Raw genomic sequence first — 109,439 nt, 5'->3', positions numbered from 1 at the left:
GCACTTTTAATGAATGGCAGTTTAATATTCTGTTTGCATCCATTTTTGACCATAATCACCCCAAATCCAGCTTAGGTAGCCTTGAATTAACCCCTACTCCCACCTTGAAGTTTTTTGTTTGTTTTTTGCTGAGACAGGGTCTCATTCTATCGCCCAGGCCGGAGTACAGTGGCACAAACATGATTCACTGCAGCCTCCTGAGTAACTGGGAACACAGGCCTGTTGTTACCACGCCTGGCTAATGCATATATATATGTATTTTTTTTAGAGACAGAGTCTCGCTATGTTTCCCAGGCTGGTCTTGAACTCCTGGGCTCAAGCAATCCTCCTATGTTGACCTCCCAAAATGCTGAGATTACAGGTGTGAGCCACTGCATCTGGTGAATTAAGCCTTTTTTATACACTCAACTCTGAGGTATTCTGTTCATACCAATATGTTCCTTTGTAACTTCTTGCCATAGCAGGTTGTAACATCCTTTTGTATCTCCTTTCAAATGTCAAATAAATACATTGTGTATACAGTAGTAAAGGATGTTGATTGGCATTGAAAGCAACTATGAAGTTCTTATTGATTTAGAAGATGAAAAGACAATTTTAAAGTAACATCCTGGGCCAGACTTGGTGACTCACACCTGTAATCTCAACACTTTGGGATGCCAAGGAGGGAGGATCACTTGAGGCCAGTAGTTTGAGGTCAGCCTGGGCAACATAATGACGCCCTGCATCCAAAAAATTGTGGTGGCATGCACCCATAGTCCTAGCTACTTGAGAGACTGAGGTGGGAGGATCACTTGAACCCAGGAGTCCCATGTTACAATGAGCCATGATTGCACCACTACGCTCTGCTTGGGAGACAGAGGGAGACTTGTCTCTAAAAAAATAGAAAATAAATAACACTATGTTCATTAAACATTAATTTTACTGATTGTGATTTTTTTTGTTTGTTTTTTTGAGACAGAGTCTCGCTCTGTTGCCCAGGCTGGAGTGCAATGGCATAATATTGGCTCACTGCAACCTCCGCCTCCTGGGTTCAAGCGATTCTCCTGCTTTAGCCTCCCAAGTAGCTGTGATATTTCAGCTAATTTTGTCATTTTTAGTAGAGATGGGGTTTCGCCATGTTGGCCAGGCTGATCTTGAACTCCTGACTTCATGTGGTCCACCCGCCTCGGCCTCCCAAAGTGCTGGGATTACAGGCATTGAGCCACTGTGCCTGGCCTGATTATGATTTTTTAAAGTCCCCCCCAAATTATTGTTTGTGCAATAAATGGAAAAAAAGAAACATTCTAAGAAAACAGTGGTCTTTAAAAGTTGATATGGTGTCAGAATTGTAACAACTCTTTTTTTAAGAGAGAGGGTCTTGCTGAAAAACAGTTTTAGAAAAAATTGCTCCCTATGACAAAGGCCTTTTCTACCTTTTCTCACATTTATTTTGTTTCTTTTTATAGGAGGTGTATGAGAAGACCAAATCTCTTCAAAGTTAAGCTTGCTTTTTTTTTTTTTTGGGGACGAAGTCTCATTCTGTTGCCCAGGCTGGAGTGTAGTCGGGCAATCTCAGCTCACTGCAACCTCTGCCTCCTGGGTTCAAGCAGTTCTCCTGCCTCAGCCTCCCGAGTAGCTGGAAATTCAGGCGCCTGCCACGACGCTCAGCTAATTTTTGTATTCTTAATAGAGTCAGGGTTTCACTATATTGGGCAGGCTGGTCTCGAACTCCTGACCTCGTGATCTGCTCTGCCTCCCAAAGTGCTGGGATTACAGGCATGAGCCACCGCACCCAGCCCAAAGTTAAGCATTTTTTAACTACAAGGTGGGAGGTGGAAGTATCTTGTTGGAAGACTAAAGGTGTCCACTAATGGTAGACTTTTTTTTTTTTTTTTTTTGAGATGGAGTTTTGCTCTGTCGCCCAGGCTAGAGTGAAATGGCGTGATCTCAGCTCATTGCAACCTCCACCCCCTGGGTTCAAGTGATTCTCCTGCCTCAGCCTCTGGAGTAGCTGGGATTACAGGGGTCCACTACCACACCTGGCTAATTTTTGTATTTTTAGTAGAGACGGGGTTTCACCATGTTGGCCAGGCTGGTCTCGAACTCCTGACCTCAGGTGACTCACCCGCTTTGGCCTCCCAGAGTGCTGTGCTGGGATTACAGGAGTAAGCCACTGCGCCTGGCCGTTTTTTTTTTGTTTTTTTTTTTTTTTTTTTTTTTTTTTTGGAGACAATCTCTCACTCCAGGTTGGAGTGCAGTGGCACTATCTCCACTCACTGCAAACTCTGCCTCCCAAGGTCAAATGATTCTCCTGCCTCAGCCTCCCAGTAGCTGGAATTATGGGTGCATGCCACCATGTGTGGCTCATTTTTTGTGTTTTTAGTAGAGACAGGGTTTCACCATGCTAGCCTTGAACTCCTGACCTCCTGATCCGCCTGCCTTGACCTCCCAAAGTGCTGGGATTACAGGCATGAACCACCATGCCTGGCAAATTTTTGTATTTTCAGTAGAGACGGGGTTTTACCATGTTGGCCAGGCTGGTCTCAAACTGCTGACCTCAGGTGATCCCCTCGCCTCAGCCTCCCAAAGTGCTGGGATTACAGGTGTGAATCAGTACATTCGGTAGACTCTTAACAGCGCTGAGAGACCACTCCGAGAGAGGAGAGAAATAATAGTTCTATTCTCAGTTGTCAAACAGCAAACAAAAAACCCTTAGCCAGGAGTGGTGGCTCACACCTGTAATCCCAGCACTTTGGGAGGCTGAGGTGGGCGGATCACTTGAGGCCAGGAGTTCAAGACCAACCTGGGCAACATGGTGCAACCCTGTCTTTACTAAAAATGCAAAAATTAGTCAGGTGTCATGGTGCGTGCCTGTTAATTCCTGCTGCTCGAGAGGCTGAGGCATGAGAATTACTTGAACCTGGGATGCAGAGGTTGCAGTGAGCCGAAATCCCACCACTGCACTCCAGCCTGGGCAACAGAGTGAGACTCCATTGCAAAAAAAAAAAAAAAAGCTGCAAATTTAAATATTGAAATCTAGCTAAAATATACCAGGGAACTTCTGCTTAAGGGGTTTCTATGTAATGAATCCTCTTGAAAACAGAGAAACTATTTCCTGCTTATTTTCTAAATTGAGATATTTATCACTTTTTAAAAATTGGTACCTGTAATTTAGCCATTTCCTACTCAGCAATGTCTCATTTAAACTATTATTTGTTGAGCGTGTTTCAAAGAGCAGATGTAAACTTGGGCCCATCCTCTGTCCTATGACTAAATCGGTATTAGCAGGGGTTAGGACTTAATTCTTTGTTTACCACTATTCTCCGTATTTCAAAAGCACCTGGAAATCAATAAAATTTGTTATTCAGAACAAAAGACTTCTCTATATATCAGTATTTCCCAAAATGTGTTTGGAAATATAGGTATGTTAGTCCAAGGGATGGTATGAGGCTGTATTATTTAAGGAAATGGTCCCATAGCTTAGCATGTTTGGGAAATCCATTTCTTTTCTGCATTTCTCAGATTCTTTATTACATTAATATAAATTGTGAATTTTCAAATATTTTTTCTGACCTGAAGGCATACTTTCCATCCATCATCTTGTCCATAGAACACACTGCCCCACAACACAAATTAATTTGGAATGTGTTATATATAATATATATAACATGTTCTGGAAGAACTATCTGGACTTTGAAGAGTTGTTGCAATATTATTGCCTCATAAAAGGTCATTAAATTTGGTCTTTCCCAAGCTTTCTTTGGTGGTAATCAGTTATTTTTAGTGGACTTTGTTATACTTGTATAAGTACTTATTTTCAGGTAACATAATGGGAAAAAAGCATATATTATTTATATGAATATTAGTTCTTTATTGCGAATCAGAAATATTTTAAATTTACTAAATTCAGAGGTAGTCATGGCCTCTCCCCAATAAACTTTACAGTCTTAGACAATTTGTGCATTTTAATAAATTCTTAGTTACAGTATTAAAGAAAGATTACAGGGGCTCACGCCTGTAATCCCAGCACTTTGGGAGGCCCACTTTGGGAGGCCCAGGCAGAGGCAGGCAGATCATGAGGTCAGGAGATCGAGACCATCCTGGCTAACACGGTGAAACCCTGTCTCTACTAAAAATACAGAAAATTAGTGGGTGTGGTGGTGGATGCCTGTAGTCCCAGCTACTTGGGAGACTGAGGCAGGAGAATTGCTTGAACCTGGGAGGCACAGGCTGCAGTGAGCCAAGATCGTGCCACTGCACTCCAGCCTGGGCGATAGCGCAAGACTCCATCTCAAAAAAAAAAAAAAAAAAAAAAAAAAAGGAAAACAAAAAAGTTACCAGGAAAACTGGTAAAATCAGCTATAAAACATCTATAAAAGGCTATGGAGTAGTTCATATGCAAAAGTATGATAAAATGGTGAGCAATACTGTACAGTATCTGCTTATTAGTCGATATAAAGTCTATAACAAACCCAAACTTCTACTTTAGATACAGTACTGTGGACTTTCAATGCTCTTTCACTAGTCTGGTCATCATAATTTTCTCCCCCTTCCCCCTTCCAAAGTCATGAGGAAAATATAAAGGATCTATCATAAAATATACATCAACTATATTGTTACCATATAGAATAACAACCAGAGTTCTCAATAAGCAACTTATCTGTTGCAGTAAGACAATATGCTATGCTTACCTTTCTGGATTCCCCAGGAAGAGATACTTCCAATCTAACATCAGATATTTTTACTTTCTAAACATAGAGCTAACTTATACCATTTGTAGAAACAGATCACAAATGCAAATTTGCTTCTGGAACAAAACATAACACCGATTTCTTGGAAAGACTTTTGGAAATGTTGAGAAAAAGCTTTTAACATTTCTAATACATCCAACAGTTCAAGTCTGAATGTAATTAAATTAAGCATTTATCTGCAGGGACTTAATGTTTTTCTAAAATACTCTTTGCCATTTAGATTCAGTCATGTCAACATTTACCAACATTTGAGTAGGTGTACTCTTTAAGGTATATTATTCTGCCTTCAAAATAGTTATTACCTGAGTGTTAACTATCCTTCCTAAACCTGAGCAAGCACCAAAAATGTAGCATCTCTTACCGCTATTTCTAACAGTCAGAATCACCGTTCAGCCGGGGTGGGGTGGGGTCTCCATTTTATGGCTAAGGAAACTGAATGTGTAGTGGGTTTGAATCCAGGGCTTCTGCCTTTTCTTTTTTTTATTTTTTTTATTTATTTATTTTTTTGAGACGGAGTCTCACTGTCACCCAGGCTGGAGTGCAGCACAGTGATGCGATCTTGGCTCACTGCAACCTCCACCTTCTGGGTTCAGGCAATTTCTCCTGCCTCAGCCTCCTGAGTAGCTGGGATCACAGGCGCCCGCCACCATGCCCGGCTAACTTTTGTATTTTTTTTTTTTTTAGTAGAGATGGCATTTCACAATGTTGGCCAGGCTGGTCTCGAGCTCCTGACCTCAAGTGATCTGCCTGCCCCAGCCTCCCAAAGTGCTGGGATTACAGGCATGAGCCACCACGCCTGACTGCTGCTTTCTAAATATCATTTCACTCCCACATTTTCCTCCCATCATGAAAGTGTGTATCATGTTGGTTTCTCTATAAAAGGAATTATAGCTGAACGTAGAGCTGGAGGGGCCTAACCACCAGCCCAAGAGGGAAGGAAACAGCAGGAAAGGTGTTGGGCAGGGAGGTGGTTTGGGTACCTGGTTTGACCACAGAATACCATGATTGTGTTTTGTTAGTCTTTAAATGATTTTGAGTCTGATACTAAATTCTGTTTTTAAAAACGTTATTTCAGCAAGAGATTTACATTAAGGCTCATGAACGAATTCAGATTTTAGTTTGTGTCCCTTCAAAAATTGCTATCTTAGAAAAGTTAAAATTCAATGCCCAGTTGAAAAATTGTTTGGGTCTTGACAGCAAATCAAGTTTCATCTTATGTAGTTTTATTTGTAATATACCAAAGTCATTTTTGCAATATTATGTACTTTCAAGTATATAATAAATTACTACTTCTTTAAATAAAAATGATCAAGATATTCAGATTATGAGTTTTTTTTTTGGTTATCTATTGCTGCTGCACAAGTTACCAGATTTCATAAATGGTTTAAAGAAGCCTCCAAATTTTGTTTATATTAACATGTATAATTTTGTGCATGTAGAATAAGCTTGGCATAGAAATGGCCTAAATGCTTCTGTAGCTCTTCATTCCTTGTGGTTCTCACTCTCCTGCCAGTATGGTTTCATTTCTAGATCCCGTAGAACTTTCAACTGAAAGTAAGAACCAAGGCAACTCACTTTCCACGAGTAATACACCGCACTTCTAGAAATCGGCCTGTATTACTATGACACTGGGGATGAAGTAAAAAAAAAAGAGAAAAAAGGATGGGAAGGGGAGGGAAGGGGAGGGGAGAAGGAGGGGAGGAGAGGGAAAGGAGAAGAAAAGGAAGGGAAGGGAAGGGAAAGGGAGAGGAGGGGAGGAGAGGGAAAGGAAGGAGGGAGGGAGGGAGGAAGGAAGGAAGGAAGGAAGGAAGGAAGGAAGGAAAGAATCTGCTCACCAGAGTTGCTATTGTTTTTTTCTTTTCTGTTTACTGCTTTCTCCCTTAATTCTTATAGGTAATGGTTTAATATCGGGTAACTCTCATAGTGGAGAACTTGAGAAGCATTAGTACTTCAAATTGAGTCCTAATGGTAAGATTTTTTTCTGATAATAAAAGGTAGTTTGTAGTGCTGTTAAGAGGAAACATAATACCTTTACTACCAACCTTAGGGTCAATTCAAGGTCCAGTAAAAGGAATGTATCTGGAATTCTTGATTACAGACATGAAAACAGTCTTCTGTCAGTGTTCACAGTGAGCCGGAGATTGCCTACGCATAAGACCTAGCTTCATAAAATGACTCAAAGCCCTAGGCCGCTTCTGGGAAGGACTGGGAGTAGCAGTCTCCTGGCACCCCTTGTTCATTCATTCATTCATTCATTCATTCATTCATTCATTCAGTACCTACTATGTGCTAGGCTTTGAAGATATAACAATGAATTTTTCAAAGAGACCTTGGCCTCAAAAAGCTCACATTCTACTACAGAAGGCACACATGGAAGTAGAAGATTAAAATACAATGTTGTAAATCCAATAGTAGAGATAACCAGTTTATTTTGGGGAGCAAAGAGGAAGGGTCCCTAACCCCAGACTGCCTGCGAAGAGGTGGAATGGAATTGAATGGGATTATGGTCAGCCAAGGCTTCCTAGTGGAGCTGCTACCTGAACTGAGTTTTAAGGGGAGTAGGAAAGAAAAAACGTAGCGGGTCATAATGGCATTCCAGATAGAGGGGACACAAACAGCTCTGTGTTTATGAACTACAACCAGTTGCTGACTTTTGTTTCAGTGGCTCCTCTTCCCCAGCGCTGTGTGGAGGATGGACCGAGGAGGAGAAGGCTGGGAGCAAGGCACCAGTAAAGCTGTTGCAGCAGTGTGGGTGAGATACGAGGTCTCAACTTTGCAGTGTTGACAACCATGGAGAGCAGAGAGCAGAATTCGTCCATATTTATAATTAACACCAATCTTTTTTTTTGTTTTTGTTTTTTGAGACAGAGTCTTGCTTCTTCGCCCAGGCTGGACTACAATGGCGCAATCCCGGCTCACTGCGACCTCTGCCTCCTGGGTTCAAGTGATTCTCCTGCCTCAGCCTCCCCAGTAGCTGCGATTATAGGCATGTGCCACCACACGCGACTAATTTTTGTATTTTTTTTTTTTCAGCAGAGATGGCCTTGTTGGCCAGGCTGGTCTTGAGCTCCTGACCTCAAGTGATCCACCTGCCTTGGCCTCCCAAAGTGCTGGGATTACAGGCGTGAGCCACCGTGCCCGGCCAACACCAACTTTTAGTTACTTGCTGAATACACAGGATTAAGGAGGAAGAGAAAGTATCAAGGATGACTCCCAGGTTCCTAGCTTGGTGGTCCTAGTAACTGAGAGAGAGAATGCAGCAGGAAGAGCAGCTCTAGGGGGAACAGGATGAGGAGCTCCACATGATGGGTTTGAGGTACCTGTGAGTCACATCCAGGTGGATGTGTCCAGTCGGCAGTGGGACGTGAGCCTGAAGCTCAGGCAAGAGGCTAGAGTTACACCTTTGGAGTCATCAGCCTAACAGGACTGTGGCATCCGGGTGCCAAAAGCTAGGGACACTTGGCTCTGGAGGGAGAGGAGCTTACTTAATTGACCTGTATGCTTTGAGGCTCTGTAGAGAGACACAATCTTATCCCTTCGGGCCTGTATTTTCTCGGGCCACTGAGACATGGTTATGTATTTTCTCTCACGTCTCCTAGAACATTTGCAAAACAATTCCCAGTCCTATGATCATCTCTCCCTTCTCTGAGAACTTATTATATATGGCACTTAGTATCTCTTCACATACAGCACTCATGGTGAGGTGTTTTTTTGTTTTGTTTTGTTTGAGACAGAGTCTCACTCTGTCGCCCAGGCTGGAGTACAGTAGCGCTATCTTGGCTCACTGCAACCTCCGCCTCCAGGGTTCAAGCGATTCTCCTGTCTCAGCCTCCCGAGAGGCTGGGATTACAGGTGCCTGCCACCACGCCCTGCTAATATTTAGTAGAGATGGGGTTTCACCATGTTGGTCAGGCTGGTTTTGAACTTCTGACTCAGGGTGAGCCGACCACCTTGGCCTCCCAAAGTGCTGGGATTAAAGGCGTGAGCCGCTGCACCTGGCCTCATGGTGACATCTTGTATGTAGAAGATCAATAAATGTTCATCTTCATTGCTTATATTCATCAGGTTCTCTGTATATGAAATGATCTTCTTTTTGCAGGCACTTTTTTGCTTCTCAAGTTTTTTTTACAAATTTCAAGACTACTTCAAGATTAATTTGAGTGTAAATGAGCAGTACTTGTTAGGTAAGTGTGTTCCATTCATCATCAAGACTGAATCATTCCTTTCATTATCACCACATATTGCTTACTATGGAATTTGGAAACATCCATTTCTCTTCTTCAGGAAGATCGTGGAGTTTCTCCAGTCAAGGTCCCACTAAAGTGAAGTGGGGTTGCAGTAACCTGGAGTGAGCAATCCCTGATTCCAGGTGGTGATGTGGGTTGAGTTTCACATTTTACTTTATTTGAAGAATATGTGCAAAAGAGTCACTAAAAATAAGAACAGACTAGGCTTTGTTGCCGGTGAGTGGCTTGGCGAATTCATGTACAGAGGAATCATTGGGCATGAAGGATTTGATACTGGGATAGAATCCAATTGCCCTTGGAATGGAAGTAGAATATCCTTTTTAAGAGCACTGAAGTTCTGTGATTTCTCTGGAATAATCACCTTTGTGAGGTGTGGATCATGTCCAGGGACTGTAACCTGAGAAGAAACAAGAGACAATTATATGAGTGACTTAAGATGTTTCGTGGTGCCCACACTGAAAACACTGATATCCATCACTAAAATGCAGCCTTTGTGCAATGCATGTAACCATCTGCCAGACCTCCGGGCCAGCAACAGATTTAGTCCTGCAGGCTGAGTTATCCAATGCCTGTTGACAGAGACTGGTGTTGTGAATGCCGTTGCCAAGAATTACAAAATGCAATAAGGACAGACAGGTACCTTATCTGGCGATGTAAGTCAAGAGAAGGAAGCAGCAGATGTTTCTGCCACCATCCTTTTCATGGGGCACAAAGGTAAAGAGTTAACTGTTTTCCTTTGTCCCAAGTGTGTATTTAACATCCTCCTTGTATCAAGATTATTTACAAGTAGAATTATTTTCTCAACTTACTAATTTTTCAGCTGATCTACAAGTCTATTGCTTCCTTTAAAAACTTTTCTTTCTTTTTTTTTTTTTAAGATAGAGTCTCACTGTGTCACCCAGCCTGGAGTACGGGGGCTCAATCTTGGCTCACTGCAACCTTTGCCTCCCAGGTTCAAGCAATTCTCCTACCTCAGCCTCCCAAGTAGCTGGGATTACAGGTGCACAGCACCATGCCCAGGTAATTTTTTGTATTTTTAGTAGAGACGGGGTTTCACCACATTGGCCAGGCTGGTCTTGAACTCCTGACATCAGGTGATCCACCTGCCTCAGCCTCCCAAAGTGCTGAGATTACAGGCATGAGCCACCACACCCAGCCTCCTTTAAAAGCTTTGATTTTTACCTGGTTTTGTTCATATCAGCCCGAATCTTCAGTTAGGCTGATTTTACCTGGTTTTGTTCATATCAGCCTGAATCTTCGGTTAGGCATTTTTATTTATTTGTTTTTATTTTTTAGTGGAGGAAATGATCAGGACAAGTAAGACAAATGCTAAACTAACTACAGGCAATGTTACTGAGAAATGCTTTTATTATATATGGTGGAGAAGGGAAAAAATGGGGAATGACATTTACATAACCACTCACTGGTATGTATTTTACACATTCATTTCAATGTCCAGAGTCTTACCTTCAAATCTTGTCCCAGAACTAATAACCTACAGTCATTGTGTACTGTGTTAGCCTAACTAATGGGAAATTAACAATTCATAACTTTATTCTAAAGGTGTGGCTTATTTATGAGGTTGCATGCAAGTAATTAGATTCACTACAAGGAAAACCATATTTTTAAATAGAATAGAAATATCACAGTAAATAGGAGGAAAATAAAGGGCCTTTTTAGACAAAGATTCACAGTGAGTTGAGATTTTTCAAGCTCTGTCCATTTTCTCAGTAGGGGTAGAAATTCCTAAAAGCATGAGCAATTGATAAGCCTCACATCCAGGCACCTTGGGGAGAACCCACGGAGCAGGGAGGCTCTGAATTCTGAATTTTATAAACTAAAAACCATGTTTTTTCCATGATGTCATCAAGATGAAATAATAAAATGCCAACTCAGTTTTCACGACAGAATAGATGACTATCTTCTCCCAGGATTAGCTCTATCTAGAATGACTGCTATCATTGGCATGAGACCCACTAAGCAAAGTAGAAGAATCTTTGATTTCTCAGAGAAAGTCACATCAAAGAGAAAGAGGCAAAATCTGGCCAACTAAATCAATACTTCTTCATTTAGTTCTTTCACATAAATCCACTCAGGCTCAGATTTGTCCAGGCCTTCCTGTCTTAGGATAAAATGACTCAGAAATATGTGTTTTATGGAATTAAAAACTGAAATTTTACTTGCATCAGTTGAAAAAAGGGCTGTAAAATATGTCTATCATTTGCTGAATATAGTGATAAAATTTGTGGATCAGATTTCACTTATAAAATGAATTTTAAGGAACTTTTCCCAATTCATTTTTTATAGTAGAAAGTGTATGCCAATGGAATGGGTGTTGTATTGTATTCCAGGAAACTATAATATACCTTTGCTACATTGCTTATTCTTTTTTATTAATGAGGTTACATTTTAATCATGAAAGATATCACAAGAAATAGGATTTGGCTTCTATTTAAAAAAATAATTGCCATCAGGGAAAAAATATGAATTTTTATATTTTTTTCCCTATAATTTCCACCTCTTCCACTCACTCCAATTGCAAGTCTGACACTATCCTTTCTTTCTGTCTTGATGGATCTACTTTTGAACTTTCTAGACTTATTTTGGATTCCTTCTGGTTGAATAGGTATTATGAGTTCTATAATATTTTAATAACAATAACTAGCATTGCATACTTACATTTATTATATAGGACCCAGGCAAGAGCAGGAGATAATACTCTCCATATTTGTTGGTTCTATAGGGGCAGATATGTTTTCTGTCTTGGACTTCCACAATTACATTGGGTAATGGATTTCCATTCTCATCAAAAACTTGACCCTTTACACCTGCAAGACAAAAATAAAATTAAATATTAATGCCATATTTTATGGCATATAAAAATTTCTTGTAAATATTTAAGAACAATATATGCAATATTTATTAGCTAACTCAGTTTTGAGTTAATATTAAGTGTTAGAGAGGGAAAAGAAAACTTATTTTTGATGTAACTTAAAATATAGTCAAAATTACTAATTTGATTTATAGCTTAAATTTGTTTGTTGTTGGACAGTCCATTTATATCAGCATGTATTATCACAGTGAGAGAACACAGATGATAACCTAAGATCCATTCCTGTCACTTCCAAGTTATTTACTCAATCACCAAACTATTACAACCATTGGTGGATTCCATAAAATCCTAAATAAAAACGGTGTCAATGTATTAGTTACAACAAAATATTTACCTACGCAAGGGACTCAATAGTTTTGTCTTGTGGTCAAACTACATGGGAAGCAAAATTATAATCCCAAGGCTTCTTGGAAGCCTAGAATCGATGGACCAGTAACAGCAGCCAGTATTTATTGAGCACTTAGTATATTCCAGGCTCTGTACTAACTGCTAAATGTGCATTTTCTCATTAAATTCTCGTATCAGCTCTGTGTCATCAATTATTATCATGATTTTACAGATGAAAAAAACGAAGGCTCTGGCTTATTAAAATAACCTCCTCAAGCTCACACAGCCAACGAAGTGGCCCAGCTAGCCGTCAACCCATGATAGTCTCCAGAGCCCCTCTCAAAATTTCAGGAGTACGGTTTTTAAAAGGCCATTTATATTTTAAGACCTTTCTTATTTTAGATCCTACATTTCACGTCTAGTTTGTTTACTCCAGGGTCAAATCGTATTACCTTAAGGTGAAGCTGCCTAAGCCCCCAATAACATAAATGAGAACGAACTAAGTTCTCTTACAATAGTAAGGCGACCTTGAACTCTCCCGAAACAGCTATGCTCAATAATTATTTATTAGGGCAGAAAAATATGAGGCACACATAACAGTTTCCCCCAGAAATGGTTAAAATGAAAAAAAAAATGTTGGCATTTAGCAAAACAATATTTATCTTGAACTTTAAACAAACTTCTATCTAACCTAGGTTGCCTTTTATTATACTTTCTTTCCTATTTAATTCCTGACTCTTCATTTTTTGCCTCCTGAGGAGGAAAATGCCACATTTCCTTCTCCCTTTCTCTATACAATGATGTAAACTTCTATTTTCACATCGTGTGTTCCTCTTTGGCCTCTTTTTTAAACACAGTTCCATTTATATTTATTCCTACTGCTTGATACATATCCTTTTGATCTTTAGGTAGTACCCAATCATAAACTGGTAATAATTTGGTAACCTGATTATGCATTTATTCCTTGGGTTTCAGTGGCATTATTCTGTTTTATTTAATTAATTAATGTATTTTTTGTAGAGGTGGGGTTTCGTCATGTTGCCCAGGCTTGTCTTGAACTCCTGGGCTCAAGCAATCCACCTGCCTAAGCTTCCCAAAGTGCTGGGATTACAGGTGTTAGGCACCACATCCAGCCTCAGTGGCATTATTTTGAAGAGCTATTTACACTGTGCCCCCCTTGGGAGGTCCTTTGATATGTGATAAGCATAGCGTGTACCCATCATCATAGCTTGGTGTGACAGAAAGAACCAGTCAGGTTTTGATTTGAATTCTAGTTCTCAAGTCACTAAACATTCCCAAGCCTCAATTTTATCACCTATGAAATGGGGATAATATACCACCACCCAGGATGGTTGTGAAGATTAAATGTAAGTAACACAGAACAGGAGGATCAACAAACATTAATTCTTTCTTTCCTTTCTTCTTCTTCTTCTTATTTTTTTCAGACAGGGTCTTGCTCTGCTACCCAGGCTGGAGTGCAGTGGTGTGATCAGGGCTTACTGCAGCCTTGACTTCCCAGGCTCAAGCAGTCCTCCCACCTCAGCCTCCCAATTAGCTGGGACTACAAGCACACACCACCACACCTGGCTAACTTTTGTATTTTTTTGTAGAAGTGGGGTTTCGCCATGTTGCACAGGCTAGTCTTGAACTCCTGAGCTCATGTGATCTACCTTGGCCTCCCAAAGTGCTGGAGTGCTGGGATTATAGGTGTGAGCCACCAGGTCTGGCTTTCTTTCCTTTCCTCTTATTTGGATTAAGAAAAACTATGCAGGGGGGAAAAGCATATATTAGATGAATTTCTGGAGTCTTACTTCAACTTTGTTCCACAAAGCAGGAATATGTGAGGGAAGAAGCTATGCATATTATTTCCTTCTTCAGGGCTCTGAGCTAGTTTACAGTCTCCCTACCACTTAGAAAATCCATGCGTTTCAGCAAGGTTGCTTGTGCTGGATGGTGTGTCTGTTGGCATCTTTTGTATTTTTTGTTGACTTCGCCAAAACCAACCAAACTGAAGAAAATCAAGTGCATAAAAAACGAAGCAAAGCTATCATTGAAATTGACATTACACCTTTTTTTTTTTTTTTTTTTGAGATGGAGTTTCGCTCTTGTTGCCCAGGCTGCAATGGCGCGATCTCAGGTCACTGCAACCTCCGCTTCCCAGGTTCAAGGAATTCTCCTGCCTCAGCCTCCTAAGTAGCTGGGATTACAGTCATGCGCCACCACACCCAGCCTTTTTTGTATTTTTAGTAGAGACAGGGTTTCTCCATGTTGGTCAGGCTCTTGAACTCCAGACCTCAAATGATCCGCCCACTTCAGCCTCCCAAAGTGCTGGGGTTACAGGCGTGAGCCACCGTGCCCGGCTAACATTACACCATTCTTTAACATTGGATATAATGATGAAATAGAGGCCGGGTGTGGTGGCTCACACTTGTAATCCCAACACTTTGGGAAGCCAAGGCAAGCGGATCACAAGGTCAGGAGATCAAGACCAGTCTGGCTAACACGGTGAAACCCCGTCTCTACTAAAAATACAAAAAATTAGCCGGGCGAGGTGGCGGGTGCCTGTAATCCCAGCTACTCAGGAGGCTGAGGCAGGAGAATGGCATGAACCCGGGAGGCGGAGCTTGCAGTGAGCTGAGATCCGGCCACTGCACTCCAGCCTGGGCGACAGAGTGAGACTCTGCCTCAAAAAAAAAAAAAAAAGGATGAAATAGAATTCAGGGTACTAGTGATGAGTACTTGGCAGAAGACACCAAAAAAAAAAAAAATAAATAAAAAAAATGTCATGGTACCCTTTAAAAAAAGGCAGCAAATTTCTTCTTGGCTAGAAGCAGTTACATTTTAATAACAGATTGGACTTTTTTGACAGTCACATGACAGTGATTTTGGACGGCCTCAGGTACTTGAACATCACCTATTTATCAGTGTGTGCTGCAGCTGAATCAAAGCTCCAGTTAACCTGCGGTCTGCTTACCCTCAAAGATAGAAAAAGGAAGAACAATTTGCATTTGAAGAAATGTCTGAAAGTCTTTATATTCCAATTTGACCCTCATTCATCATCCCCTAATAACCCAAAGATTCGCTTTCTTTTTTTTTTAATTGAAGTCTCCCTCTGTTGCCCAGGCCGGAGTGCAGTGGCACCATTTCAGCTCACTGCAACTTTCATCTCCCAGGTTCAAGCGATTCTCCTGCCTCAGCCCCCCAAGTAGCTGGGATTACAGGCACCTGACACCACACTCAGCTAATTTTTGTATTTTTAGTAGAGATAGGGTTTCACCATGTTGGCCAGGCTGGTCTCAAACTCCTGATCTCAAGTGATCCACCCGCCTCGGCCTTCCAAAGTGCCAGGATTACAGGCCCAAAGACTCACTTTCATATGACTCTTACCTAAACCTAAAGATGGTTATTCCAACTATGGAAGCCTGGTGTATGTGAATATCACTCTTACTGGGCAAACACAGACCATGCTTTTGTATGGAATTTATATTCAAAGGAAAACCCCTCCCACCAGCCAAATAAAAGCATGCTTTAGCTTGTTTATGTCTTTACAATATTTTGTCTACACACCACCAAACCTTTCACTTAAGAGGGAAGTAATTGTTTTACCAGAAAATGTTATTTATTTTTATATGCTGAAGTTGAAACATTGAAAAAAGGCTGGTAGACCCCAAGAGACGCAGAGAGAGCCAACACTATTATATTAAAAGAAAAATGAAAATTTGAAAACCGCTCAGATACTACACAAATGAGAAGACATAAAATCTGAGACACAAATTCTGTGTCCAGATGGGGAGACACACAGGAGAAATGTAAAGCTCATTTTCCCTTGGAAATGGGCAAGAACTAGAATTCTGCATTTGTTGGGCACGATTTAGAGTCGGAGCTGGGACAGTACATAGGAGACTGCTTGCTTGTGCCCATGTCCCCACCGCATGGTCACAGTTGCCTCCTATTTTGGATGTGATGATAGATCCACATCTGTGGCCCACAGGCTTTTGGAACTCAGCACATACCAGATTCTTTTAGGCCCAAGTTACTTAGGTTTCTGGGTGCTGTGAGCTATTCCCTTGCTCTCTGGGTTCAGATCTGCTCTGAGGAGTCCAGGGGAGAGACAGGGCCACAGCAGGTAACACCGTATCTGGCTCATCTTTGCTTCTCCTCAGAGATGGGGAAGAGCAAGACAGTCGAAGCCTCTAGAATTCAGACTTGCCCTCCTTTGCTACCTTGGTCGTAATGTCTGCCGACACCCTCAACTCAACTTGAACCTAGTAAATCATCCTCTAAGCAGGACAACACGGCACCAAGGGCCCGAGTTTCAGCTGAAGTCTGCAGTGAGTTCTAGCTGAAAGAATAACACCACTGACACCTTACAACAGGCTGGTGGGAGGCAAGGCCGATGCTATTACTCTCAACTTTCTGTTGACTACACTACAGACAAGCGGTTGCTCAAGATTGCAAACATCGCCAGATGACAAAACAGCTTGGGCTCTACCTAAGCCTCTGCCCTCTTGGCAAGGCCCTTCCACTAAAGCAGAAGGCCTTTCCTTCCCAGACAAGGTGGCTCAGAGACTTCCAGATGGGTCAAAACCTCAGAAACACAGAAGCATCCTAGCAATTGGTATAATGGAACCAGTAAATGCAATGCAGCTTGACAAATATCAATAATGTCCTTAAACCAGAGCCATACCAATAAAGGGGTGTTTGCTGCCATTCTTCACAAACAAAATATTCAGTAGTTTCTTATTGGGTACTAGTAGGGAGGAATAATAACCACACTGTATTGGTATTTTGAAATATGGTTTCATTATTAAACCATGTTATGCATCTGTCTTAAACCACAAGGGGGCAGGGTTGATGTGCCAATATATGTATTTTTTGAGTGAGTTGTTTACATCTGATTATAGAGACAGGTAGATAAACATTCTTTATAAAACCTAGTGCAAATGGGCTGGGAATGGTGGCTCATGCCTGTAATCCCAGCACTTTGGGAGGCCGAGGCCGGCGGATCACCTGAGGTCAGGAGTTCAAGACCAGCCTGGCCAATATGGTGAAACCCTGTCTCTACAAAAATACAAAACTAGCCGGGCATGATGGTGGGTGCCTATAATCCCAGCAAATTGGGAGGCTGAGGCAGGAGAATCACATGAACCTGGGAGGCGGAGGTTGCAGTGAGCCGAGATCATTGCACCACTGCACTCCAGCCTGGGTGACAGAGCAAGACTCCGTCTCAAAAACAAACAAAACCTAGTGCAAATGGACTGGTAAGCCTTCCAAATTATTAAAAATAATAACAATAGGTATGCTGCAATTTGTATGTTATTTATCAGTCCACAAAGCTCTTTCCCTGGCAATATTACATCAACATGATTCTTCAAAGCCCACATTAATTCAGTGCTTGGTAAATAATCTTTATAGCTAGACTGAGGTTCTGAAAATAGGGATGCAGTTACACAGAGCATATCTGATGTTCACTTGAATCCCCATAACCATGTTGATACTGGTGAAGAAGGAATTTCAGAAAATAGGTAGAGCCAGTCACGGTGGCTTGCACCTGGGATCCCAGCACTTTGGGAGGCTTAGGCAGAAGGATCGCTTGAGCCCAGGAGTTTGGGACTCACCTGGACAACATAGCAAGATTCTGTCTCTATACAACATTTTTAAAAAAATTAGCTGGACGTGGTGGTGTGCACCTGTAGTCCTACTTACTTGGGAGGCTGAGGCAGAAGGATCACTTGAGCCCAGGAGTTCAAGGTTACAGTGGGCGATGACTGTAACCTTGGGCGCCACTGTACTCCAGCCTGGGTGACAGAATGAGACCCTGTCTCTAAACTAATGATAATGATAATAATACTAGTAATAGATTAACAAACTAAAGGATCAATAGAAGTAGAAATATAATAGAAATGTTAGATTAATGCATGACATGCCTCATGAGGAAAATCCAGTGGAGAAAGAAATACCAGAATACTAAGCAAGAGAGAACCCAAGACAACATTTGATGACATAATGAAGGTGAAAGTTCCAATAATAAGTTTATAGTCTTTGTTAAGACGCTAGTGAGAAAGAACGATACTTCATAACATCCCCTATCATAGGGAGTCAACCTAGTCCATGAACGACTCAGCCAGTTAGACATAGCGCTGTGAGTTTACCAGTAATCTTTGTGTACTCCTCTTCAGTTCAGGGGATGGAGGCTGGGGACACAGGTATGAAAGAGGGCAGGGGCATCCCTTTTAGGGATGTGTGGCCCAGGAAGGGTCCTTAATTATCCTTGCACTTAGCCCTCTGGCTTTGTGCTACCTTCCCTCATCCTTCTCCATCTTCTTTGTAGCAGGAGGAAAGCTTTGCTGTGAATCATGCAGAAAATTCCAGGAATTATGCAATTATGCAGTAGGCCCATGCAGCAAACCTTTTCAACACATGCACGCACACACACCTACACACACACACACACACACACATACACATACACACACACTCTATGTGGTATCATAGCTATTATGCCATTCCTGATATATTTCTCTCTTCAAGCCATTCTGAATAGAGAAAGATAACTTTACCTCTATAAATATAGAAGAGCCTTCCACACCTTGCCCAAAGAAACACCACCTGGTTAATAAACTTGAACTGCACAAGATTCCATCATCTCAAGTAGTGTGTTTCTCTAGTACAATGGCTTTCTAAGTATAGCCCCTGGACCAGCAGCATCAGCATCATGTGGGAAGGCAGTAATCATTTAAGGCCTACTCAAACAGAAACTCCAGGTTGGGGCCTGGCAATCTGTTTTAGCAAGCCCTCCCAGTGCGTCTGCTGCATGTTTGAGAGCTACCACTCTCTGCAACATTTAGTCTGTCTATCTGTGATAAGGGCCAGTCAGCCTTCAGGAAACAAGCTGGCAAGATTCTTAGCACCAGGACATCTAGCAGAGTTCAGAGGTAAGAGGGGTTGAAGGCAATGGTGCTAGCTCACCACCCCAATTCTGGAAAAAATGCAAAGTGGTATGTCCAGTGTTCTCAGGGTTCTTGGTACTGTGTGGTGAGTGACAAGCAAACATAGTATTTTTCTAAATGGGACATGATGTAACAGAGTAGAAGCCTGTTTTCCTGATATTTTGCCAGATTTCTAGATCATTCGACATGTAAAATTAGGAAGACTCTGGATGTTTGTTTGTTTGTTTGTTTTTGAGACGGAGTCTCACTCTATCGCCCAGGCTGGAGTACAGTGGTACCATCTCGGCTCACTGCAACCTCCACCTCCCAGGTTCAAGTGATTCTCCTGCCTCAGCCTCCCAAGAAGCTGAGACTACAGGTGTGCGCCACCACGCCCAGCTAATTTTTGTATTTTCAGTAGAGATGAGGTTTTGCCTTGTTGGCCAGGCTGGTCTTGAACTCCTGACCTCAGGTGATCCATCTACCTCAGCCTCCCAAAGTGCTGGGATTACAGGCGTGAGCCACCACGGCTGGCTGGTTCTCTGGATTTTTATACCCTCATATGAAAGGAACACGCATCATACTTCCTTTTCTATGAACGAGCGGGCACTGCATTTCTCACACACTGCAGATACTCACACAGAGAGAATTCTTAACCATCAGATCTGGCACTGAAACGAGGCTGTAACTACACAGCATAAATAAAGGCTTGCGTTTACTCAACCCAGAGGTCTTGCCAGATGCTCTATTTTGTATTACTAGGGAATTAATAAGAAGATTTTACAAACCTAGGTGCACCTGCTTTATATATTCAATTAATGAGGCTTTGTTATTATTCCAAAAGGATGGAAGCTTCTCCTCACGAGGATATTTACAGCATGACAGCTCCAACGTAATTTCAAAACACTGGGCCCAGATGTAGTTGTAATCTTGCATTCCACCTAAACACAAGCATATTTAATTTTTGTTAGGGTCTAAAATTGGAGTGGAGCCAAGTTTCACGTGCCTTTTGGGGACAAGTGAATCAGACAGCTACATGTAAACAGGAAAAGATGAATTTGACACATTAGCTTGTAAAATCAGGGCTTGACATTTTATTACCCAGGCATGACCAGACAATCCTAAATATCCCCATATGGGTAACTGGATCAGAGCTGACTGAAGTTCAACTGTGCACCAAAATTAAGTGAGGGGTGAAGGAAGCGTCCTTTTGTGTTTTTATTTTTTGAAATCCTACATCACAAAAGCGATTCTTTGAATTTCATTTGTTTCTTAAATTACATTTTAAATGGATATAAGCTAGAATAAGATTCCTTTAAAAATATTTCTACAAATCCTTTATAAATACACTTACTAAGTAAAGCTAAGCACACTAATTTGGGGGAATCATGGCCAACATTCACTATTGCCAGGTACCGTATGAAGTGCTTCGTATCAGCTCATTTAATCCTCACAGCAACTGCCTCTACTTTACAGATGAGGAAACGTGATCACAGATGTTAAGCACAAAGTGCCCAGGGGTTTCGGCCAGTAAATGGCAGACACTGGAGTGCAGGCCACCTTCCGCCAGCCCCTGTGGGCTTCCCAATATGCCAGAGTGCTCCTGGGGATCAAAGAAAGAATGCTGCACTGCCTCTCAGAGGTGAAAGGCCCAGCCCCCTGTGCAGCCCATGCTGCCACTGCTCATGCTGACTTTCCAATTCTCTCCTCTGGTCCCCTGCTTTCAAAGGGTTATAATCATTTCGTACTTTCTTTTTCTGTTTTTCCTTTTTTTTTTTTAAATAGAGACATGGTCTCACTCCATCACCCAGGCTGGAATGCAGTGGTGCAATCACAGCTCGCTGTAAGTTCAAACTTCTGGGCTGAAGCGATCCTCCTGCCTCAGCCTCTCAAGTAGCTGAGGCTACAGATGTGCGCCCCCACACCTGGCTATTTTGTTTGTTTGTTTGTTTGTTTTGAGACAGGGTCTTGCTCTGTCGCCCAGGGATTGTAGGCATGAGCCACCGTGGTGGCCTTCATTTTACATTTTCTAAGATGCAACATTTTTTTTTTTTTTGAGATGGAGTCTTGCTCTGTTGCACAGGCTGGAGCGCAGTGGCACGATCTCAGCTCACTGTAACCTCTGCCTCCCGGGTTCAAGCAATTCTCATGTTTCAGCCTCCTGAGTAGCTGGGGCTATAGTCGTGCACCACCACGCCAGGCTAATTTTTTTTTTTATTTTGGTAGAGACGGGGTTTCACCATGTCACCCAGACTGGTCTCGAACTCCTGAGCTTGGGCAATGTGCCCATCTTGGCCTCCCGAAGTGCTAGGATTACAGGTGTGAGCTGCTGCACCTGGCCTAAGATGCAACATTTTTTATACTTTAATATCTCTGAATTGGGATGTGTCTTAAACATTTTTATGGCTAAAAACATCATGTCTTTAGTTTAACTGAAAATATTTTATTTTCTTTCTTGGTGGTACACTGGGTTTTATAATCAACAGTATCTTGGATTTGACGAAATATAGTAACTTTTGAGGAAGTAGTTTCTGACAGATTTTAATTTGTTACACTTGATACCTGCCCAAGAAAATATGTATTCTCAGTTTCATCAGGATATTTTGGAAGCACTGAACTAGAAAAAAATTTTAGGCCAGGTACTGTGGTTCATGCCTGTAATCCAAACACTTTGGGAGGCCAAGGTGGGAGGGACTGCTTGAGGCTAGGAGTTCAAGGCCAGCCTGGACAACATGATAAGACCCCATCTCTAAAAATAAAACAAAAATAAAAGAGCTTTTTTCTTTAAAAAAAATTTAATGCTAAGAAAGTGGTCAAAATATGATATAAAAATATTACTTAAATATTAAGTAATATCTATGTAGGCCAGTCGGCCCAGATTCCAGCCAGGAAGAATTTCTCTGTCCTTTCTATTTCCTTTACTTACCTTGCAGGTTTTGTATTTCTCTCTGACCTCATTTTCACCAAAAAGTAGTAGAAGGAAAAAGAAGAGAGGAAAGAAAACAAGACAAAGCCTGTGGCTGGACGTGTCTCAGGTGGAAAAAATTTAAATAGCAAAACAGGCATGCATTATGGATCCCTAGCAAATAGCCAGGACTGAGACTGCCAAGCGTGGAGAGTGCAGCTCTGGATAAGGCGGGTCAGGCCTGGCCAACAAAACATCCAGGCCAGGCCAGGCACATTCTTCTGGGCTCCTCAAGGCAGCTGGCTTCACCTGTTTTTCGTCTGAGAAGGATACATAGCTCACACACAGGCACACTTGGGAACAATTACCAGCAACAATCGCTCCTAGCCAATTTCCTACACATCTGGATTTGCCTTAGAAAGTTAGACAGTGAACATGAAGGATAGCTTGGCCACTGGACAGGATGGGCCCTTTCTTAGCTATAAATTGTGGCGAGCAGGGACGATGCAGGAGCCCTAAGGTAGGAGAGGGGGCTGTATCTTGGACACGAGAGAGACGTTTAGAATGCTGCCTGAACCTACTGCCTATCAGTTGTGGTCTATGCTTATTTATATTACCTGGAAAACTGACAGAGAGCCACCCAGGCATAAAAATACCAGCTTGTGCTGCAAGATTACCTGAAAGCCTGTGTATCCAAAGTGACAATTAGGGAAGGCACCTTTGGAAGTGGCCTGCATGCAGAAATGCACGCTGCAGCTTGCTGTTGGTGGGGTCAGGCTAACTAATCTAAAAGGGAATGTTTTCCCCTGAGGCATGGAAATCCAGTTCCAGTCCACCGTCTTTCCTCCTGTCCTTCCATCCTAGGTCCCTCCTAGCCCGGGTTTCTGTTTATATTATTCCCTCTAATAAGAATCTCTCTCCTTCCATGTTGCCTACACAGCAATCTCATCCTGCCCCTTACCTGGCCGTCTTATTCCAAGGGTGAAGAACTGGGGGCCCTCCTCCCACTGTATCCTGTCTGAAGAGCTCTTTTGTTGAGCCTGCAAAATGGCTTTAAAATCATGATACTTCATGTACAAATCCAGCTTCTTTTTACAAACTGCAAGATCTGGCAGTATTGGCTCCCCAAGGCTGCATGGCAATAATTAGCTAGATCTAGTAGCAGCTGTCCCTGTTAGATGGGATGTAAGTATCACATTTCTCCAAGGTCTTCACTACTCCTTACTGTGTTTTGGCTCTGCGTACCCTTGGGGTACACTGCACCTTTTCTAAATCTGTTTTTATTCTAATTACACTGCTATCACCATTACTTATCTGCGTGTCTGTCTCCCCCGTTCAATTCCAGGGTGAGGTGTGTGTCTTGTTCATCTTTCTTGGTACAATTCCTGGCTCACAGTAGGCAGACACAGAATAAGTGACTGACTGAATGAAGGCGGCCCTTGGTAATGAGAAACATGTCTGAGCATCTCTCAAGCGATCAGTCACCCACTGCCCTTATGATATCAGCTGATAAGGACACAGTGAAGGGCTTATTGTGCCTAAAGTTCTTTTAACAACTGCTGGATCAAAATAAACCAGCTGGTACTTCTGGGTGAAGGCAATAAGGGGAATGGAAGAAATGAAGAGAAACTCACCTTGGAGTGGATACCAAGAGTATCCATTTGTAACACCATTAGGAAAGTTCATTTTGTTTTTACACTCATCTCCTTTCTTCATGTTGGGATTTCTTGAAGCATAGGTATGTGCAAGATATTGAAAAACATCATCATCAGGAGTTAAGCTGCGGGAGGATAATGCCCCAGTTGCTGCAAGAGGGGCAGTAAGAGTAAGAGGAAACACAAACACCATATTAGCGAAGACATAATCACATCACACACCGATGCTCTAATTTCCCTAGAGAGAAAAATCCTTTACCCACCTCCATGAATGCTTCCTCTATTCTTCTTTCTACTTTATAATAAACATATGCAAGGTGATAGCCCCCAAATAAGTCAGATACAAATCCAAACTCCTAAATCAGCTTAAAAATTAAGTGTCCTCTTAGTCACTCTTGCTAATTTCTGGAGGTAAAGACAATTTCATTAGGTATTATGGGGGTGAATTAAAGCTACTGTAATATTTTGGGTCCTCATCCCACAGAGTTTTAAGAAGAGTCAACAATTATTGTCCATATGATTAGCAAAAAAAAAAAAAAAAAAGAGTTGTTCCAGTCTTATGTTATTTTAGCCATGTTGTCTCTTGTCAGAGAATCAAAATCTGACTAGATCGTATTTTCTAGAATCTAAATTTCACTAATTCACTGATGCATGTCCAGCTGTGGGTTGTCAGTTCGGCCACACTGCCCATCTGCTGTTGAAGAATTCCAGGAAGGATGGCTAGGGTTGGGAACACGAAGCTCTTTTCACCGTGCCGGAGAAGTTAAGTGGGGAAGGGAGAGCTGATTCCCCACCCAGAGGCAGAGAGTCTCAGCCCCACTCTGGACTTAGGAAGCCAGACCCGGGCCCGTACCTGCTTACCTTGAACACCATTATCAAACGGGTAACTGGCCACAAGGGCACCACCATGGAGGTTTGCAGAGAGGACAAACGTCTCTGTTTTCAGCCACTTCATGACTGCCAAAGTTTCAGGTTGCCTTGAGACATTATTATATTCAAAAGCATCAGGGAAATTTCGATTCAAGTCATACCGGTTATAATTTTCCCTTTAAAAGAAAGAATATTTTAGGGCTTATTGATAGGGCATGAGGGAGTGGATTCTTACAGTGTCTTGCCCTTTGGTTTAGGCTCCAGTTGTCTTTCCAAATGTGAGTATGGGTGTGGTGGATAACTGCCCTGGTGGCCTGCTATGACCCACACCTGGCACTTACACCCCATGGCATCCCATCCCTTGTGATCTGCTCTCACCAATGAGATACTAGCTATTGTGATGCAGGCAGAGGTTTGGTAAGTGTTTGTATTTTGGGACTTCTGCTCTTAGATGCTCCCTTTTAGGACCCTGAGATCCCAATAGTAGCCACGTAGAGAGCCCACGGAGAGTCCATGGCTCCAGGTAAATCGTCTCAGAAAGACCAGAATTGAGCCCCAGACCTGTGGCACAGAGAATAGCCATCCCTGCTCTGCCCTGCCCAAATTCCTGACCTACGGAATCAACAGTAAAGAAAAAGGCTGTTGCTTTAAGTCGCTAATTTTGGGGTGGTTCATTAAGTGGCAACTGATAACAGAAACAACAGTAAACACATTACACAAAAGTATTTGTGAAATGTGGAACGGCCATGTTTAAATATGCTAGAAAAACTTAAAATTGGAGGGAATCAAGTGGTGAGATTTTGTTCAGCTTTCGTAAAGCAAACACATATGTATAAACTGCATACATATGAATGTACATTAGACATCTGAGAAATTCCAAACCTCCCAAGGCAGCTTGAAACAAAATAAACCATTTAAATCAGAGCTTCTTCAAGACCCCCTCTTGGTTATGGTTAGTTCTTGGATTACTGGCCTAATAAATCGACCAGTCATTACCAAGGGCCTGGGTACTCTGCCAGGCACTGGGGATCTAACGACGACAAACGTAATGGACAGGATTCCTGCCTGCAGGTAGCTTGCAGTGTAGTGGGGAGAGAGACACGAAGCAAGAAATCAGATATAAAAAGTTGTGCTCTGACAGTAAAGTGCCAGGTGATCTGAGAGTTTATCAGGGAATCTAGTGTATGACAGGTCGGGAGAAAGAGTCTTGGAGGAAATGCTGTTTAGGCAGGGGGAGGAAATGGTGTGTGTAAAACGCTGAGGTGAGAAAGCACCTGGTAGTTCCAGGAAGGAGGCCCCGAGGGGAGGAGGCAGGGGAGGGAGAGGGAGCGGCAAATGAAGATGGAGCGGCTAGGCGGGCACCCGTGCAAAGTAGCCTTATTTGCATTTCTTCCTGCAAGCCAGGGGCAACCCTGATGTGTCTTGAGCTTTGGCACATCAGCGACATGACACCGGCTGAGGGCTCTCACCATGACACAACTCCTCTTGCCAAGGCCAACAGGTGCCTGACGGGAGCCTTTTTGTTGCGTTGCTTGTTTTGAAGTACAGACAGACCAGCCCCTCTTTACCTTCCGATGCTGTAATAACAGTCAGGCTTTTTGACGGCTTCGAATCCATCTGGGTTCATGGAAGGCATGATGTGTATCCGGGTACTATTGATCAGATTTGTGATGTCAGGGTCTTTGCCATCACTGGTTACAAGATAGTCAATCAGATGGAGCAGCAGCTCCCGCCCAACAGTCTGTATGTGTTAAAGAGAAAAGAGGACATTATTAGGTCAGAGGCAATAAGGAAAGCACTCCCACAGCGCAAATTCCCCAACAGGGGTCTCTACACATGGTATCTCAGACCCAAACTGGTTTGTAAGACCATTCTTTCTCAAGCATGCTTATGCTCTGCCAAGTGGCAATCAGGTGGTGAGCAGTCATAGGGTGTGCTGAAAAATGTTAGTAAGAGTTAAAGTATCTATTTGTAAATAGTTTACACATTGCAAAAACGAATTAGAGTGGAAAATGCATCTTCTTTTTCTTTTTTTTTTTTTGAGACATTCTCAACTCTGTCGCCCAGGCTGAAGTGCAGTGGCGTGACCTTGGCTCATTGCAACCTCCGCCTCCTAGGTTCAAGTGATTCTCTTGCCTCAGCTTCCTGAGTAGCTGGGATTTCAGGCATGTGCCACCATGCCCAGCTAATTTTTGTATTTTTAGTAGAGACGGGTTTCACTATGTTGGCCAGGCTGGTCTTGAACTCCTAACCTCAAGTGATCCACCTGCCTCAGACTCCCAGAGTGCTGGGATTACAGGCATGAGACACTGCGCCTAGATGGAATAATGATTCTTATTATAACATTTTTCATTTGGTTGCCTTCCAAGGTATCTTCTGGAGTGGTAGAGCAAGAGGTCGAGTTACAGAGAAGCACAGGAATCATGTATTTCCCTGAGAATGCATGGTGCATATGAAGCTTATCATGTATGTATTGGTGGATAACCCCGACTTAGAATCATCGCATTGTAGTTTTGTTTTTTTTTTTTTCTAAGACAGGGTCTTGCTATGTTGCTCAGGCTGGCTTCCAACTCCTGAGCTCAAGTGATCCTCCCACCTTAGCCTCCCAAGTAGCTGGGACTACAGATGTGCGCTATTGTATCAGACTACAGATTTCAATAGGGAAAAATCCAAGTTTGTAACAAGCATAATTTAAGTAGGTTTCTGACTTTTACATTTGCTTATTTCCTGGTTCTCCTGTTGCACATCTGTGCAATTTTGGCCATATCTATGTATTTCTGATTTCTGAAACTTTAGTCATTTGTACATCATCCTCATAACTCTTTGCCATATCTGCATATTATCTATATACTATCTTTTATTTTGTAACATGAAACTTCATATCATTATCACTTTTCTAGATATATATTTCTAATATACATTAAGTAAAAGCATGACTATTAAAATGTTAAAACCTGTCATATCCACCTAAAATTAGCTTACATATCAATAAGGCCTGGGAAACTGAAGGCCTGTAAGAGATCTTGCTTTACAAGTTCTCCCCAGGAGAGAGATTCATTATTTTCCTTATTTAAAAAAAGTAATTTAAATGTCAGCCTTATCATAGGAAGATCTGCTTAGACTACATCAAGTTCTCCCTATCATTCTAGGTTCAAGGAATCTGCTTCAGAAGAATGGATGTTGTTGAGGGGTTAGTAAATGAGAACTCAGGGGCAGCAGGTGAGAAAAGCAGGAGAGTGCTGCAGGCACATTCATATAGACGCTGTGCAAGAAAAGATTTCATGGAGCCTCAGAAGAATTTCCAGTCATGATTTCACTGTAGGATTTCAACATTGTGACAAAGGATAAGTGATCCTTGGATGACCACTTCTCACTTGATTCCCTCACTGGCACATAAAGAGATCACACTTTAAACATCTGTTATTCTAATGAACATAGAATAATTGAAATTGGGACTAAGAAAATTTGGGACTGGTGGCAGTGGCTCATGCCTGTAATCTCAGCACTTTGGGAGGCTAAGGCAGAGCCCAGGAGCTCGAGACCAGCCTGAGCAATGTAGCGAGATCCCATCACTACAAAAATAAGAAATTAGCCGGCATGATGACACAGACCTGTAGCCCTAACTACTCAGGAGGTTGAGGTAGGCGGATCACTTGTGCTGCCCAGGAGGTTGAGGCAGCAGTGAGCTGAGATCACACGACTGCATTTCAGCATGGTGACAGAGTGAGACCCTGTCTCAAAAAAAAAAAAAAAAAAAAAAAAAAAGAAGAAGAAAGAAAGAAAGAAAGAAAACTTGGGATATATGAATTATAGATTCACAGACACCATAAAATTTAGAGTGAGGGCCGGGCGCGGTGGCTCACGCCTGTAATCCCAGCACTTTGGGAGGCCGAGGCGGGTGGATCATGAGGTCAGGAGATCGAGACCATCCTGGCTAACACAGTGAAACCTCATCTCTACTAAAAATACAAAAAATTAGCCAGGCGTGGTGGCAGAAGAATGGCGTGAACCCAGGAGGCAGAGCTTGCAGTGAGCCCAGATCGCGCCACTGCACTCCAGCCTGGGAGACAGAGCGAGACTCTGTCTCAAAAAAAAAAAAAAAAAAAAAAAAAAAAAAAAAAAAAAAAATTTAGAGTGAGGTTATTTCCAATCCTGACTTCAACTTTTTTCCTACTCATTTTTTATCTTCCTCTTCTACTACCTTGATTTTTTTTTTTTTTTTGAGACAGAGTCTCACTCTGTCACCCAGGCTGGAGTGCGGTGGCACCGTGTTGGTTCACTGCAACCTCCGTCTCCTGGATTCAAACAATTCTCCTACCTACCCTCCCAAGTAGCTGAGATTACAGGCGCCTACCACCTTGTCTGGCTAATTTTTATATTTTTAGTAGAGACAGGGTTTCTATGTTGGCCAGGCTGGTCTCGAACTCCTGACCTCAGATGATCTGCCCACCTCAGCCTCTCAAAGGGCTGGGATTACAGGTGTGAGCCACTGCGCCCAGTCAGATTTTTGTTTTTGTAGTCAAAATTGTCACTGGAAAAAGTTCTTACAAGCTAATAACCAAAAAAGTCACTTGTACCCCACACTGGGTTCCAATTTTAAGATATAACAGGCTTTTGAAGGTCCAGCACCTTTGGAAGTAACCTCGATGAGCTACTGATGACCTGCTCTAAAGCCAGCGGGGAGGAGCTGGTAACATAAAACTGTGACAGTAACTTTAAATGTGAAAAGGGGCCGGGCATGGTGGCTCACGCCTATAATCCCAGCACTTTGGGAGGCTGAGGTGGGCAGATCACCCAAAGTCAGGACTTCCAGACCAGCCTGGCCAACATGGTGAAACCCTGTCTCTACTAAAAATACAAAAATTAGCTGGGCATGGTGGCAGGTGCCTGTAGTCCCTGCTACTCAGGAGGCTGAGGCACGAGAATTGCTTGAACCTGGGAGGCAGAGGTTGCAATGAGCTGAGATCGCGCCACTGCACTCCAGCTTGGGTGACAGAGTGAGACACCATCTCAAAAACAAAACAAAACAAAAAAAATGTGAAAAGGATAGTTGGTTTAAGGAGCTTTCTCAGAAGGGTTTGGGGAGTAATAGGTACAGGAAGGTGAGGAGGAAGTGACCAGGAGTCCTATAGTTCCTTAAATGTCTAAATGCTGGTTAGAGGCCATAGTATGGTTCAATCGGCAAAAATCCCTGACCTATGTGAGTCCCAAGTCAAGAACAGAGAGGAAATGATATCAGAATCCCCATGTGACTCTAATTGTGAATTTCTCTCTTAGCTATCTGAACCATACATTCTCCAGCATGCAAATAATCAAGACATGAGTTGGCAATGAAATTCACCCAACCAAAAAAAAGTGAAAAGGAAGAGTAAAGAAGCCATGATTAGGAGCTAGGTTGAGTTGGTATTCTGTTGGATACAGAATTGGATTAAGCAGTCTTGGGAGTATGGGTAAGAACGAAATATAAAAGTTGGGGCTGGGCACGATGGCTCACGCCTGCAATCCCAGCACTTTGGGAGGCTGAGCTGGGCAGATCAACTGAGGTCAGGGGTTCAAGACCAGCCTGGCCAATATGGTGAAACCCCATCTCCACTAAAAATACAAAAATTAGCCGGGCATGGTGGCTGGTGCCTGTAATCCCAGCTGCTTGGGAGGCTGAGGCAGGAGAATCGCTTGAACCTGGGAGTTGGAGGTTGCAATGAGCTGAGATTGTACCACCGCACTCCAGCCAGGCAACAGTGAGACTCTGTCTCAAAAGAAAAAAAAAAAAAAGAAAGAAAGAAAAAAAGAAAACTGTGATCATCAATTTCTTATTTTGAGAAAGTATCAATTTCACCAATTATTTTTGTTTCACTTCAGTTTTATTCTTCTGTTCATTCAAATAAAATACAATTTCATACAATATATGACACATTTTATTTTATATTCTTTTAATTCCTCTCATTCTCTTACTACAGAAATATATAGATGTCTAGAATGATGTCTGGCAAATATTAATGATGGCTATTTCTGGGTACAGTATTCTGAATGATTTTTATTTCCTCTTATTCTTTTTAAATTAAAGAAAACCTATGTCATTTCTACAAAAATAATAAAATCATGATTCTTTCAGGGAAACAAGTATGTAACCAAAGTATTTTCTGTGTGTCTCAATATTCCACAACAAATCACAAGTTCTCAACTGCAGGGGTAAATAAAAATCTGGAAAATATGATAAAGAACCAACTAAGCGTCAGATAATTTTTTAAACGCTGAGGTAAACAGATGAAATTTCAGAGGCAGTTAAACAAAATCCTCCTTTCTTTTTGGGCCATCTTTTCCTGCTTCTGTAACAGCAGATTTATGCCAAATATTATTCAAATTAATTCTCCCCAACCTTAATATAAATGTCTCAAACACTCATTCATGTTTTATGTATAAACCTCCCTTCATTGAAAATTAAGTCTTTGACAGGAAACCCTGGAGAGTCCAAATTTTAAAAAAGAATGTGGTCAAAAGAGTCTCCAATTGCCCAGGCAGCCTTTCACCCAGCATGCTGGCTTCCTTCCTGTGAGAGCACAGACTTCAGGGAGAAGCCGTCATGAAGAGACGGGGGCCTGATGGACACACGGGCCTCCGGAGACTCACTCCATCTCCTTCATCCGGTGGTTAAAATGGCAATCACCCAGAAAGCAGAAAATGCATTCTCTATCAGCTGCAGTTCAATTCAGCCAAGTTGGAACTTGCCACACAGATAAAAATGAGTGTTCTGGTTCTTCACAGATTGTTTATAAAAAAATAGAAAAAAATTTTTGAAGGAACAATCCACAACCCAGACAGTGTTGTGGGGTGTGTGTGTGTGTGTGTGTGTGTGTGAGAGAGAGAGAGAGAGAGAGAGAGAATCTTCAGCTATCCTAACAATGGAATCTGTTTAACTGTGATGCAGCTTCTGGCGGGAAAGTCATTGCGCTATGGGGCTCCACAGTGGTGTGTGTGTTATAGATTTAAGTTATTTGTCTGATCCGCCGAGCTAATTCTTCTTCTTCAAATATCAGCCTAAACATGACATTTATCTAGCATACTTTTCTTGGCCTCCCAAGTCTAGGTTCACCATGACACTTGCGTTATCTAATGCAGGTCACACACGTTACAATCACCTGGTTGACCTTGACTGACCTCCCCTTCTCCAACTCCACCATTGAAGCCCCGAAGTCAGGGACCCTCATGGTTTTTCTCTGTATCCCTGTGTTCCTGGTATAGCTTGTCCAGCTCCTGTCTATCATGTATTCAATAAATAATTGTGAATAAACTACTGTTGGCAATTCATTATAAGGTCAGGACTATCCTGACGAAGAACTTTCTGAAATTCACATAAGGACTTAAGGTGCTTTGTAAGGGGAGATATACAAATGATCAAGCTATTTTATCTGAAGGATTTTTAAACACCAAACAAATTTTATAGAGGTACAGGCTAACAATTCTGCTCATGACAGGGACTCGGGCTATCTGGTCACCCTGGCCCAGCCTCACCAAAAAGTTAATTAATTTAAAACATGCTTAAAATGAATTAGACATTTCACCTGGAAAACAAAGAGCTCTGCCTAAATCTAAAAAGAAAGAACTTAATTGTGCAAACTACATAGCATTACTGAGGACATTTTGCTATCACCTGGGATAGTGGTAGAAAAAGGAGCTTGGGAAGTGGCATTTAGAAAGACAAGCTTTAATGTTGTGTTTTGGTTTAATGACAAGTTGGGAACCTCTACTGCATGTTGACTATACATTCCAGATTTTCCAGAACGGCCATAATTTCAGATATTGTGTGCCACTGTCTGTGAAAACCATTAAAATACCCCCTAAGTAAAACATTTAGACATGCAAACTATATCTCATAAACTGTCTTTTATACCTGGAAGGTGTTGAAAATTTTATCCTTTATCTCTTTATTTTTAGGTTGACAAATATGGCCACTATTATCCAGGGAATGTTTTTTCTTTTCAACCTATATTTCTGGAAAACCATAAACTATAAACCAATGCCACAAACGTAAAATTCTATATGTGATGTGAATTTTTCAAAAGCGAAATTTTTGCCTTTGCAAAAATTATCACAGTGAGAAAATTATGGCAGTGAAAGAGATCTGATGAAACCAACTCCATCTTGCGTCTAACCTTCAAGCTGTCCTTGTTCATTCCTGGGCATAGGCTAAACTAACATAGTTCATAGTTTAACATTGAAACAAAGATGATAATAGCCTTTTCCTGAATATAGGACTAACAAATTAGCCACAAGATTAGAAATTATGGCTTAGGAGTTATACAGCCAGAGGCCGCAAGATTCCAAACCTCCCCAGTTGCTCAGGGGGATAACATCGCTATTGTAAAACCTAAGATACTTTTTAGACCCTGCACTGGATGGATCTGCTGGCACCACCCACATCGATAAACTGGCTCATCTGGTCTTGTGGCCCCCAGCCAGGAACTGACTCAGCACAAGAGAACAGCTTTGATGCCCTATGATTTCGTCTCCGACCTGACCAATCACCACTCCCCACTGTCTCTCCCCCTACCCACCAAATTATCCTGAAAATCCCAGCCTCTGAATTTTTGGGGCGACTGATTTAAGTAATAATAAAACTCCGGTCTCCCGTTCAGTTGGCTTTGCATGAATTAAACTCTTTCTCTATCGCAGTTCCCCTGTCTTAATACATCTGCTCTATCTGGGCAACAGGCAAAATGAATCTGTTGGGCAGTTACAAAAGCCTATATCAAGTCTATCACAGTAAAAATAATTCATTGATCTTTAAGAAATGAAAGCTTAAAAAAATTCCTATCCCCCACCTCCCTAAAAAAGCAGAATTGCAATTTAGGCTGGGCACAATGGCTCAAGCCTATAATCCCAACACTCTGGAAGGCAAAGGCCAGAGGATCACTTGAGGCCAGGAGTTTGAGAACAGCCTGGGCAACACTGTGGGACCCTATCTCTACAAAAAATAAAAAACTCAGCCTGGTGTGGTGGCACACACCTCTAGACCTAGCTACGTGGGAGGATGAGGCAGGACGATTGCTTGGGCCCAGGTGTTTGAGGTTACAGTGAGCCATGATCACACCAATGCTTTATAGCCTGGGTTACAAAGCAAGACCCCAACTCCAAAAGAAAAAATAATTGCAATTTAGTTAAATTATTTAACAAACATATTCAACAGTTACTTCTACAGTACAGTGATTAAGACCACTGGCCCTGAAGTCAAGGAAACATGGGTTTGAACTTAGGCTCTGACCTAAAATACTTTGCTTAATGTTACTAGAGTTGGCTTAAAACTCTAGGCACTCAATTCTTTTTTTTTTTAAAGACAGGGTCTCGCTTTGTCACCCAGGCTGAAGTACAGTGGTGTGATCATGGCCCACTGTAGCCTCAACCTCTCAGGCTCAAGCAATCCTTCCACCTCAGCCTCCTGAGTAGCTGGGACCATGGGTATGCACCACCATGCCTGGCTAATTAAAAAAATATTTTGTTTTTTAGAGACAAGACCTTACTATGTTTCCCAGGCTAGTCTTGAACTCCTGGCCTCAACAACCTCCCCAGCTTGACCTCCCAAAGTGATGGGATTATAAGTATGAACCACCATGCCTGGCCTGGGCACACAATTCTTTAAGCACACAGTCATGCCTTGCTTCAATATTTCCATTAGGCAGAAATTAGAGCTGTCTTACCAACCTAGAGATTACCCAAGAAAAGTATTTTTTTCTGCAAAATTTGAAAAACACGGCATAGAAGACAGGCACAAAACAAAGAGTAGGGAGGGCTGGGGAAGATTTTCCCAGGCGTCTCTTCTGCATCCACACTCAGGCTGAGGATGTTAGATGCTCCTGGTTTCAGGGCATGGTCCCAGTTTTCAGCATAGCTCTGATTTTAGAGTATTGGTTATAGTTTACTACGCAGCAAGCCAGGAGCAGAATGAGGGGATGGGGGAAGGTGAGGAGACAAGGACCCCATTCCCAGGCAATCTGAATATCTGTAGCATAAGGGAATGGTAGAGAACCCCATTCAACCTGCACTGGCATCAACCCTTCCAATTAAAAAAAAAAAAAGATTCAACTATAGGTATGTCAAGTGATGTAAATTAGGAGGTTGTGTAAATTAAACCTAGAATTGAGGCTTCAATCCAACATGCCAATATGTGTGCAAATAATGTGTGTGCCTGGATGAACCAGAAAAACACCTACTAGTCTTTATTAAAATGAGAAAGAACCGCAGAAATGTTTCTGCCATGCTGCTCTGAAAAATGAATAAACATCGGTGACAAAGGCTCACCATGAGCGCTTTGTCTGTTAGCTCCCCAGCAATCAAGGAGAGAGAAGTGAAGAGTAGAGGAAAGAAAGGGACAGGTAGGTGACTGGAAGATACTTTTTCCAGTGTTGCCCTCTGAGAGTTTGCTACTTTTTTACAGAACCAACAAGCCCAAATCCTCTCACCAAATGGTGCTGGAACAACTTAGTATCCATCCAAGTGAAATTAATTTGAGATAGATCATAGATCTATACTTAATAACTAAAACCATAAAACAGAACATTTTAAAAACAGAGAAGAGAGAGTAAAGGAGTGGATCTACAGCCGGGCAAGGCCTGGTGCTCAGGCTCTGGGTTCCCACAGCTGGTGACCAAGCACAAACCTGGGCCCCCTTCATGGTACATGGGGCTAATAAACATGCCTTCTGCAGAGGTGATCAAAAGAAACGAGGCCTAAAAAGCACTTATAGTCATCTGTGCTGAAGAAATGTTAGCTATTGTTATTATTTTCTTATAAAGCACTGTTTGAGGAGGCAACTTGCCAGCCTGATTAATGTGGCATAGTGAGCCTGTGCCATAGAAAGCATGTGAGACAATGGAAGGTCACTGAAGACAAAAAAAAATACCTACAGTAGGAGCCATGATCCTAGTAGAACAAGGACCTTTGCGAGAATAACAGAATACGGGAAATTCATGCAAAATGCGGAGTGGGTTTAACTTTACTTATTTTGTAACAATACTTGGCTGAAAAGGGGCCATTTTAAGTTGATTTTGCAACCCAGAGTTTGCTTTTGGCATTCCTGAGTGTAGCCAGGTGAATTAGCCTGAACCCTCAGCATCAATCAAATGAACCTATCTTCACAATTCCTAAGATGTGTATTAGCCAAAAAGATTTTGCCTAAATTCAACAAACCTTTAGATTTAATTTCCACTTTGAAGTAAAGACAGGGACTAGAGGTACAACTGCAATGATACTATAAAGAAGCAAACCAAAAATCCAGAATATGTGACATTCTATAGGGCAGACAACTGATTAGGCTCTTTATCAAGCCTGGTATCATAATAAAAATACATTGGATTAAATGAGATCCAAGAGATCTAATATATCCACTAAATGTGATGCATGGGCCAGGACTGGATCCTGATTTGGGTAATTTTAGAGACATTTGAGGACAATTGGAGAAACTAGAAAGTAGGGGATAAGATAAAGACAGAATAAAGATTTATTGGTACAAAAACGTAGCTAGTATTTACCTAAAAATGTTGCAAATAGCATAGTCTCTTTTGGTAAAAGTGCATGCACACACAAATATCTGGAAAAATAAATAAGAAATTAGGAGCACTAATTTTGGGAAGGTCAGTATATAATGTTTTGTTTATACTTTTTCTAACATGAACATATGTTGATCTTGTAATTTTTTTTTTTTTTTTTGAGACAGTCTCACTCTGTTGCCCAGGTTGGAGTGCAGTGGTGCGATCTCGGCTCACTGCAACCTCTGCCTCCTGGGTTCAAGCGATTCTCCTGCCTCAGCCTCCCGAGTAGCTGGGATTACAGGTGCACGCCACCGTGCCCAGCGAATTTTTGTATTTTTAGTAGAGATGGGGTTTCATCATGTTGGCCAGGCTGGTCTTGAACTCCTAAACTCAGGTGATCCACCCACCTCAGCCTTCCCAAATGCTGGGATTACAGGCGTGAGCCCCCATGCTTGGCCTGCTTTTTTTTTTTTTTTTTAACATTTAGTTTCAGGAGTACATGTGCAGATTGGTTCTACAGGTAAATTTTGTGCTGTGGGGATTTGGTGTATGGATTATTTCATCACCCAGGTAATCAGCTTAGTATCTAATAGGTAGGTATTTGATCCTCACCCTCCTCCCAACCTTCATCCTCAATTAGGTGCTAATATCTATTGTTCCCTTCTTTGTGCCCATGTGTATTCAATGTTTAGTTCTCACTCATAAGTGAGAACATGCAGTGTTTGATTTTCTGTTCCTGTGTTAGTTTGCTTAGGATAAGGTCAAAGGTGCATGATCTCGTTCTTTTTTTACGGCTGCATAGTATGACATGATGTATATATACCACATTTCCTTTATCCAGTCTACCACTGATGGGCATTTAGACTAACCCTATGTCTTTGTTATTGTGAATAGTGCTCCAGTGAACATATGTGTGCATGTGTCTTTATAGCAGAACAATTTATATTCCTTTGGGTAGATATTGGGATTGCTGGGTTGAATCGTAGTTCTGTTTCAAGTTCTTTGAGAAATCACCACACTGCTTTTCACAGTGGTTGAACTAATTTACATTCCTACCAGCAGCGTATAAGTGATTCCATTTCTCTGTAGCCTCATCAGCATCTGTTATTTTTTGACTTTTTATTAATAGCCATTCTGACTGGTATGAGATGGTATCTCATTGTGGTTTTTGATTTGCATTTCTCTGATGATTAGGGTTGTTAGACACTTTTTTTTTTGAGACGGAGTCTCGCTCTGTCGCCCAGGCTGGAGTGCAGTGGCGCGATCTCGGCTCACTGCAAGCTCCGCCTCCCGGGTTCACGCCATTCTCCTGCCTCAGCCTCCCGAGTAGCTGGGACTACAGGCGCCCACAACCGCGCCCAGCTAATTTTTTGTATTTTTAGTAGAGACGGGGTTTCACCGTGGTCTCGATCTCCTGACCTTGTGATCCGCCCGCCTCGGCCTCCCAAAGTGCTGGGATTACAGGCGTGAGCCACCGCGCCCGGCGTTAGACACTTTTTCATATGCTTTTTGGCCACCAATTTCTAATTTAAAAAAAGACCCAATTCCAAAACAAGGCATAAATAAGTAAAATAAAAATACATGGGGGAAAATGGCAGGTGTAATCAGCAGAGCTGAGTCTCCCTGATTCAGCTGATGCTCCCTGTCATCCAGCCATGGTACTAAGTGTGGAAACACACACACACACACACACACACACACACACACACAGTGGGGGTGGGGGTCTCATTTAAAAAATAGTGTGGCCAATTCTGTCCACCCTGACACTCAGTGTGTATGTGTTCCCTGCAGGGATTCTCCACCTAAGGTCCATAAACTCCTAGATAATCCACAGGCCCTGAAGTCAGAGGTCAAATTTATAAGAGAATAGCAAGGAGTACATCCAAAAAAGGTTAAGAACCACTGCCCAAAAATGTTAGCTCTGTTGCTTCTTAAAAATGCTTTCAATTTCAAAAGATCTATGGGAGGAAAAAGGGGGTCATTAGATCCTGTATTCAGAAGGACTTCTCAACTCCTAGTGGCATGGGGAGGGCAGAATAGATAAGCTCTCAAATTCAGAATAATAAATTTCTTACTAGCCCCATAGAGCCCTCAGACATTGCCATGAGCTCGGACACATAAGGGGGTAACAGTGCTTCAGATTCCCACCCCAAAATACACTGGGACTTTTCCTCGCTGCCTAGTCTCAGCCCTCAGCATTTCTCAAAGAATCAGAGTGCACTGGCGAGCCCTGATTTGAACAATACACCAACTACCCAGACAGCAAGATGCCAGAAATTTAGGAGAGTGCATGGAAAGAATAAGCAAATTTGGAGGTAGGTGAAGGAAAGGACTCTTGCTTATCTTTGGGAGTTTCAGTTCTGACGACTAATTTCTGAGTAGATGGCTGGAACCTCTGAAATGCCAGCAATAAATAAACTACTAAATACAAATGCATTCTGAGCTGGGTGTGGTGGCTTACACCTGTAATCCCAGAACTTTGGGAGGCTGAGGTGGGCCTCCCAAAGGCCCCTGACGTCAGGGCCTCCCTGACGTCAGGGGTTCGAGACTAGCTTGACCAAAATGGTGAAACCTCATCTCTGCTAAAAAAAAAAAAAAAGGCCGGGCGCGGTGGCTCAAGCCTGTAATCCCAGCACTTTGGGAGGCCGAGACGGGCGGATCACGAGGTCAGGAGATCGAGACCATTCTGGTTAACACGGTGAAACCCCGTCTCTACTAAAAAATACAAAAAACTAGCCGGGCGAGGTGGCGGGCGCCTGTAGTCCCAGCTACTCGGGAGGCTGAGGCAGGAGAATGGCGTGAACCCGGGAGGCGGAGCTTGCAGTGAGCTGAGATCCGGCCACTGCACTCCAGCCTGGGTGACAGAGCAAGACTCCGTCTCAAAAAAAAAAAAAAACAAAAAACAAACAAACAAAAACAAAAAATTATCTCGGCATAGTGGTGCATGCCTGTAGTCCCAAATACTCAGGAGGAGGAGGCAGGAGAACTGCTTGAACCTTGTAGGCAGAGGTTGCAGTGAGCCGAGATCATGCCAATGCACTCCAGCCTGGGAGACAAGAGCAAAACTCCGTCTCAGAAAAAAAAAAAGAAAAGAAAAAAGCATTCTGAGGGACCTTGATCAATAGACTAGAGAGCAAAAGGGAAAGGCAGTCTGAGTTGCTGTCTGTAATGAACAGTTGTTTTATTAAAACCAACTTTGGTCAGACTCCTTGCAACGTAGTCTTTTTTAAAGAAACCGCCCGTTATGCTCAAAAAGTCACAGACGGACTAAACTTGCACCCATCCCAAAAGCGAGTTCAAAGATTTACTCCTTTGTTAGGGGCAGGTGCTTGCATCTTAGCTGCAGCTGCAAGAAGTATCCTCTCTCAGCAGGACAGGTTGGGCAGCATGCCTGGCAAGGGCAGGCAGAGTGTACCATGAAAGGTGGATCCGGTTCCTATAGAGTTTGGGGAGGCCTAAGTCAGAACAGGAAGCTCAGCACTGATTAGAGCATGCCACCCGCACTATTGCAAATCCAGAAGTGTTTTAACAAGTCAGCAGATAGTACTTATTGGAATATGCATGTAAATGACAAAGTCCCTAAAGTTACAAGTTGTGTTTTACAGTGTAATACCCATATTCCTGCGCAAAGTTTCCTTATTGTGATGGCTGGGAACTCTTTGATTGCTCAGTTTTATAGAGTCCTGGTAAACAGAAAATATTTCGGTTGTCATGGTCTCAAAATATGCTGAGGAAGCAAGGTGAGAAATAGACGTGAACATCTTCAACTGCCTGGCAAGAATGGCTGTGTAGGTAACAGTGGTAAATGATATTTTGAGGAACCTAAAAATTAATTAAAAGTAGAGTTTATCCCTGCTAAGTTGGAAAAGAGGCAAGATATTATTAAGGAATTTAAAGGTGTGGTTTTGTGTGTGTGTGTGTGTGTGTGTGTGTGTTTTGTTTGTTTGTTTGAGATGGAGTCTCACTCTGTCGCCGCCTAGGCTGGAGAGCAGAGACACCATCTTGGCTCACTGCAGCCTCCACCTTCCTGGGTTCAAGCAATTCTCCTGCCTCAGCCTCCCGACTAGCTGAGATTACAGGTACGCGCCACCACACCTGGCTAATTTTTCGTATTTTTAGTAGAGACAAGGTTCCACCATGTTGGCCAGGCTGTCTTTAACTACTGACCTCAAGTGATCTGCCTGCCGTGGCCTCCCAAAGTGCTGGGATTATAGGCATGAGCCACTGCACCCAGCCAAGTGTTTGTTGAATGGTGAGTAGGGGAGAATCCCAAGTGTGATTGTCTAAACTGGAGCACTGAACACCCTGAGTATTAGATTTGAGAGAGAGTAACAAAAGCATTTGAAAAGCCAGATCTGGTTGTGGGTTCGGATATAATACAGCTCCTTTGCTGGGTCACCTTCACGCTGACCAGGAGGTTGGAAAACTCAACCCAGAAAGGAGATTGCAGGGATTGGCTGGCAGAAGTTCAGGGCTGGGGAACTGTTGTTCTTTCGGCCCCAAACACAAAACAAGCTCCAGCTACTCTGACAGGGCGCTGGGTACACAACCATTTGGCTGTGGTGGTTGTTGGACCCTGATTCTTTAACTTCCCACAGGCCTCACAGGAAGACCTCTCCAGGCCTTGCTTCTTTGCTACAATGCATGCTGGAGACTTCCCAAGCTTCCTCTGTAGCATTTACACAGAGCTCAAGAGACCGTAGGGGAAGCTTCTCTGGTGACATTTCAGAAATTCGAGCCACATACGTACCTCATCTCCATGCATATTTGCCACGTATTTGAACTCCGGAATCCCAATTCTGTGTTCCTTTGGAAACCGCCCCACAACAAGAACCCACAGGTTTCTACCTTTACAGGAAAAGAAGAAAAGATGGAAAAGTAAGTTGTCTCTTAAAATGACAAATGAACTCTGGGAGAATGAGACTAGGAAACAGGATGCTGCTTCCTCCACATGATCGTTTGAATGTTTCATGGTGACTTAAGTTTGTATGACTAATATCTCCGTGCTTAAAACACTTTTCGTTTACTGCCAGAATTTATGGAAACCCTTTCAATTCAGCACAAATATTTCACTTATTATTTTAGAACGTGATTTTTAAAAGCTGAAGACTTATTAGGGGATGTAGATGTTATTCTTCTAAAATGTGTACATACTTTGCTCTGAGATCCTGGAGTCTCTGAGATCCTGGAGCCTCCTAGGATCTTGTTAATTTACACAATTATACAAAGTTAAATCCTAGTTGACGGTTGACTGGGAGGGTGTCATAACTCACAGTACAAGGAAAGAGAAAAAACAACAATAAAAGTAACTCAGGGCTGGGCGCGGTGGCTCACACCCAAAATCCCAGCACTTTGGGAGGCCAAGGCGGGCGGATCATGAGGTCAGAAGATTGAGACCATTCTGGCTAACACAGTGAAACCCCGTCTCTACTAAATAGACAAAAAATTAGCTGGGCGTGGTGGCGGGCGCCTGTAGTCCCAGTTACTCGGGAGGCTGAGGCAGGAGAATGGCGTGAACCCGGGAGGTGGAGCTTGCAGTGAGCCAATATTGCGCCACTGCACTTCAGCCTGGGTGACAGAGCAAGACTCAGTCTCAAAAAAAAAAAAAAAAAAAAAAAAAAAAAAAGTGACTCACAAGGGAGATTGTTTTTAAAGTAGGAGATCCTGAATTCTGCATTTGAATGCTGATGTGACACAGCCCCTTGGGAGCATCCTTGATATATATGTGTGAGTACTGTCAGGTGAACTGGGAACCACAACCCAAAGAAAGCATCTAAGTCTTAGCTCTATTTGATTTGGGCAAGAAAGGGCAGAGACGAAAGCTCACTGAGGATTTGCTTTGTGCAGATATTATGTGTGCTGCTCTAGGCTCAGGTAATCTCAAGTAATCCCTTGTCATGACCCACTGAGACGGATTATTAACCAAACTTTACAAATGAAAAAACTGATCTTCAAAAATATTAAGTAAAGGGCTTATGATCACACTGCCAATCAGAGGCTGTGATTTGAGTCCCTGAGCCAAGAACTGAACTCCAGTCTATTTGACTTCAATTCTAGTGCTCCTCCCACTAACAAAAACTGCTTGTCTCTTAATAAGCCACATGCTCTATGCCCAACGAATTTCTGGTCTATCGGAGAATAGCAACACACAAGCATATACCAGAGTGTGACATATCATAGATGTGTGTGTAGTGTACTGTTGTGGGCATAGAATAAAAAAGCAAATGGGTAATTTTTTCCAAGGAGGGGGCTGATGAAAAGCTTTACGGATGTAGGGTTTTACAGATGATGCCTCTACACAAGGTTCTGAAGTGATTCTGAGTTTGCCACGCGGACAAGCACACTACTACATCTGGTGGTTCCCCATCAGAAGCATTTGATCAACCAATTTCATTAACCTTCCATTCCCCAACCCTGTCAATTCTTTGTTGTCTGCAGCTTTACTTCTACAAAGTTACCTTTTTCATATGAAACAAGGAACTTTTCATGAGTGAGCTGTTACACCTGGCTTTTAAAGTTTGTTTCTGAGGAATTCTTTTGTGTTAACTAATTGTACAGAATATGATCTAGTTCACTTACAAGCAAGGAAAAAATTAAGTATCATCTCAATATAATATTTATCAATAGTTATTGATAACTATGCATCTGCAAGCTGGCCTATTACATAAAAGATAATGCAAGATGGCATAAACCTGACTTGATATGGATCTCCAATATTATTTTGTTTAAGGAAGGAGGGAAATCACACTGATAAAAATCTAAATGAAGAAGCACTTTGATGAGTAATTCAATCTCAATTTTAGCACGAGTGGCCCCTAAGTGAACTGCAAGATGAGAATCTTACCTTGAACAACCTCAACGATACAGTCTGAGAATGAAAACCAACCAACTGACCTGAAGAACACTATCCTTTGGAATGACAGGCCTCTTGAAGGGTTTTAACTGCCCTCTCCAACTTACTGGCTATCTCTGGTCTAGACCAGAGCAAATGCACAAAGGACAAACTATTTACTTTTCACAACATGACTGTCAGGGTAAGAAGTAATCTAAACAAAGTTTTGTTTTTGTTTTAAATCAAGGTTAGAAAGACTACCTTTACTCCCAAAAGTTCCTGCTAAAACAGGTGTTCTAAAGAGTTCTGAAGTACTCAGCCTCTCTCTCTCCACCACTAAGTAAATGAAGTTTATCTATATTCAGGAACTCACGCAGCGTTTAACACAAATCCTGGGGCTGTGACATAAGTGCACAACTAAGTTTGCCTGGAGGATCAGGAAAAGTTTTATAATTTAGAAGTGTTCGTTAAGATCTCTAAGACAAGAAAGCAGACAAGTGCTACAAAATACTATAGGAGTTCAGGAGAAAGTAGAAGGAGAAGCTTGGAAAATTAAGTATAGCTTCAACAGGCAGAAATAGGTGAGGTGCCTTTCCCACATCAGAGGCACTGGGGATCTTTGTAAAAATGCCAATTCCTGAGCCCCAGCCTCAATCAAACTCTTGGGGTAAAGTGTGAAACTGGCATTTAGCAAGCTCCTTTGGTGACTGGGAGGCTCATTAAAGTTTGAAAGTTGCTGAGACTGAGGTAGGAAAACGTCCAGACAGATTTGAGAGGTAGTTGATATTTAGGTACAATCATTTCATTTTACATATAATCGTTAACATGTTTATATGTTAAGAAATATACTTCTAGGCCGGGCGCGGTGGCTCAAGCCTGTAATCCCAGCACTTTGGGAGGCCGAGACGGGCGGATCACGAGGTCAGGAGATCGAGACCATCCTGGCTAACACGGTGAAACCCCGTCTCTACTAAAAAAATACAAAAAGCTAGCCGGGCGAGGTGGCGAGCGCCTGTAGTCCCAGCTACTCGGGAGGCTGAGGCAGGAGAATGGCGTGAACCCGGGGGGCGGAGCTTGCAGTGAGCTGAGATCCGGCCACTGCACTCCAGCCTGGGCAACAGAGCCAGACTCCGTCTCAAAAAAAAAAAAAAAAAAAAAAAAAAGAAATATACTTCTAATCCACCTTTTTAAATGGCTAATATTTTATTATATGAATGCACTACCATTTAGTCAATTCTCTATTGTTAGGTGTCCAATGATAAGTAATTTTATGTAAACTATAGCATGTTCACTAAAATTATGTACAGAATTTATAACATTAAAATATTTTATAATGTGGAAAAAGAATGCAAAATTATATAATCACAACCATGTTAAACAGACTTTCTATTAAAAACCTATAGCTTCGTAGCATATAAAGCCTTAAATAATGGATGAGGCCAGGTGTGGTGACTCATGCCTGTAATCCCAGTGCTTTGGGAGGCTGAGGTGGGAGGATCACTTGAGGCCAGGAGTTTGAGACCAGCCTGGGCAACATAGTGTGATGCCATCTCTACAAAAACTTTAAAAATTAGCTGGGTGTGGTGGCATATGTCTGTAATCCTAGCTACACACTGTAACATTCTCCCCAGGGCCTGAAAGCTTAAGAAGGTGAATAACTCCTCCCTTCTCAAGCCCAGTTCCAAGGCGCAAGGTCACTTGCATCAGCATCGTGCCTCAGCAAGACAGCAGAAGCAGGAGGACAGCCAGCAGGAAGACACCTACCCTGGCCGGAAGACATGTACCCCTGAAGATCGAGAAACAGGCCATCCGGGTACAACATGGCAGTTACGTCAGACTAGGACACTTCCTGTTTACAGGAGACTATAAAACCTTTGCCGTGTCCTCACTTGGGGCTGACGCCATTTTAGGCCTCAGCCGCGTGCACCTAGGCGCTCATTAAAACAGCATGTTACTCCACACCGCCTCCTGTTGTCTGTTGGCGCGCCCTCGGGGTTCCAACCAATACAACAACCTTAGGCTCAGGGAGCTGAGGTGCAAGGATCCCTTGATCCCAGGAGTTGGAGGTTACAGTGAATCATGATTGTACCACTGCACTGCAGCCTGGGACACAGCGAGACCTGTCTCTTAAAAAATTAATAATAATAACGAATGCATCCCAGCAGGATTGAAAATGGCACACTGTCAGGGATAAGAGACTAAATGATAGGATGATAAAGCCAATTAATTATTTTTACCTTTCTATCTTTCCAGTTTTTTAAATTAAAAAAAAAAATACCCAACCCTGTCATTCAAAAGTGCAGATACTATGTGCCAGGCACTCTGCTAAGCACTTTATGTTATTTGATCTTCACAATACCTGTGAGGTGTGTGATAGCCACAATGTATAGTTGAGGAAACTTAAGTGGCAGAACCAGGGTTCAAATCCAAGTCTGTCTGATTCCAAAATCTGTGCTCTTCTGAGGATCTAAGCCTGCCTCAATGTCCCCGAAAGTACTAAACAGGCCAAAGTCAACCCCACTCTGGGGAAAAAGTTCCCAGCAGTTCTTTCAGCATCGTGTTGCTGTGGTTTGCACCTGGGGCAAGACTGGGCTTTCTTCCTGGCTATGACTGATTACAGAACAAGACACCTGAATCCAAGGCTACCCTACTGGGACATTCCACCTTGGGTGTTAATGTCACAACTCCATCAGACTATCTCTGTGTGGAGAGTCTCAATGGGACATGCCTAGGGAGAAGCAGAGACCTTGGGTGGCCCAGTCACTGGGACAAAGCCACAGTGATGTGAAGCACATTCCAGTTTTTCGTGAGGCTTGTTGTGTGTTTGGTCTGATACATAAAGTTCTGGTACACAGAATAATAGATCAGCTGGTTTCCCAGGCTTGCATGTTTCTCTGTGTATCCTTACAAGTCACCTTTGACCTAAGTCCAAGCTTGAGAGAGTTTCCTCAATGAACTGAGTTTCAGTTTCTTCCTTGTAAGTGGGAATAACAGCCCTATTGGCAAGGCTGCTGTAAGGCTGCACTGTAGTGTGAGTTCCTTTTATCTTCCCTAATAATGATCCAAAGATCTGACATCAATTTCACGTATGCACATTCCCACTATACCCCACACACAAGAAGTTTATCACATACGGCACGCAAAACCCACATTAAATAATGAGCGAATCCCCAGAAGAGTTGAAAATCACATATCATTTAGTCAGTTTAAACACTCAGTCCCCAAAGTTCACACGCCCTTTGTATTTGAAGGAGAGGAAGAGGTACCTGGCTAAGTGGTTTATTACAAACAAAACAAATGGAGGTTAACAAACAAAACAGAGACAAAAGGCATGGGTGAGGTTTCCAGACTAGCTATGCTTGCATTTTATTATTCACAGCTCAAAGCATTTTATGTATATTCACTCATTTAACCCTAACAGCCACAAATGGTAGATATAGGGTCATCCTTTCATACACAATTCAACAGTCCTTGGGAACTTCATAAGGCAGAGGTTCTCAAAGTGTGGTCGTGGGACCAATAGTATGAGTATCACCTGGGAACTGGTTAGAACCGCACATCCTTGCATTCCACCCTAGACGTGCTGAAAGAGAAACTCTGGGGTTGGGGAGCAGTAATGTGTGTGTGTGTGTGTTTGTGTGTGTGTGTGTGTGTTTTGAGGCAGAGTCTCGCTTTGTTGCTTTGTCCCCCCAGGCTGGAGTGCAGTAGAGCAATCACGGCCCACTGCAGCTGCCACTTCCTCGGTTCAAACAACTCTCATGCCTCAGTCTCCAGAGTAGCTGGGACTACAGATGTGCGCCACCACGGCCAACTAATTTTTGTATTTTTAATAGAGATGGGGTTTCACCATGTTGGCCAGGCTGGTCTCGAACTCCTGACCTCAAGTGATCTGCCCACCTCGGCCTCCCAAAGTGTTGGCATTACAGGCGTGAGCCACTTCATGCGGCTGGAAATCTGTGTTTTAATAAGCTCTCCAGGTGATTCCCAGTCGCCTGAAAGCTTAAGAACCACTGTAACAAAGGACAAGACTGGGTAGTCTATCCATGGAGTCTCTGCTGTGTTCTTAACCACTATGCTGTACTGCTAATCACCTCAGAGATGGAAAATGGAAAACCGAAGAAAAAAAATCAAAGAAAAACAAAAGAAATGTGAGTGTGTGAAGCAAGCTTGCTGTGTACTGGCTTCTGTTGTTGAGGTTATTGTCTGTCTCCCCTCTGGGGAGAACTGGAAATGGAAGGAGGGAGTCGAGGGGCACGATGAGGATGGTTTGAGAAGTGATGGCTATTGTTTGCTGCCTCAGTTTTGTTTGATTAGCTGGTACATCCCAAATTGCTCTCCACTTAAGGACTACAGGTGAGCCTTAGTCACTTTGCTCCAGAGCTGTGGAATCTGGAGTAGCTGCACTTCTGGGATCAGGCTGTTAGGTGTTCTCCCTCCACTCAGTTTGAATGCTAGTCAGCAAATAGGCTAAGAAAGTAGGGTAGGTAGGCCAGGCGTGGTGGCTCACACCTGTAATCCCAGCACCTTGGGAGGCCAAGGCAGGCAGATCACTTGAGGTTGAGAGTTCGAGACCAGTCTGATAACATGGTGAAAGCCCGTCTACTAAAAATACAAAATTAGCTGGGCATGGTGGTACATGCCTGTAATCCCAGCTACTCGGGAGGCTGAGGCTGGAGAATCCCTTGAACCCAGGAGGCAGAGTTTGCACCGTTGCACTTCAGCCTGGGCAACAAGAGCAAAACTCTGTCTCAAAACAAACAAAAAAACCAAAAAGAAAGTAGGGTAGGCATGTTCTCACGCATAAGTGGGAGTTGAACAATGAGAACACATGGACACAGGGAGGGGAACATCACACACCGGGGCCTGTTGGAGGGTTGGGGGGCAAGGGGAGGGGGAGCATTAGGACAAATACCTCATGCATGCGGGGCTTAAAACCTAGATAACGGGTTGATAAGGTGCAGCAAACCCCCATGGCACATGTATACCTATGTAACAAACTTGCATGTTCTGCACATTTATCCCAGAACTTAAAGTAAAATTTAAAAAAAAAAAAAAAGAAAGAAAAAAGGAAGTAGGGTGGCTAGAGTGGCAAGGGAAGGAAAGACATGGACAAAATCCATCTGCACCATACACACCCTGTCTCTGGGACATGCACCTTTTTTCATGGCAAACCACCCAGCATGCACTGGGGTTTCTGCAGAGTTTCCAGTTTAGGCCAGTCCACATGAACACCCAGTCTGTTTCTGAACTTGCAAAGCTGAGAGCCTGTCAGATGCGATGCCCTCTAGCCTGCCCCAGGTCAGCCACAGGATCCCAGTAAAGCTTAACTGTCATATTCTGCATAGCGGGCTGGGAATTCCTGACTTTGTTTATGGACAGGGGAATCTGTCAAGGAAGGGTCTCAGGGAGTCAGGTGATCCAGGGGTCTTGTGCTGCTGTGATAAGAGTAAGTGCTCTATTCTGCTCTGAAGTAATGAAGGGGCTGGGCTGTTTCTTCTGCCTAGGTCAATTCTAAAATCTACTTAGAACCATGAGTTTTGCAGTTCAGTTTAATATGGGAGTGAGAGGAACACAGGAGGCTTCCCTGTTCAGGCATCCCAAAATGGAACGAGAAATAGGCAGGCATTTGACTCCGACTTCTGCTGCACTGGAATTTCCCGTTGCACAGATTCTGGTGTGGGGTCTAAAATGAGGCCACCTGCTGTGTGAGTATAACCCTGGGCCTTGTGGAGGTTGTGGGACTCAGCAGTCCCCAGGGATTCTGCATGGATCTGGGAACTATGTCCCCTGCACTTTTCTCTCTGGCCCACCTCTTCTTGGGCCCAGCATTCCTGGCTCTTCTAACTGATCGCCTGGACAAGGAAGCTTTACTCAGTGGAGTATGCTAACCCTGCGATGGCACTCTGAGGGTAGGGCGTGGAGCGCTGGTTGTTACCAGGGACTACCTCATGCTTACCAGTCTTCACAGCTGTCTTGTCATCCACCCCACCCCTTGGCTGCACCACCACCACCACTGCCACCATATACACCCTAGTCACTCTCTAATCCTGTGTCATCTTTCTTCACAACTTTTTCACTCTTTGAGATTGTATATTTGTTTATCTATATAGTGTCTGTCTCAACCGAAATGTAACCCACAAGGGCATTGCCTGTTGTGTTCACCATTTTGTTTAGGTTGCTGGTTTTGTTCACTGCTAACCTAACAGTGTCTGGCACATAGTAGGTTTCAATTAGCATCTACTGTAACATATCAAAAATTATTGGTGTATCTCCAGGACTGCTTTTTATTGATAAATATTGGCACATAACATCCAGATCCAGATTCTTCCCCTGGGTATTCAGGGTCCTCGATCACCTGCCCTCCACCTGAATTTCCCACTACCTGCCACCACAAATGTGCCTGCAGAAGGTGGGTTCCTTTCTGCACCCTAGTACCCAAGGCACAGCCCCACCTTCTTTATGTTGTTTTAGCCTAAAATGACTTCAATGGATTTTCTGCCTTTTAAAATCCTCTGAGTCCCACAGAATCCTGGTTCTAAGAAGTTCCCCCAGACTGCTCTGACTCACCTGGGTTTTTCTCTCTCCAGAATATTTCTATAAAGTGGCATCCCAAGAATTGTCACTGTGAAGCATTCTGCCTTGAAGTTAGTTTTCTAAGGGTGTCACAGCCGGGCATGGCGGCTCATGCCTGTAATCCCAGCACTTTGGAAGGCCAAGGAGGACCGATCACTTGAGGTCAGGAGTTTGAGACCAGCCTGGCTAACACGGTGAAACTCTGTCTCTACTAAAAATACAAAAATTAGCTGGGCATGGTGGTGTGCGTAACCCAGCTACTTGGGAGGCTGAGGCATGAGAATCACTTGAACCTGGGATGTAGAGGTTGCAGTGAGCCAAGATCATGCCACTACACTCCAGCCTGGGTGACAGAGTGAGACTCAGTCTCAAAAAAAAAAAAAAAAAAAAAAAAAGGTTTCATGTGGTTAAGTCTTGATTTCATAACAATATTATCATATTTTCCTTTTGCTCCCCTACTGTGTCTACCAGGTAAATCATGGCCATTCCCCAAGGCCCAGGTCACCTTCTTAGTAAAGACCTTGGTGGTGGGCTGTACTATTGGTGGCCCAACATCTGGTGCCCTGATGAACTCAGGCATATCATGTGACCTGCTCTGTCCAGTGAAATGTGGACAGAAATGGTATGTACCACTTCTGGGCAGAGCTGTAAGGGCCGATGCCTGATTTGCCATCTCCTTTCCCTCTGACACAAGACAGGCAATGATTGGATAGAGGGTGCTCTGTCAGCTTTGGTCCTGGAGGGAAGGTGACAGGGAGCAGAGTCACAACTGTTCAATAACGGACATATGAGTGAGATCTACATCTTTATTTTTCTGTTATAAGCCATAGCAATTTGTGGGTCTTCTATTTCTGCAGTATAGTCCAGCCCTTTTCATATGACACTGCTTCCATAACCAACCCAAACCAAAATGACTTTCCCTCTAGTGAATGTTCATTATACTTACTGCTGATACCTGTGCTTTTTCAGACAGGGGTTCCAGAACCATAAAATTTTGTGGAAGTGACCCAGAAGTAAAGAAAGCTTAGAAAATATGTTTTAGGCCAGACAAGGTGGCTCACACCTGTAATCCCAGCACTTTGGGAGGCCGAGGCAGGTGGATCATTTGAGGTCAGGAGTTCTCTGCAAAAAGTACAAAAATTAGCTGGATGTGGTGGTGCACAGTCAAGACATTCATTTATATTTCTGACATCACTTTCACGCTTTGACAAAATGAAGTCCAAATGAAAGCATGTTGTTGAGTAAACTTTCCTTTGTTTGGGTGATTGATCAAATATGAACTGGATCCCATGGCTCTAACTGCTTTTCCTTCAATGACTCCCCATGGCATTGCGATGGCACCTGATCCCCTCAGCATGCACACCAGACCTCTTGGGATCTGTCTTCTTCCTGCCTTGGGTTTCCCACCCCAATCCCATATACCAGGCCCTAGCCATTCTTCATTATGTGTAGTTCCCAAAGGAGGTAACTCCCTGCCTTGACACCTTTAATACCTGCTCTTTCTTCTGCATGGATTGTCCTTAGCCCACCCCATCAAAGCGGCCAACCTCCCCTTGCCTTTTCAAGGCTCAGCTAAAAGCCTCCTGATCCTTTTGCTCAGCCCCATCCCCTACCACCCTAAGTTAGATGCTGCCTTTGAACTTTCATAGATAGTACCCCTGCAACCCCTCTCCTATCACTTATTGAAACCAAAGGTTTTCCTGCAAGCAAAGGATTGTGTATCTCTGTGTTTGCAAAATCCTAATGTAGTGTCTGGCGTATACTTAGCAAATGATTGATAAATGTGTGCTGAGTGAATGGATGATTGGATAAGTTAACAACCAAACCTGAGGAAGTTCACTTGGAGTCCGAGTCACCCCTGGTCCAGAGATTAGAGGAAACTGTTTTCCAGTATTGACGGAAAAGTCCGTGGCTAGTCTATGAGGTGCCATTTTGGGTGGGCTCTGGAAAGAACCCAATTTTCTAGATCAAATCAAGAGTCGATGGACCTTCCTGGAATACTTCCATACAAGAAAGTGCCAAGATCCAAACCAAATGTCTGGCTTCAAGTTAAGATTCTTCCAACATTATGGGAAGATACAGTTTCATTTGCTTACACGTTCATCTCCATGGCATTAAAGTTTTGATATTATACCCAAGAAATGTAGATGTTAAGTTCCATTTCATATCTTCCCGAATAGGTGAATGGGGAGGTTTGGGAATTTCAGTTCCTAAATTAGGGATAGTTGCTTTTTTAATTGGAAAAAAAAAAAGAGGAAAAATCTGAAGCTGCATTGAGTTGCAATACATTTTCTTTCTTTTTCTTCAAGACAGTCAAGACTCCCAGAGAAACAGAACAGCCTGTCTCATTAATCACTAACCATCAACAAAAACAGGAAGACTGTAGGAAATTCCTCTGCCGTTCTCCTCTTGCAACTCCACCTTCTCTATTCCTCCCACTCCATTCCCAGGTCAGAGGCTCATAAACCTGTCCCGCTTCCTCTAAACATTTTAATTTTTAACCTATAAATTATAAGACATTTTTAAGAATGGAGTTTTAAAAACTGGACATAATTATCATGCCCCAATCATTAAAATTTTTCTATGTTCCCCTCTAGGGTCCCCCCCCCCGCCCCGCCCCGCCTTCATATAGATACAGGAAACTTGTTTTTTAATCCCCAAAGTGAAAACCTCTAGGGGCCTCATGCTATAAAAAGCTGAGAACTTCCCTTTTTGGTCCCTTGGGGAAGAGGTCAAACATAATCAGATCATCTTTTTGGAGGGCAATTCAGCTATAATAAGAGCGAGATCAAGCATTATGTTAAAGTACAAATGAATACTTAAAGAGATTTCTTGGCCAAGGTGGGCAGATCACAAGGTCAGAAGTTCGAGACCAGCCTGGCCAATATGGTGAAACACCATTTCTACTAAAGATACAAAAAATTAGCCAGGCATGGTGATGTGTGCCTGTAATCCCAGCTACTCAGGAGGCTGGGGCAGCTGAATCGCTTGAATCTGGGAGGCAGACATTGCAGTGAGTGGAGACTGCGCCATTGTAGTCCAGCCTGGGCGACAGGGCAAGACTCCATTTCAAAAAAAAAAAAAAAAAAAAGGCACAATAATTACAACTAGCACTATACATTTATTGTCCATTTGAGGTTTCTCTTTTTACAGTATGTCAGGGACATTCTGCTTCAGTGTTGAGGTTTTGTTTCTTCCTGCCCTATTGGTCTCATTCTGTCAGCCAGGCAGGAATGCAGTGGTGCAATCATGGCTCACTATAGCCTCGACCTCCCAGGGCTCAAGTCAATCTCCCACCTTAGCCTCCCGAGTAGCTGGGACTATAAGCATGAGCCACTACGCCTGGCTAATTTTTGTATTTTTTTTTGTAGAGACGGGGTTTTGCCATGTTGTCTAGGCTGGTCTCGAAATCCTGAGCTCAAGCGATCCACCCACTTCAGCCTCCCAATGTGTTAGGATTACAGGCAAGAGCCACTGTGCCTGGCCTGGTGTTCTTATTTGTTATGAGTGCCTGCAGGTGTCACAGAGCTGTAATTTAAGAAGAGGTTAACTCAGATCCCTTTTGACCCCAGAAAAGACAGTTTTTTGGAGGTCTGCACAGCCCTATTGTCTATTTATTGCTACCATAATAACTCATCCTTTAGTGGCAAGGAATAATGGCAATTAATTTACTAGTTTCCCCATAAGCTATTCTGGAGAAGAAAGGCTTTTCTTGCATTCATCCTACTTTCTGAGTTTTACCCTAAAAAGCTCTCATTCTAAAGTGAAGCAAGTGAGAGTCCACAGTGAAGGATGCTCAGCTCCCAATAGCAGGAGAGGCTTTGAAGTTACCAAAATTAGTTTCCCTAACCGGGACATTTGGTGAATTAGCAAAGGTGGACTACTTCTCACTAGTACCACTGTTTTGAGATTTAAATCTCAAAAATAGAGCAGTAGTTTACTAAAGACATCAAAACCAGTATTTGAGCAGCACATCATCTGCCTGAACATGGCATGTGAGATGAGATGATATGCAGTATCCTCTTCAGGGCATCTGACATAGTGATGAAACGTGCAGGTTCCACAGTCAAAGTGTCAGGGCTAAAACCCAGCTCTGTCACTTACTAGCCATGTGGTATTGGGCAAATTGCTTAATCCCTCTAAATGAGTCAGTTTCCTCATCCATATTGTGGGATTAACAGTACTTACCCTGATGGGGTTGTTGCGCTGTCTCATTTAATTCTAACAAGCTTTAAAAATAGTGCCAGAAACACTGTAAGTATGTGTGTGTTCGAGGGCCTCAGGTGTATGTACAGATTGGCTGATGACAAACTACTGGCCCCAGCAGATGATGTAGTATCAGACCAATTAAAGACAAATTTTGAATATAAACAGAGTACATAACATAGGGATAGACTGCCAACTTGTTATGCCGAGAGACAGCAGAAATGTATGCGCCAGAAGATCTGCACATCAGGTCAAACAGACCCACACTCACTGAAGTTAAAAAGAAAACTGAAGTGTGGATTCAGAAAGTAGAAGGGGCTATTTTGATAGAACATGTCCTTCAGAATGTATTAGCACGAAAACTGTCACAAACATTCACACCACCAAACATCAGGTAAATTACCTTCTCAACTCCAAGGACTGAATCTCATTCAGAATTCGCAGGCCCTAATAGCAGAGAACAGTGCTGAACTGGGAAGCCGCATGTTGCCATGAGGGCAGGGCAGGAAGCCAAGTCACCTCTGTTAACTGCGTTGAATCATTAACCATAAACACATCTTCCACAACATTTTCTTACATGGCCTGTTTCCAAAATTATTGAGGACATCACATAGATTTTGACTGTCTCAGTGTTAATGAGACTGGAAAGCATGATAAGAATTTCCAGTCTGGTTCTGTCGTGGAGAGACTCCAACTCATCACTGTAAGAGGGCAAGCCAAGAGCTTGTTGTAGACAAGGAAATGGTTCATTAGGAATCAACCAATGACATAAAATTGGTTCAATATGAATCGGTCAATGCCAACAAAAGGCAGGGGAACTGTCCTAGATACATGTCATCACGCATTTGTCCAAACCCCTAGAATGTATGACACCAAGAGTGGATCATAGTCCTAATGTAAACTATGTATGTGCTTTGGGTGGTAACGATGCTTCAGTGTAGGTTTATTGGTTGTAACAAATGTACCACTCTGGTGGGGGATATTGATCATGGGGGAAGCTATGTACGTGTGGGGATAGGGACAAGGGGTGTGTGGGAAATCTCTGTACCTTCCTCTCAATTTTTGCTTTAGATAATTTTTTATTTTGGGTACTGGTTCTTGGGTTTTTCAAAGTAAATATTTATATTTGTATTGACTTTGCCACAGTAGGTACAGCAAATTTGCCCTAAAACTGCTCTAGGAAAATAAAGTCTTTAAAAAAAAGCTGGTGAGGAGGGGGAAACGTTTGAAAAAGGTAAAGGTAAGAAACTATGCTCCCAAGCACTGGCTCCTGCAGCTTGTAAGGGTGGGATTTAGGAGCCAGAGAGGTCAGGGTTGTTCACCTGAAAGGTGAAGCCACCTGGAGGGAGAATGGAAGCCCCAAGGTGAGGAATCCACAGGCTGCTTCTCCCTGATGAAAACACAGAGCTATACTAACCATATTAGAAAAGGGGTTAAGAAATTAGTATGTAAACTCTCCAAAACCTGGTCAAACACACTAGCTTTATTAAATCTCTCTATTTGGAAAAAAATTATTTGAAAAATTTTATTACAACTAGCAAAGCTATAAAAACAGTTCAAAATCATACAATTTTTATGGGATCATTGAGACTTCTGGTGACTCAGTCATTCATCTAGCAAAGGCCAAGTGATTAACATAAGAATAAGGAGTCAGTACGGTTTGGGTGTTGGATAAGTTTAATCATAACCTCCATGTCTTCCTCAGGATGGACTTTGGATGGAATAAAGGGGAAGGGATATAAATGTTTGGACTTATTCAGTCTCAGTTAGATCACCACTCCCCTTCAGTCTCTGGGTAGAACAGAGCAAGTAGCAGGAATATTACAGGAGAAGAAGAGGAGAGAGGAGAGAGAAGGGGAGAGGAGAGGGGATGGCACAGGGGCCGAGAAGGAGAGTATCAGAAAGAGGCACCTGCGTGTCACCCAGCCTGGGAATGCCAACTGAGGAGCTCTACTTTACTTAATATGCATCAATGCAGGACCAGACATGTGTTGCTTTAAGAATCCTTTCAATTTATCCTTTAACAAAATCATAACACATACTTGATAACAAGCTTGAGAAGCTACAAGACAATCACTCGACTTCTTTCCAAGGACTGGTAAATATGAGATTTGTTTACCTTTTTGTTTCTATTAATTTTTAAGATAGTCAAGAAGAATATGAGCATACTATGATTCTACATAATTTAAACTATAAGTGGGTACTAATTTCTGTAGCAAGGTACCATGGGAAATTTGCTGTACCTGCTGTTGCAAAGTCAATACAAATATAAATACGTTACTTTAAAAAAAACCCAAGAACTAGTACCCAAGTATTCCACACATTGAAATACCCTGCCTCAAGAAATTATCAACAGATTTCTTTAGCTTATCAAAGCACCTGGCAATGATGCTCTCAGCAGACCCATTAACGATGATCACTAATTAAGGGGCATAACAAGGAGATCTGCTCTAGCAGAAATCTCTATTGGTTTTGGACTTTTCCAGTGTTTCACTGAGATTTGGGGTATTAGGATAGCAGAGGGGTGGCATATTTAAATGATGTCATAATCATGGAATCAGAGGAAAAACGCAAAGATTTCGGGAAATCATACCTGCTTAAAATACTGATATTTTACATAATATTCAAAGTGTTTTCTCATTTAATCCTCAGCAGAAACACCATGAGGTAAGTAAGGCAGGTATCATTATTTTACAAATGAGGAGATGGGCTCAGACAGCCTGGGCTTTGAACTGGGTTTTTGTTTGTTTTACTCTAAGGTTAATGTCTCTCCAATGTAAGAGACCTTCTATTACTACCTCAGAGGCAACTGATGTTTACTTTTCTTAGAATAAAGAACTTGAGACATCTCACTCCCAAAATAAAGTAAGAGCTTCATCTCCCGTGTCCCTCTCCCCACCCTACAAAAGTGACAAAAAGTCACTATTAACAAGTTGCTTCTCCAATAGATGAGCATTATTTAGACTCATCGATGAGAAGATGCTTTCTGGAAGTTGTAAGTTTATTTTCTTTTGTATCTATAAGAGCTTTGAGACCTTAACTGCCTACAATGTTATTGTTAGCAAACATTGTTAACAAAGTCAATGTTACTTTGTTAACAGCAAGTAGGCCTACATGCTCACAAAGAAACTTGAACCTATTATGAGAGTTGGTAAATTTCTCAAGTTGTGCATTTACAGTTGGCTGATCACATGTTTTTTCCTGAGCTGAAGACAGTAGCTTCAATAAAGCCATCTTTCTCTTTTTTCCCCCCTTTAGAACTATTGAAGTCTCAGTCAATAATGCCCTCTCATACCCGTAAACTGTAGCTTATGTTCAATATATTCAAAGGACCAACATTGAATGCTAAGGCTCTGAACTGTTTGTAAGAGTAGGCCCAAGATTACACGGGCACCACCACTGAACATTTTTAGGTCAGAAAATCTCCCAAGTCCAACTCTTTGGCTTCGACAAACTGTATAATTCACTTGCATCTCAGATTAGCGCCTACCTTAAAATGTAAGTTGAGAAATGCCCATTTCAGAAGGCGCATGAAGAAATGAAGCTGTTAATAAGCCATTTGAGTTTACCCAACCATTAAATCACATCTTACCTTGATCTTAGTTTGTATATTTTAAATTAATAATTTATGCTCTGCCAGTTTCACAAAGGACATGAGACAGCTTGGTCACACGGCACATTGCTAACTGGCAAACTATTCTCAAGAAAGAATGGGCCAAGTGCCATATTCAGAGGCCTAGAACTGATTTCATGCACATAAATATATAAGTCAGGCCTCCCTCCCTCTGTCTCTCCTTCCCTCCATCCGTCCCTCCCTCCCTCCCTCCTTGTCTCTCATTCTTTCTTTCTTTTGACTGGGTCTTGCTCTTTTGCCCAGGCTGGAATGCAGTGCTGTGAACATGGCTTACTGTAGCCTGGAGTTCCTGGGCTCAGGTGATCCTCCGGCCTTGCCCTCCCATGTAGCTGGGACCACAGGCATGCGTCACTATACCTGGCTAATGTTTTGTAGAGACCGGGTCTCACTTTGTTGCCCAAGCTGGTTCCAAACTCCTGGTTTCAAGCAATCCCCCACCTTGGCCCCCCAAAGCACTGGGATTATGGGCGTGAACCACCAAGCTTGGCAAGTCAGGTCTCTTGAAAGGAATCTACTTTTCCACAGGCTGTGACACAGAAACCTTGGTAGAAAGTCCAAATAATTATAAGAAGCCATTCCAGAGACACCCTTGACTATAACAGATACCTTCTCATAATGGATCGATGAATCCCTAGCTCATCTCAAGTCTGCTGGGACAATCACAACTCTGTGCCCATCGTTTGCAGTACATGGTGGCCAGCTTTGTCCTTTCTGACAATGTGCATCTATTTACTTCAATTGAGATTGAGAAATCTGTAGACACGGATCTTAACTCAAGTTACTTCATTTTTACCACAGAGTCAAATGGTTGGGCTTCAGGATGAGGCAGATTCTTAGGGGAAGATGTCAACAAGATTCGCCAAGGTTTTCACATTGCTCAATACATCAGCAATGCTGAGCAACAGAATTGCTAATACCTTCAGATATGCCCAACCACCATTCAGAATTAGATGAGTTCTTGAAGACCAACCATAAGGGTACTGTTCAAGCCACTCTCTCCATTTAACACACAGGGAGGTGGGCACAAGATCACATGACAGAGGCCCAGTGACAAAGCAGAGGCAGTCGGAACCACAGCCTGGCACGTGGGTGGAAGGGGAAGAAGAGAGAGGGGAGGATGCTCACGGTGATTCAGTCATACTTGAATGACTCCTATCTAATGAACATAAACCTAAGTAGAATAGAGCCAGGCCTGGCATTTTTAAACTGTGCATTAACATATAGAAACGTGGGTTTTTTTGGGGGATGGAGTTTCATTCTTGTCACCCACACTGGAGTGCAATGGTGTGATCTCAGCTCACTGCAACCTCCACCTCCCGGATTCAAGGAATTCTCCTGCCTCAGTCTCCCGAGTAGCTGGAATTACAGGCATGCATCACCACGCCTAGCTAATTTTTGCATTTTTAGTAGAGACGGGGGTTTCACCATGCTGGCCAGGCTGGTCTCGAACTCCTGACCTCAGGTGATCCACCCGCCTCAGCCTCCCAAAGTGCTGGGATTACAGGCGCGAACCACCACACCTGGCCAAAATACAGAAACATTTTAAAACATTTCTCATGATATGCATGAGAAGGATTCAGATAAATCTTTTTCTCTCTTTCTCTATTTTAAAACAGGGTGTCACTCTGTCACCCAGCCTACAGTGCAGGTGTGATCTCAGCTCACCACTGCCTCCACCTCCTGGGCTCAAAGAATCCTACCACATCAGCCTCCTGAGTAGTTGGAACTACAGGCACACACCACCATACCCAGCTACTTTTTGTAGAGACAGGGTCTCGCTATGCTGCCCAGGCTGGTCTTGAACTCCTGGGCTCAAGTGATCCACTCGCCTTACCCTCCCAAAATGCTAGGATTCCAAGTGTGAGCCACTGTACCTGGCTCACAGAAATCTTGTTGTAGTTATTTTATATAGTGTTTTTGCATTTTTGTGCATTAAAAAAATCATGGATACATGTAAGATATAGCCTTGTTTCTTGGTGAGTAGGTCTATGTGAACCTACCCACAAAGGCAGAGGGAGCTAAGAGGTTTAAGAAAGAGGCTGATAGATCCAGTTCCTCAGAAAAAAATGTTTAATAGGGACTTACAAATAGAAGCAATGTATTGGGCTGCTCCAGAAAGTGAGCCCCTGTGTCCACCCACCAGAAAGGATCCTTTACATAGCAAGTGTTTAGAATAAAGACAGCTGGTCATGTCTCAGATCCTCCTGGGAAACACTGGTGACCACTGGGGAAGTCAGATAAGCATGTTTATGAGGGGTTATCTGTGCCACAGGCATTGTTTCTTGGCCTTGTTGCAGGAACACCTTGGCATGCAGGACTCAAGCATTGGTCATCATGGCAGTGTTGCTTCAAGATGGTGTTACCCTTGCAGTGCACCAGGCTGTTTTCCTACCATCCCAATGTGTGAACATAGTCATTCTCAAGTCATTCTTTTGCTCTGCTTAGAGAGTCCTATTGATGCCCAGAATTAAGCACATCAACAGCAGACCAGGTCTGTAGCTTTGCTATGTTCTTACAGGTGTGTCTTCAGATGACCTGCAGCAGAATTACCTGAGGTATCTGGAAAAAATGCAAACTCGTGGGTTCCATCCAGAACAGGAATCTTGAGGCGTGACTTCAGGAGTCTGCATTTTTCACAAATACCTCAGCTGACTCTAATTCACACCATTAAGAACACACTCGTTAGTGAAATAACAATATACATAGGATACTGTACATTGAACCAGTACAATGAATACATGGAATACAATATGCAGAGAAAGCTATATGCTCAAGAGCTCACTCTGGATTTTTTTTTTTTTTTCGAGACGAAGTCTCACTCTGTCACCCAGGCTGGAGTGCAGTGGCACGATCTTGGTTCACTGCAGCCTCTGTCTCCTGGGTTTAAGTGATTCTCTCCTGAGTCGCTGGGATTACAGGTACCTACCATCACACCTGGCTAATTGTTTTGTATTTTTAGTAGAGACAGGGTTTCACCAAGCTGGTCTTGAACTCCTGACTTCAAGTGATCCGCCCGCCTCAGCCTCCCAAAGTGCTGGGATTACAGGCGCCACTGTGGATTTTCATAAACTAAACACAAACTTGTGTAGACAGCAACCTCAAAGCACCCTTGTGCCTATTTCCAGGCATTGTCCCCCGTGGTAGGTCCATGCACACTGTTGTGTAAATGTAAATCATTCATTCTCAGGACTGCATAGTATTCCGTCAGGGAATGTGAACCAAATTAAGAACCCTGCCTTCCAGAATTAAGCCTAAACAGAGCAAATCCCTGCATGAACACACCACATGTTATACCTGAAGGACGCTTCTCCATTTTTGACCCCATGGCTAACGTTTGCCAGGAACTACAGAGCTCACACTGTGACTGAGGTCAGAGGGCTGGGCGAGAGTGCTGCTTGCACCAGAGCAGTGGCTCTGTTGTTCGACTTTAAAGAGGCTCCTTCTAGCATGGTCTGATAACCAGTGAGGTGTATCTTTTCCTAACACAGGTTTTTCAACCCTGCCTCATGAAGGCTCATCGGAGTATAATTCTTTCCTGAACACTGCAGTTGCTGAAATAGCCAATTTGGAGGCAACATTATTAGGGTGATTCTGCGAACCTGGAGCTAGACAACTTGAGTCCAAATCCCAATGCTGCCACTGCTTGTGGAATTATGTTTAACTCTCTGGAGCCTCAGTTTCCTCATGTGTAAAAGGAGGCTTATAATTGTACCTCATAGGGTTGTCACAAGCAGTGAAGAGCCACTTAGAACAACATGCACAGTAAGCAAACATATGTGTTTGACAGATGCACTGGAACTTCGGAACTCATGAGTGCAAACAGACACTAAGGGGTCATATGGTTTTCATGCCAAGGGAAGAAAGGTAGTGCAGTGATCTGGGGTAGGTTAGCCCAGCAGCTCCCACTCCACCTGCCTTTAAAGAATCATCTATAGAAGGTTTGCACATTTGTACCCATATTTCTGCCACACAACATTCTCTTTCTGGAATTGAAAAAGTGTTAATTGACATGCCTACACATAGTCGTCCACTTTTGCTAACCTTCGCTAGCCAGAATGAAAATTCATCATTAATCCAGGGCTGAGTTGGTTATTTGTTTATTTATGAGATGGAGTCTCACTCTGTTGCCCAAGCTGGAGTGCAGTGGCACAATCTGGGCTCACTGCAACCTCTGCCTCCACGATTTAAGTGATTCTCCTGCCTCAGCTTCCCAAGTAGCTGGGATTACAGGCTCCTGCCACCACGCCCGACTAATTTTTGTATTTTTAGTAGAGACGAGGTTTCACCATGTTGGCCAGGCTGGTCATGAACTCCTGACAGGTGCTTGGCCCACCTCGGCCTCCCAAAGTAGTGGGAGTACAGGCGTAAGCCACTGCACCAGCCTGGGTTATTTTTAAATGGGTTATTATCTCAAACTCATTTTTGTACCAGATGAGGGATTAAAAATTCTATTACAAGTAGAAACACTGAAGAATCCCTTCCGTGATTCATTCTGGCTTGTCTTCTAGTTCTTGCAAAGCTGTGACATTTCATGTATTTTATGTATTTCCTAAGGTGCTGTAGCTACCAGGATACAAGGCCAGTCCAGGGCTACTCTTTCTGCTCTGTCTCTACCTACAGCCATTATGACCTGAATCTACTCCACAGGACACAGCTTTTTTTTTTTTTCCCCATCATTTTCTCTTTTCTCTGGAGGTATCCGCTAAAATTGCAAGCTCCTGGGCCCACCCAGAATGGATATCCACTTTTTGAGTGTCTCTTCAAACTCCTCATGGCTCTTTCTGTTTACCAAAGTCATACATACTTTTTAAAAATTTGAGCACTCAAAAATATATACTATCAGACATGAAATCTATCTACATACCACTCTATTCCCCAAAATAGATTCCAGATGGAGTTAGGTGCTAAATGTAAAAACTAAAACCATAAAAATATTGAAAAAGGTATAGAATATATTTATGACCTTGGGGGAAAGAGGGCCTTTTTAAGTGAGGCATGGAACATACAAGCATAAAGAAAAGGACTGATGAATATGACCTCATAAAAATTAAAAACTTCTGTAAGGCCAAAGATACTGAAAACGAAGCTTAAAAGACAAGCCACAGAAGAGGTGAAAATATTTGCCACACATATAACAAAGCATGAATAAATAGAAAAACAGGCAAATGGCACGAGGAGATAGAAACGACCAAGAGAGTCGAACAGAAGTCCCACAGAGGCAGGGGTTTGTGTTTGTTCCTCTGGGGCGGTACCTCAATGTTGATTTCATGATGAATTAATGTGAAAACATGTTCATTCTGATTTTCAATCATGTAAATGCAACTAATCATTAATTAGAGATAGGTTCTCACTCTGTCACCCAGGCTAGAGTACAGTGGTGGGACCATGGCCCTGGGTTCAAGCAATCATCCAGCCTCAGTGTCCTGGGTAGCTGGAACAACAGGAATGCAACATCATGCCTGGCTAGTTTTTAAAAAACTTTCTGTAGAGATGGGGTCTTGCTATGTTGCTGAGGCTAGTCTTGAACTCCCGGCCCTGGCCTCAAACAGTCCTCCCATCTCGGCCTCCTAAGTCGCTGGAACTGTAGGTGCGTACCACCATGCTCGGTGAAAATGCAACTTAAAATGGAGATTTTTTTTTCACCCATTAGAATGGAAAAAAAATTAGTGTTGTTTAGGATGTGGGGAAATGTACATACTCACGTGGGACTGGGAGTGTAAATAATACATCCTCTTATAGGGTAATCTGTCAGTGTCTATCAAACACAAAAATGCATATACTTTTTATGCACACATATGTTTATTGCGGCACTATTCACAATAGCAAAGACTTGGAACCAACCCAAATGTCCATCAATGATAGACTAGATTAAGAAAATGTGGCACATATACACCATGGAATACTATGCAGTCATAAAAAAGGATGAGTTCATTTCCTTTGCAGGGGCATGGATGAAGCTGGAAACTGTCATTTTCAGCAAACCATCACAAGATCAGAAAACCAAACACTACATGTTCTCACTCATAAGTGGGAGTTGAACAGTGAGAACACATGGACACAGGGAGGGAAATATCACACACTCGGGTCTGTCGGTGGGTGGGAGGCTAGGGGAGGGATAACATTAGGAGAAATACTTAATGTAGGTGAGGGGTTGACAGGTGTAGCAAACCACCATGGCACGTGTATACCTATGTAACAAACATGCACGTTCTGCACATGTAACCTAGAACTTAAAGTATATATCTATCTATAAGTATATATCTATCTATAAAAGAAGAAGAAGAGGAAGAGGAAGAGGAAGAAGAAGAAGAAGAGGAAGAGCATCAATGAAAGAAAGAAACTTGGGGGGAAAATGCATGTACTTTTTGATTTAGCAATGCCTACCTTGGGAAATTAAGGAGGTAATGCGCTTGTTTAACGGTATCTATTGCAGCATTCTTTGAAATATCTAAAAGTTATAAGTGACCTAAAGAATTATCAATATGGAAATGATTAAATAAAGTAAGATAAAATTATACCAAAGAATAGTTTGAAACAGTTAAAAAAATGAGGTATCTCTATATGTGCTAACCTCTAACATAACACACGTAAGGGAAAAAGCCAAGTTGCATAATGACATTTACAAGAGTGTTACTTATAAGACAAAACTGTAGACGTGTGTATATAGCGTATGGAAATGCACATCAACTTTTTTTTACTTCACAATATATTCTGGACATCTTCCCATGTCAAAACATATAAATCTACCTAATTCTTTAAAAAAGGTTGCAAAATACTCCATTGACTGGGTTTGGCATAATCTGACCAATTCTCTATGGATGAATGTATGGGTTTAAAAAAATATCTTTATTGAGACATAATTTGCATACTATACAATCTACTCATTTAAAGTATACAATTCACTAGTTTCTTAAACTATTATTTTTTTTAAAAAAATGGCAAAACACATACAATAAAATCTGTTATTTAACTATTCTAAGTGTACAACTCAGTGGCATTAACTGGATGACTGTATCATTTCATTTTTTTACTATTATAAGAAACACTGCAAATACAATGCTGTATATCCTCATATATACTTTGTGCAAATGATTCCATAAGATAGAAAGCTCTCATCTGTGATGGCCCAGTGATAAAGAGTGATAAAAACGGGTTGGTCTTTTCCCTAAGATAACTACATTATCGTTAAACATGATTTTTAAACCTGTAAAATACACGGAGGATTTTCCCAAGCAAATTTAGAATTTGAAAAAAAAAAAACACCTTATTTTTCTCTGTTCATTCACCTTCTCGAATATATAACTATAAGCTAATTAAAGTAAAGGATGATTTGCTATACAGCATCTGGGCATAAACATGATAGATGTCAATGAAATATGTTATTTGGTATCTGACTTTAACCCGAGTCTTTTTTGCCAGACATACCACAAGCAGTTGGATCTTATGCAGAAAGACATGGCTTCAACATTACTTCAGGTTTCCTAATCTGGACCTCAGAGTCTCCTTGGAGAGTGACCTCTGGCAATTCATTTAATCCTAGGGCCTCAGGTTCCTTTTCTATAAAATAGTGGGTCTGTCCAGGATGCTATAACTTGTATGGTCCAGGTCCCAAAGTGTGCTGGCAGGAACAAGGTCAGCCCAAACTGCAGCTGTGGTTGGAGCCAAGCTCTCTAGACTTGAAGCTCCAGTCCTGAATCTACCAGGTACTTGCTTTGTGGCCTTGGGCAAGTTGCTTAACCACTGGCAAGTCAGTCTCTAAAGCTGTAAATTGGTATTTACCTCATAGGGTGTTGTGTAGATTCACTGAGATACAAGCAGGAACATTGCCTAGCCCTGTGCCTGGCATCAAAGATGCCCTCCATAAACAGTAGTTTGAGGGTTTTACACACAAAGCATACGGCAGGGCCACACTTCAAGGCTGCCAAATATCACAGTTTATGTAATAGCAGTAAGAATAGCATATACTTCTATAGCACTTATGTGCCAATCATATTCTGAGTACTGTATATTTATTAACTTATTTAGCCCTGTCAACAACCTATGAGGTAGAACTATTATTTCTATTTTACAAAATAGGAAATAGGCACAGATAGGGTAAGACAGTAGTTCAAGATCACAGCTACTGAATAGCAGAACCAGGATTTGAACCCAGGCAATCTGTGTTCTTCGGGCTCTGTGTTCTCAACCATTATTAAACAGTCTTATTATAGTGTTACAGGTCTTTTAAAGTTTATCTAATAGGTTTTCTGGTTTTTGCTAGAAAGCCCCACAAAGGGGAAAAAATAAACTGTCTTCTTCTTATTATTATTTTGAGACGGAGTTTCGCACTTGTTGCCAAGGTTGGAGTGCAATAGCACGATTTCAGCTCACTGCAACCTCCACCTCCCAGGTTCAAGCAATTCTCCTGCCTCAGCCTCCCAAGTAGCTGGGATTACAGGCACGCACCACCGCACTCAGCTAATTTTGTATTTTTAGTAGAGATGGGGCTTCACCAAGTTGGCCAGGCTGCTTGAACTCCTGACCTCAGGTGATCTGCCTGCCTCGGCCTCCCAAAGTGCTAGGATGACAGGTGTAAACCACCATGCCTGCCTGTCTCATTATTGTTTATAAATATTTGTATGTTTGTGGGTATGGGCATAAATGGGGAATTCTTCCCTATTCTGATAGCTCCTCAATTTCAATGCCTGATACCAGTATCTTTTTCATACTGAGTTTTAAAAAATTAAGATGACTTTGCCAAACACTTCATTTGGACCCTACCGCCTAACTTAGAAACCTATATTTAAAATGACTGCCAGATGATAACTTGGTATAAGGGCTGTGCAAAAAGAGGGAGTATAAGAAAAGGCATTATTAAACTTCTCGTTGGTCACTTATGACCTCTAGGGTCACACCATGACCTACGAGCCCACTGAGTTTTGGAACTCAAACTCCAGGAGAGTTGCCTTCTCATACAGGCACACTCTACTCCTTTAACTTATTCTATTTCCCTAGAGTTTCCCCCTCAGAATTGAATGGTTTCTCACTAGACTGCATGTAGCTTTATAGCAGCTCATAATTTGTCCCTTAGAGGAAATACAGTTTGGACCGCTGACTGAGCAAGCCTCAGAGTTTTGGCAGCCTGGGATTCTGTTAAATTAGCAGATGTAAAAGCTTATTTTGTTTTCCTCCATTAATACACTTCTATCTCCATCTCCAGCACACAGGGAAAAGCCTTCCCCTCTGCAGCAATCAGGATCCCAGTGATGAGGACTGATGTAGTTGCTTGCATGACCCGATCACTTCACTCCCAGGATGCACAGGAGCTGGGGCTGCTATGGACAGGGTCTAGTGTCCCTACATGGCACCAAGATCTCCCAGATGTTAAGGATGCTGCGTTAGATGCTGTCCTGCCAATCAGCCTTGTTGTTGTCTAGTATACCGTCTTCCTCCAGGGGTGCTGCAGTCCTAGCACCTGAGGTATCTCAGTCTGTGCTCACTGGAAAGTCCAAAGTTCCTGATGACCAGATTCTGCCCCCTACTGTCCCCTACCCTCTCATTCACCTTGTCCCTCAATGAAGTCTGAATCTCAGCTGTGAAGAAGGAGGCTCCCGAGTACAGGCAAATCAGTAGAGGTAGTTAAGGGTTTCTGGGCATTTTGAGATAGAGTAACTCTGCCCAGAGCATAGTAAGGATGTGGGTGTGGGGAGGGTCAACAGTGGGATCTTTTGCCTAACCCAACACCCACGTGATCTACCAAGATACTCTGTTGCTTACACAACTCCCAGTATTTGGCTTGATATGTAGAATATATTTAATATTTTCTTTTTTTTTTTTTTTTTTTTTTGAGACGGAGTCTTGCTCTGTAGCCCGGGCTGGAGTGCAGTGGCCGGATCTCAGCTCACTGCAAGCTCCGCCTCCCGGGTTTACGCCATTCTCCTGCCTCAGCCTCCGGAGTAGCTGGGACTACAGGCGCCCGCCACCACGGCCCGGCTAGTTTTTTGTATTTTTAGTAGAGACGGGGTTTCACGGTGTTAGCCAGGATGGTCTCGATCTCCTGACCTCGTGATCCGCCCGTCTCGGCCTCCCAAAGTGCTGGGATTACAGGCTTGAGCCACCGCGCCCGGCATATTTAATATTTTCTAACAGATGCAATTTTGATCAGTTTCAGAGGGCTCTGAACCTTTGCAAAGGATCACGTGTACATCAACTAGAATACTACACTCCCAAGGATGGGGACTCAAACTCCTTGGCACCCTGAGAGAGCCTAGCACAGTCACCTGCTGAGGGCACATCCTCGGTTTATTCTTGCAAAGGTTCCTGGTCAATGCGGCAGACTTCAGGCTACTAACTGCTGGTAGTGGAACCTTTATTCCTATAAAATCCCACGTGGAAACCCAATGTAAAAAGTTAATCCATCTCAGCATTTGTTTTCCAGAGTATGATGGTAACAACTCCTATGAGGATGCGAGGAATTACATCAAGAGCCAGTTCCTTGACCTCAGTATGCAAAAAGATATCAAAAGAATCTACAGTCACATGACCTGTGTTACAGATACATAGAATGTCAAATTTGTGTTTGATGCAGCTACAGATATTATTATCAAAGAAAACCTCAAGGACTGCAGCCTCTTCAAATCCTCACCATTCCATTCCTCAGGTATAAATTCTATAAACGGCTTAGAATCTGGGTAATTACAAACAGAAAATTATAGTCAATATACCATGGCATGAAGAATGAATCCATTCTTTGGAGATGGAGTATGCATGATTGCAACTGTGTTTCATACATTCTTTTCAAAGTGGGATAGCTAGCGGAGCTTAAAGAGCACAAGGCCAGTCATCAGAAGACCCCTGCCCTACCTCCACCCCCAGGTTCCAGTACTGGTTTTCCAACTTAATACAAAAGTCTGAACACTTAAAAAAACTTATCAGAGTTTTTACATAATTTAAAGGATGAAAATGTGTAAAGGGCCTAGCACAGTGCATGGCACATAAAGATGTTCAATGATCAGCAGTGGCATTGCTTTCATTTTCCCATTCTCTTTGCTCCTCTTGAATGACTTGCCTAGAAAATGAGACCAGGATATGTTCCCTCTCCAGTTCCTGCTCAAGCACACAGCGGTTACGCACAACGTCAAATATAAGTGGTTGTAATTAATAATAATTACAATATTCCAAAATTATGTTTAAATCTAGGTGTCTGTTCCTTGATACTCTGGCATTTTTCTTTACATTCAGAAAAATTAATGTTTGTCAGTTTCTGTATAAGGTTGGCATTCATAGAATCAGCTGCTCTGGTTTAAGGAATGTGTCCCCAAACGGTCCTGTCTCCTCACCTGCTGAAGTGCCCTAGGACACCTCCACAGAAGCCTCCAGGCTCTAGGCACCAGGCTCTAGAGTAGTAGAGGCTAAGTAGTCTCAGGCAAGTCACTTTTTTCTGAGCCTCACTTTCCTATCTGTAAAACAGGGATAATACTACCTAATTCACAGGGTTGGTGTCAGGATTGAAAATAATATGGATAATTAGCTAGTACACAGTAAAACATTCAATAAAGTATACAACTTTTATTACCGATCCCCAAATACCTCTTTTTATTGTGTTTTTTTCTTTTTTTAGATAGCTTCCCAAGGACAGCGAACAGAATGTCCTATGGAAACATAGCTCCCATGGGGCTACAAATATTGCCAATTTTAGTGAGAAATTACGTGAGTCAAAATACTTTCCTTATGTATCACTGTTCTTTGAACAATCTGTTTTTTTTTTTCTTTTAAACCACAATGACAAAAGCCTTCTAAAACTTTGTGTTTTCCAATGAGCACAAATTAAGGGAACTTAGATGCTAAGATACATTAGAAATCACCATCAAATTCTTATTCTTGGCCGCAGGTACAAGGGAAGTCTCATCTCCTTGGCAAACAAGGCTTCTTGGAGTGCAATCCTACCATGTCCTCCCTGGACTGCTCCTGCCGCCCAAGCACAGCATGTGTTTTCCTAGTCGCTTTACCTGGAATTCCTACCACCTCCATCTCTCTGCCTGGTAGCATCCAAACCTTTGTTCAAACGTCAGCTTCCCTGATAAGCCTTTCTCAATTTTACCAAGCACCCTGTAGGCCAGGCTACAAAGCATCCCTACACTGCACTGTTCACTGTAACCAACAAAGCCCCATTACAATGCTTTTCCCATTATGGCAATTGGGTGTAAGGCCCACCGTCCTAGTTCCTGAAGGGGAACACCCAGGTCTGTTCTTCTTTGCATCCCCTTACAAAAGTTCTGGTAGACAGTAGGAACTCAATGAATATTTGCTGAATGAATACATAAATTGCTAAAAGACAGATTTGGGTTACTGAACCAAATCTGTCAACTACCAAGATATCATTCTGGGCTGTCAATTTTTTCATCTGTAAAATCTATTTGCTCTTGCCTATAAAATGGGAATGTAAGTAACTTATCACAGTTTTTAAATAGCTTAAAGGAGGAAAATGTGTAAAGGGCCTAGCACAGTGAATGGCACATAAAGATGTTCAATGATCAGCAGTGACATTGCTTTCATTTTCCCATTCTCTTTGCTCCTCTTGAATGGCTTGCCTAGAAAATGAGACCAGGATATGTTCCCTCTCAAGTTCCTGCTCATGCACACAGTGGTTACACACTACCTCAAATATAAGTGGTTGTAATTTATAATAATTATAATATTCCAAAATTATGCTTAAATCGAGGTGTCAGTTCCTTAACACTCTGGCATTCCACTTTACATTCTGAATAATTAATGCTTATCAGTTTCTACATAAGGTTGACATTCATAGAATTTGTCTCCAAAATTGCTGATTCAAAAAAAATCATTCCTTTCTGTATGATACGTGCTCTGTTGAAGGCAAAAGAGAAAAGAAAACTACATATAATCACCATTGAAACATTTGTAATAAGTTTTAGACATAAAAATAAATTCACTTGAAGGTTTAAATGAACAATTCCATTCAATTATGGCATTCAAATTAAAACTTTTCACACTGATAGCTCTTAGGAATTGTTACTATTTTTACACACTTAATATTACATTTTGTGGTGCTCTGGTTTATGTTCCCTTGTGTGTTTGTATTTTCTCACTACTTTTTGTTCCAGAAATCATTGCTGCACCATATTCTTTAAAGAGAATCTCTGGGCTGGGCATGGTGGCACATGCCTGTAATCCCAGCACTTTGGGAGGCCAAGGTGGGTAGATCATGAGGTTAGGAGTTCAAGACCAGCCTGGACAACATGGTGAAACCCTGTCTCTACTAAAAATACAAAAATTAGACAGGCGTGATGGTACATGCCTGTAATCCCAGCTACTTGGAGGCCGAGGCAGGAGAATCGCTTGAACTCAGGAAGTGGAGGTTGCAGTGAGCTGAGATCGCACCATTGCACTCCAGCCTGGGTAACAGAGTGAGACTCTGTCTCAAAACAAAACAAAACAAAACAAAAAAGAGAGAGAGAGGCCAGGCACGGTGGCTCAAGCCTGTAATCCCAGTACTTTGGAAGGCCGAGACGGGTGGATCACTAGGTCAGAAGATCGAGACCATCCTGGCTAACACGGTGAAACCCCGTCTCTACTAAAAAATATAAAAAAACTAGCCGGGCGAGGTGGCGGGCGCCTGTAGTCCCAGCTACTCAGGAGGCTGAGGCAGGAGAATGGCCCGAACCCGGGAGGTGGAGTTTGCAGTGAGCTGAGATCCGGCCACTGCACTCCAGCCTGGGCGACAGAGCGAGACTCCGTCTCAAAAAAAAAAAAAAAAAAAAAAAAAGAGAGAGAGAGCGAGAATCTCTGTTGCAATGCAAAACTAATTGTAAAATTATCAGAAATTTTTCAGTCAAGAAAACAAATCTGTCATTTTTCTATCAAGCAAAAACCCTTAGGATGATTATATCTCCCTGTGGATGAAGCAAAACGTGTTTAACAGCCTGGGTAATGTCCTCCATAATCTACTCCATACTCACCTTCTCCTCTCTCCCCTCCAGCCACACTGAACTTCTTTTGCTCCTCAAAGTCAATATGATTCTTCACCTCTAGGACTTTGAACATGCTATTTATTGCCTTGCCTTTCCCTTTTCACCTGGCTGATCTCTCTTTATCCTTCAGGTCTCAGCCATGAGACCTCTGTCATATTCTCGCACACAGCTAATGACATCTGCATTTATTGTATTATCAACTCCTTCAGGGCAGGGGCCATGTCTAACTTCTTCACCTCTATAGTCTCACGCTAGCACATGCCACAAACTATATTAGGCATTCAATACCTGATTACTAAATAAGTGGAACGAATCTATCTGGAGAGAAATATAATTTCACTAACTATACTTTGGGATATAGAAATTAACTTTACGGCTCTCAGGTTTTGACTTTCACCTGCATTCAACATTAACCATGACCTCGAGGAGAAAGAGTTAACTTAACCAGTATGTTTTACTCAGTTCTTGCTTATCTTTGGGAACACCTGCAGTCACAGCAATGACCCTGACCCAAATCCTGAGCACTAAACTCCCTGAAATGCTTACTAATTAGTTATGTTATTTTTGTGCCCTCAAGGCAGTGGTCAAAATATATCAAGACAGTATCATTGTTTAAAGTTAACGTGAAGATTCCTGATGCGTGCTAGTACCTAGTTTGGGGTCTGCATCCTGGCTGGTTACATAGCTACACGACCAGTTCCCTTGACCAGCTCTGAACTCCTAAGACTTGAGTGGGCTTTCCTGGGGGGAGGCGTTTTGCATATGTCTCTGCAGTTTACAGCTGGAGAGAAACATGCATTCCTGAGAAACGTGTGATCCCTGCAGAGAGAGGACAAGAAAGTCTACTCTGACCTCTCTAGTTTTGCCACCATATATCCATATCCTGCTGTTCCTGCACCATACCCTTTGCTGTAATAAATCTTAGCCTTGAATATGATTTTATATTGAGTTGTGAGTGAGTCCTTCCAGCAAATCAGTAGTAGGTGGTCATGGTACTCCCCCAAACATCCGCCTTCTTGAGCCACTCCCCTTTTTGACATCTGAGCCACCACTCTTAGTTTTCCTTCTACCTCATTACTAATTTTTTCCCATCTCCATTGTTGGCTCCTCTACTCTACCAGACTAACGGTGTGAGGGTGCTATAGCTCGATTCTGGCCTTCTTTTCTTTATCTCTACTCTCTTGCTAGATTGTTTTATTAGTCGCACAGGTTTCAATACCATCTCTATGTTGATGACTCCCAACTTTCTTTCTGCAGCCAAATTTCTCTCCTGAGCTCCACTTACATACCCAGCTGTCTCCACTGGATACCCTCCTGAGGAGTTCACAATTTCTAAAGAAAACGTCTGGATCAGAGCTCTTGATTTCATCCCAAACCTGTCCTCTTCCAGTTTTTTCCATCTAACGTAAGAACACTTCATACACTCAGTCAAGCACAAAACCTAAGCGTCATCCTTGATTTTCCTCTTCTGCTCACACACCTTCCTCCTCCAATCCAATCCAATCCAATCCAATCCAATCCAATCCAATCCAACTCAACCCATTAGCAAGTACTCTTGGTTTTATTTCCAAAACAGATTTCCAATCCTTTCACTTCTCTCCATTCCTATCAGAGCATCTTAATCCAAATCACCATCATCAACATTTGCCAGGATTACTGTAACTGGATTATTCTCCCTGCTTCTATACTGGTCATTTTCTGTATTCAGTAGCTAAAGTTATCTTTCTGAAACCCACATCAGATTGCATCACTCTCTTCTTAAAACCCTTCAACGGTTTCCCATTATTCTCAGAACAGAATTCAAACTCTGCATTTTAGAATTGGCTTGAAGGTACTCTATGTTCTGTCCCCTGCGTACCCTCCAACTTCCTCAAAGACCACTTTCCCCTTGCTCACTGGGCTCCAGCCACCCTGGTCTCACTTCTGTTCTACTCTTTCCACCTCGAGGCCTTTGCACATCACTTGCATGTTGTGCACTTTGTAACCAGGCTGTAAGATCTAGCTGATTGTCACCTTTAAGATCTCCGCTTCAACCTACCACCTTTTCAGGCAGGCCTCCTGTCATTCTTTCCATACAACACTCTCTCAAACAGTAACTGCTATGTTTTAGGCACTGAAAATACAGTGACAAACAGGTTAGGTTCCCTGTCTTCATGGAACCTATGTTCCACAGTAACTGTCACTCTCCATTAAGTTAAACTATGTATTTGCTTCATAGCAATGATCAGAATCTGAACTTGCCTTGTTTTTCATTTGCCTCCCTCACTAGCACGTGTAAGAAACATCAGAGCAGAGAGGCTGTTTGCTCACGACTCTGTCTCTAGCCTAATACAGTGCCTGGCACACACAGATTGGGATTTACTTCCAAGCAAGAATTATTTGACCAAAGAGCTCTCAGTGTAAAAAATGTTTGGACGTTTCTGCAATGGACTGACATGGTGTTATGCTAGAACTGTTTGCCACAGAGTTTGGAAACACATTTTGTACCCTTAGAAGTACATGTTCTTAAAACTCAAAAGATGGCCAAGTCCAACTAAAAAGTTTGTTACGGCTAGAATGTGGGTGACATTTCCCAATTTATCTTTCTGTTTCTTCATAAATTGAAAGGAACTTACAGTAACAAATGATAAACCAGCTAGGCTTATCTCTACCACACTAAGATTATTTATCTGAGTCCCAAAGAGCAATGGAAAAAATTAAATGTCTGCCCCAATTGAACAACCTTTATCTGAAATTTAACTGTGCACATTTACCATTATTAGTAAGGTGTGAATAGTTTGGATATTTGTTCCCCCAAATTTCACACTGAAATGTCATCCCCCACGTTAGAGGTGGAGCCTGGTGGGAGACGTCTGGGTCATGCGAGTGGCCCTCCCATGGCTTGGTGCTGTCCTCACAATAATGAGTGAGTTCTCACGAGATCTGGTTGTTTAAAAGTGTGTGGCACCTCCCACCCCCTCTTTCTCTTGTTTCTGCTTTCACCATGTGACGTGCCTGGTTCTGCTTCACCTTCTGCCATGAGTAAAAGCCTCCTGACGCCTCCCTAGAAACTGAGCAGATGCTGGGGCCACGCTTGTGCAGCCTGCAGAACCCTTAGCCAATTAAACCTCTTTTCTTTATAAATTACCCACTATTTCTTTCTAGCAACCCAAGAACGGCCTAACACAAGCTGTAAATAAGTCTCTCTAATTAAGCAATGAGAAAACTGCTGTAGAATCGCCACATGTTAAATGACCCTATGCTTCCCACATGTCTCCAGGTGTCTACATTTTTGTAAGAGTGAGTATCCCCTGTGAAAAGGATTTTAAAGAGTGGGCTCAACTGAGTCACCAACAATGGACAAGGTAATCAATATTTAACAAGGACTAAAACTTAAGGTGAAACTACCTTCAACAGTTCATCTGTGTATTTCCAAAGCTGTGCCCTTCTGAACCACTCACAGCAAGAATAGTTTAGACATATCATCTGCCTTCACCGAAAATGTGTACATTTCTGAGTATGGAGGGGGGAAAACACACTTAAAATGGAAGGGTTTCATATCTCTGCTTAAGTTTGTTTTGGTTTTTGTTTTAGACAGAGACTCACTGTTGCCCAGGCTGGAGTACAGTGGCATAGTCTTGGCTCACTGTAACCTCCACCTCCTGGGTTCAAGCGATTCTCCTGCCTCAGCCTCCAGAGTAGCTGGGATTACAGGTGCACACCACCACACCTGGGTAATTTTTTTTTGCATTTTTTTAGTACACATGGGGTTTTGCCATGTTGGCCAGACTGGTCTCAAACTCCTGGCCTCAAGCGATTGGCCTGCCTCGGCCTCCCAAAGTGCTGGGATTACAGGCCTGAGCCACTGCATCTGGCCCCTGCTTAACTCTTGGGGAAACAAAGGCCTTCTTCACATGATCCCTCCCACCTTCTTTTCTTTGTCAAAAGTCTGTGACAGACCCTTGAATTATTCCTGGACTGTTTAAATAAAGCCAGAGGCATTTATTTAAACACTTTTTTTTTTTTTTTTTTGAGACAGAGTCTTGCTCTGTCACCCAGGTTGGAGTGCAGTGGTGCGATCTCGGCTCTCAGCTCACTGCAACCTCCACCTCCTGGGTTCAAGCGATTCTCCTGCCTCAGCCTCCCAGGTAGCTGGAATTACAGGCACCTGCCACTATGCCCGGCTAATTTTTGTATTTGTAGTAGACACAGGGTTTCACCATGTTGGCCAGGCTGGTCTCACACTCCTGGCCTCAAGTGATCTACCCACCTCAGCTTCCCAAAGTGCTGGAGTTGCAGGTGTGAGCCACCGCACCTGGCCTAAACACTTCTTAATGAAGGCAGGGGTGAGGGTAATGGTGGTGAACCTCCTATAATTACTCTTTTCTTATTACATGTTTGGTTAGTGTTTTGGGGGGCTGAAGGCAAGGGAGGGGGGGTAGACCCATTTTAGGCTAGCCAGTGAATAATTTAGTTGTGTCCTTCACTGCCTGAAAGTCCCTGACTTCTCTGAGGCTTTTCCCTACATGCCAGAGACTTATCTTGAACTGGGGCATAATTGGGGTTCCCCAATTCTACCTCTCTAAGCTATCATATTATTTACTACTAATATAAAACTAATTTTAACAAAAAGTTTGTAAGAAAACAATGTCATTTTCTTGAGGGACTGTAGTACTTACATACAATATAGGTAACTATATAAAAGTATATAAAACTTACATACAATATATGTAACAATATAAAAGTATATCTAAAAATGTACATCCTATATACTTACGTATTATTTAATATACTACATACAATATATTTGCATTCATATGTTTCATTTAATAAGCATATAATAACTCTACATCTTTGTCCCTGAGAGTATCTGTTACATGTAATAATCACATCTTAGTGCCTAGGATACAAAGCTGAACAAAGCCTGGTCCTTGGCCTGTATATGCACATAGAGTTACTGGAAGATGTGCAAGAGGAGAAGAGGTGTGCAAGGAGATTCTGACTCTGCCCAGGGGAATAGAAAAAGGTTTCTGGAGGAAGCAACATTTCGAACTGTTTCAATTAACCTAATAAATGATGAAATGGTCTCTAACATTTATTCCTGCTCTAAAAACATGATGTTATGCTAAATTTCACCTGCCTGTATTTGTATATGTGCGTGTGCATTATGTGGGAAAGGAGGCTCAGTTATGTGTTTGAATAACTGTCAATACTTGTTACTTTAGTTGTGATTTTTAAGTGGGGTTCTAGTTTTCACACATTCACATCAGAATAATTTAAAAATGGGAGAAGCAACTAATGGAAAGTTCTTTAAACAAACAGAAGGATTACTTAATTGGCTTCTCCTGAATTCCATGATAGGCTAAAGACTGGGGTAGTAAGCACTATCATTACTGCCTTTGTATCCCCACTGTCAAGGTAGTTATCTTCAACTCCGGGTAAGTGCATGATAACTCTGTGAAGCCACCTCCAAGGCAATTTGTTTGAAGTTGGCAGCTTTTTTTTTTTTTTTTTTTTTTTTTTTTTTTTTGATGCAGTGGAGATTAAGCCCTCCAGTTGAGCTTGACAAAGGTATGTATGTGAAAGGTCACAGATAGAAAATGTGTGTTTTTAAAACCTGTGACATGCAGCAGTCCTCAGAGGACAGAGATGAGAAACATTTTTAATGTGCATTTTGTGTCTGTTTTATTTTAACACAAATTCAAATTAGGACTTACTAACCTTTTCACAAACTACTACACAGTATTACATTTAATTTCTAGGAAGAATGTCAACTGCTTGACATCACTAGATAGAAGTGTTTTTTGTTTGTTTGCTTGTTTGTTTGCTTCTTTTAAAGAGATAGACTCTCGCTGTGTTGCCCAGGCTGAAGCGCAGTGGTTGTTCACAGGTGCGATCATAGTGCAGTACAGCCTCAAACTCCTGGGTTCAGCTGATCCTCCTGTGTAAGCCTCCCAGGTAGCTGGGACTACAGGACCAGGCCTAGCTCCAAGCAGAAAGATTTGACTAAATTTGACTTAGTCTCCTTCCCTTAACCCAAATGCATGTTGGTATTTGATATAATGTGTGTGTGTGTGTGTGTATGTGTGTGTGGTTTTCTGTTTTTTGTTTTTTGGGGGGTAATTTCACGTTAAGGTTTTTTTTTTTTTTTTAACATCTTACTTTCTTTGCACTCTTAGAGAAAGGGGTGTTCTAAACACACAAACTGAAAGGAGGAATCAGGGCTAATGGCAGTTACCACATCTCAACTCTAGATACTGCTGTCACCACAGTGTTACTATCAGACACACACGTTCAGGGATTAAGAACAGAAACTAAGCATCTTTTGGATGCTGGCTACATGAACTTGAAGTGGGTCCTTATCAGCTCTCTTTGTGCTTTTACACCAATAGTTCTTAACCCTATCAGATGATGCCTCTTGTTTTCATATCCAATATTTTGCAACTTCTATTTTATTATGCTGGCATCCAATTCTAACACATTTACATACACAATTTCAAAAGATCAATATAGTGTTCAAATTATATAAAGCAGAAATAAAAAAGCAATTTACATAAAATATGGTATCCATATGCAAACACTTGGGCACTCCACTGGAAGACAAATGAAGAAGTCACATGCTTGTATCTATACTTGAGCGGCACCGTGAACACATCGATTACAAATGCAGACTGATTTGGCTCTTTTGTCACTGTTGTCAGGATCTTCTGAATATGAAATATCTCTCAGTCATGTTGAGAGCAAAACAAAATATAATTTCCCCTCAATTTACATATAGTGGCATCCCTGAAAAGTTCAGTATATATTAAAACTATGGGGGGAAATATTTTGTATTTGTCTATAAAAAAGAGCTTGGTAAGGCCGGGCACGGTGGCTCAAGCCTGTAATCCCAGCACTTTGGGAGGCCGAGACGGGTGGATCACAAGGTCAGGAGATCGAGACCATCCTGGTTAACATGGTGAAACCCCATCTCTACTAAAAAATACAAAAAAAAAAAAAACTAGCCGGGCGAGGTGGCGGGCGTCTGTAGTCCCAGCTACTTGGGAGGCTGAGGCAGGAGAATGGTGTGAACCCGGGAGGTGGAGCTTGCAGTGAGCTGAGATCCGGCCACTGCACTCCAGCCTGGGCAACAGAGCGAGACTCCATCTCAAAAAAAAAAAAAAAAAAAAAAAAAAAAAAAGCTTGGTTTTAGCCTCAGATAATTGTAAGCTCATCTTACACCTGTGGAGGACATTAGAAAATTGTGGGCGGAGGGCACAGTGGTTCATTCCTGCAATCCCAGCACTATGGGACGCTGAGGCAGGAGGATCGCTTGAGCTTAGGAGTTCGAGGCCAGCCTGGGCAACATAGTGAGATCCCTGCCTCTACTGAAAAAAAAAACACAACTAAAATTTTCATGCTTACATGAAGAATGTAAGCATGAAAAGATAAGTGATAGGAGGGGTGCAGTGGCTCACACCTGTAATCCCAGCACTTTGGGAGGCTGAGACGGGCGGATTACGAGGTCAGGAGTTCAAGACTAGCCTGGCCAACATGGTAAAACCCTGTCTCTACTAAAAATATGAAAATTAGCCAGGCGCGGTGGTGGGCGCCTGTAATCCTAGCTACTCAGGAGGTTGAGGCAGGAGCATTGCTTGAACATGGGAGGCAGAGTGAGCCGACATTGTGATACTGCACTCCAGCCTGGGTGACAGAGCGAGACTCCATACCAAAAAAAAAAAAAAAAAAAGAAGGCAGTGTCTTTAAGAAACCCTGAATGTTTCAAGAATAAGAATAAGGCTGATAGCTGATAAATGTCTCGGAAAGGGACTCTGCATATTATGTTAAAGGGGAAAGGCTTACTAAACCCATATAACTTTAAATCACAAACATGTATATTATAGCTGAAGTTCCTAGATTTTAGTGGTTTTCTTGATATTCATCCTCAATATGTCAGCATTTGCATCACAATAGGCATTTTATGCAGGATCTCAAGCAAACTGGTTTTACGAGCATATTTGGGAAATGAGCAGAGTGTGACGGATGACCAAGTGTTGTGCCAAAATTTTACATACAATGCTCTTTTCTGAGGGTAAATCACCAGCTAAAATCTATCCAGTCAGGGCAAGTGATCATGAGAGATCTGTGTATGTGAACACAGTACTTTCCTTTTAGGAGCAAGAATCTTGACTAATGTTAGGAAGATTTCTGAACATCTGAAAAGGTATAGGAATCCTAGTAGAGGAATTCAGTAAATGTCTGTTGATTATGGGAAGGTGAGAGTTCTTAGGGAAAGATGCAAGAGAAATAAATTCTCCCTCATACTTAAAATATATCAATGAGAAATACATACTACAGTCATCTTTCAAAGCTCTAATGATAGTATTGATTTATGACTAGTGTAAGTTTTAGAAGAGTTGTTTTATTTTTCTTAATATGCATTTCCCAAGAGATTATAAATCAACACAATTTTTTGGAAGGCAATTTGGTATGTATATCAAATACTTAAAACTGCTTTAGACTTAGTAATTTCCTTTTTGGGTATGTATCTATGATAATAATAGCAGCTTTTACATAGCACTTACTATGTGCCAGGAATTGTTCTAAAGATCCATGATCACGTAGCTACAAAACTGAGAATCCAGAATTTGAACTTGGGCAGGGTGGTTCCAAAAACTGTGCTCAGATTTTTGCTGTCTTAGCCACAAGGATGTTCACTATAGCATTGATTATAACAGGGAAAGTTTAGAAACGAACTAAATATTCACCAGTGGGCATAAGTTAAATAAACAATAATATATCTATTGATAGGACACAAAACAGAAATTTAAAATCAAGTTTTAGACATAACATGTTTGCATGGATGAACAAAATAAGATATTTGACTCAGGGGGGTAAAAAGGCTCAAAACTGTGTAGCATGATTCCAGTCTACTAAATGTTTCCTTTGGACGGTGAGATTTTCATTTTCTTTTTGGTGCTTTGTTGTATGGTCCAAATTTTCTAAATGAACTAGAAATCCTTTTGTACTCAGGAAAAAATTAATAATAACAAATTGTACTCTATAGCAGCACAGTCCGATCAAAATATAATGCAAGTCATATATATAATTTTAATCTTCTACTAGTGACATTAATAATGTAAAAAGAAACAGGTGAAATTAAATTTTATTTATATATTTATTTATTTTTGAGATGGGGGTCTCATTCTGTCACCCAGGTTAGAGTGCAGTGGCACAATCACAATCTTGGCTCACTGCAACCTCCACCTCCCAAGCTCAAGCAGTCCTCCCATCTCAGCCTCCCAAGTAGCTAGGATGACAGGCATATGCCAACATGCCCAGCTAATTTTTTGTATTTTTGGTTGAGATGGGGTTTTGCCATGTTGCCCCGGCTGGTCTCAAACTCCTGAGCTCGGACGATCCACCTGCCTCAGCCTCCCAAAGTGCTGGGATTACAGGTGTGAGCCACTGCTCTTGGCCTTGAAATTAATTTTAAAAAATATTTCTTATATAACATATCTAAAATAGTATTATTTCAACATGTAATCAATATAAAATATTATTAGTGAAATATTTTCCTTTTTTGTATTAAGTCTTCAAAGCCACTTTCTAGCACATCTCAGTTTGGTCTAGTCATATTTCAACTCCTCAATTGCTTAGTGGCTAATGGCTACAGAATTGAACAGCTCTAGATCCTTGGTAGAAGCTATACCTTCAGGTCAAATGTGCCCAAATCATGATCCTAAAACCCTGTACTAATGACCTCAACTTCCATGGAATCATCCCCATCTGTGTCAAGCTGCTTTTTAAAAGAGAACAGAGAGGTGCTTGGGAAACAGGCAGATCTGAGTTTGAATCTTCTAACACTTAGCTATGTGATCTTCAGCAAGTTAATTAACCTCTCTGTGCCTCATTTTACCTGTTTTATAAATGAGGATAACGCCTACTTTGAGTTGCTGAGATTGAAATAATGTATTAAACTATCTACGACATGGAAAGTACTTGATAACAGAGACTACTAAATTTGACTGGCTTTAAAAAATCTCTAATAATATTATTACTAGTAAGGAAGGTGTTATTATCCCACCTACCATATTCAGATACAATGATGATTAGACTTAGCAAGAGGCAAGACAAGATTCTTTTTTTTTTTTTGAGACAGGGTCTTGCTCTGTAGCCCAGGCTGGAGTACAGTGACACGATCATGACCCACTGCAGCCTTGAACTCCCAGGCTCAAGTGATTCTCCTGCATCAGTTTCCCAAGTAGCTGGGACCACAGGCATGCACCATTATGCCTGGTTAATTAAATTTTTTTTTTAAATGGAGTCTCTCATGTTGCCCAGGCTGGTCTCCTGAAGTGCTGGGATTATAGACGTGAACCACCACACCCAGCCAAGACAAGATTCTTAAAATAGATAGTAGGAAATCTCATTTACAATGGCCCTTTCGGGTTTTGTATGTAGCAGAGCAGCTCTTTCGTTGCTATCTATTGAAAGTCAACTCTCAACACAAGGGTTCATTTTTTAAAAAAATAATAAAATGTTCCTAATTTTGGGGTGTATGTGGAGAGACTACTCTAAGAAATGCACAGTAAATATGTTTGTATTTGAAAATGGGCTACCTAATGGCAGGGAATGAATGACGCACATCTTTGTTTGCCTCCCATGGCTTTTGCTCAGCAAATATTCGATCCATTAAATAAATAGATATAGATTATTGATTATGTGCCAGACATCCTTCTAGACAAAGGGGTTAGGGGCAAAAAATGGGAGGTGCTTCCTTAATTGAATGGAGGATTGAATGAACAAACTGATGAACACTGTACCTTTTCTGATTTTTCTGAACTAAGTCATCAGTACTTTTTTGCATCTCTTGTTTCACCTAAGACTTTCTTTACTATGTCGCGAGGCAGTGGGACTTCCTTCAAAAGACTCAATTGAAATATGGTCTACTATGGCTGAAGCTGGGTATCTGTGTGCTTAACTTTTGTGTGGGTTTTAAAAGTTTCAAAATAAAAAAGTTTGTAAAAATCACCAATAATAATAGAAGGTAATTATCATGATAGGTATCAATGGTTTTATAGCATCCCTGTTTATAACAGAGTTAACCAAAAACTCTACAGATGCTCAGAGGTGAATGACTAAGAAAATTCACATAATCAAGAGGATAGAATACTGTACAGCAACGAATTCACATCTGCAGACTTTGTCAATTCATGGAAATATATAAGGAAATAACGTGAAATGAAAAAACAAGCAGAATATAATCCACAATTACAACAAAGAAAATATGTGATATGCATATATTTACATAGGCATATCACATATATTTAAGTTTTTACAAAAACTAAACATGTATTTGGTTATGTAGGAATATTACTTTCCTTTCTGGGTAAGACTGCCCGTGTTAATACATGTGATATAAATAAATAAATAACACATGTATAATAAATTCTGTGTTATTTTCTTTTATTTTGAGATGGAGTTTCACTCTTGTCGCCCAGGCTGGAGTGCAGTGGCATGATCTTGGCTCACTGCAACCTCTGCCTCCTGGGTTCATGCTATTCTCCTGCCTCAGCCTCCCTAGTAGCAGGAACCACAGGTGCACACCACCACGCCTAGCTAATTTTTTGTATTTTTAGTAGAGACAATGTTTCACCATGTTGGCCAGGCTGGCCTCAAATTCCTGACCTCAGGTGATCCTCCCGCATAGGCCTCCAAAAGTGCTGGAATTACAGGTATGAGTCACTGGGCCTGGTCATAAATTTTGTTTTCTAAGCAAACTTATCTTACGCCAGAAGGCAGAATGGTTAGGGAAAATATCTAGTGAAAAAGAGCACCAACAAAGGAGCACCATCTCTCAACTGTCACACTAAAGTGCAGTGACACTTCGGCAACTGACTCCCAGTTACTGGCATACAGTTTAATCTACCACTTGGAGCCAAATGGCAGATTTGGGATTTTTCTTAATCTGAGTTATTATTCAGAACAACATATTCAACACAAATATTTAAACAGTAGTGCCAGATTTCATTTTTACATGATAACTCCTCAAGCCTTTAACCGCAAGAGTGCATACAAGGTAAAAAAAAAAAAAAAAAAAAAATTAAGCCTGCTGACTTTCACTGTGATTGTGGTTTGACATCATGCAGGATAGATCACAATTGCTGATTCATATTAGGAAAGAGAGCCCCCAGCTGTCACAAGCACATTGTGTTTGAAAATACAAAACCTTACCAAATCACTTAGTACTTAAAATTAACAACATCCTCATCGTCTTGTGGTTGAAATGATGACTGAACAATAACTCAAGCTGGTTGTGTTCTATATATATTTTAATTAATAAAATTAGTATTCCTAGATCTTTTTAAATTGCTCTACTCTAGCCCTAGGGGAAAATGATTTCAGAAGGCTGAATATGTATGCTGATTCAAGATATGATTTCTCACACACCCAACCTCTATAATTTTGGATTATAGAGTAATACAGAGTAATCTGGCACCAACTCTTTGGCAATGCTGTTTAAAAACAAAGTTACTATTACACACAGTCCAGGATGTTGACTTTGCATTGTACATAAATACATTTATATAATACTTTTTATTTAATATAGAAGCCATAGCCTTGATTTTTTTTTGAAAAATGATTAAGAATATGGTAATTATGAGACTCTCAATTGACTCAAAAGCTCAGAGCTAAAATCCAGGTAGAGTTTGAACACACCTTACAAAAAGCTGAGATCCAAATTACATACATTTTTTGAAACTTTTGATTTAAGGACTAAGTTTTCTGGTAACCTCTTTGGGAACATCAGGATAATAAAAGATGATTAAGTAATAACGATATCTCGGCTGGGCACTGTGGCTCACACCTGTAATTCCAGCACTTTGGGAGGCCGAGGCAGGAGGATCACAAGGTCAGGAGTTCGAGACCAGCCTGGCCAATATGGTGAAACTCCGTCTCTACTAAAAATTCAAAAAAATTAGCCAGGCGTGGTGGCGCATTCCTGTAATCCCAGCTACTCGGGAGACTGAGGCAGGAGAATTGCTTGAACCCAGGAGGTGGAGGTTGCAGTGAGCTGAGATCATACCACTGCACTCCAGCCTGGGCAACAGAGTGAGATTCCGTCTCAAAAAAAAAAAAAAAAAAAAAGAAAAGAAAAGAAAAGAAAAGAAATAAAAAAGAAATAACGATATCTGATCAAATTATTTGCCTTGTCCGAATGGATGCCTGTGCTGACTATAAAATTCACCATCTGGGAGACCTTGAACAAATTATTTAATTTCTTTGATTCAAACTTGCTGTCTATAAAAATGAAAATAACTTTATGTAGTTTCTAACTTAGAACAATAAATTATTAATGATAAATATGAAAATGCTGGGAAGAGTTTCAATCACTACTAATGTATATTCATTATCTAGCATTGTCTTCTTTAAATGGATACATTTTGAAAACAGCCTTTAATCATAGAACCACTTTTTTGCATAACTTTAAGCCATAGGGTTAATTATACATGACACAAATCTAACCAACAGAATTGTACTACTTAGATTAAAAGAACCTTGCAGAAATGATAGTTTTGCATAACTTTAAATAAAAGACTAATTACACATGACATAGAAATCTTACCAACAAAACTGCATTATTTCAGTTTAAAAGAGACTTGAAGAAATGATATTAACAGTCCAAGTCATATTTAAAGAAGCCCACACAAAGGGGAATTGAAACGGATAAATGGATTTACTTGGGAGTTTATCTTGAAAAGGAACTAAAACACACATCCCAAATAACCAATGTCTGCAAGATCCAAAAAGACAGAACTCCAATAATGCAAAGGACTCAGTGACACTGAATTACAACGGACAAGTCCAGTAAAATTCAGTTCTTCCTACTATTCCTCCCAACAAAAGCAGAAATCAACCAACACGCGTGGTACCGGTTGACCCGTTCTGTGCCACTCAGAGTAGGTGCATGGAAGAGCAGACAGGAAGCTGGGGCATACTTAATGAATACTGAAAGGGAGTACTAAGGGTCTGGGAAAGTGTGCAGAGACGGACCCTACCTTTCACAGATTTCCCAATACTGTGTAAGTGAGTGATAGAACTGTAGTTTTGGGCAACAGTCTTCAAAAACGCTTCCATCCCTTCCTGGTGGTGGTAGTTGAAATCCAGCGCAGCTACCAAAGGCAGCAACAGGTCTAGCCAGAGGTACGGGAAGTTCATGTTCTAGAGATGAACAAAAATAAGAACCTGAGAACACATGAGGGCAGGCGGGGGCATCACCGGCTACGGCTCGGTACTCAGGTCTCAGGGTCTCCCGACACTGACGCTTCCTGCCTTTTAAGGAGGCAAAAGCTGGAAGCAACACCTTCGGGAGTGAGCCGTGCAACCGGGAACGGGAGCACGGGCAGCCTCGGTGCCCTCAACCCAGCCGCCGGCGTCCCCCGCTCCTCCTCCTCCCGGCGCCTCCGCCGCCCAGCAGCTGCCGCAGCTGCGCCCGGCCCCGCGAGCCCCCAGCCTCACCAAGTCCCAGGCGCGCACCTCTACCCGCCCGCGGCTGCCCGGCGGGGCCGGGTGTTATAGCCAGGTCAGGGGGCGGGCGCGCCTGGGCCCCGCCCCCGTTCGTCCCTCCGGCCCACTCCGGAGCCGCGCGGGTGCCTCCCGGGCGGGGCCTCAGCCGCCTTCGCACCTAGCAGAGCCGGCGTCCGCGCTGTGTGCCCTTTGGTGGCGCTGCTGCCGGTACCGGGGGGCGGGCGGCGGAACGGGGCGGAGGGCTGCGGGACATGGAGTCGCCGCTCGCGGACAGCCTTTGCTGGCGCCCCAGGTTAGAAGTGTGTCATCGCCTCGGCCGTGGCTGTGGCCTGGGCAGCCACAGGACGCTCCACTGAGGGACACTCTCTGTCGCTGGCTGCAGCTACTTGGAAGAAGTTTAGGACTCGGCCGGTTTCCTGCGGTTGGCGGTGCCGGGGCCCACCTGGAGCCGGGACGCGTCCGGAGTCCTGGGTGCCCTGAGCCCCGCGCGGGCTCCTGCGGGATGGGCTGCGTCGGCCCTGGCAGGGCGAGCCAAGCTCCCAGCGGTGCCAAGCTGCCCAGCGAGGCTCAGCAATCGCGGGGCTTCAAGAAAGAACGCGCGCCTGTGTGGAAGTTTTAAATCCCACGAAGTGCAGAGTGCAGGATATTTTCCTACAAATTTACATAGTGGGTGGGATTTGAGTAAATTAGAATTGAATTTAAAACTGGAAGTCACATGGAAGAAGGCAGGACCACTGTTGTAAATCCGATGCTTCCCCCACCTGCACCTGAGTCTTAGGCCAATTCCAGGTCTCTCGTCCTAAAATGCTAATTTCTGGAAGGATGGCACAGTCTCTGCAGGAGAGAACGAAGGCTTCACTTAAACCTGAGAGGTGGTTTGTGGCGAAGGCCAGCCCTTTTTACCTCTCTAAAAAAATCATTCTCATTCTCTCTCTCTCCCCCCGCCCCCACTCCGTCTCTGTCCTCTGTCTCCCCCTCTCTCTCTCCCCCTATCTCTCTCCCCGTCTCTCTCTCCCCCTCTCCTCACTTCTCTCTCCCTCTCTCCTGGATTCTCAGTAACCGTGTCAGGGTATTGGGGCCCGTGTCAAGGTCCGGGGGATACAAAAAGTTTGAAAACCACTGATTTCAGATAACATTCCTCTTTTACAGACTAAAAATACGGATGCAAGCCCCCGACTAATTGAATAGAGTTTTTCTCATGGAGGCCCAAGAAAGTGTATTTTTAAAGAGGACCTTGAATGAATCTAATGTGCCTTCAAGAGCTGAGAACTGTTAGATTCCCTGCTCCTTCGTTCTTACAGATACAGATACTTTTCCTAGAATTGAGTTCTCAGGCCTCCCTGAGACTTCCTGTGATTCTGCGGCAGCAGAGAAGAGTGGTTAAAGAGCTGAGGCGCTCACGGGATGGGCGCCAATTCTTGCACGGACAGTCAGTGACTGTGTCGACTCTGTGCCTTATTTTCTGGTCTATAAAATGGAAGTCTTAATTGTACCTGCCTAAATAAAGTTGGCAGGCACATTGTAAGAACAGTGTGAAGTGTTTATTAAATAACCAGCTTAATTCATAACTCTTTAAGGGGAATTTTCCAAGAGTTGAAAAAATATATTTTATATATAAATATATATAATATATATAAAATATATATAAATATATATTATATATGTAATACATATAATATATTTATATATAAAAAGTATATATATTATATATATATATTTTTTGAGATGGAGTCTCGATCTGTTGCCCAGTCTGGAGTGCATCAGCCTGATCTCAGCTCACTGCAACCTGCGCCTCTCAGGTTCAAGCAATTCTCCTGCCTCAGCTTATGGAGTAGCTGGGATTACAGGCACCTGCCACCACTCTTGGCTAATTTTTGTATTTTTACTAGAGACGGGGTTTCATCATGCTGGCCAGGCTGGTCTGGAACTCCCGACCTCAGGCGATCTGCCCACCTCAGCCTCCCAAAGTGCTGGGATTAGAGGCCTGAGCCATGGCGCCCAGCCATCTTTTTTTTTTTTTTTTTTTTTAAGAGAAGTTGCTTTATTATGTGTTTATTTATTTATTTTGAGATACAGTCTCACTCTGTTGCCCAGACTTGAGTGCAGTGGTGCAATCTCAGCTCACTGCAGCCTCCACCTTCCAGGTTCAAGCGATTCTTGTGTTTCAGCCTCTAAAGTACCTGGGATTACAGGCGCGCATCGCCACACCTGCCTAACTTTTGTATTTTTACACCACACCTGCCAAACTTTTTCATTTTTAGTAGAGACCGGGTTTCACCATGTTGGCCAGGCTAGTCTTGAACTACTGGCCTCAAGTGATCCTTCTGCCTCAGCCTGCCAAAGTGCTGGGATTACATGAGTGAGCCACTTTGCCTGGCCCAAGAGTTGGAAAATCTTAATATGACATTGTTTAGTCTTTGAGTAGGTTTTTTTGGTTGTTTTTTGTTTTTGTTTTTTAATTGTGCAGTAGTCACTATGCTAAATGTTATTTCCACTGGATGGGTTAAAGAAGTTCTCCTTTCATTGTTGTTCATTGACTAAGAGGTCTGAGAGGAGGGGGACTAGAGCTTGAGGAGATTAACTTTAGGCAAAGTTACTCTAGGAATGGGAAATGGAACTGAGTGGGAGCAAAGTGAAGGCTTGCTGATGTACCTTAGAAATCGTATCTTATGGACACTGTTTTCCTGCAAGGTGCTGTGGCTGGAGACTGGAAGAAATGGTGGCTTCATCAATACTGGAATGGAGATTGCCAGGATTGTTGTTCTGGAAAAACAGAGATGAGCTATAGCTGAAATTGCTGCCACTGGGGTTCACACTAGGTAGGAAGGGAAGCAACTTCAGGAAGGAGTCAGAGAATGGAGGTAGGGGGTACAGAAGACTGAGTGCTGAAGGTTTAGGAGCTAGTAACACTCAGAGTGCGAGCCAGGGACAGCACTGGCATCACCTGGGAGCTTGTTGGAAATGCAGAATCTCTCACCGCGCTCCAAACCTACTGAATCAGAACACACATTTTAATAGGATTTCCAGATGATGTATATGTACATTCAAGTTTAAGGTGCACTGGTCTAGAGAGAAAAAAGATTTAGTGTTAGAGTATGAAAGATAACAGCAAAATAAAAGGTTCGCCTAATAGAGTAAAATACTGAAGTTTAGAGATTTTAGAGGTGATTTTTTTTTTTTTTTTTTTTTTTTTTTTGAGACGGAGTCTTGCTCTGTCACCCAGGCTGGAGTGTAGTGGCACAATTTCAGCTCACTGCAACCTCCTCCCGGGTTCAAGCAATTCTCCTTCCTCAGTCTCCTCAGTAGCTGGGATTACAGGTGCCCACCACCACACCTAGCTAATTTTTGTACGTTTAGTAGAGATGAGGTTTTGCCATGTTGGCCAGGATGGTCTCGAACTCCTGGCCTCAAGTTATCTGCCTGCCTCGGCCTCCCAAAGTGCTGGGATTACAGGCGTGAGCCACCAGGCCTGGCCCTAGAGATGATCTTTCTAAGCATGGCGCCATTAAAGGTAAAACCATAATAAAAATATTTAAAAATATAAAAATGTATGACTTCTGTACAGGAAGCCTTATAAAGGTTATAAGAAGAAAGGTTTAAATCAGGTTATGAGAAAAATTATAAACTGGAATAAGAAATTAATAATTCTGACAAAATCAAGAATAAGCAAATAAACAGTTCATAAAAGCAGTAACGCAAATAGCTAATAAACGTAGTAACCTGGTAAGCAATCAAAGAATTATAAGTTAAAAAGGTAAAGTAATATTTTGTTTTGCTTATCACAAAGCAAAATTAAAAAGATTGACAATACCTGGAAGTAGACAGGATCTCAGGAAATGACATTTATGCTGTTTCAATGGTATTCTAAATTAATACAATTTTTCTGGAGGGAAGTCTGGGAATAGACATCAAAATTTTAAATGTGCCATTCCTTGCTAGAAATGTATGCTATAAAAGTAATTGAAGATGTGTTGAGTTTGTATATGTTAGGAGCTTCATCAGTGCTGCTGCTTTAAACTGTGACAAAGTAGATAAAATCCAAATGTCAAACAATAGCAGATTGGTTAGATCAGTGGTTCTCAACTTGAGTTAGTATTGCCCACAGCAGACATTTGGAAATATCTGGAGACATTTTTGATTGTCATAACTAGGGATGGGAGCTACTGGCATCTAGTACTGTACTGATAGAGGGCAGGGAGGCATTAAATATCCTTCAATGCACAACACAGCCTCCCACAACAAAGAATTATTCAGCCCAAAATGTCAATAGTGCTGAAGTTGAGACACCCTGGGTTAAAGAATATTATAGCTGTACGATTAATTATTTTTCATAATGTCAATGTAGATCTCTATTTATTCACTTGGAAAGATAAATTGTTCAGGCAAGAAGCAGATAATAAAAGTAAAATGAATAGTAAGATCTCATTTAGATAAAACAAACAAGAAAACCTATTCCCAGCAATATGTTTCTAAGGTTACCAACATGCTGAGTGCTAATCCACTAGTTGCAATGTTTTAATTTGTTTAAAAATCTTTCTGTATTTTCTGAAAAGTTTTTCCAGCAAACATGCATTGCTTTTTTAAATCAGAAAAAAATGAAGGCATTTCCTCTGCAAAGCGGAGGAAAAAGCAGAAAAGTGTTAGAGAGGACCAATGACTAATTCTGAATGAAAACAGAATCTAAATGTCTTAGAGTGAATTACAAAAGTGAAGAGGAGGTAAAGATCACTGGAAATGGGAAATTAAGGAATGAAAAAGCCAGAGTATTGGATCAATTCTGTTTAAGGACTCTGAATTTCCCTAAGATAGTAGCAGGAACTGGGACAGAGGGAACAACTATAGTCGGGGGCTAAGTACCTCAATAGATGTCAACAAGAATGAGAACAGTGTAACTAGACTTTGTGACTTTCAAACTTTTTTCTTTTGAAAGTGTCACAAGAAAATCTGAACAAGATAAAAGAAAAAATTTAAAGTTACAAATTTTACATACCTGGAAACAACCATTCTTAAAACACATTTAGGAGCGGGGTATGGTGGCACACGCTGTAGTTCCAGCTACTCAGGAGGCTGGGGCAGGAGGACTGCTTGAGCCCAGGAGTTTGAGGTTGCAGTGAGCCATGATCGCACTGCTGCACTCCATCCTGGGTGACAGAATGAGACTGTCTTAAAAAAAAAAAAAAAAAAGCCCAAACCCCAAAACAAACACACACACACACATTTAGGTATTAATCAGTGCCCTAATGTGGAATATTTGTTTCTGGTATTTCATTATTATACACAGCACATCTATAAACATTCTCAGAGCTAAATCTTTGAGCACACATTACCTCCTTAGGATCAATTCTTAGACATGTAATTGCTAGGTTAAAAAGCATGTACATTTTTAAGACTTAAAATATTTGGCCAAATTATACTCATATAAAATGTCAAATGTATAATTTTTTAAATGTTAAAAAGCATTCTCACACAAATATAGAATAAGCACAAGTCAAGTTTTAACTTATTAATGAGGAAACCAGTAGGATAACAAAGTCAGTTCAAAGAAAGACATGAGAAAATATGCGTGTATATATACACACACACACATCTATATGTGTACATATATTATGTATTTCTATTTATATGTGTATATACATATATTATGTGTATATATAACTATATATACATAGATATTATGTACATATATCTGTAAGTATATACATAGATATATAAATATATCTGTAAGTATATACATAGATATTATGTATGTATATCTATAAGTATATACATAGATATGTACATATCTATATATGTATACATATGTATCTGTGTATATACATTTACCATGTACATATATCTATGTATATATATCATGTACATATATCTATAATATATACATATGTATATGTTATGTATATATGTATATATACATCCCATAATGTATATGATGCATATACATGTATACATAATATATACATATGTATATACTTATAGTATTATATACATATAGTATATGTATTGTGTACACATACCTATATACATATGTATATTATGTATATATGTACTATATATGATATAAATATATAAATATACATCCTATATACATATGTGCATAAATATATAAAAAAGAGAATACTAAAATCATTCTACATTATTGCTAAATTAGATATAAATCTGATTAATGTTTTACAGGGTGATAAACCATAACGTTTGGTGCTATCTTTACAGAGCAGAAATTATTTCCATCTGTGCAGGACAGAAATTATATCTCCACTGGACAAAAATATAGCATCTCACCATTTTTCTACAAGCTAACATTTGAATTTGCAGTTGTAAAATGTGCAAATCCATAATAACGAGTCAGAATTCAATTCACCTTAGATGGACTGGTTAGGCAATGCCTAACATGAAAACAAATTATGCAATCATATTTTGCTTTCCAAGTTTTGGAAAATTTTTTCTGACCAAAGGTCATTCCAATTTACAGTCCTTACCGGTGATGTGTGAACATGCCTGTTTGGCCTCTCATGATTACTATTATCTCTTTTAAAAAATTTGCCAGTTTCATAGATAAAAATGAAATCTCATAATTTTAAGTTTTAGTATTAATGTGACTGAACATTTCTCTCATAGTCTTTTTTTTTTTTTTTTTTTTGAGACTGAGTCTCGCTCTGTCTCCCAGGCTGGAGGGCAGTGGCGCGATCTCCTCTCAGGGCAAGCTCCGCCTCTTGGGTTCACGCCATTCTCCTGCCTCAGCCTCCCGAGAAGCTGGGACTACAGGCGCCCGCCACCACGTTCAGCTAATTTTTTTTGTATTTTTTTTTTAGTGGAGTCAGGGTTTCACCGTGTTAGCCAGGATGCTCTCGATCTCCTGACCTCGTGATCCGCCCGCCTCGGCTTCCCAAAGTGCTGGGATTACAGGAGTGAGCCACTGCGCCCAGTCTCTCATAGTCTTATTGAACATTTATTGTTCTTCTTTAAAAAAAATAGTCTATTAATAGCTTTTGCTCATTTTTCTGGTTGTGTATTAGTCTTTTCCTTCTGGATTCATAGTTTTTGACATATTCTTACAGTTTATTCTTAAATTATAAAATAATTTATATTTTCTTCTATTTTTATTTCTTTGGTAGTTTTATTTTTTCATTTACTTTTTCTTCTTTCATCTCATTTTTTAAAATTAAATTTTTTTAGAGCAGTTTGAGATTTGCAGAAAAATTGAACAGAAAGTATAGGGTTCCCATATGCCCTTTTCCTGCCTTACCCACATACACAGTTTCCCCTATTATTAATATCTTGCGTTAGTGTGTCACATCTGTTAAAATTGATCAGCCAATATTGATACATTATTATTAACTAAATCTATAGTTTACGTTGCATATGCTATGAGTTTTGACTAATGTAAAATGGCATGTAGCCAACATTGCAGTATCATACAGAATAATTTCATGGCCCTGATGATCCCCTGTGCTCTTCCTGTTCATCCCTCTCTCCCTCCCCCAGATTTATATTTTTAATCCACTTGGAATTTATTTTCATCTAGTGTGTGAACTATGTGTTAATTGTGTGAAGACATTGTTCTGTTAGGACCTATGATTCCAATCCTTAATCCCTACCTACCAAAGGTTCTCCTGAAATATATATGCCCAGAACACCAGGCCAAGCAACACATCCTTCTTATTACCAACTCGGGCTTTGGTCTCCAAATGTTTGAGTAGAACCATCATCCAAATGAGAAGGGCTGGGGGATTTGGCACTGTGAGGTTCCTCTTGCTTAGATGAGACACTGAGACTTTTAGCAGCTCTCATTGAAACAAGAAGAGAACACCTTAACATGTTGGAATTGGGTTGCAATTTGTTCTTTATTATAAAAGTTCTGAGATCATGTCCTTTCTATATTTTTAAAATTATTGTGGCATAAAACATATAAAATTACCATCTTAACTGTTTCTAAGTGTGCAGTGCAGTGTGTTAACTCTATGCACACTGTTGTGCAATAGAGCTCTAGAACTTTTTCAAACGTTGCAAAACTGAAACTCTATACCCATTGAACAACAACTCACCTTTTCCCTGTCTCTCCTGCTCCTGGCTACCACCATTCTTTCTAAGAGTCTGATTAGTTTAGATTCCTAATGTAAGTGGAATCATGCAATATTTGTCTTTTTGTGACTGGCTTATTTCTGTTCCATTGGTCAATTTGTCTATTTTTGTGCTACAGAAGTAATTTGAAGATGTGCTGAGTATATATATATATATATATGTATATGTATATGTTGGGAGCTTCATAGGTGCTGCTGCTTTAAATTGTGACAAAGTAGATACAACCTAAATGTCAAACAATAGCAGATTGGTTAGATCAGTGGCTCCTAATGGGGGGCAGTATTGCCCTCAGAAGACATTTGGCACTATCTTGAGACATTTTTGATTGCCATGACTAGGGGTGTGTGCTACTGGCATCTAGTACTGATACCGGGGACGGGGAGGCTGGTTTTATTTTTTACTTTTTGTATTATTTGTTTATTTATTTATTTTATTTATTTTTTGAGATGTAGCCTTGCTCTGTTGCCCAGGCTGGAGTGCAGTGGCGTGATCTCGGCTCACTGCAACCTCTGCCTCCCAGGTTTAAGTCGGTTTCCTGTTACAGCCTTCCAAGTAGCTGGGAGGGTTTAAGCAAGTCTCCTGTCACAGCCTCCCAAGTAGGTGGGACTATAGGTGCATGCCACCATGCCCAGCTAATTTTTGTATTTTTAGTACAGATGGGGTTTCACCATATAGGTCAGGCTGATCGTGAAATCCTGACCTCAGGTGATCCACCCACCTCGGCCTCCCAAAGTGCTGGGATTACAGGTGTGAGCTACTGCACCCAGCCGAGGCTGTTTTGATTTTTGTAGCTTTGTAATATGTTTTGAAGTCAGAAAGTCTGATGCCTCCAGCTTTGTTTTTCTTTCTCAAGATTACTTTGGTTACTTTGGGTCCTTTGAGATTCCATTTGAAGTTTAGAATTTCTTTTTCTGTTTCTGCAAAGGAATACCATTGGGATTTTGAGAGGGATTGCATTAAATATGTTTATTTTGGCTAGTATGGCACTTTTAACAATATTAAATCTTTTAATCCATGAACACGGCATGTCTTTCTGTTTATTTGTGCTTTCCTACAGCTTTTTGTTGCTGTTTTGTTGTTGTTGCTAACATATGTTTGCATGAGTGTGTGTATGTGCATGAGAGAGTTTTAATAGTTATTAAGGTAGTTTAATTACTGTTTTTAGTAGTTGGTAGTTGTTTTCTTAAGTCCACACATTTCTTAAGTCCACATTTAGAAAAATGTTGCTGAATGCTGTGTTTCCTGTTTCAGGGACTTTGTGGGTGAAGTGATAACTTTACTTGACTGTTGCATTTCAGTGTCAAAAACACATTGGCTTAGATTTTAGAAGAAAGTAAAGCTTATTGAAAACAGTCAGGTGGTCTTCTAACTCTTCTTAGCCAAGTGTAAACCTTAATAGATGTTACTACTCTAATGTCAAGAAAATCTGAACCTCAAGGAGGTGCATTAAGAAAAAGTAAGGGGAAAGGGCATTTGCTAAAAAAAAAAAAAAAAAAAAAAAAAAATTTCCTACTAAGGATCCATCTCCTAGCAAATGTCTATATAATGAGTACTTACTATGTGGATACAGGTAAACAAAGTTCAAATCCCAATTCCATGACTATCTAAACTTGAGCAAATCACTTAACTCCCCTCAGCTTCTGTTTTCTCATCTATAAAATCTTGTCTATAAAATTGGGAAAATCATAGTATTTACCTTATAGGGTTATTAAATGAAATAATATATGCAACAGTGCTTAAAACAGTACCTCATAAAGTAAAATATAAATGTCACCTATTATTATTTTAACTCCACACCAACTCATCAATTCATCAAACATTTAAACAGCACCTATTCCTCTGTTTATTCTGCTGTTACAACTGTCAATAACAATAGCTTACACTTACTACATTTTGTACCAGGTATTGCTGATTTTTTTTTTTTTTTTTTTTTTTGAGACAGGGTTTGGCTCTGTTGCCCAGGCTGGAGTGCAGTGGTGTGATCACAGCTCACTGTAGCCTTAACCTCCCAGGCTTAAGTAATCCTCCCACCTGAGCCTCCCGGGTAGCTGGGACTGCAGGTGTATACCACCACACATGGCTATTTTTTGTAGATAGGGGTCTCACCATGTTGCCCAGGCTGGTCTCAAACTCCTGGCCTCAAGTGATCTGCCTGCCTCGGCCTTAAAGACACATTTTCTTGAAATTTCACATGTAGAATATAATGCCTTATACTAATGCTGCTCAATGATTCTTTCTATTGCCTGCTGCTTCTCATGTATCTCAGGGAGTTTAGGTATTTATCTTAAGCTGGGATCTCCCCCAGTACTAAACCTACCTCCTTCAAACTAGCTCCCCCAACTCAGATCAGTACCCCCAGCAAAATTGGATTTGCTTGTTTTTGATAAAAATAAAAAAAGAAAGTGACCTTGCAATTCTTCAGAATGAAAGATTGCTATTTATAGCTAGAGATAAGAAAATTGTTAGTGAAAAGCTAGATGGTTTTTGTTAAGGTCCAAGACAATCCTTTCCCTAAACTACCATAGGGTGATGTCTAAACAGTGGGACTCAGAGATTTAAAGAATATATCTCAACTCAAACACTCTCTGTTTAAAACAAGGACTCTGTAGTCTGGGCTGTGCATCTTTTAAAAACTGTTCCTTTATTTTTTTATTAGTAGACTTTGTTTTTTAGAACTGTATGTCTTTTTAATAAGCATTTCTCTAGAAATTGTGACTGTGTTGTCTGTTTGTTATGCAAGTTGTCTATCAAAAACCAAACAGAGCAGTTCTTTTATTTTGGATGTGCAACTGTAAATACATTAGCTTTCCTTTGAGAGATTTAGAAAGGATTTGTATACACACTTATGTTCATGATAAATTTCTGAATCCTAGAATTTTTCATGGCACAAAGAAAGAAAAGAATTGAAAAAATGCTATCTAAATAATCAAAAAGCACACTTTAGGCAGAATATAAAAATACACAGCAGCGACTACAAAATCATGCACCATTATTACACTATTGTCCCTCGTTGGCACTATGTCACTGTGAGAGTAAACCTATTTCTGCTTTGCCCCACTCTCTGATTTTTAATTATTCATTCATTTCCTTATCAATTACTTATTGTTTACTCTGTGTCAGGCACTGCAGTAGCTCCTAGGGAATACAACTGTAAACAAGACAGAACAAATCTCTGCCCTTGGGTAGCTTACATTCTACAAGAGCCAAAAATCTCCACTAAAGAATTTCATATGTTCAAAGAAACCTATGATCTTTCTTGAGGTGCTGGCATGATATTACTTCCTGCCTCTTGTGTCTTATCCCTTAGTGGTTTGTACCACATTCTGTACTGCTTAAAATGACCTTCTTAGCTTCACATTCCATCTACTGTTGGTGAAGCAAAATTAAAGTGTAATCAGATCAAAGTTTGACACTCCAGTATGTTCTAACACATCAGCTGAGAAACAATGTCAGGAAAAATCTAAACATTTGAAATTAATTTCAGTTCAGGAAGATACCCCAAACAGAGTGAGTGAAGCATCAAATGGTACAATTTTTTGTTTCCCCCATGGCATCTAGGTCAGTGCTCAGTGCATGCTTCCTGATTTATAAGTGTTATTCTAGGAAGAATAGAGCGTCAATAGATTATATGTAATAACTGAAATAGTAAATTATTAAAAGCAAGGTCTGTAGAACCACACCATCTTACTTTAAACCCCAGCTCTGTCACTTACTGTGTGCCCTGAGCAAGCCACTGCACCTCTTGGTGCATTCATGTCCTTCTGTGTAAAATGGGCTAACTCATGGTATTGATCTTAGAGGATTATGGTGACCTTACAGTGCATATATTAAATGAGTTAACATAGACAATGAGTTTAGAACAAACAGTGCCTGGCATGTTATAAATGCTTTATAAGTCCCAAGCAGAATTCATTTTTATTACTATTACCATCTAGTGAAGATGAACAAGATAGAAAGGGAACAACAGATAGTATATGTTTACATTTATCTTATTTATTTCCACATCACAGCTCCTTCCAACATATTTCCAATAGTAGAATAGATCTTTATCAATGATAAATTTGTGATAATTTACAATTACAAAGCAATTGTTACAACAGTGACTTTTTCTCTTCAACTCATGATCTTTGAGTGCAAAAGTAATGCTAACTTCTCCTACTATACTTTGTTTATATTATAGATTTGCAAGAAAACTTCTTGGCTCTAATAAGGCCGATTTCCAAAGCAAAGGCAGTCCTATTTAGCTGCATTTAATCTGGATTTTGTGATATCAAACAATCTGACATAACAACAGATGAAAGTCATACTCTTGTCTCTTTAGGAAACAATATACTTACTGAAATTTATTTCTTTTCTAGCTTTGTTTCAGATGTCGAGAAAACTATTTTTAGATTTAAAAAACTGTATATTTGAGAAAGAATTTGTCATCTTTGTTAATACTCTGCACCTGTAGCAGAAAGAAAGGGCGGGGAGTGTGGGAAGAAGGGAAAAATGTATATATAGCAGAGTGACAAAGAGACTGTTTGAAGATAGTTAATAATTTGTAAGTTCCTCTAATCATTTACTTTTTAATGACCCTTTTGAAAACAGCATGTATCATATCTATTCAACAATGACCTCTGGAAAGTTAAATTATAAATATACTCAGACAATAGCCAAACAAATTCTTTTGTCTCCTCATGACTCATGATTAACTGGTTCATTCATTCCTTCTGTTAACAATTATTTAATGAACATCTAATAATATGCTAAGCACTGTGAATACCATGGTGTAAAAGAGAAACATAGTCCTCACTTTGATAGAGTTCATATTGTATTGGGAAAGACGATACAGAGATAAGCGGTCACTCTGTTACCATTTTGATGCATATTACAAAAAGAAAATTACAGGATATTATGAGACATACTATCAGAACGTGCTTACTTTTTTTTCTTTTTAGAGACAGGTTCTTGCTCTGTTGCCCAGGCTGGAGTGCAGTGGTATAATCATAGCTCACTGAAGCATTGAACTTCTGGGCTCAAGCAGTCCTCCCATCTCAGCCTTCCAAGCAGCTGGGACTACAGGCACATGCCACAACAACCAGCTAATTTATTTTTTGTAGATATGAGGCCTCACTTTGTTGTGCAGGATGGTCTCAAACTCTTGGCTTCAAGTCATCCTCCCAGCTCAGCCTCCCAAAATACAGGCATGATAGGCATGAGACACCACCATGCCTGACTCCTTCATCTTGTTTTTTCTTTTTTTCTTTTTTTTAATTGCAGTAAAGAAATGACAAGGCAGCAGAGCAGAAAGACTGGAGTTACCACTCAAATCAGTCTTTCTGAGAACTCAGAGGTTAGGATTTTTAAAGATAGTTTGGTGGGCAAGGGGCTAGGTAATGGGTACTGCTGATTAGTTGGGAAAGAAATCACAGGGGTGTGGAAAACTGTCCTCGAGAGCTGAGTCTGCCTCTGGGTGGCGGCCACAGGACCAGTTGAGTCATGAGTCATGAGTCCGGGTAGGATCAGTTGATGGCCAGAATACAGAAACCTGAAAAACATCTCAAAAGACCAATCTTAAGCTCTACAATAGTGATGTTATCTATAGGAGCAATTGGGAAAGTCACAAATCTTGTGACCTTTGGCCACATGACTCCTGAGCAGTAAGGGATTATGAAATTATACCTATATTTTAGCAGAATTCAGGCCCCTCCAATAACCCTAATCTTGTGACCTTTCATTAGTTTTCACTCTCTGGGCAAAGAGGAGATTAGTTTTAGGGAGGGACTATTATCATCCTTGCTTCCAGGTGAAACTATAAACTAAATCCCTCTGATGGTTAGCTCGGTCTGCCCCCAGGAATGAGCAAGGACAGCAGCCTGTGAGACTGGAAGCAAGATGGAGTCAGTCATGTTAGACTTTTCTTGCTGTCATAATCTTTGCAAAGACGGTTTCAGTTCCCTCCCTTGTGCTTCAGCACATCTCAGTCCTGAGGTGTGAGCTGGGGAGGTGGGAAAAGGCTGACAGCGGCTCTAACTTCTTCCTATTGACAGGGGTATAGTTGGGGCAAGGGTTGCCCCCAGGGGAAGAGGAGTGAAACCATTTTGCAGTTTTCTGTATATATTCCCAGGTGCCTTGTTGGGTCCCCAGTGTTGGTATAATAAAAACATTAGTATTCTTTTTTAAATTAATACTCGTTTAAACTGATAACACTTTATTTTTTTATTTTATTTTTTATTATTATACTTTAAGTTCTGGGGTACATGTGCACAACATGCAGGTTTGTTACATATGTATACATGTGCCATGTTGGTGTGCAGCACCTGTTAACTCGTCATTTACATTAGGTATATCTCCTAACGCTATCCCTCCCCACCACACCCTCGCCCCATGACAGGCCCTATTTGTGTGATGTTCCCCTTCCTGTGTCCAAGCGTTCTCATTGTTCAATTCCCACCTGTGAGTGAGAACATGCAGTGTTTGGTTTTCTGTCCTCACGATAGTTTGCTGAGAATGATGGTTTCCAGCTTCATCCATGTCCCTACAAAGGACATGAACTCATCCTTTTTTATGGCTGCATAGTATTCCGTGGTGTAACATTAGTATTCTTATCCACATCGTTAGTATAGCACTTAAGAGAACAGTAAACTACAAGAGACCTAATGTAAGGTGTGAAAGTCTTAGCTTCAGGAGTCCTTGCAGAACTGAGCTGAAGCCTTGAGGGATTCAGGTGAATATCCCCAAGAACCAATCAGATATGAGTCATTAATATAGGCTCAAAAACAATGGACAAGGCTAGAATTTTTCTTTTCTTTTCTTTTTTTTAGGCAGGGTCTCACTCTGTTGCCCAGGCTGAAGTGCAGTGGCATGATCAGAGCTCACTGAAGCCTTGACCTCTGGGGCTCAAGTGAACCTGCCACCTCAGCCTCCTAAGTAGCTGAGACTACAGGTGTGTACCACCACACCCAGCTAATTTTTAAATAAATTTTTGTAGAGATGGGGTCTCCCTATGTTGCCCAGGCTGGTCTCGAACTTCTGGGCTCAAGTGATTCATCCTCCTGCCTTGGCCTCTCAAAATGTTGGGATTACAGGTGTGAGCCACTGTGCCCAGCCAAGGCTAGAATCTAATAACAGGCATGCTATAGGTTTTTTTTGAGACATAATTTTTCTCTCTCCAGTTTTCCATTTTTACCAAAGACAAATCATAGCGGGACCAATTTATTTGCAAAATAAGCTTTAGTCTTATTTATACTAGGCCTAATTGTTTGCATAAAACATAGCATGAATAACTATTTGTTATATAGATCTTTTTAAAAAATTGGCTTTGCTGGATCTTTTTTTTAATAAGGAATCTCAGATTAGACCTTTTAAAATCATCTCGAGCCCAGCCAAAGATTTCATTGTGCCTGCAGATACCTGTATGAATTGAATGAATTCCTCTTTTCTAGAGGTACCAAAATAACTTGGGATTCCTAGGCCTATCAGAAAGGGACATTTTTACTTACCACGGGTTAGGAACCTTGTAAAAACAAGGTGGCCAGTTTTTCCAAGGGGTTTTTATCGGCTCTAGAGCTCAACCCCAATTCCTCAAAGCAGTCTGAAAAGTCTGAAAACATGTCATTCCAGTCAAAGCCTTGGAAAAATAACTAGTGTCTCTAATAGTGTCCTGTTACAAAAGAAAACAGATGCTTACTGAACGTATGCAAATAGCTATGTTACCGTAAATTAAGTATACTTACAGTTTCCAAATTATAGAGAAATAAGGTAGAGAGAAAGAAATGTGCTCCAAATTGTGCTCACTGGAGTATATTTTACTCAGTTGTTAAAAGCTATAAATATCTCCAAATAAAAAAGTTTTCTTGACTCTGAAAAACACAAAGAATAAGCAACGTTTTGAGCAAAAAATCATAAAAATATTATTTTGGTCTTCTATTTGCTCAGTCCATGAAAGTAACTCCTGTTCTGCTCAATATTCTTGAACACATAAGCTCTCCATGAAAGTCCTAGCAGTTTTCCCCTCTATTCCAGTGGCACAACCTCCAAAGTCATCAGAAACCTGCATCCAAGAGCACAGAAGGTGCTCATTGAGTTGAAATGGGGTTAAGTGGAGGTCAAAAAAGCTTCCAGAAGATGGATTTGTTTAAGCTGAAACTTGAAGGATGAAGAAATAGAAAATCCAGGCAGAGGAAATAGTATGTTTTATTTTACATATTCAGGTAGTTTTTATCGTATATCTTTGCACACATTAGAAATAATCTTGAGGCTGGGTGCAATGGCTCATGCTTGTAATCCCACCACTTTGGGAGGCCAAGATGCATACATCACCTGAGGTCAGGAGTTCAAGACCAGTCTAGCCAACATGGCAAAACTGCATCTCTACTAAAAATATGAAAAATAGCCAGGCGTGGTGGCATGCACCTGTAATCCCAGGTACTCAGGAGGCTGAGGCAGGAGAATCACTTGAACCTGGGAGGCAGAGTTTGCAGTGAGCCAAGATTGTGCCATTGCACTCCAGCCTGGGCAACAGAGTGAGACTCTGTCTCAAAATAAATAAATAAATAAATAAATAAATAAATAAATAAATAAATAAATTTTATATAATGACTATTTTATCTATATTATTATTATTATTTTTGACAGGGTCTTGTTCTGTTGCCCAGGCTGGAGTGCAGTTGCACAATCAGGGCTGACTGCAGCCTTGACTTCCCAGGCTTAAGGGCTCCTACTGCCTCAGCCCCCAAAGTAGCTGGGACTACAGGTGTGTGCCACCATGGCCAGCTTTTTTTGTTTGTTTGTTTGTTTGTTTTTGGTAGAGACAAGGTCTTGCTATGTTGCCCAGTCTGGAAATTCGATTTTTATAAAAATTTATACTAATGTCATAATTTCAACCCATTTCTAGCATCCCCACTCACCAAACAGCTCTAATAGCTGTTCCCCATCCTAAAGCAAACTCTCAAGATCCAAAATAGTCTAACAAACAAGACCCAAACCTTAAGGACCTCCGGCTTTGCCAAGATAGGCTTTTATCTGACTCCTATTGGGGATGACATTCAGGCTATAGATGAGTTATTTTAGTTTTGCCTTACCAGAGTCAACAGCAACATTGAAACTTAAGTTTTCTAATTGTCCCCTTAATCTGTTCCCTTGAGCACCCTGGATTTTATTATCTGACTGTAATAGCTAGAATATGGGGATCAGATAAATACTGCTAACAATTTATTTTTTGGAGTTTATATTGAAAGTTCATATTGAAACTATCTGTTTTATGACCTTAAATTATCATTCATGAGGAAGATGGAAGAGAGATGAGGGCCTGAGGGGGTAGGCATTAGGGAAATGAGAATTTTTGACATAAGAGACTGGCATGAAAAAATAACCCCAAGATATTCAGGTAATAAAACTAATGCATTATTGATCAGCCCATCAGATTATGTGTTTTTCAGTTTCTAGGGTCTGTCTTTTAGAGTATATAGGGAGTTGGGAAGGCTTTGGGGTTTTGGGGGGAGGGTAGGGAGGAGGTCCCTGTACTCCATTTATCATCTCTCTTGAACTGCAGAACTGGGTTTTAAAATCCAATTTAGTGTAACCCCCAGTCAGAATGAAGCTTGGTTGCCTGCATATAGCTACAAAGTTAGGAATAAATAGTCTCAATGATTAGACTCTCATCATCTCCGTAATAAGATAAATTGCAATGAAGGGTAATTCAGTAAGGACTTGGAAGCCTGGAATTGCTCCAGAAGTAAAAAGTCTTGCTAGAATCCTGCATCTTTTGGTTCACGGGCCATTTATTGCTGCCACACAACCCAGTAAACATGCCAATATATACTGTGGCTAAATATGATGCTCTAACCTTGGACCATTGCTCAGTAGCCAGTGGCAGATTGGAGTGGAGGTAAAAGTACTCAGAACTTGGTGCCCCACAGTTATCTGTGGGAATACATATTTCCTCCACTAAATGGTAAGCTCCCTGAAGACACAAAATAGACTTTATTCCTTTATCCTCCATCAGGCCTATCAAGTATTTTGCATGTATTAGAAACTATTTTTTTTTGTTAGAAGTACAGATTCTGGACTCACACCTGTAATCCCAGCACTTTGGGAGGCTGAGGTGGGTGGATCACTTGAGTCTAGAAGTTCAAGACCAGCCTAGCTAACATGGTGAAATCTCATCTCTACAAACAATACAAAAATTAGTTGGACCACATACCTGTGGTCCCAGCTACTCAGGGGGCTGAGGCAAGAGGATCGCTTGAGCCAGGAGGTCAAGGTTGCCGTAAGCCGTGATTGTGCCACAGCACTTTAGTCTAAGCAACAGAGCAAAACCCTGTCTCAGAAATAAGTAAATAAATTAAAAAGTACAGATTCTGGAGCCCAGTAGATAAGGATTCAAATTCTGAGTGCCAACATGACTGTGGTTCGGTGTTTAAAGTTGTAATCAGGAATTCACCACTTACCACCTTCATCCTCTTCCTGGCATTAACTCCTGTAAGCTTCAGTTTCTTCTTTAGAAATGTGGATAATTGGTAGCACCTACCTCATAAGGATGTTGTGAGCGTTAAATGAGATTGTCCACATAAAGTACTCAACAATGTGTCTGGCATTCAGTAAATGTTGCTATTATCAATGGAGGTTTTGCAGTAAGTGTTCAAGGAAGGTATATTAGGTTGCTGAATTATGGATCATGCTGGTGGTGCACAAGTAAGTGAACACAGTTGAGGCACAGCAATGGAAAACTGCAGGTGAGGCTGGCTTCAGAACGGCATGTTCAGGAACTCAAATGATAGCACCCAGACCTGGTTTCTCTCATTTCAGATCCTGGCATTGCATTCACTGTGTTTGCTCCATTCTCAGACAGCCTCTCCTCTCCAGGTCAAGACCTGGAAGAAAGAGTCTGCTTCCCTCGAAGTCAAATCAAAGCGTCAGCTAGGTCTTGTTGGCTTGCATTGGGTGAATGGAGATTATGCACCTGTGCCTGAGCCAGCCTCTGAGGCCAGAGGATGCAGTGTGCTTGGGCCTTGTTCACGGGCTCATGCCTGGAGTGAGGGGGCAGACAGCCACTCCTAAACCATATTGACTAAGAGTGGAGGCAGGGCTGGTTCCTCAGAGGGAAATTAAGGTGCATGTTCTAAAAGAAGGTGAATAACTGCTGTGTAGAAAAAGATAGCTCTTGAAGGGTGGTAAATAATTAATATAAAGTAGCATTGACGCTTCAAGAAGATATACCATTAAGGTATATCTTCATTCGCCCAATGCACGCCAACAGGGTATTGAAAAAGGTAGGAAATAATTAATATACTACATTATGTTATATGTTAGTGTTATAAATCTTGGATTTCAGGGAATGGAAATCTTATTTTGTAGTTTGTAACAGTAAAGCAAGTAGGAGGGAAAGGGAAATAGATTTATATTGTGTTGATTTAGCTAAACTGGAACTGGGTTTCCCTGAATTTTTTTCCCTGCATGGTTGTGGATTGATTGGGTCACACAGAAGCTTTGTCCAAGATTTGGAAGGTAGGAGTTAAGTGCCTATTCTTTTCATGCTCAGGTCAGTCCAGGGCACTAGAGCCACTGTAGCTCACACACATTGTTGCTTCTCTGCTGGCTCACCTGAGAGGCATGGGGCAGCAGCTGGGTCCACCAGCTCTTATAGATCCTGCCAGATTGCCTCCTTCAGCTGCCGCGACCCCCAGGCCAGGTATGTATTTATTCCTGACTAAGGTGCCGCTGTTCTTCAAAGTGATCCTCATGTGGAAGTGGTAGGCCTGGAGGTGGGGAGATACCATCCTGGGTTCCAGTCTGTCTGGAGGCCAGTTCATCCCCACAGGCTCTAGTTTGTCTTTACCTTCTCCAACTTCATGTCCATCTTTCCTTGCCAACTATCTTCCCTGCAGACTGCAGACCCAAGCACCAGGTGCAGAAGCCGTATCACAGAACTTTTAATGAGCTCCCACAATTGCATAAGATCTAATCCTTAAAACAAATCCCTTAGTCTATATCACTCCCAGTGGTTCTGCTTCTCTGATTGAATTCTGGAACATGGAATGAAACACATGGACTTTAAAGTCTGACAGCTTGGCAATTGTGTGATCTTGGGAAACTCACTCAACCTCTCTGAGCCTTACTTTCCTCAAGTGTTAAACGAGAACACTAATCCTTTCCTTTTAGGATTGTTGTGATATAATAAATAAAAATCACTTAACAATTCTCAAACTTCAGCAGCATTCAACAACGTTTCTGGGGCTCTCAGGTTTTGGGAATATACTAGAGAACAAGGCAAGCATGTCCCTGACCCGATCATGCTTAGGGTTTAGCTGGGGATACAGGTAAATTAACCAGAGTGTAGTAAGTACAGTGTGGTAAGTATTCCTACAAGGAAAAGAAGGAGTAGCATGGGAAGACTAGCTTCATCTTGGTGGTGAGTAGGGGAGAGGAGTATGTCAAGGAAGGATTCCCAGAGGAAGTGGCGTCTACACTGGGCCCCGGGGACAGATGGAAATCTGTCATTTTAGGAAGACGTTATTGTGTGTGCAAAGCTGAGAGGCAAAGGAGAGCCTGGAGGTTCTCATCATCGTTAGGGTTCACATTGCAGATGCCAAGTGCTGGCCGTGCCAGCCCCCACCACCAGCGAGTGGGTCGTGTGTCCAGAGCAGGGAGGAGGCATGGAAACTGGGAGGTGGCAGAGCCCAGGGAGCAGAGCAACCAGGAGCCCAGAGGCCTCTTGGAACCACCTAGACTGGCTATGAGCACACCCTGGACTGGGAATGGAAATGCAAGCCTATTTTAGGGCAGTATTCTAGCAAGTAAACATGACTTCCTAAGAAGAGGGAAAGGAGGAAGGGCAGAAAGAAAGGAGCCAGATGCCATGAGTTACACAATGTGCCAGCAAAGGCTATGGGGAACCATGTGAGGGGAGGGAGGAAGCTGCAATCCGTGGGTGGGTTTTTGCTGAATTGGAGTTTCCTCTCTCCTCTCCGGGACATGCTGTGCTATGCCATGTTGTGCTATGGCATTTGAGATTATCTGGGGGCCAGAAGGACTTCATATCCAAGTAATAATAAGGGTATATCTTTTTGAAGCATCAATGCTACTTAAGGATTGCTTTTTGGGGGGAAAGTCTATCTTATTTTAAAAATGTACCTAATAGATATTTCATAGAACAGAATGCAAGTATGTTTTGGGTTTTTTCTTAGGATAAATTTGAACCTTCAAGGAAATGCCTCCGCTGGGGAGAGCTGTTCCCTGCTCTTCCCTTAGACTCAGGTTAGCCAGTACGAGGCTACTTTGTTCTGGCATTGAGAGTACTTGGGCAGAGAAAGAGAAGTTTAAAGCCCAGGTGAGAGTCTAGTCTGAACTTTCTTTTCTCTGAAGGCTAGGTCTTGCCAGCCCCACATCTCCAAGACTGGCTACATGATCTGTGGGACCCAGTGCAAAATGAAATTATTAAGAATTTCAAGGTGGTGACAGCATTGCACTAAAAGCATGGGGCCCTTCTAAGCAGAGGGCTCTGAGTGATCGGGCAGGCCCCACACCTATGAAGCTGGCTCTGCCCACCCCCCTCCCCTCATCCCAGCACCTATTTGGGACATTTCTGAGATACAGCACCAGCTGAAGAGAGAAGAGATAGAGACTTTCCCCTAGTATGTCCTATTTATAATCTTTTCATGCCTCCCACAGGGTCTCTGCCTTCTCCAGATTGTTGGGAAGATGGAGGACAGCGCATGATTCCATGGAGGTTTCATTTTGTTGCTTAATTCTGCAGATGTCTTTGATGCCTGCCTGAGTTTCTTCCTAGAAGCAAGTAGAAAGAGAAACCCTTTGTGGCCAACCATGTATCCCTGCCCTGTGCCTACAGGTGGATCTGGAGAACACGAGGCTTGAGCTCTGTTGCCTGTGTTACATACACCCTGGCCTATCTGTGTGATTCTGGCTAAGGTTGAATGGTAGAATATTTTCATCCAAAATTTACAGGTGACCTAACCAAAATCGCTATTTCCCAAGAAGTTAATGTCAGGCCAGGGAGGCAGGTACTGGCTCGTAGAGAATAGCCTTCCCTGTAAGTTATAACTGTGGGGGCCAGCATGGGACATTCATACCCATTGCTCCTACAGAATACTTGGCTCAACATTAGAAAGGAGCTCAAAGTAGTACACTTCATGTGCCTCGGTAATGGCGAGCCTCCTTCAGCAGTTATGTTTTTTTTTCTTTTTCTTTTTTTTTTTTAAGCAGGAATGGTAGAACCCAAGGATCTCCTTTTGTGGTTAAAAATCTTACAGAAGCAGTTCTTTCTTATTTCCGTGCATTGAATATATTTCCTCCTGACTCTTCTGTTGCAATTCTATCTTGCTTTCAGGGCCTATTTCAGAAGCCACAATCTCTTCAGTAATCTTTTCTGACAGTCCTATATCCCTGTATGTATTTTTTCCTTATTTTGTGACATGTCCTAAGATGTTTGTTCCATAATTTATTAAATACCTACTATGTACTCGATATACTTATCATTCTCTGTTTTGAATTCATTTATTCATTCACAAACATTGCCGTGAGTGCCTTCTCTGCCCAGGTGCTGTGTAACAGTGGCAATCCAGACAGGCTCCGTCCCTGCCCTGGTGGTAGTGCAGCCTGGAGGCAAAGAGAGTTCTCACTGGCTTTTTGAAGTGAAGGGCTACTTGTGACTCATCTGTGTGTCTCCTTCAGTGGCAGGCACAGCCTCTTCCGTTTACTATCTGCTCAACAAAAATATTCGTTGAATTAAATGGGACATGATACGATTCCAGCTGCACTTTGTGACGAGTGAAATAAAAGTCTGTCACAATTCTAGAGAAATGTTTTGTTAGTTGTGGGATGGGTTGTAATATAAATGCCTTCACCACAGAAGTCATTGCTGTGTGTTTATGGTGACTTTGTCAGCATTACAACATAGAAATGCATCAGGCGTGAGTTAGTCCCAGCCAGATTTTCTATTTTTGTTAGGCTTTTTTACAATTGCTTTTATTAGTTATTCCTTCATGATGTCTTGGAGAGCCACCCCATAAAGTTATTCATGCTGGTTAATTTAGGAGCTCTTTCATGACATTTCAAGATTCATGAGCTATGTAGGTGGTGATAAAAATGTCACGGCATGTTTTCGTTGTGTATTTTCTCTGTGCCACATCATTCAGAAAAAAATTTAAAACTTTAAAGAACATTGTATGCTGCTAGTCTAGCACAGCTTAGGGGGTATTGCCCAACCTGGAAGCGTATGACATACATTCCTTCAGTCCCCTCATTCTGTTCCCATCTCTCTGAAACCGCCCTCTCAAGGTTGCCAAAGACCTCCAAGGAGCACATATTTTGTCTGCCTCTGCGGCAGCCTCTCACCAGTACTAGACATAGTTTACACTCCCTCTCCGTGAAGCACTACCTTCTCTTGGCTTCTGAGACACACGCAGTCTGGATTTTTATCTCTCTCAGGCTCCTTTGCTGACTTCTCTCCTTCCCCAAGTGAGGGCCTTCTTGACTCCTTGCCTTCTCTGTGTTCCCCTCTCCTTAGATAATCTCATCCAGTCCCTTGGCTTTAACTCCTATCTATGTGCCAGTGACCCCTGATTTAAATTTTCATCCC

General features: G+C 41.7%; 1 protein-coding gene, 1 long non-coding RNA gene and 1 other non-coding gene across 6 annotated transcripts; 2 read left to right on the top strand and 1 right to left on the bottom strand.

Annotated features, from left to right (window-relative positions):
• Positions 1-7,142: 7,142 nt before the first annotated feature.
• On the bottom strand, positions 7,143-85,962 carry LOC105473402 (carboxypeptidase M). 4 transcript variants are annotated; one of them, XM_011727208.3, is made up of 9 exons: positions 85,941-85,962; positions 85,315-85,477; positions 40,829-40,926; positions 26,125-26,297; positions 24,548-24,732; positions 23,666-23,836; positions 19,915-20,067; positions 11,657-11,805; positions 7,143-9,374 (listed from the first exon to the last, which is right to left on the bottom strand). In XM_011727208.3, the coding sequence occupies exons 2-9, from the start codon at positions 85,472-85,474 to the stop codon at positions 9,132-9,134; spliced, it is 1,332 nt and encodes a 443-aa protein (XP_011725510.1). In that variant the 5' UTR covers positions 85,475-85,477; positions 85,941-85,962; the 3' UTR covers positions 7,143-9,131. The 4 variants fall into 4 exon arrangements, with proteins under 4 accessions (XP_011725510.1, XP_011725509.1, XP_070927562.1 ...); XM_011727207.2 differs by lacking the exon at positions 85,941-85,962 and adding an exon at positions 85,775-85,839; XM_071071461.1 differs by lacking the exons at positions 40,829-40,926; positions 85,941-85,962 and adding an exon at positions 85,775-85,804.
• LOC105473401 (uncharacterized) lies at positions 25,004-28,144 on the top strand. Its single transcript, XR_982217.3, has 3 exons — positions 25,004-25,079; positions 26,926-27,022; positions 27,706-28,144. It is a non-coding gene; the product is annotated as an uncharacterized lncRNA (long non-coding RNA).
• On the top strand, positions 65,531-65,592 carry LOC112425166 (U7 small nuclear RNA). The gene has a single exon (XR_003016218.2). It is a non-coding gene; the product is annotated as a U7 small nuclear RNA (small nuclear RNA).
• Positions 85,963-109,439: the final 23,477 nt, after the last annotated feature.

The sequence above is a fragment of the Macaca nemestrina genome, chromosome 10, assembly GCF_043159975.1.
Source record: "Macaca nemestrina isolate mMacNem1 chromosome 10, mMacNem.hap1, whole genome shotgun sequence".
In the NCBI taxonomy this organism is placed as follows: Eukaryota; Metazoa; Chordata; class Mammalia; order Primates; family Cercopithecidae; genus Macaca; species Macaca nemestrina.
This window is presented reverse-complemented; position numbering and strand designations above follow the sequence as displayed.

What these genes read in the sequence shown, in the direction of transcription:
- LOC105473402 (XM_011727208.3), bottom strand. Translation starts at nt 85,474, where the DNA reads ATGAACTTCCCGTACCTCTGGCTAGACCTGTTGCTGCCTTTGGTAGCT. An exon ending in GTTTGATAATGGTGTTCAAG is followed by an intron (nt 23,837 to 24,547) that starts GTAAGCAGGTAC and finishes CCCCTCTTGCAG; the next exon opens with CAACTGGGGCATTATCCTCC. An exon ending in CTGGGTCCTATATAATAAAT is followed by an intron (nt 9,375 to 11,656) that starts GTAAGTATGCAA and finishes GTTTCTTCTCAG; the next exon opens with GTTACAGTCCCTGGACATGA.